Source organism: Pteronotus mesoamericanus, unplaced genomic scaffold (genome assembly GCF_021234165.1).
Source record: "Pteronotus mesoamericanus isolate MK-2021 breed Mesoamerican mustached bat unplaced genomic scaffold, CSHL_Meso_final contig_182, whole genome shotgun sequence".
NCBI classification, from domain to species: Eukaryota; Metazoa; Chordata; class Mammalia; order Chiroptera; family Mormoopidae; genus Pteronotus; species Pteronotus mesoamericanus.
The window spans coordinates 22,819,222-22,941,117 of record NW_026555078.1 but is presented as its reverse complement, the minus strand read 5'-3'; the positions used below and the strand labels follow the sequence as shown (position 1 = coordinate 22,941,117).

General features: G+C 41.5%; 2 protein-coding genes and 2 pseudogenes across 2 annotated transcripts; 2 read left to right on the top strand and 2 right to left on the bottom strand.

Moving 5' to 3' along the window:
* Positions 1-1,862: 1,862 nt before the first annotated feature.
* ZFYVE26 (zinc finger FYVE-type containing 26) lies at positions 1,863-60,791 on the bottom strand. The gene is made up of 42 exons (XM_054567385.1): positions 60,735-60,791; positions 59,966-60,242; positions 58,393-58,471; positions 54,742-54,831; positions 52,858-53,386; positions 52,348-52,478; positions 51,593-51,757; positions 51,360-51,448; positions 50,277-50,440; positions 47,840-48,040; positions 46,234-46,845; positions 45,904-45,990; positions 43,834-43,902; positions 42,783-42,934; positions 40,527-40,728; positions 39,164-39,427; positions 37,260-37,379; positions 37,003-37,167; positions 36,225-36,443; positions 35,505-35,607; positions 33,930-34,675; positions 32,388-32,584; positions 30,881-30,985; positions 29,249-29,371; positions 28,680-28,856; positions 27,103-27,349; positions 26,331-26,429; positions 23,463-23,626; positions 22,290-22,426; positions 20,291-20,322; positions 19,532-19,668; positions 18,389-18,609; positions 15,317-15,464; positions 14,864-15,073; positions 14,163-14,381; positions 10,751-10,948; positions 9,705-9,904; positions 8,727-8,868; positions 8,377-8,436; positions 7,055-7,237; positions 6,446-6,490; positions 1,863-3,901 (listed from the first exon to the last, which is right to left on the bottom strand). Exons 2-42 carry the CDS (start codon positions 60,157-60,159, stop codon positions 3,698-3,700), a joined length of 7,629 nt encoding a protein of 2,542 aa, XP_054423360.1. The 5' UTR covers positions 60,160-60,242; positions 60,735-60,791; the 3' UTR covers positions 1,863-3,697.
* On the top strand, positions 39,922-40,026 carry LOC129066132 (uncharacterized; annotated as a pseudogene).
* On the bottom strand, positions 55,269-58,079 carry LOC129066059 (probable ribosome biogenesis protein RLP24; annotated as a pseudogene).
* Positions 60,792-61,968: 1,177 nt separating the features above from the next.
* On the top strand, positions 61,969-99,766 carry RAD51B (RAD51 paralog B). The gene is made up of 8 exons (XM_054567612.1): positions 61,969-62,016; positions 65,352-65,460; positions 66,811-66,924; positions 70,625-70,741; positions 86,101-86,237; positions 97,047-97,166; positions 98,205-98,388; positions 99,758-99,766. The coding sequence occupies exons 2-8, from the start codon at positions 65,377-65,379 to the stop codon at positions 99,764-99,766; spliced, it is 765 nt and encodes a 254-aa protein (XP_054423587.1). The 5' UTR covers positions 61,969-62,016; positions 65,352-65,376.
* Positions 99,767-121,896: the final 22,130 nt, after the last annotated feature.

Sequence of the window (121,896 nt, the reverse complement as noted above, 5' to 3'; positions counted from 1 at the left end):
AATACAGAGGACCCCTGAGGTTTGTAACTCTGGTAGTATGCTCAGTAGTAATAATGACATTAATGACTACTAATATCCACTGAAGGAGGAAGATCAGGTTTATGGGTGGATTAGGATGTGTTACATTTTGGATGTGCTGTTTTTAGGTACAAGTCAGCGATGTGGGCTAGAGTTCCAAAACGCCATCAGAAGGCAGGTCTGATATGGAGAAGAATTTAGACAGGCAAATTTGGTGTAGAAATGAAGATGACTGCGGAAACTGGGGGGTTGTATGGGAGAATATAATGCTGTCAAGAGAGAATAGAGTAAGCCTTGAATTTTAGCCGTTAAGTGGAATGAGGAGAAAGTAAAGCCAGAGAAGCAAATGATTTGTAGAGATGGCACTTGAAACGGGCTTGAAGGGCTTTGACAACAGAAGACTGGAGGGTGGGGTAGTGGAGGTGGTGAAGGAAGGGCTCCAAGCAGAATTAGCACAAACAGGGAGCAGGGGAGCGCTCCACCGAAGACGCCATTCAGCAACCAGATGTTGACTGAATTGGTGGGTGAAGATTCAGAAGTGTCAAGAATGGGTTAGTCAACATTACTACTGTGGAAGGGAGGAAGATGGCCAAGAAGAGGTCATTTCCCTCAGGGTTACTGCGAACTATTGCTGTTTGGTTGCTCGGGCACGAAAAGACTCTGATAGCATTTGATCTGCTTTACTTCAGCTCCAGCCAGACATCTGTTAACTTTGGAGCATCTCAGGTTTCTAAATGTAGTCAGTGGTCCTCTATCCTAGATTTAGATGGGGTGTTCCAGTTTTCTTTGTCGTGACATGTCTTTGTGCCATGTCTCCACCAGGTGGTTTTCAGGTATACTTCTGTCATTACGTTGTGTGTTTGTGTGCGTGCTTAATGAGAAATGTGAGCTGCTGTTTCTGGGGAAAGGAGATAATGGCAGCAATGCTGCTGTCCACGGCTCAAGTGTCACACTGCCAACGCTTGCTCTGGGAACATGGCAAGAAAACAATTTGAGTCCTGCTTTCCCCAAAGACCCTACATTTGCGTTCAAAGATTCACAGCGTGGTTGATGTTAGAGATATAGAATTTAAAAAGTGACAAACAGCATTACAATAAATTTCAGGGTACCACTTTTCATTTGTAACACCAGCAAAGACCTACAAAGTTTGATAACTGTGGAGGGAAGGGTATGGGAAAGCAGGCACTGTCCCACATAGTTGGGGGGGACATTTATTTGCTGTGACCTTTTTAGACGGCAACTGGCAATACTTATCAAATGCACGTCTCCTCTCGTCCAGGTTATTCTGGACAAGGTAATTCATTGTAGTATAATCTGTAGTGGCAAAATATGGCAGTGATGTAAAATGTCCATTAATAGAGTCTGGTTAAATAATTATGGCGTATCTTCACCACGAAATCATACTTCAGTTATTACTGCTGTTTATGTATAAAAAAACTCTGGAACTATACACAAGAAACTGTTGACACTGGTGGCCTCTGGGAGGGGACTGGGCTGAGGGGATAGAGACAGGAGGGACTTTTCACTTAATAATTGTGTAACTGATTTCCACCCGCTACTTTAACTGAACCAAAAAAAACCCCCAACCCCCCCCCCCCAAAAAAAAACCCAACAAAAGAAACAAAACAGTCTTCTGGTAGTAGGGAACACACTAATAGCTTTTAACACACAGGAAACTTGAGATAAAGTCATTAGTTACAATGGGAATCATTTACAGACGTTCAAGAATTGAAGGCCATCTGATGTTTCCCACCCACTTTTTCTCTCCCCACAGAGTGTGAAGCAAAAAGAAAGGGAAGGATACAGGGAACATCACAAAGAAATCAGAAAGCCAAGCACTGGTAGGACCGAGACTTTATTGTGGCTGCTTGTGATAAAACATCCAACCCTTCAACATGTGCATTAGGTTTTTGTTTCTTTCTTTTTTTTGCTGGAGACCACAGTGTGAAGCTCAAAGGCTTTTAGCCTCATCTTATGTCAGTCTAGTCAATGGTTATTATTTTGGTTACAGGGAAAAGTCAGGAAAATCTGGTTTAACATCCCAATGTAAGGGCTGCAACATCTGCAAACCATTCATATAAAGTGCTTATATTCAGTGCATAAGGGGCAGACTTAGAAGGGCAAGCAGATACCAGGGAATGGCATTTCCTGGGAGACAGATGCATTCCATGGCTCAAAGAAGGAAAAACCACTTGTCAAACTTCCCCCAAAAGGGATCTAGTATTTTGTTTACAGTCTTTCCACCCTCTAACAGGACAAAAATTCTGAACCTGACAGACGCCAAAAATAGATGTTTATTTTACTATCAAAAAACCTGGCTCAGAGGGTAATCCACGGGGTTCTAAGCACGAGAGATGTTGACTTTGCTGCTAGCTCCCGTTTGTCTCAGCGGCAAATCGGAGATCAGCAGTCTGAGTTCTGGCTGGTGGGAGGCTCAGAGCTTTTCTTAGGCTTCTCATTTGCAAACCCAAGTCACTGAGTATGACAGACCCTTTCTAAAACGTTGTCACATCTCAGGTGGGAAGACAAACCCATGCTAAAGGAGCACATCACCTAGTTCACCAACTGGATGGGACCTATTCATGGTCCTCTCATCTGACCCTTGCCTGCAAGCCCACCTCCAAAGCAAACCCTTGACTCCCTCTATTACAACAAAGAGCACTGCCTTCTCAGTGACCCTAGGTCTCTGTGTATCGGTCCTGCGGTGCTGAAGGACTGAAGAGAAGCGGGAGAGAAGAGAAGTGGTTTCTTAACCAATTAAAGGGGCACGAATAGGACTGTTGTTCAAATAGGCAAAATCTAGCCATTTACTCTAGGATCCTGGCTACCTTCTCTCTCCCCGACTCTCAGTGTGGGAGCCACAACCTCTCACTGTGCAGTAGGGATATTCACAAGAGCCAGCTCCGTGCGTGTAAGCAGCCCCCCTGCATTCCTGTTTGGAGAGGCCCCCCACCCCCTGCTGGATGAATTCAGTGGTGCCCCTCCTGCCCATGTCTGGGGTTCCAGACCTGCTCACTTGCACAGCTTTCAGATGCCTGCACCTGAGGGAGGACCCTTGTGTTCAGGCTACCATCCTAAGGCTCACGTAACTCCTTGTGCTTTTGAGGAGAGACGCTTGGAGCAGTTTCTCTCCACAGGAACCGCTTGCCCCAAAGCCATCTCTGAATGTCGGGAAGGAAAAGTAGGAAAAAAAGGCAACCCTTTTGGTGCTGCTCTATAATTCTCGATAAAACCCTTCTAGTCACAAGAAACTACTGGAATGTCTCCACACAGAGGGGACTGTGTACAAATAGGATGACCCGGGTTAAGAACCAAAACGCAGGGAAGGTTTTCAGACGGGCAGTCGTCTAAAATAAAAGTGCCTCTGTTCAGTAGGGGAAGTTTCATTTGTTCAGAAGTGCTTGGGCGTAAACACGTGTGCACAGGAGTGTGCACACACACTCACTCACTCTGAGGTAGAAAGAACTGGCCATCTCCAGACAAACACACAGGTTCCGCAATTTCAGAGACACATGGCACTTGCGTGAAAGGGCCTGTCCTTGCCCAAGATGGCAAGTAGCATCCGACCCAGCTCTTTCTGACCTGGGCAGAGCCAGGGAAGTCTCACTGCACAGGAGGAAAGAGGTAGGAGCATCTCCGTCACTCCTGCCCCACGGTTCCAGGGCCCGCTGCTCATGGGTCACTTCCTGGAGCCTGAGCCAAGGGCACCTCGGGCGTGGCTTGTCAGAAGCCACTGGGCGCAGATATCCTGCACTACAGCATCCCCGCTGCTCTTGGCAGCCTGCTGAACCTGCTGGACGAGGGCCATGGCCCGTGAGTGTTCTTGCTTCACGGCAATCAGATAGGCAGAACGCAATTTGCAACATGTCAGGTAGGCCTGAACCTGGCAAGAGGTGTAGGAGACAGAGGGAAGGACACATCAATGACCAGCCACCAAGAAACGCACAGCACTGTGTCAGCGCTCAGGCGCATAGGCCATTGCGTGTCAGCTGCCAAATCAGTTGCTGGGTTCCTACCTTTCATGGTATTACGGCAACTCTTTAAATACCCTGGACTCAGCCATTACACTGTGTCAGAAGGAGGCAGGCAGGAGGGCAGAGCCTGGCCTCTGTCCTTCCCCTCTCAGGCCTTCCTCCTCACCGTCCTGGGCTCCCTCTCTGCTTCCTCCCGGCTTCACTGTCCACAAGTTGTGATGTGATTTACTTGGGTGATTATTTGATCGATGTCTGTCTCCTTGACTAGACTTTAAGGTCCGCGAAGGCAGGTGTAGTGTTTGCTCTTTCTACCCTTGTATTCCCGGTGCGTAGTACCGAGCCTGGCATGTAGTCGGTATTCAGTGAGTATGTGCCAAATGAACAAACGACTGAATTAACAGTTACCCTGTCCCCCACAATGGGCATCCAGATCCCACTCCTTGATTTTTCTGTTTTCAACTTGCTCAGTTTAAAATCTTTTAACAGGAAATTTGGGGAATAAGATCTGTAAATGGAACTAGAAAAGGTCTAACTTTTCTTGTTTGGATCAGAGGAAGGTCAGTTTTGGGCATGGGGGTTGTCTTTCCTATACTATGGACACCCTCAATCTCAGGAACCCCAGCTTGGTGAAGACGGGAACCCCTTCACCCCCCGTCCCGATCTCACCGGCACCTCACTGACCAGCCAACAGCGAGGCCCTTACAAGCGGCCTCAGAGCTTCCACGGGAAACTACTGCATGCTGTGACAGTCCCTCCTGATGGTTCGAGGGGACGCTTCCCTCTCTGTGTTTCCGCGCTCCATATTCTTTTTTGTCTTGGTCACTAAAGTCCTTCTTTCCTAAGCTCAATCGCCGTGTCGTACACATCATCTCCTATAGCAAGAAGATGTCTGTATGTTCTGAGCTCACTAAAGTGATCACCAGGTCCTGCTGTTTGGGCATCTACCTGCTGCCTCATGACATTTGTTCTCACCCAGGCCTTCAGCTCCTCTTAGCACCTATGGTACGTTAAATATATAATACGAGTGGGCAGGCAAAATTCCTACCAAGAGAAGGAGGGCATTTTGCCAGAAAGGTTGGAACAGGGACTGAACGAAGCTATTTTTTGGCAAGACTTTGTGGCCTGAGATTACTCAAGTGCGTTAAAACAACACCTGAAAAAAAACCAAAACCCTTAAAAGTGATGACTGTGTAGACTGTACTGCACATCTTTCCCAGGGACAGAGCCCTGGTCCTGTTGAGTGGGAGACTAGTACTGGGGGCTTGGAAAAGGCCTGCAGCCTGGGACTCAGGGAACCTGTGTGTCTGGCCTGGCTGGTAGGCTCTCATTTTGATTCTAGAAGAGCAATCATCCACATTTCAGAAGGTCAGAATTCCATCCTTTCCACAGGGTCTCATCGGGATGTTGCAGAAATAAAGAAATGTTAAGAATATTTTTGCCTTAACCCCTTAAATGAAAAATGCCCTGAAAATTCACTCCAGGGATTAGCAATAGGGCCACTCTAGTGGTTCTGTGGTTATGTAGGAAGCTGTCTGCCTGACACCAGTATCCTACACACTCAGCTGCCAGGTCATTCCATGGCTAGTGGTCACAGCCATCTGGCTGGTTTTTCCCAGGCCTCGCCTGGCCCGTGGGCCTTACTTTGGATGGTAGGTGGCTAGGGCCTGCTGCCAGGAGCAGCTGGAGATACTTTTATTCTGGCTGGCACTCCTTGCAAAGGCAATGTGAAGCAAAGGTTTGCTGATTTCCTACCAAAAAGGGAAGAGTTGATAGGTGGCAGAGGAGCCAGTGACTGAGGAGACACGGATGGGTACGTGTTGGTCAAGGGCTGCATGGGAGCTTTTTCCTACTGTAGAGGGTAACCTTGCCCCTTCAGAATACAGAAATGTCTGCCCAACCCTGGCCAGGCAGCTCAGTTGGTTAGGGTGTTGTCCTGACATGCCAAGGTTGTGGGTTCAATCCCTGGTCAGGGCACATACAAGAAGGAACCAATGAATGCATAAGTGGAACAATAAAGCAATGTTTCTCTTTTTCCCTTCCTCTCACTCTAAAAAAACAAAAACAAAAACAAAACAATATATTAAAAAAAAAAAAGAAATGCTTGCCCGCTCTGAGAACCTCATTTAGTCACCTGACGATAGAAGTAAGAAATTTCCTAGGGCTGTCTGAGAGAAGACGTCTCCATAGAAGACGGAGATTCAAGAGCAGCCTAGGACATGTTTGCCTTGGGGATAAAGGAATGGGAGGCAGAGGCTCACGTGGTCAGGGTTCGGGCATGCCCCATCTATCCTTCTCATCATACCTCACCCGGGTCCCAGCTCCCGCTCCGGACAACAAACGGGCTAAGATACCAGACTGAATGAACTGTCATGGGGAGCAAGGAACAAGCTGACAAGGCAAGTCTAAGGAGATGTTTGTGATCAGCCCCAGGGTTTGGAGACACTTCTGCTCACCTTGTTGTCATCGTTGTGTATCGCCTGGATCAGGCCCTCCAGCTCCTGTGCAGAACAGAAACGCAGCAGTCGTGAGGCGGGGGAGAGGCTCCACTGGGAAAGCTGGGGCGCGACCCAGTGTCAGCCCAGCTGCTCGGGCTCCAGCGGGCGGACGAGCGACAAAGGGAATCTAATGATAACACTAAGCCTAGGAATTTGAGGAGAAGGAACAGCTCTCAAGAGGCTTCTCCTTGGCCTTCACAAATGATGTGGCTCTGTCACAGGGGGACAATTTCATAGGCAACATGCTTCGAAGGCCATCTGCAGACCCACCTTGACCTCCTCCACAATGACAGGGAGAAGCTTCACTCCAACAATTCACAGACACTTCCAGGTGCGAACAACATTAAAATGGATGCCGAGGGCTACCTTCTGGGTATAGAGGTTATTACCATGACTTTTCTTCTCAGAGAAAGGGTGATTAGAGTGAGGCCGTTATTACAGAAGTGTTAGAAAGATAAAGGGATCTTGCAGAGTTTCAGGTACATTGTGGGGAACAGAAAGATAAAGGGAGGGTATCAGGTCACTGAAACAGAGGGAGGAGCCAAGAGGTCTGGGGGGTGAGCTCACCTGTGGTGGAATTCTCTTGAACGCCTCCAAGCAGTTGAGGAGGATGGTGTCCCCGTCACTTTTGGCTGCCATGCCTGACTCACTGACACATTTGAGCAGCTGTCGGATCTCACTGTATTTCCCTCTCTCCACCAGCTGTCGGGCAGCCCTGCAGTAGGTTGTGGCAGCATCCAGCTGGAAGTCCTAGAACAGAACAGCGGACTCTGGCTTAGGCGGCAGGGGACATCGACAGCGGGAAAGAAGGCAACATTTAAAAAGTTCCCACTATGCTTGGTGTATAGGAAAGTCACACTGATTGTAGTCACAAAAGAGAACGTATGTGCAACAAACAAAAGAACAAGCAAAACGTTCCTCTTTTGGAGTTACGCATTTAGGAAGAAACCATAAAAATCGTAACCTTAACATCGAAACTGGTACATCTCATTTACTGTTGTATCACTTTATGAAGTTTCTAATCGAATTCACAATAGCAGTTCATTCTCTAAGGAGTCACCTTTTCTGGGGAAATGGATGTTAGCGCAGGTATCTGCTGCCCTTGTGCTGTTAACAGAAGCCTTAGTGTTCGGAAACAGACCTATTCACGAAAAGACTGATCGGCTGGAAGCTACCAAGTAAGCACTTTAAGCCTGGTCTAGGACAATCCTTGCCACAGGGTCTGAGAGGAGCTGTCACTCTGCCTGATCACCAGGGGTTTCTGTGTGTGGGGAGCTTTGTCTGATGCTGAAAAGAGGTAGGAAGAGAGACATCTGTCGAGCGTTCATGAAGCCATCGATCCATGAGACACACATAATGCTTAAGTTTAAGACCCTGCCACCCCAGAATGCCGGTCACCAGGGAGTCTGCATGCAGCTGCACGGCAGGGGCTGGTCTGGAGAAGCCGCTCTACTCCCTGTGGTTTCAGCGCCCTGCTCCAGTCTTCGCTCCAGTGGCGCAGGGCACCTGGGCCCTCTAATCACAAGCCGCAGACAGTGTACCCATCAAGCCCGCTCCTGGGTGGATGGAGGGTGGAAGGGCAGCCCGGGCTGCCAGTGCCCTCCTGCCCACCTGTCCCTCCCTGGCCACTGCCTCTAGTCACACTCCCCTGAGCGGGGCGAGCAGAGCCTCTGCAGGGAACAGTTGGGGGGTGTCCTTGACCTGTTTCAGGTATTTATTTGATGGCTTTGACCCAGCTCTGTAATAGCTACATTCTTCAATTCTTCCTTGATGTACTGGTACATGTAATCTCCTTTCCAGGAAATACACATTTCCTGAAGAATAATCTCTCACTGAATTGGTCAGGTGCTGATTGCCCCCAGCATGATCTCAAGCAATCCAAGTCATACCTGCAGAACACGGAATGCAATTCCAAAGCCGTCTTCTACGTTTTTCCCTCCTAGCATGACCTGAAAAGGAGAGGGAAACATGCTTAAAGGAGCAATTACGGGAGCAGCCCCTCAGTAAAGAGTGAGGGCCCCCAGTTATTCATTTATGCAACAAATATTTATTGAGACTCTACTAAGAGCCAGGCACTAGGAATACAGGAGTAATCAAAATGGACTTGCTCTCCAGCCTGTGACTCATGTTCTAGTCAGGTGGCAGCCATCAAACAACAGAAATAATATTAGGTGATTACAACTGTGATAAATGCTCTGAAAGAGAACAGTCTGCTGGAGGTGCGAAACATCGTACATACCTTGCAGGCAACATCGATTTTCATGTGGTTATTTCCAAACAGGGTTGGCAGAGGCAAGGTGGTGATCTGAGAGGTCCCAGCACTTTCACATCGATGTAAAAACCTGGTCACTTCCATCTGCAGCTGAAGTGTGTTCATGTGCCTATGGTGGCAGGAGACACACAGTCTACCCTCACGAGGGGCTTCCGGAGTGAAATTACTAGGGCTGGGTGACTGAGAAATCATAATGAGATGGCAATGGAAAAGGCAAAAGAAATGACGGAAAAGGAGAAGAGGGCAAAATACCCCCTGAGCAGTTATGAGAAGGCAAAAATGGGTGGTCTGGTTGCACAGACTCAGAATAGTTAAGATGCTTTGTGGAACTGGTCCAGCACTTGCATCGGTTACGCATCTATGGAGCACTGATGTGCGGCTAACAACGGAGGTCAAGAGAGCCATGAACCCTGCCCTCAGAGTCCAGCGGCTGAGGAGATGGATAAGGAACAGACACATAAAATAACTAGCACCTGGGTCTATGAGGCACTACATGGTAGCAGTGGAACGTTTAGTTTAGATGCTGTGTAGGATCACAGTAGGATCAGCAGGCATAGAGGCTGAGAGGAGAGGACTGGGTGTGCTGAGGAGCCCAGGAGGCCAGTGTGACTGATGCGCAGCAGGAAGGAGAGTAGCTGGGAGATGAGGTGGAGACACAGCAGGGGCCTGATCATGCAGGGCCTCTACTGCCCATCGTGAGAGGTTTGGAGGGCTGGGTGTTTGTGATGTGTGATCCCAATCCTCCCCTCACTCTCCTTTTCTCCTATAAGCTCCTCCATTGACTTTCTAGGCTTTTACTAGACACGCCTTCAAGAAATAATTCGTTTTATATGAATGTGTTTTCCCCCAAGGGTTTGGGCATGGCCAAGAGCAGCTTGTTCGCCAGCAGAGGCTCAGTTGGAACCTCTCTGCCCCATCTGACTGGTTCCCTGAACCTGGAGCTACCTTGACACATCAGCTGCAGTCATCTTTTTTCGGAAGAAGGTGGTTTTCTTCTTTTTAGAGCTGCGGGAGGTTTCTTGGAGGTAGATCTTCAGGTGGTCCTTGGCCTTCAGCAGCCATGACAGCTTCTCTCCCAGTTCTGTGTATGTCTTTGCTTTGTGACTGAAGAACCGAATACAGGTCATGGCAGCCCGGACTTGGTCCTAGAAAAGAAAAACAAAGTTTGGGTCAAAGGAGGTCAGGGATATTGGAGGATGGGGTGTGAGGAGGGTTCTGATCCAATTCCCACCCATAATGCTTGCTTGCCAGCACCCCTTCCCATCGGCAGCAGCACTGCTATTTTGTATCAGTCACTCCTAGACCCACGAGATCCCACGGTGAAGTGACCAGCTGGGTTCTGGGGCAGGACATTATTCCACCATAGAAGGGATCTTTAAAGGGTACTGTTGATTCTCCATTCAACTTGGCTTCACTCTTACCGTAGCATTGAACAACTCAATTTCTCTGTGATCTAGTACTGGCAACCCTCAGGCAGATAGGGAGAAGACTGTTTCCTCTCCCCTCATGCATCTTCTTTAAAAACACTCCTTCATTCTTTATGAATTCTACATTCATGCCTCTAAAATGTAGTATCTTGAAACTACCAGCTACTGTATTTAGCCATGTATAACGCGCACCCAGTCTCAGTGCGCATTATACATGGGATTACCACACCCATGTATAATGCGCACCCTTATTTTTCCCTTAACAATTTTTGGCAAAAAGCGCACATTATACAGGACAAAGTACACCCCCTCCCTTTTATCTTTACATTGCTTCGATTCTGAAGAATGCCACTACTGACCAGACTGAAGTTTACCTCTTTAGGATGGGGAGAGAAATCCTATTACTTAACAATGGTAGAGAGCAACACGGATTTACTCTAGCATCATTCAAATAGCAAGGCCGGGGACAGAATGACAGTCTTGTTCCCTTGATTGTGCGCAGTCTCCCCTTGCGCTTGGCAGGGCATCAGCAACAGAGAGAAGGCAGGCTGGGGCCACTCTTACCTTCATGAACTGCTGCAGCTCGTACAGAATGTGGTAGTAGTTCTTCTTCTGTAAATGTTGGCAGGCAGCGAGTAGGTACTCTCCCCAGCTCTCCAAGGTTGGATCAATGGATTCTAGCAAGTTTTCCAAAACGTGTAGCTTTCCACTTTTATAGCTTGGCTGGAAAATGCCTTCTATGAAGACTTCTGGAGGACTCCCCTGCAGCAGGGCAAAGCAGAAAGTCCCAAGTCTTGAGCCTGGGCCTGGCACTGTCTGGGATCCGTTCTCAATCTCCTTCTGCACCCTCCTAGAGCGGTGCCTCTTGGGTGTCACAGGTGCTTTTGCGAATCCTAGTATGACTGCTCTGCTCCCTCCTTCCCTTTACTGAAAGATCCTTGATGGAGTTACCTGTGCTCACTGTCTCCTCTTATCTCCTGGGATTTTTCTCTTGAATCCACTCTTACTTAGTTTTGTATCCACAACTCCATTGAAACTGTCCCTGAGGTCACCAGTGACCTCTATAGTATTAACTCTAAAAGTTAATTCTTGGTCCTTGTCTTCCATCGGACCTACTGATAGCTTTTGATATGGCTGATGACTTCCTCCTCCTTGAAAAATTTTCTTTATTTTTGCTCCCAGGACACCACCCTCTCCAGGTTTTATTTCTTCTTTTCTGGCTACTTATTCTCAATCTCCTTTGCTGATTCTCCTAATCTCCCCAGGGCTTAGGAAAAATCTGTTCATTTTTCTACGTATAGTCATTCTTTTGGTGATTTCATATAGCTTTATTGCTTTAAATACTATCTACTTGCCGACTATGCCTAAACCCCTATCCAGCCTGTGCATCCCTTCTGAACTCCAGCACTATATACCCAGCTGACATCCAACTGCCTGTTGGACATGTCCTCTCAGATACCTAGTGAACCTACTCCATCTAAAAATGTGCTGGTGATTGCTTCTTCCAAATCTGTTCTTTCTGCAGTTTTCTCTTTTTCAAGTGGAGGTTTCATTCTTTTAGTTGTTCCAGTCAAAAATTCTCAGTCATCTCTCCCCTCCATGTCAAATATATCAGCAAATTCTATTAGCTCTGCTGTCAAAACACATACAGGGTACGTAGGAATCTCACCACTTCTCATTGCCTCTACTGTAACACCCTGGCCCCAGCCACCATCAGCATTTGCTTGGTGTCCCACCTTCCGCTTCTGCCTCTCTTTTGTCTAATGCCAACAATTCAACCTGAATGGTTCTGTAAAACCTAAGTCAGATCACGTTGTTCCTCTGGTCAAAATATTCGCAAGGTTTTCTCTGTCACTCAGTGCAAAGCCCTAGTCCTCACAATATCTACAGGCCCTGTATGAGCTGGCTACTGCTACCTTCCTGACCTTCTGTTCCTACCTGTCCTTTACTCAACCTGCTCTGGTCACCCTGACCTTTGCTAGTCCCTCCACCTGAACTGTGCTTTCTCCGTAATCTACATGGCTCACTCCCACGTCTGTTAGGCATTACTCAAGTATCACTTTCTGTTGGCACCCTACCTGAAATTGTACAACCTACCCTTTTCCTTGCTTTCTTTTTCTTGTTATTACTCATGACCTGTATCATATATTTTATTTATCTGGCTTATTGTCTCTCTCTCTACTATCATGTAAGTTTTATTAAAGCAGACATTTGTGTGTTTGTTTGTTTTTTTTCACTGCTGTATCTTTAGTGTCCACAACAGTTCTTGGCTATTTAATAAATATTTCTTGGATGAATGAATGAATAAACCTTATGGAACTCCTCAGGAAAGTATACACATATACTAATCCTCTTACTTCTAGATAGCATGCATTTGTTTTCGAAAGCTCATTCTCGGGCAGTGTGGTAGATGAAGGGGTGAAAGGGCACAACACCCTCCATGATCCAGGCATTTAGTCATAGTTGTCACCATGTTGCTTTTTTCTGTCATTTTGAACCTGCTTGAGAATGAAGGTAAGCTATTTCAGTTCAAGGGTAATTGTGATTATAGGAGATAAAAAGGAAGCTTCTATTCTGACCCTGACAAATGGAAAGCAAGGGCAATGCTGTGGTCAGCTCATACCAAGATAAGTAAGTAAGCAGCTTAACCCCCTGGACTAGTCGTTAGTTAGAAGAAATGGAACTGGGTGATTTTCATTCTCTATTTGTGCTTGGGAGAAGCAGATTGATTTCTAAACTCACTTGGAAACAGAGGGAAAGGAAAAACTTAGCAATTAAATTCTAAATAATATAACTTTCACATTATTCTTGAGACCTGGTTCATAGTTAAGGCCCAGTTACAGTAGCTAAGGCAGTGCAATGAAGCATTTCCCTTTCACTGTCCTACTGGAGTATAGCGATACTACTCTGTGAACTATTGTCTTTGCTTGGAGCGGTCCTCCGAGATAGGTCTACCTGTGTTTGCAGACTTTCACTGGCTGCCATTTTGAATTAGGGTGGCCGACTGTAACTGAAGTACACCTGGAGGTCCTTTAATTTTATATGAAACTTGGTACGAATCAGCCAATTCCTCCTGAAGTTTTCATGGAACATGCCAACAAAAGAGGGAATGCCACAGGGTCATGGTGAGAGAGTCCCGACTGGGCTTAACTCTGCTTAACGATGGCTCCGAGGACAAAACGCCCTTCAGCGGAGCCTCTGCCTCCTGTGGGAGGAGGGCAGTGACGACAGAGGGGAAAAGGAGAGCACAGCCCCCTTCCATTAGTTATTGTGGCCCAAATATATGATTTGTGCAATGGGTGCTTCCTGGCCCTTGTGGTAACAACTCTGCGTGGGTGGAGGGGCAGTGGGTCAACGGTAGGACACAGTCCCGGAACTGTGCTTCCTTCGTAATCTCCATGGCTCACTCCCACGTCCTTTATGCCTTTACTCAGGCATCATCGTCTCTTGGCACCCTACCTAAAAATGCACAACCGCCCCTTTCCCTTACTTTCCTTGTTACTACTCACGACCTGTGTCATATATTTTACTTATCTGGCTTATTGTCTTTCTCTCTACTATCATGTAAGTTTCATTAAAGCAGACATTTGTCCCAGGGCAGGTGCGGGGTGTGTGGAAACAGAGAGGTTAAGCAGTTTGCCCAAGGCCACACGCTTACACCACACATCTGTTCCAGAGATCAGGCTCTGAACTGCCATTTGATTCTGCTGAATGCTTTGGGAGAAGAATTGAAATTCATCACTCCCAGTCAGAAGGGCAATTTGGGATCCCCGTTATGACTTGGGGCACACCCATCACATCATGGTTCATGTAGACAGAATTTTCTATTTTGATCTGACTCTGCCAGGGGTGATCGCATGGCTCTACACTGGGCTTAGCTTAAGGGGGTTATCGCCCCCCACCCCTCCTAAAGCTGAGTGGCCAACCAGGAAGGCACAGCAGGCCCTGCCCTGTGGAAGCTGTGCCTGCGTCCCACCTTGCTAAGCAGGTGCAGCAGGGCTTCCCGCAGGCAGCCGTGCCTCATGTAGAAGCTGGCGACGGCCAGGCTGGTGCTGTAGTTATGCAGGTAGAAGAGGCACTCCTGGTAGTAGGTGTTGCTCGTGATCTTCCCTTCAGGAATCACCTCCAGAGAGAGGCTCTGGGTCCGAAGAGTGGCTTCCAGTTCTTTCAAGGTGGACAAGTAATCATCGTCTTGCTGACAGGAAAGAGTGGGAAGGAAAAGTTTCAGCAGCCCTGAAATTATTGCTTTCAAACAATATTTAACGACATGGAAAAATGCTCATGATACAGCTTTAAGGGTAGAAAAACAGGCAGGGTACAAAACTCTATATATTAAAATACTGTGTAACACCAATTGCCATTCAAAAACATAACAGAGAAAATTCACCAAAATCTAAATACTACTTAAGTCTAGGCATGAGATTATATGTGATTTTTATCACTTAAAAGTGTTTTCCATAGTTTGCTTTAAAAAATAATTGACTCTGTATTAACTTATATAACCATACAGAGTTACTTTCAGACTATATATTGTGGAAAGGACAAGTCCAAGCCCAGCAGCTCTGAGCCAGGGCTGCCCCTGTCTGCTGAGTGGAAGCTGATCTTTTCCCCAGGTCATCACTGCTCCTGGGCCTTCCCCTCTCCCCGCAGTGGCCCCTCTGCCTGCTGAGCTCTTACCAAGGATATGAGTGGCCTCACTGTGGACTCCAGGTACTCAACCACGTCCAGGACTAGTCTTGAGCCATGACTCAGGTGATTGATGTCAAAGGGGGGCTTCAGACAGCGACTGAACTTCTCCCGTGCGGCGGTGAGGTTCCCAGCCTTGAGGCAGGCCATTCCCCAGGCGTGCCATGCCCCAGAGGTATCAAGCCCAGTCTTTGTGGAGACCTGGAGGAAAACTTGCTCCTTTCAGTTAGAGGTATGTACTTCAAGGCCTGAAAGTCCCCAAGACCTATTAAATAAATCCCCTCGTTGCCATCACCTCTCCGCTTCCCCACCTCGGCTAACTGGTCATGCCCTAGATTCTGCTCCATGGCCAAGAACAACTGAGAGATGGCAGTACCTGTTTGCAAGGCTAGGCAAAGGCAATTCATTACAGTGAGGTAGGGGTAAGCTTTGTCTTTGTCTCACCTCAACGCCTAGTTGGTAGTATTCGGCTTCCAAAAGCTGGTTCCTTAGCCTGGTTACTGCAGCCGGCTGCAAGATCTGATCCAGAGATGGCACGTGGCGATAGGCGGCAGCCACTAAAATATTCAGTACATCTACCTTGCTGATGTAGCTACAGGGAGGAAAAGGACAAGGCAATGAGGCTCCACATAGTCTTACTAAGAACAGTTGCTCCTGAAAGGTTTGCTACTTCTTTCCAATGTGAAATGGGACGATGAGAACTGTGACGTACACAGACGCTAGGAGAGAAGGCTCTGGAGTCAGACTCGGAATCTCAGCTCCATCACCTGGCAGCTCTATGATCTCGGGCAAGTTAGTTAACCTGTCTCTGTCTCGATTTACTTATCTGTAAAATGAGTACAAGAATGAAATAACCCAAGTAAAAGGCTTAGGGCAGTGTCTGGAACTTTGCAGGCACTCATTCAATGTTAGTAACATGTGGGGTGGGGACGCTCAGGTCTCTGTCTGCAGCTCGGCCTTTACACTGCATGTTGTAGGCTCACAAGTTACTCGTTTGCTTTGTGGTCCTTCCGAACCCCACCTGCTTGGGAGAGAGCACAGACACTGCATGGACCGCCTACACCCCTGGTCAGTACAGGGGTCACACCACTGCCGTTCCCAGGAGGCGCTGCAGGGCTGGGGCTTCCTGGTCCTTCCCTTGGTTCTACTCTCCTGGGCTTGACATCCTTTCCCTGGGCTAAGGATGGACTCGCATGACAGCCTACTAGGACGGACGCCTGTGATGTGCTCCTGACACCTGCTGACGGCAAAAGCCTTATAATGACAGAAAGCCCAGAGAGGTGGGTTATTCTGCCTAGTGCTGCCTGAACTCAAGGTTCTCAAGTCCTGTATCATAATTCTAGAAAGAAATCCAATGGATCCTGACTTGTCCCCTGATTTCCCTGAAAAGAGATTCAATGCATTAGTGATCCTTAACCTAGTGTGAACGGAGTAGGAAAGTACAGTGTATAAAAGCAAATTTGATATCACTATGTATTATTCATTTGAAATAGGTGGTGTGAGTTCTATCAGTTAAAAACGGTAGAAAAATACTCTGCAAACCAGGAGTTCTGAACACACATGGGAGATGTATCCACTCCCCTCAGCAAATCACCACAAAGACGGCAGAGGTGGTGTATCTGATGCCAGGGCAGGGGAGAAGGAATGTGTAATTTGAAACCACAGCTGAAGCCCAAGGCGCCTGGGGGTGGGCGAGAACCCCATTGAAGTAAGGGCCCCCTTAATTTCTGCCGCCCTCAGCCTGAAGTGGGTATTTCCTCCATCTATATTTTAGATTTTGAAGGAAGCATAGGAATTCATGTTAATTTTGTCCCCCTCCCCAATCTATCTTTTTCTTTTAATAAAACTTTACCCCATTTACATTACTGATATTCGAGATATATTTAGATATATTTTTATTTTTGCCTTAAATTTTATCTTTTTGTATTATGTACAATCCATGGACATGAACTAAGGGAGGGAAATGAAGGGTGGAGGGAGACAAAGGGGAGAAAAAAAATGGAGTAACTGTAATAGCATAATCAATAAAATATACTTAAAATTTTATCTTTTTGTTATAGGGAGGTGTTCTGTTCTTTCTGCCTCTTCTTCATTTCTGATTTTTTTTTTTTTTTTTTTACATTCTATTTATTTTTAGAGAGGGGAAGGGAGGGAGAAAGAGAGGGAGAGAAACATCATAGTGTTGCTACACCTTGCACACCTCCTGCCAGGGACCTGGCCTGCAACAGAGGCATGTGCCCTACACTGGGAATCAAACCAGCAACCCTTTGGTTTGCAGGCCGGCACTCAATCCACTGAGTCACGCCAGCCAGGGCAATTTCTGATTCTTTTCATGGTTATTTTAAAAACTTTACATAACATGTTATGTATATTGATTCATTTATCAACTTGAAAAATGATGCAGCATCTAACGACTCTTGATATAAAAGAGTGAAATTAACTCCTTAATACTTCCTTCCACTTTCTGTCCTACCTCCTTCTGTCTTTCTCAACCTTCTGTTTTTTGTTAATAAAAAAAGTTAACAATTTTGGAACAGTAGGCTCAGTTCTTAGCCGTTTACATGGACATTACCACTTTATCCTTATAGTAGGCCTATGAGACAAGTACTGTTATCATCCCCATTTTATAGAGGAGGTAACGGAGGCCCAAGGTGGTTGATAGACTTGTCACAGAGCTCGAAAGTGGTGAAGCTGAGATTCACTGCATTCTGCTAGCCGGTGAGTCTGCAGGCAAATGCTCTGAGCAAGTGCCCAAGGTACTTATGATTCAAAGAATATTAGGCTCTCTGCTCCCAAATCTGGCTAGGACTGAGTGCTGGGAACACACAACATGAATCACACATCTGGGTGGATATGCTGGGAACTGGGAGTTTTCATGGTCCAGTTAATACATGGAGGCAGAGCAGGTTGTGCAGGGACCTGAGGCTTAATCATACCTTTCCCAACGCAATTTCTACTTTATGACTCAGATTCCTACCTGGGACACAGGGACACATCCGCCCTCAGCGGGCTTTCTAGATCAGATATGCAGAGCCCTCTGAGGCCACAGCCTGAATCTGGGCAAGGTTAGGGTAGGGTTTTGGTCAAGGGCAAGCACTGGACATTCAGGGGAGCGACATCTTTAAAAGCCAGAAAAGTTCCACAGAGACTAAAGGTGCGCCCCCCGAACTGATTTTAATTACACATCAACCAGAGTCTTTAATGGTCCTCTAAACTGCTATTTATTACAAATCAGTCGGAGGCTTTAAATGCTTCCTGACTGGGTATAGCTACAGAATCCTCTGCTCTGAGGGTCCACTCTGGGGAAGAGGAGGAAGGACACAGACGGCTAAGGCAGGGTGAAGACGACCACTTGTGATCTGGTGATGGCCTGACATTAACACCAAACTGAGACACAAACAGTTCAGTATGTCTTGTCAGAAAGGATGGTGAGACGAAAACTCACAGTGGGGTCAGGAGAAGGAACTGGGGAGAAATGACTGCCGTGCACAACAACAGAGACATAGTCCCATTCACCTGTCACAAAGAGCCAGGTCCTGGCTGCGGCCGGCCTTGACAAACATCATCTTGGCGTTGAAGAGCAGCTGCTTCATGATGTCTATGAGCAGCCCCGCGTCCACCTCCGGGTTGGCGAGGCCCTGGGATAGCCCGCAGCAGTGCTCAATCAGCTGGCGGCCACAGGCAGCGCTGTCCCGGTGCAGACTCAGGATGGCGATGCACAAGGAGGCGCTGGGGGCCTGGCCGGTGCAGAGGAGGCAGAAACACACCGTGAATTCAGGCGCTGGACCATTCTTCAACTGCAGATAGTGGGAATTATTCTTCCTACTTCACAAAGCTCAAAAAACACTGACAAAGGAGCCAAAATGCCACAGCAAAGCAGAAGTGGCACAAAAACAAGCTTCAGATGTTCTAAGTAGCAGCACCAAGGCTCTGGCTGCTAGGCTTTGTCGCCTTATTAGGAAGAAAGCAGGTGTGTTTATGTGTTCCCTGTTGCCTGGGAATGTCCACAGGTCCCTCCTTTTTCCAGTCTACTCTCCTACTAACACAGGCCTTCTTTCGCACCAGCTTGGACGACAACCTTGCTTCCTGGACTGCCTGGAGAAGCCTATGCTTCAATTCACTGGACACGATGTTGCTAAATTCATGCTCCCAGAGCACATTTCAAAACATTTTGAGGTCCCTGATGCGAACTAAGTACATATTCCTTACTGTGGAATTCAAGTCCCTAAACCTCAATAGCCCACTTCAATCCCACCTTTTGCCACCTCTCTAATAACACCCAACTCTCAAAATAAAACCATTTCCAATTCCCCATCAGGTCTTGCAACTTCTGACACTGTGTTCAGATGTTTTAGTTTTATACTTTTTGTCCTTCCTCTATACTCACTCTCCTCACAACCCCCAAATTTCTGCTTGTCAAACTCCTACTGCTCTTCCAAGGTTCATCTTAAATGCTGCCTCTTCCACTAAGTCTTTCCTGATTTCTTCTGCATTTCCCAAGAGGCTCCTCATTTTCTGCCTTACCTGGGTTACTTAACTTCCGTATTATTACACTGAGTAAGTGAAGGTCAGGCTGTGTTCACCTATCTATGCATTTCCTACCACACTAATATACAGCATAAGGAAACTCAAATGGCCATTACATTTTATTGCTATTACCTGCTCATAGTAAAATTCGTTCCGCACCAGCTCATTTTCCTCCTCACTGAGGTCCAAAATCCATTCTACCTCAGGCGCCTTGGGGACCCTCACCACGGCGGAGTATGGAAGACTTTCACTCTTGGAGCTGTCTGGTGCTGAGATGAGAAAGGCCATCATGTGTCAGTCACTGGCCAGAGGGCTGGCCCACCCCAGCCCAGCAAGCTGGCTGGAGTTGCAAGCAGATCCTTGCCTGCTCTCAGAGTGCCCTTTCTCTTTCCTTTAGGAGACCTCATTAAGGCACCTCAAACTTACTACCGCAGGGAGGACCTGGGATGAGTGTTACAGTTTGTTGTAGGACCCTGAAAGGTACATGCTTCTCAAACAGAGGGCTGAGCCACTGGCTGCTCGAACACTACCCTGCGGTGGATGGACATATGCCGACCTGTTAACAGTGACTGACCAGGGGGAAGGAGGGAGCTTTGGGAGGCAGGATGGCGGTGAGGGGGAATCTAGAGGTTAAAAATAAAAAAGAACCTACTAAAAGTTAAGGACTAAATTCTTTGGTTATTGACCTCAGCGCTGGAAGCTAACACGCCAGAATGACAGGTTAGTATGATGATAACCTTTAAGGGAAACAGCTTGATTCAAACGCTAAGAATTTTCTTTGGCCAACCCGGTTGGACTGTGTTGTCATTAAGGATATCAGTGGTAGCTGAGGCTGAAGGAAAAGCCAATCTGAGCGCACAAACAGTCACAGGGGATGTGATTCGGCCTTACCTTCTGGTTGTCCAGGAGTCTCCTCTGGTACACTGGAAACAGAGGAAAAAAATTAAATGCCTGTATCTCTCCTCCTCTTTGTTTTGAGCACGTTGGACGGCACTGACATTTTCTCTGTTACCTGAGTGAGTTATCAGGGAATATCCAAAACTCTTTTCTCTTCCTCACTTGTCACAGCCAATCACTCTCCATTTCCTGCCCACTCCGGCTCCTATCTATCTCTTTAAATGCCCCATCTTTCTCTTCATCCTCGCTTCAGAGAGGGTCCTCATCATTATTGGTAGGGCCTTTTCAAGAGAGTCCTGGTCTCCTCGATTCTGTCAGCCCATTATTTACTCTGCAGCTACAGCAAGCTTTCAAAAATGCACATCTGGTCAAATTAGGCTTCAGCTTAAAATCCCTCAGTGGCTCTTCAGGGTAAAACTATTCCACGTTTGCAGTCTGGCACACAAAGCCCCCTTGTGACCTGACCTGGCTACTTCTTGAGACCATCTCTTGCCACCTATGGCCTGTGCTCCACCCATAAAAGTCCTCCCCACTCTGCCACTGACTCCGGCCAACTTCGGGCGGCGTCACTGAGCACTTGCTCCCGATGCCACAGCCAGAGCCCAAGCCCTGAATCATAAATCATGACGTGCATTAGAAGCCTGCTGGCCAACCCCAGCCCACGCTGCCGAAGGGCGAGCCCCGGGCCTCTATGCCGTGCTTAAGGCCTCCTGGCTCGGCTGCCAGCCTCCAATCCCAAGGGACGCCGGTCAGGACCTTAGTCCATCACCTTCCTATTTATGCTTCCTCAGCGACCACCCACTTACCCTTACCTTTGTGGTTGTTCCTCCCACTTCCGGGCGTGCTCTATTTTGGCTTCTTTTCCTAGTAACTTCTCATCCTCTACGGCTCAGATCAGGTGCCGTATCTCTTGGTAACCCTCCTGACTACTATATTTATTCAGTGATTTTGTGGTCTATTTGTGGGCTGCCTCCCCACTAAAATGGGGGCTCCTTGAGAGCAAAGTCATTATTGCTAAGTGATTATTCAATGAAAGAATCCCCATCCATACTGCTGCTCATTTCAAATCTCAGTCGTATGGTGGAGAGGTAACTCCCTCATGCCCGCCCTGAGGGAGGCAGTGGTATGCCAGGGTCCCCGAAACCGCGGTATAAGCATGGGTACCTCTTCCTTCCTATAAGAGCATAACTTTCATGACAAATAATGACAAAAAATGCTCATTTAAAAACAAACACAAAAACGCTGTTACAAAATGCGGTTTGTAGTGAGCAGAATACAAAATCTATTTAACTTACAGACTAAGTAAAACACGAAGAATTCAAAGTAATTTTGCTTTTGAGGTAGTTGCTTTGGCTCATATGCTCTAGGAGCCTTAGTTTTATCTCCTTTGCAGCTGGGAAGTAGTGGCAAAACCTGAGCAACACCGAGCCAGCCAACACAGCCCTGGTCTGTCTTGTCAGAATATGGGCAGTTTCTGGGATCTGTCATCAAGTGAACTGTGTGGCCAAAGTACAGCATTAGTAGAAAGGCTCTTCTAATTATGGGTAACAAGCCAGGGTAACTAGCTAGGTAGGAGCTGACAGAAGTGGTGTCCAAACATTCAGTAGGTATGAACATGTCCCTTTGAGTCCACCTGACACCAAGTGGAGCAAATGTGGCTCTAAAACAGGTGAAGAGCTTGGTGAACTGAGATCAGCGACCTCAGCCAAGGGACAGGCTGTAGAACCAAGTGACCTGATCTCCGAGAGAACATCATTTAAGAGCCTTGAACTTGGTGTCCTCTTACCCCTATTTCCTTTCTCAGAAGTTTCTCTGACCAAGGTCGAACATTTCACTATAGAGTTAATGCCATGTCAGTGTGAGTGTCAAGTTAAAACTTTCTGTAATTGGTCTAGATTTGAGATGCTCTCCACAATGAGCCTCCTGGGAGCATAAGGACTTGGGGGAGGGTGCAGTGGCCAGTAACAGTAGCAGCCCCGCTGGGGACACTCACTCTTTGTTGTAGTAACTATAGCACTGGTCACACACGCGAGTCGGGTTCTCTCTGCAGCCTTCCACAACCATTTTCTTAGTGGAGCAGGAATTGCACACTAGCCGGCCACAGCGGCGACAATGATGACGTCTATTAAACTGAGGGGTGTCAGTGGGAAGAGGAGAAAGGGGGAGGAAGAGATGGTGAGATTTTTGGGAACTAAGTATAACTGTTAACCCATTTATCCTTGGTATCAGTTCTTGTGACTTATTAAGAACCAGGTTCTTGAGGTTCTGTTGATAAAGAATACATTAGGCCAGTCTTTAGGAAACAGATTTAAAGATATCCCTCAGCTAATGAGTAAAGGTGCCCAAGTCATGGACAGTTTTGCAGTGGTTCCTGGTAAGTTCTACTTGTCTATGGAAGCAATGTGTAAAGATACAGGGAAAAATAGTGGGGGAGGGTGACTTTCTCAGTCAAGGCAGATCAGATTTCCACATGGTATTAATGGTGATGAAAAAATGTTCTTTCTTCAAAATATTTCACAGGTACTGCCTCATTTCATCATATGAGATTACCTCTTTTATAAACAAGGAGAAAACAGACACATAGGAATGACATCATCATCGTTTTCATCAGCACTGAGTAATATACTAGTCAGGCACTTGTTAAGTGTGTTTACATTTGCTGTTGTTATTAGTCCGTTCAATGACATGAGCCAAATAACATATCATCCTGAGTTTACAAGTGAGCATCTGAGACTGAACTTAGTTAAGAGTCACTTTATTAATAAGAGGCAGAGCTGGGACTAGAAACCAGGTCTTCTGTCTCCAGAGGCAGCACATATAACCACTATCAGGTCACTTGTCTCATTGGGAAGACAGAGGAGCTAGGGACAAGATTTGATGTTTGGTGATTCTTCTTATTATACTAGTCTGCCTCTTCTTTTTTTTTTTTTGTGAGAATGGCAAAGATTATAGAATTTAAGGCTATTCAAGGGTGTCTACCACCTGTTTGAATCCAGAAAATACATGCTTATCAGGTCAAAGACAAATCCAAAGTCTTGATTTGGTGGTTCTTCTGAAAATACCGGTATCTCCTTGGGGCCATGAGGTGACTATAAACTCAGGCTCAGGAACTAGAGTTTTCCTTTAATTTCTCCTTCACAAAAACCTGTAGACTGACGCTGCTTACCATGGTGAAGTGCTCCTGGCAGCAGACCATGCAGACGCTCTTGCTCTCGTCCGGTACCCACTGGTGTCTGGCTGGGGGTGTCGCTGGCGGCACAAACTCCAGCGGGGGCTGACTCTGTGCGACAGTCCTCTCCCTCGGACTGGGGGAATGTATAGTGGCAACACCTGGGAGTCAGAGCCAGAAGTCAGAGTAAAAGGTGATCAACAGTCCCGCTCATAGATGGAGAAGAAATGAAAGAATTAGAATTTCACCATTTTACAAATCCGCACTGGAAGAACAGATCCAGTTGGAGATCAGTAATGGCTCATTGCATCGCAAGAGGAGAGACAACTGTACGTTGCATATCTCTTGATGGCAGGCACACAACAATCCATCTAATATACATACCCAAAAATATTAAGCCTGAATTGAATAAAATTTCTGGATATTGCTACCATTATACTAGAAATAACAGTGGATAAAGTCCCAGACTGCCACAAGGCAGCAATCAGCAGAATCCAGTATGTGGGACACTCTTCAGGACAAATGACCTAGTTTCCTCTACAAAAAACACAAAGAGGTAGGGGGATTCAAAGAGGCAGGGCACCTACTGATTAAAAGAGATTTAAGAGATATTTTAGCCAAATGCTGTATGTGAACCTTATTTAGATCTTGATTCTCAATCAATCAATTCTAAAAAATCTTTATGAGACAGCTGAGGAAGTCTGAATATTGACTGGATGGTTGATGATAATAAGGAATTGTTAATTTGTTTTTAGGTATGATAATAATGTTACGACTTTGTTTTATAAATGTCCATACTTAAGGAGATATACAAGGTCTGTCTGGAAAAGTCCAACCACTGTTAATATAGTGAGAACATTTTGCACAACATCGATGTAACCTGGCAGCCAAGGAGAGTGGACTGGAATGTGCATGTGTGAACAATGATGCCTTACTGAACTGGTCAACAGAAAAGGTAGATGCTGTTGAGTGAGGATGTGTACTCTGTGGCTGTCACATTCAAAATGCTTAGTGAGTACAGCAACGAATTTCAAGCTTAATTTTCATTAAGCTTGAACGTTCCTCCATGGAAACTATTCGCATGATTCAGAAGGCTGCAGCTACGGGCAACTAGTGATTGGCAGCTTCATCACGACAATGTGCCTGCTCATGCATCATGTCTTGTGCAGAGTTTTTTGGTGAAATATCAAATCACCCAGGTGACTTAGCACCCCCACAACCCAGATTTGGCACCCTGTGACTTCTGGCTTTTCCCAAAACTAAAATCACCTTTGAAAGGGAAGAGATTTCAGGCTGTCGATGAGATTCAAGAGAATATGACAGGGCAGCTGATGGCGACTGGGAGAACTGTGTGAGGTCCCAAGGTGCCTACTTTCAACAGGACTGAGGCATCATTGTCCTATGTACAATGTGTCTTCTTCAATAAATGTCTCTTTTTTTTATATTGCATACTTTCTGGACAGACTTCAAATATTGATATATTTATAAATGAAATTATATCCAGGATTTGCTTCAAAATAACCCAGTAGAAGGACAGGGGCATAGATGAAACAAGAATAGCCGTATCATGAGACGATACTTATTATATTTGGGCAACAGGTGTGTAAGACTTCATTCTACTATTCTCTCTACTTTTGTGTGTTGGAAATTTTCCACAATAAAAAGCTAAAAATGCCCCAAAACATACACCAAGGCTGCTCAGGCTGCCTTGTGCATATGTGTAACGCTGCTCATATGCCTGTAAGTCTGGGCCCTCCCCTCACGCCTGATGGTTATCATGAGCCATGACTAATTCTCAAAGAATGGCCATGAAGTGCCACAGTCTTGGCTCTATGGTATCTAAGGAGATTTCCTGTCACCTTGCAGAGCAATGTTGACTGGTCACAGAAAAAGAAAACTGAAAAACAGTGACTTTTAGCAGCACCCAAAAGAAGAGGGGCTTTAGATCTCTTTCCTGCATCCTGCTCTGACTGCCGTCAAAACAAACACTTGCTGAGCTTCTTTTGAACGGAGGCCCCTGTGTAAGGGGCCAGAGGCTGTGGGAAAGGAGGGGTGGCAAAAAGGGGCAACCGACACATAGCTGCGGCCGTCAAGGAGCTTGCGCCCTATGTGACCGACATAAGTAATTACGTGCAGCCTAGGAGCAGAATAAACATGAAGACTAAACAGTCGGTCCTCCTTATTCACAGATTCCCTGTCTGCAAATTTGCCCACTCACTAAAATTTATTTGTAACCTCAAAATCAATATTTATACAGCTTTCACAGGCATGCAGAGTGGCGAGTAATTTAAGTCTCCCAAGTGTAGGTTCTCAGCAGATGTTGGACACGGTGACAGTCTGCTCTCTTATTTTAGCGCTCAAACAGAGACAACCGGAGGATGGAGACGGTGGGGTCAGTGGGGTGCAGCACAAGACGCTCCGGCTCTGGGGCTGGTGAAACAGGGTCTGAATTCCTGCTCTGGCACCAAGAGTGGGCAGCCTCAGGCAAGTCACTTAACACTGCTGCACTTTTTTTCTCTTTTGTAAAATAGAATCTACTGGTACGGACTGTTTTAATTTAAGATTATTATCTATGAAATATATCTATCTAATCCTTCATATGATATATATCTAACTCATATATTTTCCCTGACAGCAATGGTTCAGTATTCACTAATTCAGTGTTTGTACAAACTAAAGATATACTATGGAGAATAAGGAGAATCAATTGTTATGTTGAATTTTCTGGGGTATACAAAGTTGAACAAACGAAGAAAAACAGTAAGAATGTTGTAAAGGGAAATAAAAAAAGGGGTAGAAGAATCAGAAAGTCAGGGCGAGACAAGATTGAGCTAAAATTTGGGTAACTCTCAAACCCGTTCTTACCAGGCGCAGCGGCGGAAGAGAACTCTGCTGATGGGGACCTAGTTAAGGTCTCAAGGTCTGAAGCCTGACTGACGACTTCCTGGAGGTGAAGCACAGAATCTGTAGAGGGAAAATGCTGTCAGAATATCGTTCTCCCATAAGCATCCTTATTCACTGTGCCTGGCGTTTAGTTCAAAGCCCTGCTGGTTTCCCTGGCTGTCATCCCATGATTCTACCAGCTATAAAAGGAATGGTCGAGGGACTTCTAAGCCAGTAGCATGCATGCTTCTTAAAGTCCCCAACATGTTTATAAAGGCGTATAAGAAAAATAAAACAGATACAAGGATTTTACAAAATAAATTGGAAAATGTCCAGTGGGAAGTGGAAGCTGATGCTGTTGGAAGGTACGGGGTAGGAAAAAAAAGAGCCAGCTGGGAACATCAGCACATATTTACTCTTGCTCTTCATCCTGAGCCCACTCGCACACCGGGATAGCTCACGAGACGCTGGGAACAGAGCATTCCCTCAACACAAACAACGGCACTAGGAACCCACTGCTCCAAGGCTACAGAGAGACCACTTCCTGTACGTTTCCCAAACCTTTGTTATCAAGCACACGGTGGCTATCTACCATTTTAAAATTCTGGTTAGCTTGCTACTTCCTCCAAGACCACGATCTCTCCTATTCTCTTTCAATCTCCATCAATTCAAAATAATAAGAGAAATTAAAACTAAGGGTAGCATAGCACTTTTTCCTCCATGTAGAACCCCCATCTGTGGTATTGGCAGTTACCTGATCGTTTCTGCCTCAGAGGGTATGGGAAGTCCAGGGCTTTGCCCGCGTATCGGGAAAGCAGTGAGTCGACCTCGTCCATGGTGAAGCCGATCTCCTGCCCAGCCAGCAGCTGCTGCAGCGTCTGCACAGCCACGGTGGCCCAGTCCACTTTCATGTTCATGAGCAGTTGCTCCAGCATGAGCAGGGGGTTGGTGGACAAGTGGGAATAGCTGGCCTGGTGCTGCTCAGGCAAGGCCAGCAGGACCTGTTTGTGGGGTACATCCACAGAGGAAAGAAATCAGCACAGGAACCTGAGATTCTTACTGTTAAGGGGAAGGGTGCTAGGGACCAAGGGTACAAGGCTAAGCACTGAAACTGGCTAGTAGTCTTTTAGGAAGCAAGGATGGACTCCTATCTAAATCCTCCCAGTGGAAATCAACAAGTGGACTCCAAGTACCTTCGCCTAGAGGAAGGGTCAGCAAACTGACTGTAAAGGGTCAGATAGGAAATATTTTAGGTTTTTTGGGCCATAAAATCTCTGTTGCAATTACTCAAGTATGCCAGTGTAGTGGAAAAACAGCCACAGATAATATGTAAATAAATGCATGTACTTATGTCCAATAAATCTTGATTTCAAAAGCAAGCTGATGTGGATTTGGCCCACAGGTAGTAGGCTGCTGACCTCTGGCCTAGACCTTCCAGGAATGGCTGAGCAAAATAAGGTGGTATCAGTGGACTGCATACCCTGGCACCTCCAACATCCTACAGGTAAATAATGACTCTAAACTTCTAGAGATTGTAATCCCTAGGCATGAAACATTTTCATTGGCTCTGCTCATTGCCAGTTTCCAAGGAGTCCCCCTTTAGGTACAACGCATCAAAAAGATTTAAAAAAGAAAAAAGATCTTCTTTAGGAACAATTTTATGTAGTTGAACTCTCAGCAAGTGGGCCAGTGGTCATATTCCTGGCTTTCCCAACACTCATTCTGTTGCCCACAAACATGGGCAGTATATCTGACTGCCAATCAAAATTATCAGAAGGGTGTCAGAGGGCCCCATCTCTCTCCAAACACTCCTTCACTGGATTACTTCTTTCTGGTTTAAATTATTTTATTATTAATGTCTCCAAGGTTATATATTAAAGATAAGGGCCTATTAATCTCATCTTATTACCTAGACAATTAATCCTTTATCAAGCTGTTTTAAATCCTCACATCACAATCTCTTTGGAAGATAGCTAGGCCCTGTTGCAAGAAGTTCAGTTTTAATTGATCTGGGGCAGAGATCAATTACTGGTGTTTTTGAAAAGTCCAGGTGATTCCAATACATGGTCAGAACTGATACGGCAGATGTCAGGGAAAACAAAGAGAGGGCCCGGTCGAATTCACTTTGGAGGCGGGGCAGTGAGAGAATGACAAGTCCTTAGGGAACCAGCTAGGGTATGGTGGGCTGTTAGGGTAAAGATTTTATACAGCATGGGCCCGAGATGGCAGGTGCTGGAAGAAGAGCCACTGACAGGGAAAATTCTGAAGTGGGAGCTGGGCTAGCAGACTCCCCGTCAAGTGTGCTTTCCCAGCCCTGCTCTTCCTCCTTACCTTGGATCCCATGTACAGTGCCTGGATTTCACGGTGTCGAACAGCAGTCAGTTTTCCATAGAAGTGGGTGGTGAGGTAGTTGGCCAAGAAGTGAGAAGTGGCCAAGCTAGGGTGCTGGTCAAGGGATTGTTCTGTGACCTCAAGGCACATGGAGGGGTCACGAATTCTTCGCAGAAGCTGTTGCAGGGGAAGGGAAGAGGAGAAAGGGAAACCCGCAAAAGAACACTTAGTCCAGCCTTGTTTTGTTTGAGAACAAAACATTTATTCGTTTTGGACGAACCCCTTCTCTGCACTCATTATGTTTCACCACCCCTACAGCTTCATTAAGGATGGCTTTGACAGGACCAGAGTTCAGCGGAATCCTGGACCCCGCTGCCCCTCTGGCACCTAATGTGGGGCTAGGCACCTTCTACTGAAGATTCAGACCATAACCAGGTCCGGAAGGACAAAAGCGGGCAGAGGTGAGATTGCAAATATTTGCATGGGATGAGGCAGGAACAAAGCCATGTGATTTGGCTGTCCTTCCTGTTCCTCCCCACCACCCAGAGCAGGAAAAGTTGGAGGCTTACTTTCAGAGCCTTTTCATGATCTCCTCTTTCTAGAAGGTAAAGAAGATGCTTTTGATGTAGGCTGATTAAATCTTCCCTTGGGATGGGGTATAGGCAGCCCCACTCCTCACACAGCTGATACTCCTGGAACGAAACACGCACATCCCTTTAAGTGACTGGCCTCGGCACTCATCCAGCTTTTGCCTGATTTTTCTCAGCAATCTTGAGTCTGCTAATGCCCCAGAAAGTTTGGTAAGTGCTGAGGGGAACTTCACACAGGATTAAAGTGCCATCATAAACTCAAAGGAATGGCGTGGCAAGGTAAGTTACGAAAATGATCAAAGCAGGCTGATTGTTAATGATATGATGTTCATTTCAGCTGTATTACGAAAGAGAAAAGCAGATGACATACAGTGATTAACACCTGGTGTCAGCCCCACGAGATACAATGGAGGTGGGGAAGACAGAGAAGACTGTCCAAAGGAGACTGTGCCTACTCAGCTTTCATTGTGGCCATACGAATGTGCTGGTCCAGTGTTGTTAGACTTTAAAAAATTAAAAAAAAATAAAATGAAGTAAGTCCCTATTTTAAAACGTTGGCAGTGAAATCAATATAAAAAATAAAATTCTGCAGACCAGTACTGCATTCGCTGAACAAACATGTTTGGGGTGGATTCCACCCACGTCCTGCCTTGCTGCTGCCCCACCTCCAATTTGTGAACTCTGGATTAAAATTTCAGAAAACAGAATTTCCAGGGTCTTGTCCACGTATTCTAACATGGCGGTGTCTGGAATGCCCTCCCGGCAGTTCTGCCTGGGGTTGCTTTCTTGGGGGTGCTTCCTTATCTCACACCATGCTGGGTGCCCCGCTGGGGCTCCTACTACAACCTGGGCTTGCTTCTGACACTTGATACATAATGAATACCTAGGAAGTCCCCTCTCGTCGCCCCACTTCCCAAAATGTGAGCTGCTCAAGGGCAAGGACTAAGCTTAATCATCTTTGTTTCACTGCCATCTAGTGCAGTGTCTAGCAAATAATAGGTATGCAATAAATGTTTCCTAGGTGACTGAACATCTGAATGAGCATATCTACATTTTGAACTATGGTACATGAGCTCCTTAAAAGGCAGATAAAATTCTCTATAGCACTCAAATGTTTGATAAACACATGAAAAGACATTCAAGGTCATTATTAATCTTGAACATTAAAACAATGAGATAATGTCCTATTGGTGAAAAGTGAAAAGTTGGACAATACTAAAAATGAGTAGGGATATGGAGCAAAGGAACTGTGAGTGGAAGTATAACCAGGGCAACTGACTTGAAGAGCAGCTGGTAACATCTGAGTGAAGGTGCGACGCTCATGCCTGATGACACAGCAATTCCACTGCTACATATATATCCTGTACCCCAAATATACAGTATAGGGGATCTCATGTGTGAATGCAAGATGATAGTACAAAAGCATCAACTGTCATTATTTCTAGACTTCTCTTTACATTGGTAGATTCATACACACAAAAGAAAAAAAGAATGCAATGTAGTTATAAAAAAATGTGGACATTGATAGGGGGGAAGGAGTCTACACAACTAGTTAAAGAGCTACAACTCTGAAAAGAGGAGGAAGGGGAATACCATCCGGGAAAATGGTACCTTTGCTTCTAAAATCATGTTCATGACAGTTGATGGGTCCTCAACACAACAGCTCCTCAGCGTCTGCCAGTCACACCATACTGGGGTAGCCTGCAAACCTAAAATCTAAGGAAAGACAGGAAAAGCTATCAAACCACAATGCAGCTTCCTCCTCCATGGACGAATCACTGGAGTTTGAGGGGATGAGCCATTCCTAGGTCTCTGTCCCAAAGTCAGGCTGTCGTATCTCACCAGAAGAGAGAGGGAAATGGAGCACATGGGGCAAAGATTATTGAGAGGGGAGTGAACCTATTGGGGAAGCATAACCAGGGAGCAAAGACTGAGTCGGGGAGCGGGGCAGGATTGGAGTCTTTCACTTGTGAGGTCAATTCTCAGAGGTTTCTGTAACTTTACAGCGTGTTCCCCCTTCTAGGGCCTCTCGTCCCATCCTCCTCCATCTCAAAACTCTATTCAAGATAGTCTGCTGGATTGAGTCCTCTGTGGGATCACCTTTCATGCAGCATTTAGTTCTGCGTGAAAACTTCTGAGCAAGACTGGAAAGAAAATCTTCACCTGCCAGTTTCACCTGCCTTTCCCTGGTGGGGCTCTGGACTCTGTTCAGTTCCAAGAACACGTGGAAAAATTGGCATAAGTTCTATACTTGTTATCACCTAAATCTGTCTCCCTGAGCCTCTTGATCTTGAATGTAACACATATCCTGCAAGAATCTTTCATTTTTGAAATTGTCACTTTCATATGTCTTTTCAAATAGCTCTTGAAATTTAGCTGAGATTTAAAACAACCTTTAAAGTAGATATTTATGAGATAAGCTCTATAAAAACTCTTGAAGAACAAAAAATGCAATGGACATAAAACATACACAAAGCTCAAATACACAGGGTAGGACAAAAGTGGGTTTACAGTTGTTTGTATGGAAAATGATACAGTAATTGATAATACAGGAATAAACTCTGAGTTTTGCATACTCGCAACTGTACACATACTTCTGTACCACTCTGTATATGTGAAAAGGCTTTGTGGACTATAAAGCATCATCCAATGTTAATTTTTTAATCCTTGTTTGATGCATATATATTTAAAAAAATAGAAGTAGAGCCCTGGCTGGTGTGGCTCAGTGACTGAGCATCAGCCTGCGAACTGAAAGGTTGCCAGTGGATTCCCAGTCAGGGCTCATGCCTGAGTTGCTGGCCAGGTCCCCAGTTGGGGGCCATGTGAGAGGCAACCGACTGATCTGTATCTCTTGCACACGGATGTTTCTCTTCCTTTCTTTCTCCCTCCTTCCCCCTCTCTTTAAAAATAAATAAATCTTAAAATAATAGGAGGAAATAAAATGGGAACCAGCTGGAGGCCTCCTCCCTGCTCACCTAAGCACAGCAGCCAGGCGCAAAGCAAAAGCCAGGCCTAGATATCTGTTCCTTAAAATCCACGAGTACATGAGAATAGACCGGACAGGTTTGGTAACAGGGCGAGACGTTCATTTCCCGTCTCTTGATCCCAGGGCCCGTACCTTCCGGTACACCTGCAGCTCCGCCAGCTTTCTCCGTAGTTCACGCTTCAGTTCACCCTGGACAGCTGTGTCTGAAACGCAGTAGTCCAGGAGCTCCAGGCACGGCTCCAGGGGCCACCTGTCCACAAACTGCAGGGTTAGCTGGCTTCTCAGCGAGGCGTCCTTCACAGGAAACAGGTGCTGCCAACCTTCTTTGTCTACAAGATAAAAAGATGCTCAGAGGCAGCAAGCCTGCCACCAAGCCTGGCACCAAAAGAGCTACAGAGTCCAGGTGACTTCTTACGAGAAGAGCTTTCTTCAATTTCATGAAACAGGAGTTTCATCTGACCTTAACTAGTTTTTATATTTGGAACCATTACTATATGGCACAGAGGAATGTTATACTCCGGTGCTTCTCTTTATGCAAACTTTATTCAGAGTCATGAGACTTTTTGAAGAGAGAGGAAGAGAAGGAGAAAGGAGAGGGAGAAGTAGGAAGGAAGAAAGGGAGAAGGAAAGAAGGAAGGAAAGACAGAACAGACGAAGCTCTCCATGTTCTGGCATGCGCCATGCACAGCAACGTCTCAGATGCAATGCGTCAACGGAGCTTTTAGTTTTCCTTGTGATTTTCACTCTGTGACATACATAATTACTTGTAAGTTTTCAGGCAAACTAGTTTCACTCTCTCAATACCCTCTGTCATTATTACTTATTAGATCTTTCTCTCTCCCTGCCACACCATCTCAGAACTGAAAAACAGACTCCAAGCAGATAAGACTGCATAACCACTCAGCCAATGAACCTCTCCCCCTTCTCCAGCTCAATTTTTCTCCTTTCCATGGGGAAGCCAGGCCCTCAACCTAGAAGCCACTCACCCCAGCCCACCTGACTCTTGCTCCCCCTAGTGGAGTGTAGTAGGTCATGGGCTCTCAACTCTGGGCACACAGGAAAATCTCCTGGGAGCTTTTGAGTAGGGTTGTCAAACAGTGTGGTGACTGCTGGAGGGGGGTATAAGGCGACTAAATGGCAATGGAAAAAATACAATAAAGATTAAATATAAATAAATATGTAAAAAAATAAAGTAGGGCTGTCAAACAGGCGCGCAGTGTTTTTATAGTTTTATGAAAATACAGCTATGCTCATTTGTTTATATATCATCTATGGCTGCTTTTATGCTAAAATGGAAGAGTTTTGTAGTTTCAATGGAGACTCTATGGCCTTCAAAGCCCTTAAAACATTTGTTAACCTCTGTTTTAAAGTAAACATTTGCCTAACATCCAACCTGGGCTTTTGGGGATTGGAGCTTAGTTATTTTTAGTTTATAGAATTTTCCAATGATTCTAATATGCAGGGTTGAGAATACTGGTTATGGCTATGTGTCTGAAAGTTAAACAGACTTAGGTTTTAAGGGCTGTTCCCCCACTTACTACCCTGGGCAAGCCTCCTACCCTTACGGCGGCACCTTTCTCCGGAATTATGGTGAGGATCAAATGTGCTGCAATGCTCAGTGAACGCTAAGTATTATTAGCACTAGTGAAGGGGAAGGCATAGCTTTCTGCTCACCACAGGCCGCAGCACAGCTCAGGACTGCATCCTGTATGCCGCTCAGGTCGTCCACGTCTCGCCCGTACACCTCAGTGAGCTGGAGGGCCCGGGGCCAATCTCTGGCCACCAGGGCTTCCTCGAAGGCCTCGGTGAGCACATCCAGGGCAACTGGAGAATGCAGGCCAAGGAGGACAGTAGAGAGACTAGCCTGGCCACAGAGACTCGCTGCCAGACTCTGCTCTTGCTTGGAGGACCCTCGCAGGGGCTCCCAGGCAGCCAGGAGGGAGGCCTCAAGCATAGGAAACTGTTCCAGAAGGTGCTCGCACTCCCGTGCTACCTGTTCTGCAGTCAGAGGTACCTCCCTGCGGCCACGAAGCTCCTTCCATGACAAGCTGGGCTTGGTGACCTTTGATCCCCGGGAAGCCCCCAGACAGGCCACCGCAGCCAGCAGCTTTGAGCGGGATTTAAGGAAGGCCAAGGCAGAGGAGGTGAGGGCGGAGGGTGCTGAATCCCTTGGGGAGGAGTGGGGCTTTGTCTCTGATGTGGGGCTTTCAGTTGGCTTTGGGGAGCTCTGTGTAGACAGCGGGAGGTCTTCCAGGCAGTGGGAGGCGTGCAGCTGAGCCAGGGTGCCCAGATGAGTCAGGAGAGATGATGTCTGCTGGCTTTGCAGGGAAGAGCAAAGGGCGAGGGGCTCGCAGCAGCAGCTGACGATGACCTGTGGCACGCTCAGGCTGAGTCTCTTTTGGGCCAGAAGGGCTGCAAGCCTGGAGGGAGAGGAGCAGAGGGAAGGCAAAGCCCAAGTGCACGGGCACCATCACCTAATCCCAGAGTTTCTTCATGTTTGCACGAGCAAATGTAAATGCAGGCTCTTTAATCACAACCCCCCTGCCCTTTTTAAACACAAAAGGTAGGTTATTAGACATACTGCTCTGACCTTTGCTTTCTTACTTCAAAACATAACTGGGAGATCTATTCATATTCCTCTACAGAGAGGTCCTTCATTTCTTTTTACAGCTACACAGTATTTGATTATGGAGAAGAACCATAATTTAACTGGTCTTCTGTTAGTAAACAATGGATTTTCCTGATCTGTTGCTATTATATATAAGGCTATAGTAAAATGACGTTGTGCATACATCATTTTCCATATGCATAAGAAAGCCACAGGATAAATTCCCCGGCACGGATTTCTAGGTTAGAGAGTGCGTGAGTCTGTAATTTTAGTAGATGTGGACAAGCTGCCTTCCCAGAGCATCTTGCACCAGTTTACATCCCCCCAGCGACCTATGAGAATGCTTGTTTCTCTATTGCCCAGGCAGCTATCGTGTTACCAAGTTTTCGGACTTTTGCCTATTCCTAAGGGTCTTCCCTTAATTTTATATTTACAATGTAATTTTAGTGCTAGCAACAGAAAAAAAAAGAGGCACACTTCATTTGAATGTAGCTGTATAAGAGTACATGCAAATCAAGGGCAAAGTCTAGAAGAATCCCTACTCCCTACACTGAACCCAAGCCCAGCCCCTCGGAGCCCTTGGTTCCCTTGATGAAACAATTTGGAAGGCCCATGCTTGACTCTCAAGGGGCAGCTCCTACCTGTCTGGTGGAACTTGTCGTTCAAGCAAGAGGTGTGACACCAGTTGGGAAGAGCTCTGTTGCAGGAGGACAAAGGGATTTCCTATTTTGACCTCCACATGATCTGTAAATGTAAAGAAAATGACCTTTGTTTGTACCACTGACTGCAACAGTTCAGAGCCCTGATTTCCAGAATCAATAAAAAAGTAGTGTCAAAATGGAGACTACATTGCAAGCCCTCTCTTGATTTTTTTTTTAGGTAAAGAGTGTTCTCAATATGACCCTGACCACCAGTTTGTCCATGCCTTCCTGTTTCCTCCAAAAACTTCCCACCACAGACAAACCTCAGTGGGCAGGGTGAGCCACAAACGGCCCCTCCTGCTCATCCAGCATGACTGGCGTGCATGCAACACTCGCTTTGTAGACTCAAGGTAAGACTCTCGCACTCATAGCAGAGACTTGTTTCCTCTGCTAGGTCCTCAAGTCTACAGGGAACTAAAGGTCTGAGAGAGGTATTTTGGAGTCACTAATGCCATCAAAATTTTTCGAGCACTCCCATGTACTGTACAACTGTACTAGTACGGGGGAGACAAAGATCAATAAAACACAGAAGAGTAAGAGAAAACCTTATAAATCTAGGGTTCTTGGCTACTGCTGTGCCCAGAACCTCTTAACTGAGTATCTTTCTTCTAAACACCTGCAGACCAGTAGTGGCTCTGTTTCTTCTTTCTTGCTACTTACCAGGCTCAGAGCGTAAACTCTGAAGAAGAACTGCAGCCAGGATGCTGCAGTAGCTGAAGAAGGTGCCCATGTAGTCCGTCTGCCTGCTGCCTGCTGGGGCCTGTCTGCCCAGGTTCTTCTGGAGGAGCTGAGTCTGGATGTACACAGGGTGGGCCTCTGCCTCCGGAGCTTTCTGGGTCGCCTGCTCCACCAGGGAGGAGAGCGGAGTACTCCTGGGCTCTGTGAGGAGTAAGGGCAGAAATGATGTGGGCTTTAGTCTGTGCATCCAGCTTTGGGTCAATTTCCAACACTATTATGTACGCGGGGCCTCTGTACACTGGATGGGGCCTCCTATATAGCTTGGGTGCTCCACTTACAGAGCAGCTATAAAATCTTCAGTTGGTCGCATGTACAAGCCCTTCCACACAGGAAGGGCTATGAGTCTGGAGAAACTGGAGTGGATGGTTCTGTTTTCACACCAGTGTCTGTGGGGTTGGAATGGCTTTATAAAGAGCACATCAATCTTCTGGCAAAGGGTTGGTCAATATTCACTGGGCAACTTTGGGATATGTTGCTCATTAGAGATAAGAAGGATGTATCAGCTAATGGAGTGTTAACCATCCCTTCATTAGAGAGGGAGGGGAACAGGTGGAAGAATTTATGAGATGAGCTGGCTAACTAGAGGGCTAGTAGAGCTTACTGCTGAAGCCCTAAGCCTCTGCTCCAAACTGTTCCTTCATTTTCAGCCATTTCCTCTCCTTAGTTCAGTCCTCATCTGCTCCCACTCTTGGGCCAGTACCTGGCAGCTCTAGCGCCTCTCTCAGTGACTGAAGGACCTGGTTCAGCTGCTGGGAGAGGGTGGCGTGGCCAGCGGCACAGTCCTCAGTTAGGCTGGGCCAGCACGTCTGAAGCAGCTCAGCAATGCTGCACCGTGGAGGACCTCCTCCTTTTTCTTCTCCACTCTCTGTGGGAAGCAAATCAAAAAGAAAAAGTGAAGTCTGATGCTGACCTAATGTTCTGAGTCCAGGAGGAAAAAAAGGAAGAAAAGCAACTCACCGGACTTAGTTTGTCCAGCTGACGTAAGTGAATAATTGAGAATCTTACTGATTTGCTGAAGAACAGCCGGAAAACCTCGAATGCCATCAGCATTGTGGAGGACGTGGTCTAGCCGCCGACCTGGGCGCAGATGAAGAGGGAATGCAGAAAAATAAGGTACTTTCAGAGATTGTTACTCAGTCGTGTATTCGCTTGTACAATTTTATCTTCTCTAATATTAAGGAGGAAATGTAGGCTGTGCCATTTTGGGTGACAACCAGCATGCTGGGATTTTCTATGCCTGAGGTTCCAGGGCTACGTCCTGCAAAATGCCAGGGCCGTCAGCAGCAGCAGGCCGAGAGTCTCTGGCACGCTTATGGAATCGCTGTCCCAAGCCCCTCAGGCACTTCTTGTGGATCTGCCTTGGGACCTGCCCTTAGCCGGGGACTTGACCTGAGATCACATTTGCCTTCTCTAACTGCTTTAAGTAGAATCTTGAAACCTGACTAGACTATAAACAATTTTATGAACAGAGATCACTCACTATACCTCTCCTGTGCCCTCATATTCTTGGTATAATCTAAGAAACCCAGTAGATTCTAAATTAATTCCTAACTGACCAGAAACCGTTTCAGCTCCTATTAGTTTGAATAATACTCTATGTCCTTTCATTTTAGAATATAAGTGCTAGACAAAGGGGAGGGGAATTGTTCCACCTCCAAAAAGAACTGCGGGTGTCACAGTATACTTACTTAGCAGGACTATATGAACATTAAAGGACATTATAACCAACAGCTCAGAAGCAATTTGGAGGTGTGCAGAAAAGAGTTGCACAGCGACCTGAGACTTCTAACCTTAGAAAGGCATGCTCGCAAGGCTGGCCCTGGCTGGTATCTGTGAGCTTAACTGGTAAGCGGTTTCCTATATGGATCTAAAACTTGCCCTCAATGATGAGAGTGGCTCACTGTGCTGATACCCTTTGTACAAAGTGGTTTATGCTGAACACCTGCTTTCCTTCTGAGAGTCTGGAACTTTGGCACACAATGGGCAGACGGTGCCTCTGCCACCAGCCTCCAGCGAAAACCCTGGGCTCTGTGTTTCTAATGAGCTTCCCTATAGACAACACTTCACCCTTGTCACAACTCATTGCTGGAGGAATTGAGCCCATCCTGTGGGACTTCACAGGGAGAGAGCTCGTACAAGCCTTTTGCCTAGTTTTCCCCAGACTACCCCATGAACTTTTCCCTCTGCTCATTTTGCTTTGTATCCTTTTGCAGAAATGAATCTTATGAGTATGACTATATGCTGAGTCTTGTGAGCTCTCTACTGAATCACTGAACCTGTTCATATTGTAACCTATTCACCATTCCTCCCTCCATATTACTGAGCGAGAACAGACTCCTTCCTCCCTCACTGGTCTTCCAATGTTTGGTGTGTGAACTTTGCCTAATTCTGTCTTCATATTCGTCGTTCTTCCAAGAATTCCATGTACATATTTTGCTATCATTTACCTCAAGGTACAATCTTCCCTCCAACTGAGATGCACTAAGTTTTCCCTTATCCCTGGTTTACAAACTCAAAACCATCCCCAGGTTATAGGTTAACTGGTGTTCTCTCAGGAGGGGGAATGCAGTCTAAAGACACAAATTCCATTTACACCATTTTTGAATGTATATTTATTCCTTGAATTTATCTGTAAATCAGAAAAGAATTTCCTCAGCTGACGACACATTGTTATGTCTAGTAAGAAGGCGAAGCTCTCAACGGACTCTATTTATGTCATCAGATCGGATGTGAGGAAATTAACTAATAATCCATTCTCCCTGTCCCTCCTTCCCAGTAAGCACTTTCTTCTTGCACATTTTATCAAGTATCTCAGAAAACCACTTGAGAAGTAAGGAATAAAACCAAAGAGGCACACTCACCCCGGCTCTCGAGGCTGCTGTTCAGACGTCGTTCAGCTGTTTCCAGGAGCTGCTTGCAGGTTTTCCAGAGCTGACACTGAGAGCAAGCGAGGTCAAACGCAGCCATGGCAGGGGGACTGAGGTCTTCCAGAACCTCTCTCAGGGGATCGGTGGGCTCCACCAGGGCACTGCTTATCCAAAAGTCCTCCTGGAGCGTGGGGATGGGGTCTCCAGAGGAGCTGAGCAGCTTGTCAGTCACGTCAGAGATGGAGTAAAACACCATCCCTGGATACCCAGCAGTGGAGTAAAAAGAGGTTAAAATGACTCTCTATACCACTTTCACTTAGCAAAGTAGTTATTTAAAAAGCGTTTGAGGTCCTTCTGCCTTGGATCTCTTCTGTGCATATTAGTCCCATCACTGCAGCCCAGTCCTATGGTGTCAAAACAGTGGCACGGAAAGGAAGACCGAGAGAAGCTCAAAATGGCGGAGATGACTGAGGGTTTCTTCCAAATGGGATTGAAAAGTAGATTGAGAAAGAATAAGGTGGATCTGTGTGCTAATCAGAAAAAAAATATACTGCGAAAAAAGGTAGAAAACAGTACTTGTTGTAAGGGCCCATTTGTTTTAAAAACAAAAAGGAAGTGCATATGTATTTTTGAATAGCTATCGAAAATTTCTGGGAGAACAGAGGAGCAATGTGTGATGCTACTGGCTACACAGAGCCTAGGCCAGTTAGATAATGTGAAGATGTGGGACAAAATCCCACTTTCAAGAGAATGCATGGGTTTGGATTTATGGCAGGCCTGCCCCCAGGTCTCTCACAGTGCCCCACACCAGAGCAAACTGTGGCCCTGAACCATTGCCTGAGGCAAGTTGCACAGTGGATTAAAAAAAAAAAAAAAAAAGAATGAATGAATGAAAGGATGAGTTTCTGCAGTGCAGCCAAGGCTGAGAATTGAGACCTGTGAATTGCAGGCCGCTGGTATTACACACAACTTCTTCACTTTATGGAAAAGTAAAAGAATATACTTTATCCCTGAATAATTACATGGGAAGGAAATAAACCCCTAGCCACTTCCCAAAGCCCAAGATAGTGGCCAAAAAACACATGGTAAAAATAGCATTCGCATTCTTCAGTTTAGGTCACACAGGACAAGCTTAATGGAGCAGCTTGAGTGGCAGGTATGTGACCACCCATGATGAGGGAAGCTGCGCACAGGCAGAAAAACTTTCCATATGTCAGGACTGATACTTTTCAAAGCAAGTGTCCTGCTCCAGATTTCTGCTCATCTTCACAATGAGCCTACCGTTTGGGTGGCTTTTCTCCCGAGGCCCACCTTCTCCAGCTACCTCAGCACCTACGGTGGCAATGGGAAGACTGACCTGCCGCCGCAGCGCTTCCAATGGCCTGCAGAGTTGAGCGGCCACTGCCGGTCCTTCGAATGGTGCTGCTACCCCCGTCTGAGTTCTGGTTCTCAATCTTGTGCTCTACTCGGGCCAGCTCCTGGATCACCTCCTGGTAGCGCTCCATGAACATCAGCTCCCCTGAGCTGGGCGAGGACCTCAGATTGAACATGAAGACCACCTGGTACAGGAGAGGGAGGAGTGTGGGTTGTAGGGAGCCCACTGAGTTGGGGAGTATCTCGGGATATGGAATCTTGCCTATCATTACACTGTGACCCTAAAACTTCTGCTTTATAGGATGGGAAGAGAACTGCATATTAGGAGGGTGGGTCAAATATAGAAATAACTTATGCCAGACAGCAAGAAAACCACCATAACCCCATCAGAAAATTAGCAGAAGATGGTATGGATAGTTTCAAAGAGAAAATACCTATGACTAATACACAGATGAAAAATGTTATCCCTTTCAGTAATCCAGGAAATTTAAGTCATATTAATATCGTTTTGCATCTCTCATCATGACAAAGCATAAAAGTAAATCCTCAGGCGGTGGTGGTAAAAGGAACTGTAATAACCTTTTTTGAAAAGCAATTTGGCAACCCATAAAGCTTTAACAACATTTATATTCTTTGACTCAGAAATGTTCATGAGAAAATTTCTTAAGGAAATAATTCAAAAGGCTGAAAATTGTCTAAATGTTGAGGAACAAGAGAATAGTCAAATGCAGCTACTGGGTAAGACTACTGTAAGGTCATTAAATCAGTTATAAAGTGAATGTTAAAAAGGCATTATATAAAATTTTAAATTAAAATTGATCTTGGCTATATAAAAGTCACATGTATCTTGGAAAAATAAAGGCAAAAAATATATTTCACCTTTCATATTGGTCCTGGACAACAGGGTTGCAAGTAATATTATTTTCTTGTTAATACCTTTGGTATTTACTTATAATATGCATGGCTTCTTCTGTAACCAGGTTAAAAAACATAAAGCTTTTATTTAAAAAAAAAAAAATCCAAGGGCCCAGGCAAAGAGGAGACAGTGAGGACATCTAAGGGTAAAGCATCAGGGGGCTCACAGTTGACTTCCTCCGGATCTGGGTGTAGGAAAGACTGGTGAGGGTCCTATCCTCCCTAGAAGGTCAGAATTATCATTATTATTAAAGTATGGGACCGAAAATGACCAGAGGAAGCAAAGCAAAGATTCTCCTTTTGTCTAGATTTCGCCTTGATTTATTCCTAAACAACTGAACTCACATGAAAGGAAAATTCTGACCTACATGTTAAGGGACGAGCATAGTATGATAAACACATGTGTATCAGTGAAGTTTCAAAAATTAGAATGGTAGGTTTTTATGCTATTAAATTTAAACAATCGCAGAGGATTCTTCTGTTTCTCAGAGCTTGTACAGAATCCTCTTAACATTCCTATGAGGTAGGACAAGCAGGCATTATATATAACTCTAATTTTCTACTTTTCTTTTCAAATAGATTTATTTTTAGAGAGGGGAAAGGAGGGAGAAAACATACATGTGAGAAGCAAACATCAATCGATTGCCTCTCATAGGCCCACAACCAGGGACCAGGTCCTAACCCAGGTACTGCCCTGACCAGGAATTGAGCCGGTGACCTTTTTGCATGACAACGCTCAACAACAGAGCTACACTGGTCAGAGCCTAACTCCAGTTTTCAAATGGAGATACAGAAGCTCAGGGAGGGGAAGTCTTTCTAACTTCTTGACCTTTCCCCTATACAACATGAATATTTTAGTTTGGTATGCCCTATACTTGTATATTGAACTGGCATTCTATTTATTATTAAACATTGTCCACATCATGATTTTTAACTATATGAAATCACGTATTTGTTCAGAGAACGCTTATTAGGAAAGACATAAAAATATTTCCATGTTTTGAAATGGTGAGATTGTAGCTGAATATTGTATCTTTTGTAACAGTTTTTGTTAAGAAAACAAACCAATGATTCACCAGCTTAAACCTCCTCCAGTTTGGGTCTTCAAACCTGCAATGCTGAGGATGGGGCCTTGTCCATGGAAACTCTCTCCTGTTTCTCCTGCTGGATGTGGCCCCTCAAACCCTCCCAAGTGGCTTGGTTGCACAAGTGTCCAGCTTCACCTGAGACGCGGCAGGTTCCAGACAGCGAAGGGCGGTCTTCACATTCTTTACTATGACAGGGTGAGGCCCAGGCCACTAACACCTGCTGCACAGACCCTTACCTGATGGGCTTCTGCAAAGTTCCCCCGGAGGATGCAAGAGACCAGCAATGACTCGGGTGGGGAGAACATCATGGGGATGAATGAACTTTGAGTTTGGGGCTGCAACCGGCCATCCAACTCATTCCTTCCAGACACAGTGTTCAGACTTCCCTCTGTTGGGACACAAGCATGTGGGGGCCACGGAAGCAATAGAAATTGAGGAAAAACCCCTGCTGTAACTTTCCACCACACTTGTATCTTCAAGTTTCTTTTTTTAAAAGTTTGTTTATTTATTTTTAGAGGGAGCGGAAAGCGGGGAGAGAAACATGATATGTTAAGAGAAACAGTGATCAGTTGCTTCTCACATGTCCCCAGCTGGGATCCTGGCCTGCAACCCAGGCGTGTGCCCTGACTGGGAATCGAACTGGCAGCTTTTTGGTCCACAGGCCAGAGCTCAATCCACTGAGCCACACCAGCCAGGGCTCATTTCTTTTTAAAAAGGTGTGTAAATAGGTCTTGATTTTTCCTCCTTTGAAGGGCAAACCTACATATGCTATCATCTTTGAATAAAAGACTTAAGTACCATTCTTAGATATTCACCTCTGTTTCTCTCTGCCAACGGGTAACCCAACTGATAGTGAAACAGCCTTCTCTACTGAAATGTTTGGCCATCTACAGAACCAAACTTGTTTTTTAAAAACATTGATATATAATTGACATGTAACACTGTATTAGTTTCAGTCATACAACATGATGATGTGATGTACTGTGAAATAGTCATCCAAGTTTAGTTAACATTCATTATCACACATGGTTGCAATCTGTTTTTTCTTGTGATGAGAACTTTTAAGATCTACTCTTAGGAACTTTCTAATACACAATACAGTATTGTTAACTATAGTCACCATGCTGTATATTACATCCTCAGGACTTATTTATCTAGTAACTGGAAGTTTCTATCTTCCAGAACACAACCTATCTAAACTGCTCAGTCCAGGTTTTTATACCATGGTGTGAGGTGGCTTCAAGGACAAAGCTGCTTGAAGTTGGCAGCTGGTTGGGACCCCCATACCTGAGGTACTTGTGCTCAGCTCACTGCTTGTACTTTCCAGGGATGGATTGGAACCTCTGTCCCGGCCATCTGGAAGTGTCAGGAAAAAGAGAGAAAATCAACCATCATCTCTTAACAATGCAGAAAGTGAGAAGCAGGCTTGAAAACCAAGAGACGGGTAGTTAGAGAGAGGGGATAATGTGTAACTATTACACCTATGGCTTCTTTTATAGCACAAGTTCCTACAGACCAAAGGTGAAGGGCAGGCTTAATGTGGCCTCAATGCTCATCTGGGTAGCAGCTTGCACTGGTGGTTTCCAACCTGTGGGTCTTAAAGCCCCAGGGTTTTTAAGTTACTTCTAGGGGTCTGCGATCCCCATCTGCTCACTAAGCACTGTTGATATTCTGAAGGAAAAAATAAGCACAACTATTATGTCCAGAAAGTAGCAGGGTGCAAAGGAGGGCACAAAATTTTCTGACATAAAAAAAGTTGTTCTCATACTTGAGTAAGACTTGGTCTGCTAAAGACCACATTATTTAAAGCCCTAGAGGGAAAGTTTCTCCTCTACACCTGCTTTTCCTCGTGAATGGGGCTCACGAGGGGTTCACTATTCCTTAGTGCAGTCATTCGAGGGTAGTATCAGCCTCGTGCGAGGGAGTCTCTGTGGCTCAGTGTTTGGAGAGGACCATGCAGCTGTAGGAACGGTGGCTTGTGTGTTCTTGGGGTAGGTGGGTCAAATGGATGCAAACTGTGCCTTTCAACTCACACCAATTCCCTGAGCATCTTAAGGGCTTTAGCAACTCAGCCTTGAAGTCTGCTAGGTTCCTCTCATGATATCCTCCACTCTACACAGTATGTTTACTTCTCCCATTGCCACTTAGCTGGAGCCTTCACACTCTTCTAAGCTTGGTTTAAGAGTCAACTTTTCCATAAAACCTGTTTTTCTGACTTAAGAGATATCTTGTTTTCAGGCAGTGCCTCAGTGAAGTTTAAGGTTTTCATGTAAATTATCTATGATGGTAAATTATAAATTATTTAAAAGCAAAGTCCTGATGCATGCTTCATTCACTTCCCTCAAGATCCAACTATTGTTTAGGACATAGGAAACTCCTATGAATTCCCTATTATCTAAAAAGCAGCACCAAAAACTGTAATGGAAATTTGATTATCTGAAAATGTAACACTCCTATATAAAATTCCTTAAGAAAAATTTGAAGTCAAAAGACAAAATGGAGAAAAAAATGTTAATTCATAACGACAGATTATTTGTAACATATAAAGTGCTTCTTACAATCCAGTGAGAAAGATGAACTCAATGGAAAATATGGACCTTAGTTAGACATGATAGGCAGCCCACAGAAAAAATATAAATGGCCAATAAATATACAAAAACATTCAACCTCAAACTAAAAATGAATTTTAAAATAATGATATACATTGCTGTATTAATCATATTGGCAAAGAGTCAAAAAAATCTGAAACTACTCATTTTTAATGAATATATCTGCAAATAGGCATCCATATACCTTTGGTGGGAATGTAAATTAGACCACCTTTTTTTTAGGCAATTTGATAATATCTTTATTTTATATCCACATTTCATCTTAGACTTTGATATTCTACTGCTAGAGTCTTATCCTATAGATACACTCACACAAGTATGTACAGACATACATACAGGGTTGTTTACTGTAGCACCGCTTATAATGGTAAAAAAACAGGAAGCAATTTAAATGTCCACGAAAGGGTACGTATGATAATGGAATATTAAGCAGCATTTAAAATGAGTGAAAAAAGTTCTCAATACATAGTATGATACATATGTATACATAAAAGGACATAAGTGAAAAAAAGTTACAGTTCTCAATGATATATCTGTATATATAAAATGATACATACTTGTATTATATGCAAAATGTCTAGAAGGAAACTAATAGCAAGGGTGACCTTGATAGAATGGGTCTAGGATAGTCTTAGATCCCTCTATTTGTTTGGACCAAGTGCTTGATCTTAAAGGACACTGGACAAGCGGCACTATACCGCTTGCCTGGTACACGGGAACGAGGCGTGGGGAGGGCTCATCAGATTACCTGCCCGGCTCCTTCGTGTCCGACGGCCCCGGCGGAGACTAGGGTGCCGTGTGGCAATGGGCCTGTATCTTCGGGAAGGTTGCTCCTCTGAAACAACAAACCCAAAGTGTCACGTGGCAGAGCGTTCAATTTGGACTTGACCTACCTCCTGCGGTAACAGGCAGAGGAGGATCTGCAATGGGCTTTGAGACATGGTTCTGACACTAGTGGCTACGGCAATGTGCCTTGAGCTGTGGTGTAACTCCCATGCTCTCCTCGCTCTCTCCCACATTCCTGGGATTTTCTCCCTCCTCACTTTTGGGACCCACTGGTTCTGCTACCTCCTCTCACCTGAGCCCTGGTTGCTTGTCACCACCTTGTACCTCCACTGGGCCTCAGAGAGGACCTTGGAAAAGCGGTGCAGGCGGCCCTGCAGGCCATCTCTGCCTCCCGAGCAGCTCTGGCCTTCTGGCGGCTTTGGCTCCCCAGGCGGGCTGTGGCTGCTGAGCTCATCCAGCTGCTCCTGGAGAAGCCTGAGGAAGGCCCCCATTGCAAATTCATCAGCCAGGAACCCGCTGAGACCACCAGTAAAGTGCTTTAGGTCCAAAAAGCTGTGCCCATAGGGCCCTGGGGAGCTGTCTTTTGGCTCTCTCTTCAGACAGCTAGGAACTGTATAAGCAGGGTTCCTGGGGACACCCAGGGGGCCCCGCTCTGACTTCTTTTCAGGTTGTGCTATGTGCTGAGGGCTCTCCGGTGGGGACTTCAAACCCAACAGGCCCTTCCCCTCGGCATCATCCTCCTCTGCATAGTCCTCCGGCAAGTGAGGCTCTGGGTGCAGATCGGCAGAGGTGATGAGGAGCAATGAGAAGATGTTTTCTAGAAGTTCCAGGCACAAAGAGTCAGGAATACTGCGCAGATACTGCTGGCACCTGGCCAGGTATTTTGAGAAAAGATTTGAAGCACCTAAAGAAGCGCATATAAGAGAAGCGGGCAGAGAAAAAGAGAGAAAACGCAGGCATTAGAAACATTACTTGCCAGACTCAGTCTCACAATTTTAACTTATTTATTTATGTTTTAATGACTAAGGGAATTGTAGTCCCAGTCAGAAGAATGAGATGCTTCAGCAATGTCTTTGCATGATTTGCAGAAAGATTTTGTTACCTTAATTAAAAGTACAGCTCACTGAAAACTTGTTATTTTGTTTTTACTGTTTAAATATTACATAATTCCTCATCTCTGACAAGCACTCATGCATACAGGCTCCTTGCTCCTGAATTCTATTTTCACTCATTGTTACACTAAAGGGGGATCAAGGGCTACCTAGATCTTTTAAGAAATACACACTGGTCAAAAATGGTCAAGCTCAGGGGTGAAGGTCTATTCCAAAGCTACAAGGGAGAGAGAACTGACCAGGAGTCACACATGGCAAGTTAAAAACTTGAAAGTTATGAAGAAAAATGACAGAGGATAGGAGATAGGTTTTTTCACACCATAGCTATGACCCATGACATTGACTTAGAGGGTTCATTTTTAAAAAATGAAATACAGCAAGTAGTTAAGAGCATACTCTGTTTGGAAGGGTAAATATATTGTTTCTTAAAACTAACTTCAGTTTATGTATCACTTATGTACATATATACATAAATACACAAATTATATAACTATGTGTAAACTGCAGTGTGATGTGAAATGCTATTTTTCTTGTGGATTATAGTAAAAGACATTTGGAAAATTTGGAAACACTGCAATAGGTGATCAGACTCCATTAGAACTTAGGCAAGTCACTTGCTTTCTCCACGTTCCTTTGATTAACAAAGGGTGATAAAACAGAAATTATTCCTGGGCATAATAAAACGAAGGGTCACTTCCCCAATCCTGGTGGAAAAGGGTTCCCACATAAAGAACCCTCCAGAAAAGGTTATCCGCTCACATCAGGGATGGGGGGGAGGTGCCGTACCTGAGGAGACAGACTCGTTCACTGGCTCCGTAGCCACGGCCAGGTCCTCAGAAGGACTGTCTTTGCATTCCCGGCACTGGGTGTGCTGGTGCGAGTTCACGCAGAGGGCATAGATGGCATACTTCATGGCACAGAAGCTCTGGTAGAGTGTCAGGTTCTGGCACTGGCCCAGGTGCTCAGGGACCGGGGCATCAGCTGCACCTGAATTGTGGAGCGGATCAGGCAGAACTTCAGAGCTGGTTCTTTTGGGTATGAGCTGCAAGGGTGGCTGAAGCAAGGAGAGGCTGCGTTTCTCCCTCCCTCCTGTCACTCTGATCTGCGCCCCTTCCGCGCCTTTCCTCCCGGGCATCATCAACTCCCAGTCCCCTCCATTTCCTTCGCCAGCTAACCTCCCTTCTACTGTCTGTTCAACATAGCCCTCGTGGCTATTCAAGACTTTTCCTTATATTTTTTAGAATCTTGACTTTCTTTTTTAAAAATATTAAAACTTAGCAAATGTTTCGTCTACTTAGTGCCTTATTATCTAAGAAGCAGGCTTAAAATGTGTTTAGATTGAGTAATGAGAACTAAAGGAGCAAAATATTTTTTTGAAAAAATATTTCATATTTTTATGAAAGCAATGAAGTCCTGACTGGGTAGCGCAGTTGTTTAAGAGTGTCATCCTGAGACTCCAAGGTTGCGGGTTTGATTCCTGGTCAGAGCACATACAAGAATCAATCCATGAATGCGTAAGAGTGGAACAATAAACTGATGCTTTGCCCTCTCTCTTTAAAAAAAGAAGAAAAAGTAAAAGAAAATAAAGCAGACATCATGGGGAGAGACACAAACTCTGAAATTCCTTGTACTTGTTTAATAATTTATAATTTCTCATTTAAAAAATTGAGCCTGAGGAGAAAGGGAAGGCACCATAGTCTTTAAAGGGTCTCAACACCTTAAATTAGCTTTAATTGTTTTCATAGTAAAAGTACAACTACCTCAAAGAAAAAGCACTAAATCTAGCAAAGGAGAAAAAAGAAAAATATCACCAGTGGTCCTACCAGCTAAACACCACCATTGTTAACAGTCTACTTTAACCCCTTTGATAGTTTTGCATATACACATGCGTGTGAGCGTGCGCGTGTGTGTGTGTATACACTGAGTATCATGACATTTTCTATATTATTTTTCTTGCTTCTTAAAAATCCATTATAGTATAAGCATTTGATTCTGCTTCTTCATAAACTAAACTTCTGATGGCTGCATAGTTCTACTAAGGCAAATCCCTCTAGGGCAGGGTGTTGCAGTAGCAGAGGAGGAAAGGAGGAGAGCTTTACTACTGTGATGCTGCAATAAACCTTTCTGTAGAGGCGTCCTAGCAATTACTTCTTCTAGGAAGCTTGGCTTTGCCCAAGTCAGGGTAAGAAATAGAATGAGATCAATACTGTTCTACGCCCCTGGCCTCTACATTGCATTACTGCCCAGGCCCAGGACTTGCAAGCCCTTGCACAACCCTGAGGGTGAGCAGCTCCCTAGAATTTGTACCCCAGATGCCTCTCTTGCACACTCCCAGTCCTATTGTTGCTCCTCTTGTACCCTTTCCAAGTTTTATGTGTATCCTGGTGGGTCACCAGGGATCACATTTAAAGTGCTTCTTGGGAAATCTTTTGTACTTGTATGTGAAAACAAAGAGTCTCAGGTCCTTTAGGAAATCTGTTGAATAAATTGCCTACCTTCCCAGAAAAAATACAGAATGCAGTGACACTGGTTTTCCAGTTAGTGGTAGATCCTTTTTCAAAGTCAATCTAAGCAATGCCTATGCTGAGTTACATCTACTGCCATATGGGAAGGCTTGTTTCTCTCAAAGCTAAGTGTCCCAAAGCCTGTGGGGCAGGTTGTGACTGCACTATGATATCATTTTTGAGAACAAAAGAGCTTGTGAATTGGGATTTCAGTTTTAAGCAAAGAACTTAAGTTAAAACAAGGCCTTGCTATTGTTTCAGGCAAGTCTTTCTTCTAAACTGTTTCAGCTGTTCAACAGAGTATGAAGGAGATATGGGAGAGAAGGAAGGGAGATGAAACGTGTGCTTTGAGAAAGCTTACGAAGGATTGAGAGACCAAGAATTGGCAGAAATATTGCCAATGACAACGCTGTAAATTCAGAGGGCAGTTCCGAACTCTGGTTCTTTGGAAGGAGGATGCACTAGTGGCCCTTGAGATGGTCCCATGAGGACAACGGTTCCAATGGGACTGTTCTCATAGAGTTCCCCATACCTCATCAAGAAGGGGAGGCGTGTTCCTACATCCCGTCTTCTCACTGGGGCAAACGGCACTGATTTAGAGAGCCTGCTAGGCCACCCATTTGGACAGATTACACCTAAATAAGTCTTGTGCTGAAGGAAACGTGGGCAAGACTGTCCTAAGAAGAAACCTTGCCCAAGTGACTCCATCGCCAACTTACCGTGCTCTTGCTGGGGGTCCTTGGCTGGCACCTTCTGTAAGAGCTTGAAAACGTCTTCCTCCCTGAGGCCTGGAAGGTTGGTGAGGTGATGGAGAGAGTATAGCACTGAGTGGCTGTCTCCACCATGTAAATGACACAAGAGATCTCTCTTTGGTATGGGGTTGCTGAAAGGGAAAGATGGGAAGATGGAAGGAGAGGCAGTTTATATAACTACTTTGAGAAAGACCAGTCTCGATTCCCTCTTGCTCTTTCCCTCTGGCCCGTAACACTGCAGGTTTCACTTCCCCAAACATTAAATTTCAGTTGGTTTGGGATGGAACAAAGCACTTACTTACACTCAGGGAAGTACATCCATCAAGTCGGCTCTACTTGCTTAGTAAGGACCTTTTTGGTCAGTTGGGTTTAAAACGCCTGCGGATTAAGCTTCCCAATTTCTGTACTCTTCTTAGCCAAGAAGCGACACAAGCTTCTCTGCTTTACGTTGAGTAAGGGCCTCTCGCTACTTCCCACTCTGGCCACCCTACTTCAGGAAGTGCTGGTGAAGTGGATGAAGAACAAAACAGGAACCCAGACTTATGGAAGACTGAAGGCTAGGTCATCAAGGAAGCATGGCTCAATCACAGTTTGTTACTTATCCAGGGTAACACATGGCTAAGAATGTAGTCCACATTTACTGTGTCACTTTAGGCATGTCACTTAACACCTGTGGGCTTCAGCTGCCCCACCTTTAAAATTAGGATAATATTGGTATCTGCCTCACAGGATTATTGTGGAGCTTAAGTGAAATCGTCCATGTAAGGAGCCTGGAGCTCTGCCTTGCATATAGTAAGTGCTCAGGAAATGTGAGCTATTGTTCTTTTTATGTCATCCTTGAGTTATCCTCTAGTTATAACCTTATGGCTATGGTGAAGATAATTATTACTTATGTTCCTTTCCTGGTTTATAGTTGGAATAATTATTTGTTGCTGGTCAACATCAACTCAAAACACTTAGGTGGAAGAGGTCCTGAAATGGTCACGTGCATAGTCCACGGGGTCAAGTGTGCACAATGGCAGGAAGGGCGCTGGCTGCACAGGGCTGTACCTGCTCTGCTGTACACACCACTCCAGGACCTCCAGGTGCGCCCACAGCCCATCACAGGCATCCCTGAGGAGCTTGTCACAACTCTGGTCCTGTGTTGACATGGAAGAAAGAGATGGTGACTTAGGCATATGGGGTCAGAGATTATAATGAACTTTAGGACCTTGCATTCTGCCCCAGCCTCAAGTCCCATAGCACTGACTTTTGAGAAGCTCAGGCTACAGAGCAAGAGTTACCTGGGTCCTGTGGAGTGTCTGGAGCAACTTCTTGGCTGATGCTAGGCTCTGGCAGTGTGTCCAGCCCAGGAGCACAAGCAGTCGACTGAGGGGCCTGAATTCTCTATCTAGCAGGCAGCCAAGACTTGGGAAGTCTTCCTCCTTCAACAGTGTTAGCGCTGTCACCTGTAAGTCACAGGAGGCTGCTGTAGGCACTTGTGTGGACTCTTTGGGATAAGGAGCTTTTTAGCATAGCAGGGAGATTTCTGACAGTGACAGAAGTGGCCAGCTGAGTAAAAAAGGTCCACAAAGGACCCTAGGCTATAAGCTCTTAGAAGGCAGGGACTGACTTCTGCTGTAATTCCAGCTCCTAGCACAGTACAGGGCACATGGGATGAGGTTAATAATATCTGTTGAGTTACTCTGGAGCTCAGTTGCAATCTGGAAGGAGGTTAGAGTAATTAAATTCCCATCAGCTAGGCAACATATTGCTGCCGGTCTTATTTTTCTCACACCCTTCAGAAATCTTACGAGTATCCAACATTTTAGTTCTTGCCAAAGGACTACTATAAAATGACTACAGTTTTAATTATAAATGATATTGCTTCTAGGAGACGTCTGTCCCCTGGGACTATGGGATGGACAGAACCAAATGCCTCGCCACTAATTAGACTTCTCTGTGTTGGATAAATGAGTGGGAGAGAAATGGGAAACAAAAAAGCCTGTAGAGAGTCCCTGGGCACTTCTGTGGTGGAAAATAATTAGGTCTGACCTACCAGGATCTGCTCAAGGAAGTGCTTGCTGTTGCTCAGGCAGTAGAAATAGGCCAGTTTCCAAGCCTCCGCTGGGTCAGGATTGGAGAACAAGACTAGCATTGCCCGCTCGGGATCTAGATGATCCGGTAAAACTGAAAATCAAACCAGACAGGGCTACTGGGGAACTGGAGTTCTAAAGCCCATTTGAAAAACCAATTGTTAAGAGTTCACTCTTTTGAAAACTTAAACCAGGTTTCTTATAGTTCTATATAAAAAGACTCTTTCTCTCAGTAGCTTCTGAAAAGCTCTTTGCTGCTATTGCCATACTTCATATATATATATTTTTTCCATCGCTTCATCTTAAGACTATAAAATCTGTGCTTTTACAAAAGAAGATCTCACCGTGTTTTGCGCAGCCTTTCCCATTAGCCTTCCTGAGCAACATGAAAGGCCCCAGCCTAGAGGAACTCCAAAGAGGTTGGGCATAGTGGGATTACCAGCATACCGGGAGGAGCGGGAAAGGGGACACACCTTTTCTGGACAGGGTGGCCTTCCGTGGCTTTTCCGCAGCCTTCTCTGCATAGGTCTGGCTGTACAGGGACAGCAGGCCCCGCCCAGCCTTGTGCAGCAGGCAGCTGAGCAGCCGATGCTCCTGCAGGGGGCTCCCTTCAGTCCTGCAGGCCTCCAGTAGTTCCTCGCACAGGACTCGCAGCTCAAGACTGAGTGGCTCCGCAGGGCAACGCAGAGTCCGCAGGGCTCCATAGATGGCATCCACTCCCCCAGGAGGCCCAGTGCCAGGGTCTTGCAAAGCTCGCAGGGCCTTTCTGATGAGGTCCGCCAGTGCCTTCTGCAGAGGCCAGCCACAGAGGCCAGTGCTGTCATCTTCCCTAAGCAGAAACTCCAGCAGGGCCTGTGCTGGCTGGGAGGCCTGGCTCAGAAGGTCCAAGAGCACAGAGATGGCTTCTGAGCTGAGCCGAAGGGTCCCACTCTCCCGCCTCCGATTTCTGTCAAGCACAGGGTCTATGGAGTCGGTGTCTTGAGATAAAGCCTCATAGAGCTCCTAAATGGAGGATGAAGAGAGGGATGTATGGTGAACCTGTCTAGAATGTTATCACCTGTATGCCTTCATGTTTTCTTATTTTCAGTATGTGTGTGTGTGTGTGTGTGTGTGTATTTATTAGTAACAGGAGCAAACACTTCTGTAGTAGTTACTATGTGCCAGGCCCTTTACAGAGAAATCAAATCAATCCTTACAACAACCTTAAGAGGAGGAGATTCCTATCATCCCCATTTTACAAACAAGGGGATTGAAGCAGAGAGATTAACTCAATTGCCTAAGGCTTCCATGCTCAAGCTTGTCCCTCCTTACTCCCTCCAAAGTGTACACTGTCACTCTAAATCGAGGACTGCAAACTCACAGACCAAGCAGGTAACAATGCGCATATGACATGATGCCCAACTCAAGGCATTTCAATTCAATTTTTAAAAGAACATTACACACCAGTTTTTAATCCTTGATCTAAATCCTAGCTATGTTTTAAGGTGCAACCCATTCCTTATCCCTCCATAAACCTACCCCAATACCTCCAACCCCTGTAACTCCCCGTTTTCATTGGGCTTTCAATGTACTCAAAATTAGTACCATATGGTTTATAATTGTCACATGTGTCTATTCGTCCTTCCTCTCTGACTAGACTAAGCCTTTAAAGGCAAGAACCTCTATAGCCCATAATTTGTTTGCAGGGTTGGGGCAGAGGGAGAGAGGGGGGTTCTTTAACACCATGCCTACAGAAGGTACACAGGGATGCCTCTTCACTAACTGTCTCCAAGGTGGTCACAGAACTGTGACTCCTTCACTTACTCTAAGTCAAAGTACATACCTTAAATCCTACTGTTATGTATGTCTTTATTAGCAGATGGTAGGGTGATGAAGAAAGTAAGTGCTGAGCCTCAGAGCATACCTCAGCACTTAAGTACAGATCTAGTTAAGACGGTTTGAATCCAACCCCGGAAGGTTGTTGTGAGGATTAGCTCTAACACATTCAGTGTACCTGTTACAGGAGAAATAGTCAACAAATACTAGCCCTTTCTCCCTTCACAGTCCTTACTATATACTGGTGAGAAATTCAAATGCCTAATTTAAGTCCAAGTTATGTATTCCTCTTCCATGGAACAAAAAACACTTTAATCCATAGCTATACTTAGTACTTCTGGACTATCCACCTCTAAGAATTCTAAAATCAGGTAAGTTTATTCTAATTCTAACCTCCCCTTGGAGGGGCCTCTATTGAGCCTGGTCTTGCCTGAGAACAGAGTACAACCAGCCTCTTAGGACCTATCTGTGCTGGATCCCTGGAACCTGAACTGGCTGAGTAACTGTGACCTGGGGCAGATGGCTCCAGAGTCCTCTCTCACCTTGAGGATGTCCTCTGGAATGTTACCTTGGAGGTCTTCTGATAACAAAAGAAATTCCAGCTTTCTCCGGAAAACAGCTGGGAGTAACTTCTAGAAAAATTATAAGAAGGAAACACAGCGATTAGGATGCTTCAGTTAACAAATTGTAGGTAAATATTCTCTCCAGTTACTCTTTTTTTTCCTGCAAATATTTTTATTTTATGTATCATTAGCCATAAATTTTGTATTTGTTATTACATAAATGCTGCCTGGTGCCTTAGCCAAGTAGCATCATCATTTTATGTCCACAATTCACTTTGTAGTTACAGAATTTTCATGATTTACATAAGGACATCTATCAATTTAACATTGGTTTAACACTGAGAGGCAATCTGGCCTCCATACTGTCTGATGTTTTGCACATAGCAATGTAGACGAAATGTGTTTTTAATCACCTTTTCATTTGAGCCAGCTTATGTAAAAAAATAAACCCATAACTTAAGAAGTTCTAGGTCTCTAAAGATTTTCCAATAGGCTCATAGACATGGTTAAACAGTAAGATTGTCAGAAATAACTTCCACGTTCACATCCTCTTGTAGTTTCTGTATCAATTTGTCATATAGCTGCTTTTCTTTGCATGCAAAAGGGGCCCAGATAAACGTTTTGACTGACTTCTTTGGTGTCCTGAGCTTTCTGTAATTATTTTTCTCTAAACTGTTCATTATAAATTTAGCTTGACATTTCTGTTTGATCTCTTCTGCTCTTTTCAGTGTACCAATTGGTTTATTTCACAGCTCTTGCTAGTTAGTATTTGATAGGTTCACTTCTACATTTTTCAAATTTAAATGAATTATCCATTGTAAACTCTTTACCAGCTACTTTACAGAATTCTTTAATCCATCTGACCTTGAGAGGATTGTGCTTCTCTTTAACATGTTTATGACACTTGGATTTACAGAGCTTGAACACCTGGCAGTCGTTGCAGATGAACATGATGCTATGGCTGGGGTATAAGGGCCCAAAACAGAAATAACACTTCTCAATGTCTCCAGTTACTCTTATTTCTGCTGTTTCTCTAAGATAACCATTAAATTCCTAGGAAAGTTTTGAGATACTTTTCTTTAAAAACAAAACAGCTATGCTTGGATGCATACCCTTCTTAAATACAACACTTAAATCCCACACTGATCAGCCTCAAATCCCAAGGTTTGCTCATTTCATGTGACTTTTTCTGTCACTGGAAGTCTTTCTCCAAGAATCTCTTCTGCAGTGACCACACTATACAGTTATGAATAAGCCTGGAAGGGTATGGACCACATCACCCTCTTTTGGTCCAAATCCTTGATTTTGGTATTTATTTTAAGTTGGAAAACAAAAGTAAACATGGAGGATCTAATGTTTATTAAATACTTATTATGTGCCATGCACTATGTACTACATTTTTACGTATTTTTTTAAAATTTCATTTAATCTCTAAATCAAATAAACCTGTGGCTCAAGTACATTTTTAAAAAAATAATCTTTACTAAAAATGACATGGTTAGAAAGTACTTTCCAATTATTTCATCCATGAAAAGGAAAAAGTGATCCCAATGTTTGTTATGAGACACAGCATGGGAGAAGACTAATGTATAAAGGAAGAGAAAGCCTCTCTTTTGGTACCTGCTTGTTTCATAATTACTTCGCATTACCTTGTTCTTAAAAGTAAAATTATAATCTCCCTTTCTCCAGACACAAATACAAATAGCTAAAATCTGGGAATAATCCCAACAAATACAGCTTTAAATTAGAGACACCTGCAAATCATGCAGCTGGTCAAAGCTTCCAGATGCTGAGTTTTACTGAAAGGTCCCCTAACTCAAGGCAGGAAGGACCTACGGGATTTTGTGTGTGTGGGTGTGTGATGGGAGTTTACAACACAGGATCTAATTTTCCTCTATTCGAAGCGGCATGGCAGTGACCACTTCTGCAATTTAGTCTTTGCTCACGTACTTACACATGTAGAGGTAGATCACTGCAAGTTAAAAAGGTAGAAGGCAAAAGTGGATGAAGGAAAGGGAAAACGGAGTCACTGTTTTAATAATTAAAAAGGAGGCTTTTGGCAGAAGGTGGGAGAGTGGAAAAGGACAGGATGCCAGCAAGTCCCAAGAAGATGAAAGCCACTCCAGGAAAACGACTGGCCAAGAATTCACTTGAAATCTTAGTCCTTCAATAGGGTTTTAAAATTCTCTGAGGTCCATGTTTAAAGCTTAAAACAGTCCCCCAACTGTTTAGATAACTGAGGCACTGGACCAAACAATCTTCAGTGCTGGCAAAAACAAGAACAACTCTTAGTCTGTGCCAGGGAGTCAGGGAAGTAAAATCCACCTCCTGATGGGGTTGAGCAACTGTCCCCAAAATAAGCAACCAGTCAGCCATTAAGTAATCAAATGCTCTTTAGCGAGGGGAAAATTCATCTGGTTTGATAAATTCCATGTTTGTCCTGGAAATAGCCTCAGTCAATAACAATAAAAGTTATCCTTTTTCTCTTTGAAGATACTATTAAATATTTTAGCTCAAGTTTTTCTCTTCTTAAATCTGAAACTATAGCCAACTCTTAGTTATCCTGGGGTTATTTTTCAACTTTGCTTGTTTCTTTCCTTCTAGTCTTTTTGTCATTTCTCTTTGTACACAATTGGCAAAAGCGTGGATAAGAAATACATTTAGATTAGTAATTTCTGTTACTTTTTGACAGCCCTTTGGGGAAGGGCAGGTGTTGAGCACAGCTGGAAGACAAATTTAATTCTGATGACTGAGGGAAGTAAAGAAGAAAATTAGACTATGACAGAAATTTACAAAATATAATTTATGTTTGCTTTCTTTTAACCTCATGAAGGCTAAAACTAATTTGGGGTGGAAAAGGCAGAGGAATAGGAACTCAGTGTCAGAAGATCTTGGTTTTGGCTCTAGTTTTGCCAACTTTATGGTGTGACCTTAGGCCACTCATTTCTCTTCTGAGTCAGAGGTTCCTCACTTAAATTTTAAAGTTTGAGATTTAACACTAAACTACCTCAGAGAAGTACCTTTAATGGATATCAATTTCTGATAACTATCACATACTTCTAAAAAGGCCTTCCATGGCAATTTTTCTTTTGGAAAAAAGTACTTCCTTACAAGTTTGCTTTCAGTATTAAGCTGTTCACTTTCTTTTTATATTTGGTACAATATCATTCAATTCACGGGAGTTACTAAATTATTAATTAATGAGGTTTAAATATACAAGTTTTCACTGTACTGGGCTAGTTAAAACATAATTTTTTGAAGAACAACCAAGTTTCAGCTCAGTCTACTCTCCATTACTTGAGTATTATGAGGGTCATACTTCGTTCCCTGTCTTGTCACTTCTACCAAGTTCTGCAAAGTTCTGTGCAGGCACAACTCTCACAATGGTATTTAAAAAATGGCGTCACCTCAAACAGTACCACGTGCTAGTGTACTTAGTAAAATTAATGAACGAATTTAGGTAAGAAGACAGCAGTAACAATTGAAGCCATTCTCACTGTCAACACAGAGAGAAGATACGACAAACCTCAAAATAAAGGAAGTGACAGACAGAAGGGAAATCTCATAACTGCTTCCAAGTTGTTCTCAGTCTCAGCCTCAGAAGAAAATTTGAAATAGAAACCTACTTACCTTTTCCCGGGCAAACCATTTTTCCAGTACAAGAAGCCAGACCCAGGCTAATCTTTGAGGATTGATGTCCTGTCCACATCTGAAAAATGTGAAAAGGAAGAATTTCTAAACAAAGAACTTCTTACTTTTTTTCTTTTGTCATTCAAGATTTAGATTTCACTGCTTAGTCTATTTTAAACCTCAACAGGCAAGGCAATCAATAAAACTAGAACAAGAGAGCGAGCAGCTTTCATAAAATAGAAAAGAAAAAGGTTGTAATCCTACCTCTACTTCCCTAACTACTCTTTATTTTTAAACAAAGTAATATTACATGGAAAACCATAAAAGCAAAAAAAAAAAAAAAAAAAAAACAACCAACAAAAAAAACAAACCCCAGAAAAGCAAAGCTATCTTAAGTGTATTCTTGAAAAGAGAAACTGAATCAATCTGTCTTAACGAAAAAAAGGAACTTGATAAAAATTTATTTTTAACTCTATACTAAAAAAAGGGTTATAGGAATTCATAAGCCTTTCTATGAAGTTGGTAATTTAAATTAGATAGTAACAGGCTAGAACCCAAATTTCAGGGGAAAAAAATTAAGGAAGAAAAGAGTCACCTAAGTCTCCACTCTATTCAGGGGGCAAAAGTAGGTTTACAATTGTGAGTACACAGAAGAGTTTATTCTTATAGTATTACTTATTAATTCTTCCATTACTTTCCACATGAACAACTGTAAACCTACTTTTGCCCCACCCTGTATATGCTAACACAGTACTTACACAATATAACATAAAGTAAGAAAGAGTGAGGGATAGACTGGACAGTACATTTACTTCCTATACCTCTAGTTATTAGCACTGCTAGGAAGAATTCCATTAAAAATTTAGGTAGAGAACCGTGGTTGTCAAGAGGAAAGGTGGGGTCAAAGTACCAAGAGGTATTCCCAGGGAGTGAGGGAATTCTTTTGTGGCGATGAAACAGCGTGCATCTTGATTATAGTGGTAGTTACAGGAATTTATATATGGATGAAATTGCATAGAACTACACACATAAAAATGAATGCAGATTAAAACATGCATTCTAGTTAACAGTAATTACCAATGGTAATTGCCTGGTTTTGCTACTGTACTATAGCTATTATGAAGTGTCACAACTGGGGGAAGCTAAAGAGTGGGTACTTTTTGTATTATTTTTGCACTTCTTGTCTCACAATTATTTCAAAATGAAAAGCTTTAGGTGAATTCACTTCAATTTCATAAGCAAGAAGATAGAAGGGTTTGCTTTTTTTGGAGGCAAAGAAAATGCTTTTCAATGCAGCCCCACCATCTACTTTAATGACAATAAATAAGAAATGGTAGTTTCAGCCACAATTTGCTGGCCAGGCTTAAACACAGTTCCAAATGATAATTCAAAGCTAATACTGATTAAGTAATAGGCATCTATTATAGAGGTAAATTTTTAGAGCATGTGAAATACACTCTTCCTCTGCTAATTCTTCAGAGGGTAGTTGAGTGAGACACAGTGACCAGAGGCCAAATATTGAACCTTGTGTCTCCCCCAGGGAGACTGCCTGGCAGGAAGAGAGATCCCTTACCTCAGCTGATTTGGACACACTACCAGCGCTTGCAGTATATCCTCCACCTTCTTTGGGATATCCCCCTGTGCCTCCTGTAGCTGAGGAACACATGCCTGTGCCAGCTCCCACTCTCCTCTTCGAAGGCACTCACAGAAAAATCCAAAAAGCTCCTTCTGGGAAGCAGTTTCCTCCTTTCCAAATGGATGATGCATTTTCCCAGCACAGAGTGCAGGGAGATAGAAGGAGCTGAATTATGCAGAAGGCATTGTCAATCGTCTCATTCGTGGAGCACCTCCTGTAAACAACGTACACCAGATTAAGAAGAAATGGAAGGAGCTGTGTTTAGATAAATAGTAACTACTAGTCTGACTGGGAAAGACGGGGCTTACTCTCCTAGTTATCACTGTAGGACTGATTTGACATGCTACTATCTTTTTGAGAGTTCCACATTTCATCAAAGGATGGATCTCATTTCTCTACGAGCATCCAATTTTCATTTACTATTAACGGTCACATTAGCCCCGGGCACAGATCTAAAACTCCACTTTCGTATTCCCTCCTAAACTTTCTATCCAGTCCGGCTCCAAATCCCCAGGTGGTCGACTCCCCACGGACGAGAAACTCAGCAGGAACCTCCCTAGTTTGAGCCCTCCCTTAAAGCAGAGAATTGAAGATCCGTAGAGGAATCTGTTTCAGAACTGGAGGGCAGCGAGGGTTGGGACACAGGGGCGCTCCCTACAGGGTTCGTGAAGAGCCTTGTCTGGGCTCTCCCTTGTCTTACACTCACCTGCTCTCCGCGCCCAAAGCAATAGTGCTTCCACCGCAGCCATGTTTGAGTCGAGTCAGGTGACAGGTCCCACGCGGGAGGTTGCTGGCGGCGGGAGGAGTTGACGATAAAAACGGCCATTCCTATTGGTCAATAGAGGGAAGAAGCAAATAAAGCGCCATATTTGTTTGGGTCACGTGAGGCTCACCTAGCGAAAGCTAGGAAGCTCCAGAAGTGTAAGTCTGCTTTTCAAGGAACGTCGCTCTCAGTTTTGACAGCTCCTGTACTCGACACCTTCCGTTCAGCGTTCCGCGGGGCAGGTGGCAGAAATAGCTATGTTCCTCGATTTTGTTTTTCTGCTCTCTTTTTTCCATAGCGTTTGAAGTCAACGTCTACTGAGCTCCACCCAGTGTCAGTGCTTTGCCAGGGCTTGGGCGGGGTACCCAGAGCAAGACCTGAATCAGCCTCCATAGTTATTCTATACACTTGGGCTCCCTTATTATCTCAGGACGCTGCATCCTAAATTCACATTTTCTTCTGTTGAACTCCATTCATTTGCTCACTTCCTCGACAACCTTTAATTGAACGGTGTGCTAGTCTTTAGAAGCTGAGTAAATTGTGTTCCCTGTTCTCAAAGAGCTCAGAATCTAGTGAGGGGTGCAAATCAATAATTAAGATAAAGTGCGTTAAATTATAACATACAGGTAAGCACAGGAGAGATAGGAGCAAAGAATGGGCAAAACTTTTTGCATATATAATACTCTGAAACTGAGAAAGTAACGGTTTGAGCAATTTTATTCAGCATTTCCCAAACTAGTTCACCACCAAAGGGTGATGAAGAAAACAGGCCAAAACAAACCAAAGTTTCTTCCAAAATTTCTGCTATGATAGGTGGATTCTCATCTATTTCCAGAACACTAAAACGGTCTCTTTGATCCATTAAACGATTTTTAAATGTAGTGACGAAAGAAAGGAAACTTCAAGAAAGGTTTCTCCTGGTTTCATAGACTCCCTACTGACGTTCCTCTAACCTATTTTGAGAATCACTAGACTAAGAAACAAGGATTTACAACTTTATTAAAGAAGGCGAACTATAATTCCCAGCAAGCCTCTGAGCCAACCTGGCTTTGCCTACTTCTGATTGGATAGTTCTCCGGAATGACCACCCAACCAGCGCTTTGGTTGTTGCTTTGCTGCGCTTTCCGCGGGGAACTGTGTGATGGGTGGGGGAAATTTTGAAAGTTGGATGCTGCAGACCCGGTACTGGAAGGTTTCATCTTGAGGGCAGTTGTGGGGACGTGGGGTGAGCGCATGATTTTCTGCTCCCTCTCTGGGCCCATGGTATCGATATTGTGGCCGCGGAGAGTCTCTCTTGGTTGCAGGGCACGCCCCCTTAAGTCGGCAGGGATCAGAACACGAACCATGCCGGGGATCTCTGGGCTGCCTGTCTTTGTGGGGTTGTAAGGAAACTGTTCCTTGTTAAAAAGCTCTTTTTAGGGGATTTTGGGGTAGTATTTTCGCCTGTTGATGCCCACCTCCCCCTCTTTCACTTCCGGGCAGTTTGGGGGTCTAGGCAGGGGAGCCCGTGACTGGGGGAAGTTCGGGTCTGCCTGCTTTCAGGTTGTGTTGCAGAAGAGGTGGATAATAGCGTGGAATCTGGAGTCAGATCTCTGGATCCGAATGCGTACTCCATCATATGCTAGCTGTTAGCGAGAGTTTTCAACTCTGACTCCGTATCTTTAACCTGTAAAATGGAGTCAAATATCTCAAGGGCTTATAACAGTGTATGGGACATAATAAGGGCTCAATAAGTATTAGCTATTATTGTTACTTCATAGTTTTCATTGAACATCTAAAGGAGGATTTTTCTTTTCTTGGCGAGGTGGAGAGGATTCAATCTCCAGGGTTAAATATCTTCCCTCATTCCCTATTCACATGAGCATGTGCACACAAATACAGAGCAGGAACTTACAGTCTTTGGTGGAAGAATCAAACATTCAAGCTGTAAAAATAGTTTATACATCAGACAAATGTACAAAGTGATGAGAACATTGGAGAAGAAGAGTCTGAGTTTGGGTAAAGCTTCGTGAAGGAAAGTCGGGGAGGCAGGATGGCGCCTGCCTAACCTACCAATATACGTTGTGGCTGGAGAGCAGGTTGTTTGAGGCAGCAAATGATGTTTTTGCTCAATGAATTGATAATGATAATGATTGTTAACCTTCATTACATTCCTATGGAGTAGATATTTGACGTGCCCTTGTTCTACAGATGAACAAACTATAAGACAGTGGAAGGTGCAGTAACTTTGCCAGAAAAGTCAGGATCTGGGCCTTGAAATCTGAAGTAGGAATGAGAAGGAAATGAACCAGTTTGCAATGGGTGTTTATCCTAAGTGTGGACTATATCCTGTAGTCTGATGGCTCCATGGGCAGTTTTAAAGGATGAAGGTGACAGGATTGGAGCAACTTTTTTAGGAAGCCCAGTCTGGCAGGATTGTGGCAGTGGCTTGATGTTTGCAAACCAGTTTTGTGCTTCTTCCTGTCCAGAGCACATGTAAATACCAATGACAGTACTTATTGCATGACTCGTTATTTTTGTATACATCACTTTTCTTCTTTTGAGGATATGTTTATTTTTTTCAGAGAAAGAGGAAAGGGGGGAAGAGAGAACGAGAGAATGAGAAAAACATTGTTGTGAGAGAGAAACATTGATGGATTGCCTCTGGTACATACTTAGACCAGGGATTGAACCTGCAACCTAGGTATGTGCCCTGCTCAGGAATTGAACCTGCAACCTTTTTGGTGTACAGGACGATGCTCCAACCATCTGAGCCACTGGCCAGGGTTGTATACATCACTTTTCATCTTTTACTGTGAGTTGCCAAAGGGGAGGGACCATACTTAAATGAATTCTTTAAATTTTTTAAAAAATTTATTGAATTGAAAGAGAGAAACAGAAAGAGAAATGTTGATTATTGCTCCATGTATTTATGTGTTAATTGGTTGACTCTTGTATGTGCCTTGATCAGGGATTGAATCCGCAACCTTGGCTTATCAGGACAATGTTTTAACCAACTGTACTAGCTGGCCAGGGCTTTAAATGATTTATGTACCCCAGAACTTAGCAGAGTGTGTGCTTAAAAAGCCCCTGCAGAAGGAGCAAATGAATGGGTCATGTGTGGGTGTGGGTGGCAGGGAGTTACTGAACATGTGCAATAGTGCAGGCAAGTGATAGGAGTGGCCCTAATAAAGGCAGAGGCAGCAGAGTTGGTCATTGTTAAAGGCCAGGCAGTTTGGGGTTTACAGGCCTCCTTTTTGATTGAATGTATCAGTCTAAATGGTGTCATTCCCTGGAACTACCTAATCTGTAAAGACACTAGGCAATGACATACCACATGCCACTTAGTAAACTTCCTACTGGGGAAATAAATCAATACTGACAAATTCCCATTAAGAGAAATGAGAGGGATGTATTCTGTGTGTTGTCGGAGGTGTGTGTATGTTTGTAAGAAGAAGAGAGGTTTAATCTGATATGCAGAGATATTCAATCTCAGAGAATTTTAATGTTAAATAGAAATTTGGGTCATGGTATTGGAAATAAGTGTCTACATTTTCACTATATTTTTTAAAAGATTTTACTTTTCTGATAATTATATTGCTTTATCCTCTGGAGCAATGATGAGTTCCTGTTTCTACTCTATCTAGAGGATATTTTGCCATCTCAATAAGAAAACACAGCCTATGCTTTGCATACATTATTATGAGAATTACAGTGATTCTATTCCAGCTCCCTGAAGGCAATTATTTCAGGAACCTTATTTAGCCCTACTGAGGTTCAACAAGAGTGAAATTTAATAATATTTGGGAGTATGATCAGCTAGTATAGTATGTAGGAATGTGGGCAGCTAGGATAATAAAATTCAGCTTGTAAATAACACCTGGAATAATAAAATAATATTTGATTCAGAAGATTTGCTCTGACTCATAGAAAAAGGAGTTAAATAGGATTATGGACTTGTAGTAGAGTGTAATGGTTAGGAGGATAGACCTCAGAGTCAGAACTCCTGGGTTTGAAATCTGGAACCACCATTTACTTTTTCTGGTGATAATAGAATAGCTAAGTTTGTCAGGCTTTTGTTTTCTCATATGCAAAAAATGGGGTTCATAACCTTCCTTATAGGGCTGTCAGATTAAATGTGATAATTGATATATATCAACAGTGCATGGTATAGTGGATATTCAATAATTTATTGTTTCAGTGCAATGAAAGTAAAGACTTTCTAGAGTCCTGTTTCAAATTATGTCTTGAAGGTTATTTATACATCCGAATTTATAAATGCATTGAAAAGCTCAAGATGCTTTACAAATATCAAGTGGTATTATTATATTCATGTAATAAGTATCAAAGGATGGTGTGAAATGGATATTCTCATTTTACCTTGTTTCTCTGTGTGAGTTTGACAAACAGTTGTGTCCCCTATTTAAAAACATTTAGAAAGATTCTGTAGACTTCCTTTCTTTTATCAGTAATATTTTAAATACTATACATTTCATTATGCATATGAAAAATTTGAAGAATTTTTTATTTTCAAGAGTGTTTTTTATTATTGCTTATGCTATTTTCAATGTTTTTTTCAAGGTGGTTCTTACCCCAATCTGGAGTCATGAGTAGTAAGAAACTAAGACGAGTGGGTTTATCACAAGAGCTATGTGATCGTCTGAACAGACATCAGATTGTTACCTGTCGGGTAAATTTTATTTATTTATTTTTCAGTGAGAAACTTTAAGTACAAATTAATTTTAAGTGCATGTATACCTTGACAACTCTTAAATAAACCTGAAATATGAAAACTTAGGTTTATAGAAAAAAAAGGATAAATGATGGTGCTTCTCCATAGACTAATTTTAAAATATTTTATTTATTTATTTTTAGAGAGAGGGAAAAAGAGGGAGAAAGGGAGAGAAACATCTGTGTATAAGAGAAACATTGATTGCTTGCATTTTGCACGCCCCCAACTGGGGACCGGGCCCACGACCCAGGCACGTGCCTTGACTGGAAATTGAACGTGCAACCTTTTGGTCCATAGGCCGGTGCTCAGTCTGCTGAGCCACACCAGCCAGGACTCCATAGACTAATTTTAAATGATAAGCCACTTGGGTTAAGCTTCCAAATACGATTTCATTTATCCAAGTTCAATATGTTTGCATTTTGGGGGATGGATGCTCGTGGCATAAGGTGAAGTATACCTGTGCCATTTACTTGGGGTTCTTGAGAAGTTTTACCTACTTAAAAGAAATTTTGTAGTTATATGAGAACTATGACTTGAATGAGGAGATGGTATTCAATGAATAATTCCTCTTGAAAGCAAGAGACATTGATAGTTAGGATTATTTTCCTCTTGATGGAGTGAGAGAAGTGTATAGATGAGATGTTGCGTTTTTAAGCACAATAGTGAAGAAAATCTCTTTCAGAATAAATGAGATTGAAGGTTTTAAATTAGGGTTTAATCCTTAGACAAACTTTCAGAACATGTTGCTCCCTTAAAAATTTAAAAAAATTTTTAAAGAATTTAAAAAAATATTGCTTTGTGTGTTAAAGGTATCTTTGGTTCCTCTGTTGTATATTTAATAATCTCATGTTCATATTTTGAGACACTCTTAAAAGTATGAAATTTAACATTTCATTCCATAGTCAGTTTTATTCTCTGTCAATTATCAAATACTTCCTCTGAATATCATGTAGCGAAGAGAAAAACACATTTCAGCTTGACACTTTCTGGGCCTCATTTGTGTACAAACTCTTCCAGGTACAAGTGTAGTGCTCATATACACGTGGGCTGGATGCTGCTGTTACATGATGTTACTTTGTGGGTCCTCCGGTATATGCCAACTAAGTAAATCGGATAATTATAAGATAAGGCGATCATCATCTTTTAGTTAAGGCATATTTTGAGGGGAAAATACTATAAGAAACACATAAACCTTTGTGATAAACTTCACTTTTAACTGCACATGGACAATATCAGTTGAAATTTTCCTTTTAATTTCAATGTTTTTGTTACATATATATTTAAAATATTCTCCTTATGACTCTTTAGGACTTCTTATGTCTTTCCCCACTGGAGCTCATGAAGATCACCGGCCGTAGTTATCGAGGCGTCCATGAACTTCTGCGTGTGGTCAGTAGGGCCTGTGCCCCACAGATGCAAACGGTATGTACGTAATTGACACCTGCCATTCTTTTCAGTCAATGTGTATGGCATATTCCTAGTTAGGTAATAAGAGGGCATGGGCAGGACATTCACTTTAGTCTCCACTTTCATCACTGCTTGAACTGCAATCTCAGTGCCTTTCCAAATGCCAATTCAAAAATCCACCTTTCTCTTTTGTTGAACGTTCACTCTTGTAGTGTTCTTTAGATTTGAGTCCTGCTTAACATTGGCTAAGCCTTAGTTCATTCCTTCAAGAAAGATTTTTTTCTGTCTATTTATTTATTCAGTTATTTGTTCTTTCAACCAATATTTATTGAGTGCCAGCCATGTGTCGGGTACTTTGGCAGGTACTGGGGATATTGTAGTGAACAAGATCGGTAAAGTTCCTGCCCTCCTGTAGCTTAAAGTCTAGTGGGAGAAGTCAGATGTTAAATAAATATTTACATAAATATTGAGTTAATTGTAGTAGTGGTAAGTTCTCTTAAGGAGAAGTTGAAGGGGTTTTGAAACTTAATAATGGGCATTACTTGAGTTAGGGAAAGGCTCTCCTAAGGGAGCGACACTTAGGCTGAAACCTGAGGGATGAATACGGGGTGGGGGGGGTGATAAGCAATGGAGTTGGGAAGGGCGGTGAACGTGACAGAGGGTTCGCAGGCAGTGGGACTAGCAAATGCGAAGCCTCTGCGAAGAGAAGCAGACTAGTGCTTGCATGGTCAAAAGGTCAGGCTGGTGTGAATGGAACATAGCATTGAGGAAGACAATGTCAGGAGATGAAGCCAGAAAAGTAAGCGGGAGTCAGATCTTTAGGGTCTGCAGACAATGCTAAGGATTTTGGACTGTATTCTTGGGGCAGTGAGAAGCCATAAAAGGGTGTAATCACACATGAGTTTTTAGAAACTCAACCTTGACCATACACAAGTGATTGAAAAGGAGCAAGGAAATATTTGTGAAGAATAGTTAGGTACCTATTGACGTATTCCAGAAAGAAAGTGATTGCAACATGGATTATTAGTGTGGAATCCATGCAGATGGTATAATGGCAATATAAGAGACATTTCGGAGGTAGAATGAATAGGATTTGATGATTGTGGGTGGCGGTGAATACAGGGAAGTGTCAGAGATGATTCCTTGATTTTCGCTTTGAGAAACTGGGTGGTACCATTTCCTGAGATGAGGAATACTGGAAGAGGATCGGGTTTGAGGAAGGTAGATCATGATTTCAATTTAGTACTTGTTGAAATTAAGGTGCTTGTGAAACATTGAGTGGAAATGTGAAGTAGGCAGTTAAATACAGGGTAGGACAAAGGTACGTTTATAGTTGGTACGTAAAATAACACAATAATTAATAAATAATATGAGAATAAACTCTGTGTTTTATGTACTCACAACTATAAACCTATTTTTGCCCCATCCTGCGTATGGCCATGGTGCTTGGAGGACAGGTCTGTACTAGAAGTGTGCATCTGCGAATCACCTGTGTAAATGTGGTAGTCAAAGCCGTGGAGTGGATGAGCAAATGCCTGGAAAGTAAGAAGATAAGTATACCCGAGACCAAGTCCTGAGTGAAGCCCACATCAGAGATGAGCTTAGACAATAATGAATCTGAGAGGAAGCATCCACCAAAGCAGAAGAACTGGTGGGATATCATATCACAATATTACTCTTTGTCTCATTTATGCACATACTTGGGGGACCCAAAAAAACCCCAGGATTATCTTCTGGAGGGTGGGCTCTTTGTAGTACAGGCTTTCCCTGCTAGGTCGATGTTTTAGAAACCCATCTATATCAGTGTACAAGCTGATGTTGTTGTGAGAGGCTATGTTTGGCTTCAGTGAATTTTTTATTGAAGACCTTTTTAGTACCTTTGCCCATTTCGTGATGGGTGATTTACCGACATATCTGCCCACACTGTGCTGAGTGTTCAGTAGTTTTTGACCAAAAACAGCATGACCCCTTTGCCCCACTCTCCCTATTCACCTGATCTTGCTCCACTCCACTTTTTTTTGTTTACCTGAATGAAAAAAGTCCTCAAAGGGAAATATTTTGCTGTTGTGGAAGAGTGGAAACAAAAAACAGCAGAAGCACTAAAAGAAATAGAAACCCATGAGTTAGAAACTGTCCTGAGCAGTAGAAAATGTCTTGATGGGTGTATTGTATCAAATGTATTGAAGGTGACTGAAATTTAAACATGTAAGAATAAATACACAATTTTTTATAAATTCATTTGGTTTTTATAAATTCATTTGGTTTTTATAAATTCACTTGTACTATTATGTCTGGAGTCTTGTTTATTTAGTCATTTTATTCTTTTTTTGAGAGTCACCAAATTTATTATTCTAGTAATTACATTTATAGGTGCAAATAAAGCACTTTAATGCTGACAGATTGGGCTGCCTTTACAGGTTTGATAAAGCGTCCCTACGTCCACCCATGTTGCCTGATGATGGGTTGCGGACAATATTCACGTATTTTTAAATCAGATGCAAACCACACCTCTTTGACTGTAGCTTTTAAAATTATTTTATGTGCCTGAATATAGCCTTAAAAAAATCTGTGGTAATCCATGGTTTGACTGAAATAAGAATTCAGTAAGTAGGGTTAGAGAAGAGTCGGCACATTTATGGCTCATAAATATTAATATCTGGTCTTCCTACCTCCTCACAGAGGCAGAATAACCTTGGATTTGAGACATAGATTTATTAAATTGTAAACTTTAAGTGGGAAGAAACTGTGTTCGTTCACCATTGTATTCCCAGAGTCTATCATAGTATATGGCAGGCAATAGGTCATATACTCTAATTTATTGAAGGAATGAATTTTTATGGTTTCATTTCATTCATAAAATTTAATTTATAAAAGTGAAATTTTTAATGGGAGAGATTGTAAGAGGCAAATGTTCTTATACATTACCTGGTGAGCATGTGACTGCATTAGTCACACCCGCAAAGATCCTTTTTCCAAATAAGACAGCATTCACTTTCCAAGGATTTGATGTGGATGTTTCTCAGCCTGTCACACCTACTTCTGGCTATTCACAAACTAGCCTCAGTTTGAAATGATAACTTGATCCTGTCGCTCTTTGTGGCTCTTGGTATAAACTCCAGCTTCAACCAGGCCCTTTATGCTTGGCCCTGCTTATTTCTCCAGCCGCATTGCTTGCCACATCATGACCATACTCCACCTTCAACTGTTCCAAATGAACTCTTTATTTTGTTGTAGTTTTTGTTAGTTTCCATGTCCTCCCTTTATGCCTTCTTGACCTCTCTTTGTGCATTCTGTCTCTTTGGTAGGGACAAGCACACTTCCTTTGCTTGTCTAACAGATATTTCAGACTTCAGCTTAGTGCATCTTTTCCATGAAGTCTTCCTGGATCACAAAATCCAGGTCAGCTCTCCTGTCTTTATGTTTCCACTTTCCCTGTCACAGTATCCCTTATTAATTGTTTAATAATTGCCCAGTTTCTAGTCCGAAGGGTTGATTGATTACGCGCACTGTGAGGGCAGGGGCTCTGGCTGTCAAATCATATCCCCATAGTCTAGCTCAGTCCCTGGCAAAGAGTAAATATTTATTGAATAAATAAATAATAGAGAATAAAATGATGGAATTGGCATTCTGGCCGCTCAAATTTGAGGTTCAGAGTTGGTTTATGTTCTTGAATAGATATTGACATTGAAAAGAACGAAATCTGTTTCTTCTCCAGGCTTATGAGTTGAAGGCACGAAGGCCTGCTGCCGTCTCACCAGCGTTCTTACCGACAACCCTTTCTGCTTTGGATGAAGCCCTGCACGGCGGTGTAGCTTGCGGCTCGCTCACGGAGGTAAAGGAGACACTTTCCAAACCTTTCTTCTATTCACATTGCCTTCAGAGCCAGGAGAAAAGTTTAGTTAAAAAAACATTTTATTTCATGAATATTAATCTGAATTAAATTATAAGCATCTCAGGGCATGCTTCTCTACTCAGTGTCTAACATAGTTGCTCTGCACAAAGATGTTAAAAAAAGTCCTTGTTGACTGGTCCGAAAGAGGGCAAGACGGGAATGGCGATACCTTTGGTGACTTAACTGTGGAAGTTACACATCACAACTTCCGTCCATTGTCTTTGCCAGAAGGGAGTCATTCAGTCCAGCCCATGTTCAAGGAAAGGGAAATTAGGCTCTACCCTTTGGGAGAAGTGTCAAGAAAAAATTTGAGGACACTGAAAAACCACCACGGTTCTTTTCCTTGAAAATTGCATTGGTATTCTTACTGGTTCTGATGTGGTGAATTGATAGACTATATTTACCAATACACTCCTGAGGGACTTCTTGCCTGAGAGTAGCAGGGGTATAGATACTTTAAGCAAACCTCTAAACAACAGCAGACTCTTGGCAGTGGTAGTCATACATTTAACTGCAAATTTTTCCTTGAAGATCTAAAACTCTGATTTAGACACTAAACCTTATTTTATTTCCTTTCTTCCAAGAAAGGTTCAAAAATATGTGTGTACTATGTCTAGTACTTGCCTATTAGATAGTTGGTAAATGAATGAAGTAATCTAAAACAAACAAAAACCTGTGCTGTTGCAGTGTACTACCATCAGATGGTGCCAGAATGCTATTTCACAAAATCTTTTTGTCATTTAGTTGGACCTTTGCTCAAACAAGTTTTTAACAATAGTGATACACAGTTACAAACGTATTTAAAAAACAAAAATATTGTATGTAAGGAAGATTAGCCAACACTACTTCTTATTTTTTAAGTTTTACAATCATTTTTAATACCTTTTCACTTAGTTTTTAGGAATTCTTTCTGAGTCCTTTCTGAAGCAGTAGTTACAAGTCATTTAAGTGTTTTTGTCATGATATCCTTGGCTGAATTGGAATGTAAATCTCTGTTTATTAGGGGCAAATTCTCTACTTTCTGTTTAGCTACAGGTAGCCTCTTTAATCTTCTTGAGGTTTTTCAGCTGAATACAGGGAGTATTTCTGTTTACTTTTTATTAAAAAACAAAATTTTATTTTTTAAAAAAGATTTTATTTATTTATCTTTAGACAAAGGGGAAGGGAGGGAGAAGAACAGGGAGAGAAACATCAGTGTATGGTTGCTTCTCACATGCCCCCTACCAGGGATCTGGCCTAAAACCCAGGCATGTGCTCTGACTGGGAATTGAACTGGTGACCCTTTGGTTTGCAGGCTGGCACTCAGTCCGCTGAGCCACACTAGCCAGGGCTAGAAAACAAAATTTTAATATTTATTTTATGTATATAGAATTAAGTATATCCTGCATGTGTAAGTTGTGAACTCCCATGAGCCCATGACCCAATGTAAGGACTAGAACAATACCAAAACCATTGAAACTAACTGTGGACTCCTCCCTGATGCTATCTTTGGCCTTCTTTTGGGAGGTAATGTCCATCCTGAATTTCTGCCTTTTCTCTACTTCTTTTCCCTGTAGTTTCTTATGCCTGTAGTTTTCCTTTACCACCTACCTATGTAAGAGATATAAAATTTATTTAGTTTTGCTTATTTTTAGCTCTGTTAAATCATATATCTGTGGTTTAATCATATATAACTATTCTATCTGCTTCTTTCACTTAGTATTGTTTTCTAAGATTTATCCATGTTGTTGCAGTTAGTAAGAGTATAATTCATTGCTGTATCATATTCCATTTTGAAAATAAGCTATAATTCATTTGTCCCTTCTCTTGTGAATGAACATTTGGGTTGCTTCCAGTTTGCTACTAATGTAAACAAGTTCTGTGAAACTGTTGCAGATGTCTTCTGGATCTTATGTACAGGTATTTCTTTAAGACCGGGATTGGCAATGTAATTACTGCCCACTTACAGTGATCAAATCTAGCTCACTGCCTGTTTTTGTAAATAAAGTTTTACTGTAACACAGTTATACTCATTTGTTTACATGTTATCTGTGGCTACAAGGCAGAGTCCAGTTAGCTGTGACAGAGACCTCATGGTCTGCAAAGCCTAAAATATTACTCTCTGGCCCCTATCTAAGGTATCTACTTTGGAGTGATTTGCTGGTTACAGGTATACATATGTAACTTTGCAGAATCAGGGCAAATTTTTTTTTCCAAAGTGGTTGTTCATCCTTTCATTCCTATGAGCCATATGCATGAATTCCTCTTGCTCTACATTTTCTTGTCTTGGTACTTTCAGACTTCTTAATTTCTGCTCATCTTTGTGATCTTAGTTTTCATTTTCCTGATTTCTAATGAACTTAAATGTCTTTTCATAAATCATTTGGCTAAAAAAATAATTTTATTAAGATTCAATTTAAATGCTATAAAATTCAACCATTGTAACTATATAATTCAGTTAGTAAATTTATACTAAATCACCACCACAATCCAGTTTTAGAACATTCCCATCATCCTAAAATGCCCCTTGTTCCCATTTGTAGTTAATCTCTGCTCCCATCCTTATCCCTAGGCACCCATACTGATCAGCTTTCTGTCTTAATAAATTTGCCTTTTCTAGACATTTCATATAAATTGTATCATTTAATATATAGTCTTGTATCTGGTTTCTTTCACATAGCATGATATTTTTGAGGTTTATCACTGTTGTTGCATGTATTAGTAGGTTTTTTTTTTGTTCAAGTGTTGAATATTCTATTGTATGGCTATGGCACATTTTGTATGCCACTCATTAGTTGATGGACACCTGGATTGTTTCCAGTTTTTGTCTGTCAGGGATAATGCTACTGTGAACATTCACAGACATATCATTGGGTGAACATAGGTTATTGTTTCTCTTGAGTAGATTCCTAGGAATAGAATGGCTAGATCATTTGATAGGCGTGTGTTTAATATTTAAGAAAGTGTCAGAGTGCTTTCCACAGTGACTGTCATATTTTATACTCTTACCAGCAATGCATGTTGGTTTGTTTCTCCACATCTTCACCAAGACTTAGTATAATCTTTCTTTTATTATCCTTATCCAAGGATATATTTGTTGATTTTTTTTTTTAGAGAGAGAGGGTAAGAAACGTCGATGTGAGAGAGAAACATTAATGAGTTGCCTCTAGTACATGCCTTTACTGGGGATCGTATGCACAACCTAAGTATGTGCCCTGACTAGGAATCAAACCCACAACATTTTGGTGTATGGGACTATGCTCCAACCAACTGAGCCACTAGGCCAGGGCTTAGTATAATCTTTTTGATTTTAGCTCTTCTAGTGATTGTATAGTTGCATTTCATTGCAGTTTTAATTTGTATTTTCCTGATGACTAATGATATTGAAATCTGTTCATGTACTTATTGGCCATTTGTATATTTTCTTCAGTGAAATGTGTATTCAAATCTTTTCCCTATTTTTTAATTGGTTCTTTGTTTTGTTGTTTTTGAGTTATGAAACTTCTTAATATATTCTGGATATACAAAGTTCTTAGCAATATGATTTACTTTCATATTATATATATATAATACTTTCATATTATATATATTCATATTATAATATAATATTATATTACTTAGCAATATAATTACTTTCTTTCAGTCTGTGGCTTGTTTCTTCATTTTCTTAACAGTAGCTTTTGAACTTTAAAATTTTGGTGTTGTCCTATCTATCAAGTCATGCAGTTAAAATACTCCATGATAACCCTGGCTGGTGTGGCTCAGTGGATTGAGTGCTGGCCTGCAAACCAAAGGGTTGCTGGTTCAAATCCCAGTCAGGACACATGCCTGGGTTGTAGGCCAGGTTCCTAGAAGGGGCTTGCAAAAGGTAACCATACATTGATGTTTTTCTCCCTCTCTTCCTCCCTTCCTTCCCCTCTCTCTAGAAATAAATAAATAAAATCTTTTTACAAAAAGAAAATAGTATGCTTTAAAAAATAGTTCATTATATTGTAGTGTTTACTTGTAGTTCTACCATTTAAAAAATTTAATTTATGTATTTTTAGAGAGAGGAAAATGGAGGGAGAAAGAAAGAGAGGGAAACAGAAAGAGAGAGTGAATCGACTGCCTCTCACTCACCCCCACCTGGGTACCTGGCCCGCAACCCAGACCTGCGCCCTACAGGGAATGGAACTGGCAACCTTTTGGTTTGCAGGCTGGTGCCAAATCACTGAGTCACACCAGCCAGGGCTATTTTTTACTTTATATATTTTGAGCTTATTTTATTATGGTTAATTAACACATTTAGAATTGCCATATATTCCTGGAGAACCGAACCACGTGCTATGGTTCTTCTATGTAGCACTTGTCACCATTACAGTTTTGCTGTTTGTGTAATTAGTTAATGTATGTCTTCCTCATTGGAGAATAAATTCCAAGTGGGCAGGCATTATGTCTTTTTCTTCTTCTTATTAAATTCACAGTACTAGAACATGTAGAAGGTACTCAACAAATATTAATTGAATGAATGCATTTGTTGTTTATTTTTTTAGCACTTCTGTAGTGCTTGTTTACTATAATGCTTTGGTTCCTGCTGCCTCTCTTACACTTTATCTTTTGATCTTGGAATAACCTAAACTTTGGGAACTTCTAATGTTATTTCTATTCCTGAGTATTTATTTTACAGTGTTATTTTCATTTGTATCCCATTTGTTTTTTCAAGTCATAAAAATATTCAATTGTACATTTAAGGAATATGATTTTTCTACTTGATTGATTTTTTAAATTAATGAACATCAGTGATTCTTTTACTTTAGAAGTTTTTTTCTTACATTTTTTTTAAAGTTGTATATCTGATGTCTGATAACATACATATTATATGTTATTTTTGTTATATTTTGCTGTTTAACAAATCATTTCAAAGCTTAGTGCCTAAAAGCAATAAATATTTATCTTACAGAGTTCTGTGAGTCCGGAGTTCAGGAGCAACTTAGCTAGGTGTTTCTGGTTATGATCTCTCATGAAATTACAGTCAAGATATTGGCTGACGCTGCAGTCAGCTGCAAACTTGACTGGAGCTGGGGGAGGTGCTTTCGAGAAGGCTTACTGACATGGCTGGTCCTGGCAGCCAGCAGTTACTGGCCACACGAACCTCTCCACGGGTCTGCTGGAGTGTCTTCATGACATGGCAGCTGACTTTCCCTAGAGTAAGTGACTTAAGAGAACATGGCGGTGTCTTTTATGACTTAGCCTTGAAGTTAGATGCTGTCACTTCTGCTGTGTTCCGTTCCTCACACAGATGTGCCCGATGCGGGGTGGGACGGCACGGATACCAAAGTGAGGATCGCAGGGTCCTTCTTAGAGGTTGGCTGTCACTATACGTGTTTGTGTTTTATACATGTATGTAAGCACACACATATGTGTGTGTGTGTGTGTGTATGATTTGTAAAAAACTTTATTGCCTCTCTATTCCTTGAGAATTTGTGGTAGGCAGAATTTCTAAAATGTCCTTCCAAAGATGTTCCGCTGTAATCCCTGGAACCTGTGAATATTATGAGCTGTCGCTCCCATGATTATTGTATGTTCTATGGCACAATTAACTTTAAGATAGGGAGATTCTCCTGGGCTAAACCCATGAGCCCCTAAAAGCAGTGAGCTTTCTCGGGCTAAAGAAGAAGAGAAAGCTAGAAAGATACAAAACATGAGAATTCAAAACATGAGGGTGGAAGGGGCCATGTGAGAAGAAATGTAGGAGGCCTCTAGGAGCTGTGAGCCGCCTTCAAATGACAGCCAAAAAGGAAACAGGCAGCTCAGACCCCCAGCTTTCGAAAAGTGGGTTTTGCCAACAGCATGAGTGAGCTTGGATATTGATACTTCCTCTACCCTCAGCCTCCAGATAGGAATGTAGCTCAGCTGACGTTCTTGAGTCCATCAGGACTGCTAACCCACAGAATTGTGAGGTAATAAATGGGTGTTAAGAAGTTCAGGTTGTGATAATTTGTTACATAGCAATAGAGAACTAACACAGATATCAATGGAGTTGTCTGATTAATTGCATTGCATAATCTTTGTTTCCGGTTGAGAGGTCAAACCTAGAGTTCAGGCCTCAGGTAGAATTTAGCCCCATTGGAGGTGAGGGATAAGGCAACTGGCTGAGTGAACTTGGACAAGGCCTGCAGAGGGAGTAAGAATAAATCTGGAAACACTCTGCTGTCATTTGTATAGCTGCTCTTTCCTGATTCCACTTCAAAGTTCCCTAATTTATTTATCATCAGTTTTGATTTATGTGAACTTCTCTGAATCTGTGTAAATTCAGTTCCAGCACCAAGATTAAAAGTGGAGCTAGAGAAGTGCTGCTCGGGCCCTAGGCAGAAGCAGCCGAGGCAAAAGCAAAGACAAACCCGCTTTGCTGAGTCATGGATGGAAGTGAGCGACAGGGCTTTGTCCCGTCCCGGTGACCATCGCATTCCTCTCTTGTGGAGTGTATATGCAGAGAATTCTGCATCTGTCCTAACTGAATATTGGTAGCAAAGATATGTTTGAAGCTTAAACTTTGAAAGTTTACATTATGTGGAGTTCAAACCACGTGCTCGTAGCCTTGCCATATGAGAATAATATAGATCAGTGTTTCTCAATCCTTTTTGCATTATTGCCTCCTAAAGAGCTTTATAGACATTTTTTCCTTAATCATTCCCACCATGAGATTTGACTACCATACATAGACTGTATATCAGTTTATGTGCAGTATCTGTGCTTTTTACATAAAAAGAGTAAAATTATTCCCCTCCCCAATCAACCAAGTTTCATCCTTGTGGTTAGTATCACCCCTGCTGGGGATGCATGACAAAGATGCTAATATGATTAGGTAAAAATAAGATCGTATTTGAAGGGATCATCAAAAAAGCTATTTTCATACTGTAATCCAGAGATTACAGGACTACAGGACTACACTCAAACTCAAGTTAACAAAAAGATTTAACGTCGGCATGTCTTAGTTCAAGAGAACCCCTGGAAGAGAAAACCCAGGAAGCATGGTGAAATCTTTGTAACATTTAAGAGTGATGATTATACCCAGATCCTTGCTCCAAGTATTGAGTTGGCCAAAAAGTTTGTTCGGTTTTCTGTCATAGATGGCTCTGGTAGTGACTAGTTATCTTTAACTTTATTTGAAACAGTTTTGTTAGACTGTATTGTGACAGCTGTCATATCAGCACGCATTAAAAAACCCCATCAAAATTGGTGAATTTTTGTGTAGCCATTTTAATACTGAAGATGGAAGAAAATAAGCAACATTTATAGAATATTACACTTGATTATTTCAAGAAAGGTAAAAACACAACTGAAACACACACACATACACACACACACACACACACAGATTTGTGCAGTGTGTAGAGAAGGTACTGTGACTGATCCAATGTGTCAAAAGGGGTTTGGCAAATTGTTTTTCTCCCCAAATGATGCTGCATGGTCGGGTGGACCAGTTGAAGTTGATAGTGATCAAATTGAGACATTAATTGAGAATAATCAGTGTTCTACCATGCGGGAGATAGCCGACATCCTCAAAATATCCAAATCAGTAAAGTTATTGGTAGAAATGAAAAATGTATCTTTTATTTTATGGAAAAAACTAAATGGACTTATGGCCAACCCAATAACAAATAATATAGCACATTTCTACATAATTTGTATTTATTTGTATGCTTTGTTCATGATTGCAGGAGACCTGATGTTCTTGCGTGAGGCAGTTTTGCTTTGGAAAAAGTGACTGTCCTATCCCAAACAGGTAGAGGCAAGATGACAGAGTCCTCTTTTGGCATCCTAACATTTCCTCCAAACAGATGAACCTTACAGTTCTTTTTCTTTCCACTGACAGAGTTTGCTGTGGCCTGCAGGATCCCAGGGGTTGTCAACTGAAGTGCCTGCAAGGGCCAGGCACATGATAGAAATGCATAAAAGTGAAGTGTAAGACTTAACTGTTTTATTATTTTTGGTTGCTCATACTGCTTACAATAACAGCAAAATTTACTTTTCTTGCTCATAGGTCTGCAGGTCAGTCAAGATGAGTCTTGCCTCCTTCAAACTACAGCCAGGTTCAGGTCAACTTCATGTACAGCAGCAGCAGTAGGAAAACTAGGGAGAGATTTCTGGTTGGTGTTTCTGACTACAGTCCACTACCCAGCCTTTTGAAAGGCAGGACAATCAGGCCTGTGTCCTAATGTGTGAGTTTAGCATATGTGGTTGATTGGATTATAGTTCCCAATTTTTTATTCGCCAACTGATTTAGCATCTTTCTCCATGAATGTTTTGTAGTCTTTCATATGCCACATGTTACTTGATTGTTAAAACGATTATATCCCCTGATAGTGTTTCATTTTTTTTTTTTAAACTGTGAAACTTGGAGCACTTGTCATTGCCATGTCCTCCTGCTTTTTTTCTTTTTTTTAAATTTGTTCCCCTTCTTTTTTCCTCCCTTTCCATTTACTACAAAAACAGCAGTTGTCAATATGAGAGGTACTGGTGCAGTGAATCCAAGATATAAAATCTTCCACATGTTGATGTAATTTAAGATCAAGGTTCCTTTTACAAGGCAAAGTGCTTTCTGGCCTGAGACTGTTGGCTTTTTTGTTTGTTTGTTTATTTTAGGATTTAGAGAGTTAGTTATTTTTAAAAAGAATTCTGTAGGTCTGAAGACCTAATCATATTTCTACATAATTGTAGAGCAAATGGAGACAAATAGATGCTCTGTGGGGCCTGGAGGTTTGGGGGTGGTCATTAAAAAAAAAAGATAGGAAGTTTCCACAAGCTTTTTTTTCAGATAAGAACCGGGTAGTCCTTAAATTGTCTTCTGCAAAGTACTGGGTTGGAAGCTTGCCCCATCCAGTTATCCCAGCTTGAGTGTGGGGAGCATTAACTTGGTAGATTTTAGGTCCTAACAGGTCGGGGATTTACATTCATCTTAACCATTTAATCCCATTTAAGATTAAAATGACGAGGCTTCATTTTTACTTTTTACAAGTAGACTTTCTTTTCTTAGGAATAATTCTCTTTCCTCTTTAAGCCAATTATTAAGCCAGTTATTAATACCTGGTATTTGCTTCCTTGTCAAAATTTAACTGATGTTCAATACTTGTTATTTTCTTTCTGTTCTTTTACATTTTTTCAGGCAGGGCTGAAAGTCAGGCTCTAACTATCTGAAGCTAATTGTATTTTACTGGTGTCTTCTGTGTGTAAACATTGTATTCATTCTGAGTTTCCAAGAAGCAAATAATTTAGCTACTCTGGTTTGGCATATTCTCTCTTTCTAACCATGTTGGAGCTGAACCTGGGAACTGAACACAACTTGAAATTTTGTGGTTTGGCTGCTAGAATTCAGAGCTAAACTATCTTAAGCTAAAAATTATTAATGTTGAAATGTTTTAACCTACTAAGTAAACCTGAAAAAATAATAAAATCTAACTTTTATCTAGATGTCAGATGGGTGATGAATGTTTAAAAGTGCTATCAATGTTGTTAATTTTATAAAAACCTGACTGGTAAAGTGTGGGGTGTTTCTAAAAAATATAGTTTTTTAAAGTATATTTTATTGATTATGCTGTTACAATCATCTGATTTTTCTTCTTCCCTTTATCCCCCTCTGCCCATACCCCCATTTCCTCCAGCATTACCTGCACCTCCCCCCTGCCTTTACCCGCCTCCCCCGCACGCCTGCCAGTTCATGCCCGTGGATTGTACACATAAGGTCTTTGGCTTCTCCATTTCCTATACTATTTTTAACCTCCCCCTGTCTATTTTGTACCTACCAGTTATCCTTCTTATTCCCTGTATCTTTCCCCCGATTCTCCCCCTCCCCACTGATAACCATAATCCTCCATGTGATCTCCATTTTTATGATTCTCTTCCTTTTCTAGTTTTTTGCTTAGTTTTTGTTTTTCTTAGGTTTAGTTGTTGATTGTTGTGTGTTTGTTGTTATTTTACTGTTCATAGTTTTGATCTTCTTCTTTTTCTTAGATAAGTCCCTTTAACATTTCATATAATAAAGGCTTGGTGATGATGAACTTCTTTAACTTGACCTTATCTGGGAAGCACTTTATTTGCCCTTCCATTCTAAATGATAGCTATGCTGGATAGAGTAATCTTGGACATAGGTCCTTGCCTTTCATGACTTTGAATATTTCTTTCTAGCCCCTTCTTGCCTGTAAGGTTTCTTTTGAGAAATCAGCTGACAGTCTTACGGGAACTCCACTGTAGGTAACTCTAACCTTCTCTCTTGCTGCTTTTAAGATTCTCTCCTTATCTTTAATCTTGGGTAATTTAATTATGATGTGACTTGGTGTGTTCTTTCTTGGATCCAACTCCTTTGGGATTCTCTGAGCTTCCTGGACTTGCATGTTTATTTCCTTCCCCAGACTGGGGTAGTTTTCCTTCATTATTTTTTCAAATAAGTTTTCAATTTCTTGCTCTTCCTCTTCTCTTTCTGGCACCCCTATGATTTGTATTATTTGTATGTTCGGATGTTTAAAGTTGTCCCAGAGGTTCCCTAAGCATCTTCATTTTTTGGATTTCTTGTTTTTCATTCTGCTCTGGTCGAATGTTTATTTCTTTCTTCTGTTCCAAATCTTTGATTTGCGTCCCAGTTTCCTTCCCCTCACTGTTGGTTCCCTGTATGTTTTCCTTTATTTCACTTTGGAAAGCCTTCACTTCTTCCTTTATTTTGCATCTGTAATCAATCATTTCTCTGAACATCCTGATTACTAGTATTTTGAACTCTGTGACTGATAGGTGGGCTAACTCTTCCTCGCTTCTTTCCTTTTCTGGAGTTTTGATCTGTTCTTTCATTTGGGCCATATTTCTTTGTCTTGGCACCTGTTACATTGTAAGGGGTGGGACAACCCACTTCACTGTGTTGTGGTGCTGTATGTGGAGGAAGAGTCAGAGAGGGAACAATGCTGTTTGCTCAGCTCTCACCCGCTTTAAGTCACTTCCCTGCTACCTACAAGTGACTTGAACCTTTGAGGTGCTGCCCTAGTGCTGATTCCTGGGTAGGTGGGCTTTTGTGCATTCTCTGCCCCTATGGGCCCCTCCAATGGACTCTCCTGTGAGACTGGCAGTTTCTCCCACCTCCACAACTCCCACAGATTTTTACAGCCAGGCGTTTTGAAGTTTTCTTTTCCTGTGCTGGAACCCGGGGTTGCTGGTGTGCCTCGCTCCCCAAGTGTTCCTCCGGGTTTACCTGCATACGAATATGGGACCTCCCAGTCCAGCAACTGCCACCTTGCCACGTGTTCTTTCCACCCCAGCTTCCCGTCTCCACCCCTCCTACCGGTCTGGATGAATGTTTTTCCTTTAACTCGTTGGTTGTCAGAGTTCCACACAGTTTGCTTTTCTGGCAGATCTGGTTGTTTTTTTGTTTTTAAATTGGTTGTTGTCCTTTTGGTTGTGTGAGGAAGAGAAACATATCTACCTGTGCCTCCATCCTGAGAAGCCAACCTGTTTATATCAGGTATAGAGATTTTATAGTACTCTAATGAGGTGGGGAGTGACCATGAAATTTATTTGAATTACAAGAGCTTCTTTGCTTACCTCACAGCAAAGATTGTAAAACAGTTGTTGAATTTAAAGATGGGTGAAACTTTTTTTTAAAATGCAAAGACAGTATTTGTCAAATTTGCTGATTGTTTCTTTATGACAAGTGGCTATGCTACATGCTTCATAGCAGATTAAAAACCAAACAGCCAACCAACCAACCGATGGAACACTCTTACTCCATCTTTCAAAGTAAAGGTGTTATTTTAACAATGAGAGAGAGAGAAATTGCCTTTTTAAAGACAGAGATTAAAATACAGAAAGAGTGTTTTTATGTCACTGCTTGGAAATGTTTCTTTTATAATGTGATTTTTGTTGTAAGAGATACGTGTCTAATAAAAACTGCTATCTGCACCCAGTAAAGATACTTGCAAGGATATTTTCAATACTGTTGAAAATCTTCCAAGTAATTTCAGTTTATTTTTAAATCAATTGTTAAGAATGTAAACATGCAACAGCTTTTGATTAGTTTGCAAGAACAGTTGTCAGGAGGGAAGATAGAAATTTATTAGATAAAATTCAACAAAAATGAACTGATGGAAGTTATTAAAAAATGAAATAGTGATTTAGTAAGTAGAAAAATTATACATTACTTTAATCTCAGTCCTTGCATTTTTACAGTTATCCTTTTCTCTACTATACAGCCATTACAATTAGGTACTGAAATAATCAGAACTTAGGACCTGATGTTTCAGTCACCTAATTACAAAATATTTAAATCAATATTTAAAAAATAATATAATTTCATTTATTTTCATTATTATCATTGTTCCACTAACAATATTAATAAAGTTTTATGAGAGTGAAAAGACCTGTATAACTGTTGGTGGCAAAATGGCACCAGGTGTTAGACCTGTGGCGTCAGATCAGACCTTGGTTTAGCAACCTCAGTGCTTGAGTTCTGGCTAAGAAAGAATTTGGAGCCAAGACTCAAACTATAAGGGAAAGTTTATTTAGAAAGTCACGGAGGTAGAAGAAGTGAGCCGTAGCAGGAATGGGCTCAGCGAGTTACAGAGGCCAAAGAAGGGCCGTTAGAACTTAAGAAAAAGAGAGAAGGGGAAAGTGGTGGTGGGAAAATGGAAACAAATGTATTTGAACAATTAAAAAAGAAAAAGAAAAAAAAAAGAAAGAGAGACAAGGAAAACATGCTGGAAGAAGGGGGTGGGAAAAAAAGCATGGGATTGGCCTTTGAGCCCCATTGTATTCTTCGAGGTTCTTGAAGGCTTTTATCTGCTCCCCAAAGGCAGGGTTTCAGGGGAGGTCCTGAGGCGGATCTCAATGGAATATTCATCAGCTTTCCAGGTATGTTCCCTCAGGGTTGTGGTTTTCACTGATTGGTAATTGCTAGGTGAGGGGGTCATTAGACACTGCATCTGGTCCTGATGTCAGCCATGGAGTCCCTTGTCTGGTTTTGCTGCTTTTCTGCACCTGCAGCTGAAACATAACTGAGACCTAGATATTTTCCCTAGAAACTGTTTAACGCTTAAGGGAGTGGTTGTGCAAGAGCCCACATCGGAGTCGCATGAGGCCACCCTTCGGCCCCCTGTTTTTCCTCCAAGTGTGTCTACTGCATGGCTAGTGACATGCCAGGGGAGGAAAGGCCAGGGGAGGGTCCAGGCTGCATGACCAGTGATATGGAAGGTCAGGAGAGGGTTTAAACCCCACCACCAGTGATATGAAATGTCAGGGGGTTTAAATCACATGACCAGTGATATGCTATGGGGGGAAAGCTCACCGTGGGAGCAGGATCCTTGTTTTCCCAGTTGCTCAGCACCGAGGGCTTTCCCTGCTGGTGACCTTCTGTGCCCGGCCCATCATCCTTGCTCTGCTCACGTCTGTCTAACTGCCTGTCATACAACTAAGATGGGAAATTATTTTTAAATGTTTGTAACCTTTTATTCTTTTTAATCCCTGTTCTATATTTCAATACTGTATAGAATGTGTTAGTAAAATGGTATGTATATAATAAATATGCATATATTGGAGGACCATACTACATTTTTGTTTGTTTGGTTTAGTTTGTCAGAGTACATCAAAGTTTGGAGACCCCTTTTCACTGATCACTCATGATCTGGCAAACTGTTATTGGTAGTAGCAACTATTTATCCTAAAAGTCTAAATCACTGGTTTAGAGAGTATAAATCAGCACGTAGTTCTTAACTCATGAGCTTTTGTTTTTTAATGTGGAGCCTTGATAAATGAAGTTTACCTTTAGTCTAAATTCTAAAACAGTGGTCCTCGGAAGTGTAGAGCATGCCCTGACCGGTGTGGCTCAGTTGGTTGGGTGTTGTCCCACAAAGTGAAAGGCTGCTGGTTTGATTTCCTGTCAAACTGTACCTAGGTTACCTGTTCGCCCTGTAACCAGTAGCGGTGCATATGAGAGACAACCAATCAATGTTTCTCTCTCACATCGATGTTTCTCTCCCTCTCTTTCTCCTTCCATTCCCTTTTCTCTCGAAAGAAAGAAAGAAAGAAAGAAAGAGAGAGAGAGAGAGAGAGAGAGAGAGAGAGAGAGAGAGAAAGAAAGAAAGAAAAGAAAGAAAGAAAGAAAGAAAGAAAGAAAGAAAATCTTAAAAAAAAAAAGTGTAGAGCAGCACCAGCATCATCTAGGAACTTATTAGAAATATAAATTTTCAGGCCACATCTCAGACCTATTGAACCAGAGACACTGCTTAACAAGGTGTCTGGGTAATTTTAATGTTCATTCAAGTTTGAGAACCACTGGCCTGATTTAGACTCATGGGTCATCCTTTCTTTCTTTTTCACGATTTATCTGAGACAGTTTCTTCATGTCTATGGTATGTCTCAGTCTTAGCTCAGACTTTTTTCATCTCTACCTGAGATTTTCTTCTTCCTTCCTCTTTTACCTCTTACTATTGTGAGACATTGTTCATTAGTGTTATTTTCACAAGAAGGGTAGTGTTTTGGTTCTTGCCTTTGGATGCCACAGCCAATGTGACATATGTTTAAAGGGAACATTTATAACATTTAAAAAATAATATTTGTTAACTACTTCCAGTTGGACTAGAATATCCATGTGATTAATATTCTGTTTTTCCACCTATGGCCTCTTGATTTCAAATTTTATAATCTTGAAATACCTCTCTACCAACTAAAATTTCAAAACATACATTTCAAAGTATGAATCACTTAGAGTCAGCAATTGTTGAATTTTGTTATATTTGCTTTATCTCTCTATACATACACATACACCTCCACATACACATACACCCACACGCACACACCTTTTTTGCTGAACTATTTGATGGGTAAATTGTATATATTAGTACCCTCACTCCTAAATACTTTATTCCTAATAATAAAGATCAAAGTAGCTTTTAAGGGAACTAGTACTAAATTGTTCTGAAAGGCCAGTTCTTAGCAAATGTTAAGCCTATTATTAGAGCCTCTTAAATATTTTCAAAATCCTTCTATAAAGGTGTTACTGAGGAAAAGGAATAGAAAAATTGTGAATGTATAAATGAATCCTCCAGCCATTCTTAATCAAAATTTTTCATCTAAACTACAGAATACACAGGATAATTTGAATAACTATTTTCTTATTTCTTCCAAGGATTCCCCATAACCAGTACCTATCCACATGCATGGGGGAAAAGTTAATTCATTGTATATAGTGGGTATTTCTAGGAATCCAGATTAGTTGGACTGTGTATGTGGCAAGTTTTTAAAGATTTTGCTTGGACTAACATGTGATGTTTATACAAATAACTTTTCATTTTTATTTTTTATTTTAGATTACAGGTCCACCAGGTTGCGGAAAAACTCAGTTTTGTATAATGATGAGTGTTTTGGCCACCTTACCCACCAGCATGGGAGGGTTAGAAGGAGCTGTTGCCTACATTGACACAGAGTCGGCATTTAGTGCTGAAAGGTAGGAGATGTTATTATTTTCCATTATAATACTTTAGATTTGTAACTTATATATAGTATGTAACATTTTCAAATAGGTTAAGATTTACTTTTTTTTTTTGAGCACACAGAATGCTACTGTTTTAAAGGGACTTTTCTTTTAAAGTTTATAGGGAAAGCAGTTTCTTTTTATCTTATTTGTTTATTGGTTTAAGTGAGGTTCCTGGGTAATATGTGTTTTGGAGAAAGTCAGGAAAAAAGAAGTTCAAGTAAGAAGGAGAAATGTAAGTGGAAAATGGGAAAGAGGGAAAATTAATAAGAAAGAAAGGAAGTAAGCTGCTTTGTAACTAATTTCTAGTTGCAAGTAAAATGTTAAGGAATAGAAAAATTGTAAATTTCAAAACATTTTTTTGATAAGTATTTCACTTTAATCTTTGAAATAGTATGGTATTCATTGTAAGAAACACACTGATAGTAAGTGTATCTTGGCTTGGAAAGAAAAGATTTCCTTAGTTTGAAAAGGACCTTTAACATTGTGTAAGAGAGGCATTTTGTCATTTGTGTATTCTGTACACCTGAAAATAAGTTGGGTCCTCATCCTTCCCTGCTCTGATTGATAGTCATCAGCAGGAGTGCTTATGTATTTGGAGACTTATGCTGTTCTGTTCTCCTAGCGAAGGTGTAGTATAGGGAGAGTCCTTCCTCTCACTGTCATTATGAATCGGATCTCTCCCATATATCAGTGAATACTACTTAAATCAAAACATATTCCCTGACTAGGTAAGTTTCACATTGATTATTTTGTCTAGAGTTTATTTGCTTTGTTCTCTATCTCTTGGTTATCTGTTCTTTCTAAGTACATGCTACTGGTTTGTCAGCAATTTGAGTGTGTGTTATATATGTGCACCTTCAAAGCCAAATCTAGTCACTGACACATAAAAACCTTGGAAAATGAATGAATAAATGATAAATGAATGGACAGGTGTTACTCTCAGTGAAGTTCTGATACCATTTTCCTTTCTTTTTCAATTACAGTTGATACTCAGTATTATTTTATATTAATTTCAGGTGTATAGCATTGTGATTAGACAGTCATATACTCTACAAAGTGGTCCCCTTGATACTTCAAGTACTCATCTGGCACCATACACAGTTATTACATTATTGTTGACTGTATTTCATATTGCTATACTCTACATCCTTGTAACTATTTAACTACCAATTTGTAATTCTTACCCTTCACTTTTTAACCCAGTCCCCTAACCCTTTTCTCCTCTGGTGCCATCAGTTTGTTCTCTGTATAGTCTGTTTCTGTTCTGTTTGTTTATTTTGTTCTTTAGATTCCACATATAAGTGAAATCATGTTGTTTTTGTTGCTCTCTGGCTTATTTTACTTGCATAATACCATCTAGGTCCATCCATGCTGTTGGAAATGGTTAAGATTTCATTTTTTATGCTTGAGTAATATTCCATTATATATACATACCCCAACTTTTTTATCCACTTGTCTATTGATGGGCACTTGGGTCGATTCCATATCTTGGCTCTTGTAAATAATGCTGCAGTGAACATAGGAGCGCTTATGTCTTCTGAATTAGTGTTTTGGGTTTCTTTAGATGTATACCCAGAAGTAGAATTGGTGGGCCATAATGCAGTTCCATTTTAAAAGTTTTGAGAAACCTCTATACTGTTTTCGGTAGTGGCTGTACCAGTCTGCATTCCTACCAACAGTGCACTAGGGTTCCCCTTTCTCCACATCCTCACCAGCACTTGTTTGTTGATTTATAGACCATTCTGACAGGTGTGAGGGGATATCTCATTGTGGTTTTAATTTGCATTTCTCTGATGATTAGTGACATTGAACATCTTCTCATGTGTCTATTGGGCAGCTGCACGTTCTCTTTGGAGACAATACTGTTGTCTGTGGAAGTGGGGTTCTCGTGGTGTTGCAAGGAAAATGTCCCAGGAGACCCACACATGGGAGGTTGTGGTGTGGCTTGATTTATTCAGGCGGAAATAGAAGGTTACCCCTGTGTCTCATCTCTGTCTGGTCTGCCATGGGAAAAGTCCAACTGTGTCTTTTCAGCAAGGCCAAAATAAAGGCCAGTGTCTACAACTTCTGTTTCATTTTTCTGGCATTAATAGTTTCAGTCCCTGTCCAGGTAGCTTAGTGCTATTCCTGGCTGTGCTGCTGTACCCAAGCTCCAACCTGGAGCTTGCGTTTGGAGTCTGTGTGGCTGCCAGACCCACATGGCTACTATGTGGGAGAGAATGCATGGATGGATGTGGCCAGTGCACGTCTCTGGGGGAGAGAGGGAGCTGCTTTGCTAAGCTAGGTTATATTATCTCAGGCTTGGGACAGGCCAGGTGCCTTTTCAAAGTAACCAACTTCCCAAGCTTTTGCAGGCTTCTAATGGGTCCACTCCCTGGCCAATTGATCCCTTTCCCAGGTTAGACTGACAGTCTGCTATGGTCAAGCACCTCCCCCTGCACCATTTTAACTTCTACTGCCCATGAGCTTCCCTCTCCCCTCTCCCCGCAATCTGGCGTCAGAGGGGGAATCGGAGGGGTGTTAATCCTTGGCGGAGCAATGCCGAGATACCCTGGAGTGTGTGAAGTTGTAACGTCCTGGCTAAGGAAGCAGACTTATGCTCCTTGGTTGATTATGCTCAACAATGTCTGATTCTCTTTGCTTCCTTCTTTTATTACTATCTAGCTAACTACATATGGTAACATTTCCCCCCTGAATACCTTAGGCCTTGTAATCTTACAAGGGTAAATGGATGAAGGGCTCATCTTCTGTAATTGCTTCTTGCTGTCATGGGGTGTAGTCCTTCCTATCCCCAGACCCAGAGGTTCTTCCTATCTGCCACAGGAAGAAAGGAGCAAAAGGGAAGGGGAGCCTTCACTCAGGGAAGAGAGATTTTTGCAAAGTCCAGATCAGTCTGCTGTCCCTGGGAGGCAGCATATGCAGTGCCTAGAGGATGGTGATACTGGACAAGCTAGCATCCTTGTTGTCTTGACCAAGAGAATAACTCAGGTGATAAGAAGTAACTGAACTCAAGATGTAGTTCAATACCTTTTTCCATTTCGCTGATCCTGAGTTGTATCCTTTATAATAAACTGGTGATACTAAGTCAAGTGTTTTCCTGAGCTCTGTGGGACATTCTAACCAATTATTTAACTTGAGCAGAGGAGTGTGGGAACCCCTGATTCAAAGCTTGTCAGTCAGCAGTACAAGAGGGCCAAGACTTGTAGTTGCTGTCAGATGTTGGGGCAGTCTTGTGGGACTGAGCCCTTACTCTGTGGGATCTGAGCTGACTACCAATGGTTAGTATCAGAATTGAATTGGCTTGTAGGACACCCAGTTGGTGTCCACAGGGAACTGGAGAATTTCTTCAGGTGGAAAAAATTTCTGACCCACACATTTGGTGTCAGAAATACTGTGAGTAAAAACAGTTTATAAACATAGAAGCCTGCTAGCATCCCCAAAAGACAGCCAGTCATTGTGGTACCTCCTGATGGAAAAACAACTGAACCTGAATGTGATCAAGCTTTCAGATCCGACAACCAGTTTAACAACATATACAGAGAGGAGAGGTACGTGGTAAACTACACCAGAGGGATGCAATCAGCAAAAACCAAACTGTGGTAAATGACAGAATAAATAATCTGGTTTATCTAACAAATAAATTGTTAAGATTAAAAAAAAGAAGAGCAACCTTTGGATTAAAAGGGACTTAAAAGATATATTGCTTTCATTACATTCTATACTTTTTATTCATTTATTTTTAATATTTTTAAATTTTTTAATTAAAGTTTCAACATGGCTCCTTTTTTATATTCTTAGTTATAGGGATTCTGTTCAGCTAGTCTGCAGGCAATTCTCAATGATGGTTGTTCTGTAATTTAATTGTAATTTTGTTTACAACCAGTTTTGTTTGTGGGAAGAACTGTGGCTTCAACAAAAAGAGGTTATTTTTTTCACATAACAAGAGGACCTGAGTAGGTGGTTGCTGGCTCTGGTTCTGTTGCTTAGTGGTTACAGAGAGACCTAGGACTGGTACATGTTTAGGCATCGTACCATTCTGTGCTCAAGTCAATGAGAAGGGAAGGGGCCAGCTCTATCTTTTATCAGGGAAGTATACTACTTTTTTCAGAGTAGCCGCCTGCTCCCCTCTGCCAGTTTCCTTTCCATCCTCTAGAATCCTGCAGATTTCTCACTGGGCCACTCCTATATGCAAGAAGGGTGGGGAAGTCAGGGGGAAGATTGTTATAACAAGCATGATGAGTGTCCTGGGGCTGGTCACCATTACTTTCTGAAAAAAATTAGGGCTTTCATAGCAAGGAAGGAGTGGAATGGATATTTACAGGTAATTAATAGTGTCTGCCACAACTGGGTTGATTTCTGAACTTAAGGAAGAGATAAAGCAGGAAAACATGAGACTCAAAAAGCATGTTTTGCTCTCAGGATGACTCTGTATGTAGCATTGTCTCCATTTTGCACTTAAAAACAAGCTGTCTGATCAGCACAAATGAGAAAGTGAATTGAAGGATTAATATGGGGGAAGTTTAAAGGATTCACATATAGAGAATTTAGGATAAGTGATAAAAATGGAAAATAATTTCTGCCAATAAATTGCTAGATGTATTTTCACCAAGGAGGGAGAAAACAGAGGGAGAGTAAATAAAAATTACTTTTGTTTAAGATGTACTTAAAAAAAGGAACCCTTGTTGGTGATGTACTTAAAAGCACTTTGGAAAGATTAGTGATATTTCTTTATTTAATTCTCACCTGAGGGCATTTTTTCATTGCTTTTAGAGAGACAGGAAGGGAGAGAGGAAAGACAAGAGAGAAGCATTGATTGTTTGCCTTCTCTGTACACCCGGACTGGGGTTCATACACACCTAGACTGGGGATCGAACCCACCACCTTGGTATGTGCCCTGACTGGGAATTGAACCTGTAACCTTTTGGTTATGGGATGATTGTCCAACCACCTGAGTCACATCAGTCAGGGCAAGATTAGTTACATATATTTTTTTCCTAAAATTTTTTTATTGTAGTTAAAATTTTAAAAGCAATATACTAACTAGCTCATTTTTACGTGTCTTTGAGAAGATAATCTGAAATAGTATATCAATCATTCTTGTTTATCATAAGCTGTAATTGTATCTCCTGACTGCTTAGTAATTAGATAATAGTATAGCCTTGTGCTAAACCCCCAGGTATTCAGGCTCTGCCTTGGGGAGAGGAGAATGCTAAGCAGACAGAATTCTGATTCAGTACAAAGTCTGTTTTTAATTTGTTTTACCTATTGGACTTAAAGTCTGACATAGTTTTAATTGCTATGCACTTGTATATACTTGAGAATATGGGTATAGATTAATCTAGTGATCTGTTTATGGAAAAGTTGGCAACCATGAGAATTCCAGGACACATGAATTGAATGAATACTATATTATTCTTGTTGGAGATAATTAGAAAAAGATGGAACTGGAGGTTAAGAATAAAAAACCAATAAATATTTCAAATTGGAAAAAAAAGATAATATGGATGGTAAATAATAATAGAGATATCAAAGTAAAACTTTGGGAGAAATAAAATGGTTAAAGGAAAATAAAACTGAGTCTTTGTACTACAAATGGACATGTGATGAAAACTGAAGGATCTGGGGAAGGAAGAGAGGGGACCCAAGGCCCTTGGCAGGGGACCTGGGGAGGTAGGCTACAGAATTGGAATATTATGAGGTAGTAGACATTCCTGCGTTGTCATGAAATCAGAAAAGCTTTGAAAACTAGGAAGAAGATGTCAGAAGGGGAGAAAGACAGTAATCAAATAATCAAAAACTGTAAAATGATAACAAGTCGTAACTGAGTATGAACAGCAGAGGTAAGTGTTGCGTTGGTACATATGCGGAAGCAATGGCCATGCTTGGATCTGAAGGAGCTGCTGTACCTGGTATGCTTGTCACTTCTGAGGCTGTCAAGTACCCCAAAGCCAGGGCCTCTTAATTCCTACCAAACTACTTAAAGCATCACTCTTTATGAATCAGTGTATCAGGATGGAGGCATAGACGGTTTGATTTCCAGTCAGGGCACATGCCTGGGTTGCGGACCACATCCTCAGTAGGGGGCGCTTGAGAGGCGACCACACATTGATGTTTCTCTCCCTCTTTCTCCCTCCCTTCTCCTCTCTGAAAATAAAGGAATGAATGAATAAAATCTATAAAAAAAAAAAAAAAGGAGGGAGGCATAGAGGGGTTAGTGGCCAGCCACAACTTTGGCTGATTCTGAAGGCCATACCAGTGTGGTCTTGTTACAGGAAATACCAACCCCCCATCCCTGGGGGTCTTATTACTCTATGGTTCTTTTTACCCATTGCCAGTAAGAGGTGTGGCTCTCAATGCCAGGGTTTGATAAAAAGGAAAGGAATTATTTAATTAAAAGTTTCACAGATTTAGAGTAATAGTGGAATGTCACTGTTAAATCCCAAAGTCCCTTTGAAACACTCACAAACACACGCACAGTCCTGCCTCCCGTTGCCAAACCAAGCCAGTCAGGGGTACTGTATCTCAGGAAAAGAAAACAGTCTGTAGCTCAGCTAGGCTCCCGTTGTCAATCCAAAACTGTGTCCTTGTGGTGGGCTGGGGAATCCTTCTGCATCCTTTCAAACCGTGTAGCCGCACAGCTGCTACACCTTGCTTTCCTGCTTTCTAATCCGCTTGGTCAAGAGAGCCCCTTCTCTTCTAACTCTGCTCCCAAACCACGTGGTTAAGCCCCAGCATGGCTGCCGTGCCTGGGTTTAAATCCCTGTGCGGATCTTCCTCCATAACCCCATTTCCACCTCCTCCCACATTGGGTTACACCTGCCAGTAGTCTAGTTTCTTCTGCCTTTCTCAGCTGCCATTGTTAGTCTGGGCAAGTGTGGCCTAGGGATGCAGAAGCCCCTCCAAGCTGCTGTCCCTCTCGCAGGCCGTTGCAGGAAGCCCCTCCAGCTACATCACATCCTGTTTTGGAGTCTTGCCCATTTCCCTGGCTCTGAGCACAGGAACAGCTTTGCATATTATTAAACCACTGGCCAAGTTCTTTAGATATGCAAAGTAGCTCTCAATGGCCCTGTTCCGCTTCCATCATCCCCCAAGTGATAGCTTTGGGGGTTTTCTCCATTGGGGGGACCTTCAGCTCAATTCCCTGTTACAGTCTTAGTTACCTATTTGCTGGCTTGTACAAATTCAGGGTCTTTGACCCAGGGGTAGGTAGGGGAGATAAATTCCCTCTTACCATGTTTTTTTTTTTTTAGATGGCTTCATGACTCTGGGTAGGTTTTACTTAGTCCAGCTTCAGTTGTTTTATCATTTGTGAATCTAGATGAATTAGTAGGGAGGGTGATCCTGAAGAGTTTGTAGGATAGAAAATGGAAATTAGTTATAAGTATGTATTTATTATAACTAAAACAAAACTTTGGAATTTTCTGGAATCTGTAAGGAACTAATAGATTCACATGACTGTTTTGTAATCCCACAGTGCTGAGAAGCACATATTGAATTAATGAACAGGAAAATATTACATATGTACAAGAAGCTTTGAAAAACCATAAACTTTCATTTCAGCACATTTATGATGCAATATTTCAACTAGAATTTTGGAAGACTTTTTTTTTGTTTGTTTTTACATTACACATATGTTCTGCTTCAGGTTGGCATGTGGTCACTAATGTAGAGCTTTTAACTTTCCTTTTATACAAGACCTCTGAAGTAACTAGTAACAAAAAAACCTTGATCCAAATCCATTTTTCTTCACTTCAGTGAATGGTTAATTCCATTCTTCCAGATGCTGACCCATTTAGTCGAGAAATCCCCTTGAGCTCCTCTTTTGAGTTGCATCTTGGGTTCAGTTACTTCTAACCGCATGAGCTATTCTTTAGGTCAAGACGCCATCTTCTCTTCTCTGGGCTACTGCACTAGTTGATCTTGTTTTCGCCCTGGCCCATCTACAGTTTCTTCTTCATTTGGTAGCCAGAGTGATTCTCTATAAAGAAGTCGGGTCATGTCCCATCCTGCTCCTAGGCTTTTGCTAAATGAAATCCACCAAAACCTACAGACTTAAGGATCTTGTGTGTTTGGTGCCTGGCTGGCACTCTGACCTTATTTCTTTTTTTATTCTTCTTCTTGCTTCCAGTGTTTCAGGTGCATTAGCCTCCTTGTTATTTGTCAACCACCCCTGGCATCTTCTTACACCTGGGCTTTTTTGCATGTGCTATAATTCTTTCTTCCTATTCACTCTTCCACTGGATATCCACGTGGTTCACTTTTCATCTCCTTTAAACCATTACTCAAACTTACCTTATTAGAAAGAGGCTTGCCCAGACTACATTACATAAAGTGGCACTTGCTTCCCTCTGTCACAGTCTGTCCCCTCATCCTGGTTCACTTTTCTTTAGAGCATTTGTTATCTGATGTATGATATACTATATTCATTTGTCTTTCTCAGTAGAATGTACGCTCCATGAGGGAAGGCTTTTGTTTTGTTTTGTTTTGTTGTTCTTCGCTGCCATATCCTTAGCACCTAGAACAGTGCCTGGCATATAGTAGGTCCTCAATAAATATTTGTTGAATGAATGAATCTTAAGTATGTCCTTTGAAAGGAATACTTTTTATTAAAAAGATGTCCACTAGATGGCATTGCTTTCAAACTTTATGTAATTAATGTCATAATTCTTGTAAAGAATTATGTAAAAATTCTTTTCTGTTGCTCCAAACAAAACAGATCTTTGTGATGGAGATTGTCATGAGAATTTGCTATGATTAATGTAAGGTGTATAGAATACTACATTTTATTTGGTTTTTCATTTGTATATTTTTAGATATCTTTTACAAAATTAAAAAGACATTAGAGAAACTTATATAAAATTACAGCGTATTGGTATGTTAATAACCATTTGATACAGTTATTTAGCCTGATAACATGGTTATTGTTTTTATCTCTGTGCACAGTTCCTAAGATTGTAAGGTTATTGACCCTGTTTGTCTAAGCTCATTAAGCTTGACCTTAAAGGCACCACCATGCCACTTAACTTTTTGTCAAAAACCATATATGATTTTATGTCCCCCCTACCTTTTCTAATGGTTATTAAAGTGAGTAAGGCTCTTTTAGTTTATTTCATACCAAACCAGATAAATTGTGTGTTTTTAGGATGGAAAGAAAGAAAATACTCCCATGGCCTAGTAATGGAGTATCTAATGTATTTAATGTCTAGAAGTAAATTTTGTCATCAGCAAGAGCTCTACATTTCACAGTATTAGGGATATTGCCATTAACCTCTCTCTCTACCAAAGCATTAGGGAAAGAAGAAAGCATGATAACTATGAATAAAGTCAGTTCATGTCCACGTGGTGGCCACCTTCCTTCTGAGGGACGTTACTGAATGAGAGAGCAGTAATAAGTTCCAGAGCTTTAAACCCCTAGTTGAAATCCAGCAGAGTGTTGGAGGCAGAAAGTTATTGTCTGTCAGCTGTTCAGTTGTTGCCAGTGAATTAGGTACTCTCAGTCTGGTTCCTAATCAACTGAGTGTCCACATTTTGAAAAACTATGTTTCTGATAGATGTTGTTATACCTATCCTTAAAAATCAGTGGGTTTCAGGTGCCAGAGCTTTTTAGCTGGTTTCTCTGACTAGCACTAAACTAAACTCAGCAAATAATTGCCCTAATCAGAAAAGTTACACATTTTCCTAGACCCTCAAAATATGCCTGTTCTGCTTTTTCCAATGCCATCTCATTTCCTCTTGCTCTCATCCCTTAGTGCATTTCCTTTTTCCCCCTCTGCTTGTATGCCTTTCTCAAGAACTTCTCTTGAATGGTCATTTGTTCCATTTTGTCCTCTTTACATGTGTTAACTACTGTAGTAATTTTTCTTCTCCCCGTTCAATCTAATGATGTTTCTTCTTTTCAAATTGCTTAAAATATGCCTCACAAATATTATTGACTAGATTTCTTTAATGTTTCTCTCTTCCTGTTTTAGATTTTTCTCTTCCATTTCTGATTATTGCATATGTGGAGAACTTATTTTGTTTATCTATTTAAAGTTCTCAGCCTCTTCCTGGAACTTACTATTTAGAAATGAAAGCACTTGTTCTTTTGTGCTTTGTGTCTTTAAATTGAGCACAAAATACAGGCTGGTTTTTGTGTTTCCAGTCCTTTTTCCCAGTTGCCCTTGGATGGTTAAGTACAGGACTAATAAAGTATCATTTTAAATAGGAGACAGTTATATTCATAGATTTACATTTTTAAATTTTAACCAGAAATATTTGAAATTTCTAGTATTGTTCTCCATATCTTGTGCTAGTAACAATAATAGTTGCATCTGTATCAGCTTGTCACTGTCCTGTGCTTACCCCAAGCATTAGGTCTCATTTTGAGGTCAGAATTCAGTGTTTAGAAAATCACTTTTTTATTTACTAAGGAAATATTGGACAACAGTTATTATAGAAGCTAATTTTCTGTTTACGTAACATTTATTTTGTATGATATTTTTGGGTCTGAGACATATTTGTTCTCACAGGCATTGTTGCTTGCTCAGCGTTAGAGGAGACCCGAGGGCCCCTGCTGGTCTCGTGCTCTGTCTGATCACCTCTCCTGGTATTTACGAGGAAGGGCTTACTTTCCCATCTTGTACATTAAGCCATTTTGCTTGCACCTGCTCTATTGATAAAGCTTTTGTTCTAGTGTTCCTTGTGGCTTATGAGTTTCCTAAGTAAAATTCATTAGAGGTTCAGCAACGTGGCCTTAAATATCATCGACTATTTTCATTTATGCTCTTTCTTCTTCCACAGACTGATTGAGATAGCCGAATCTCGTTTTCCCAGGTATTTTAACACTGAGGAAAAATTGCTCTTGATAAGCAGTAAAGTTTATCTTTATCGGGAACTCAGCTGTGATGAAGTTCTACAAAGGTATGCTGTTTTAGATTTTGGTATTTTAGCAATACTTTGAAGATTTATTTTTTGTTTTTCTTGTTTCCAGTTTCTGAGTGAAGAAAAAGTCCCTACATATTAAGATTATCGGAAATAATTATTTCCATGTTCTTTATTCACTCTGGCCTGTTGAAGTATTTCTTTAAAAATGAAAAAAAGAAAATGAAATGAATAAAATATTTTCTATTAAGTGGTATGGTGATTATCTGTTGTTTTATTAACAAATTATCCCAAGGTTTAGCAGCTTAAGACAGAACACCTATGTTGTTTCACAAAGTTTTTGAGGGTTAGGTATCCGGGAGCTAGGTGTTTTAGCTCAGGGTTGCTCAAAAGCTTGAAGTCTAGCTGTTGGCTGGGACTGTGTTATCTCAAGGCCTGCTTGAGGCTGGAGGCTCTTGGAGAATTCCAGGGTCACTCACGTAGTTGCTGGAAGGTCTCCCTTCTTCCCAGATGTTAGCCAGAGGCTTCGGTTCCTCACCATGTGGACCTCTCCTCACCATGTGGACCTCTCCGTAGGTCTGTTTACAACACAGCCACTTGCCTCCCGTCGAGTGCATGACCTGAGAGAGTGGATCAGTGAGAGGATCCCAGATGGAAGCTGTAGTCTCTTATAAGGCACTCTCAGAAATGAGGGACCCTCATTTTGTCATATGCTATTGGTCACAAGACCAACTCTAGTGTGGTGTGGGAGAGACTCCTCAGTGTGTGAATACCAGGAGATAGGGTAAATGGGGGGCCAGTTTGGAGAATGGCTACCACAAGTAATTTTACCCTAAAAGTGGAGCTTTAGCAATATTATAGGCGATCTAAGGAATGGAAAAATTTTGGGTTATTTCCAAAAGAGTGCCACATGTATAGAAGAGATATATGAAAATAAGTTATGTTTATTGGATATTTGCAATCATCACTATAACTTAGGAAAGAACAATGTTGTTGTTTTTAAGTTGGTTAACTTTCGCAAAGTCCTATTTTTTATTATTAAACTTCTCTACTATTTTACAAATTCCACTTTTATAGGATTGAATCCTTAGAAGAAGACATTATTTCAAAAGGAGTCAAACTTGTGATTATTGACTCCGTTGCTTCTGTGGTAAGAAAGGAGTTTGATACACAACTTCAGGGCAACATGAGAGAAAGAAACAAGTTCTTGGCAAGAGAAGCAGCCTCCTTGAAATATTTGGCTGAGGAATTTTCAATCCCAGTAAGTTTTGCTTTTTCTTTCTTCTTTACCTTCATTTTCTTTTGTTTTTAAAAATAGAAAGTTCACTGACATAATATCAAGTAATACAATGAGAAGGAAATATCAAACCTTTCCAGAGATAGCATAGTCTAATTGCTATAGCAGATATCATTAAATTTGTTCGTTGATTGAGATTATTTTATCCTTTTTACAGTTTGAGCCTGGAGCAGATTTATTCATTTACTGACATATGATATTATGTGAGTTTCAAGTGTACAACATAGCGATTAGACAGTTATGTAGCATACAAAGTAATCAGTCCATTACTGTTGGCTTGACTCTCAGTAGTGGGAGTTATCAGGAATGAAGATGAGGATATATTGCAAGAGTTTGTGGCAAGTAAGGTGCAAGATACAAGTGTTTGCTGAGTTACATTCCCATTAGCAGTGTGTGGAAGAGTTCTTCTTGTTCTTCAGCCTTACCAACATTTAGTATTGTCAGGCTTTTCAGTAGGCTTTGACAGCCATGTGTCATCTCAACAGAAGACAAGAATTCCTTAAACTGAGATAAAATTTAGTTATGATTTCATGATTTTTAGATTTGTGTTAGAAAAATTAAAATCTGAGACCTTGTAACATAAAGAATATGTACCAATAGTGTAAACTACCACACAACCTTTGAAATTTATAAAATCAAGCAGTAAGTCAATGGAGACAATGTGGCATATAAAAGGTTTTACATATTTTTGTGGCTTTTAAATTCATATTTTGGATTACATGATATAATTCCTGGTGAAGTCAAGTACTGTAAAGTTTATCATGGATGATGATCTTTTAAATTTTATTGGAGCTGCTTAAAATGAGAACTCAAATTCATGTTTCCCCTGGTCAAGGGGAATAAGGGAATTTAAAAATAATTTATATCACCCAGACTGGTGTTGCTCAGTTGGTTGGGCATCTTCCCACAAAGCGAAAGATTGCCAGGTCAAGGCACACGCCTGGATTGCATGTTTGGTCCCCAGTAGGGGCGCGTACGAGAGGCAACAATCAATGTTTCTCTCACATGCCAATGCTTCTCTCCCTCTCTTCCCCTCTAATAGATAAATAAATATTTAAAAAATATTTTATATCGAGGAGAATAAGGGAATTTAAAAATATTTTATGTAGTTACTTGATTGAGTGAAAAAGTATGTATGCTTTTTTATCAATTCATATGCATGCATTGGCTCTGGAAGCTCATAAAGAAACTTTGTTGGTTGCATCTGGAGAAGGAAAGTAGGGGCCTGACGGGGACTTAACCATTGATGCATCAATCTCATCCAGTTAGTAATCCTTTCTTACAGCTGTTACTTAGTACCCCTTTAATTTAAACACTGCTTTTCCTCTTTTAGCTCCTGTGATTGGCTCCATTTCAATATATATTTAGTGCCTGATTACTTCCTACCACCCTCAGTTCTATTCCTCTGGTTCCTGGTGGCTAAGAGTCCTGGCTTTGGAATTAGATGTTGGTTTGAACCATAGCCTCTCTGCTAATTTTTTGACCTTGAAAAAGTTACTTATCCTAGCTCCAACTCTCAGTTTTCCATTTGAAATAGGGAATAATAACATCTGACTTATGGGGGTGTGAGGATTAAATGAGATAATGTCTGTAATGTTCTTTGCACAGTGTTTGACACATTCAGTAAAAGGTAGCCATTAATAATTAAATTCAGTAGTTACCTCATTCCAGATGCATGGTATATTTTATCTCTCTTTTCCTAATATTTATTTTCACAAGACTTCAAGCTCCTCAGAAGGGAAAATCATGTCTTACTCACTGTCATATCCCCTTTTATCTGTTTTGTTGGTGGATATTGTCACTGCCTGGACCCTTCAATACCTGGTTAACTCATTCTTTGGATCTCTGTCTCTTCTTTTTAATTCCATCCTCAGCAGTTGTGTACAAAACTCAGTGCTAGGCACTGTGAGATCACTGTGAAATTAAAACTATAAAGATGAGTAAAACAGTCTTTGCCCTTAAAGCTTCTATAAATAAGTTAATTGCAAGAGACAAATATTTAGCTTTCTGTGGTATAATGGAGAATGAAATAAGTATCTTGTCTACCATTCTTCTGTTTCTAACAGATATGTAAGTAATTTTGTACCCATTTCTTGTCCTTTCCTGGGACTATAGATTACACAGAGAAAAAAAGGCAGGTGAAATAGATCTTCATGGGCTCTAGTTAAACTTTTATTATGTCTAACCTTGATCCTTGCTGTCCATTCTTATTCAGGAAGATAGTGCTTGTTTGGAGACAAATAGATGGTGGTTAAACTATTAAAGCACAAGCAAAATTCCAATGTAGTTGCTGAGAAAAAATTAGAAGTGAAAGGAAGTTGTGACTCTTAGTCGCCAGTGTTTCTGATACCAGAAAAGTTGGCGTTTGTGCTGCATGCCACTACCAGAACCAATAAATTGAGACAAGGATTGAATCTTTATGGGTGCTTTATCTGATCTAAGAAGAAGGTGGGTTATGTACATTTTAGGTAAGCGTTTGGAAAAAAAAGGTTAATCAGATAAGAGTTGCAGTGCAGCAAGGATTTTCCTTGTATTTCCTTATCTGCTGATCCATAATTCTTTATCTGCACCACAGAAGTTCCCTCCCTTTAGAACACCATGGCTCAGATATCATTGCAGAACCCCTGGGGCAGGAAGCTGGAATTGCTTCTAGACCTCCTGGGGTCAGGCGTTCCAGTTGCTAGAATAATAGCTTTCTGCAGGCCTTCCTCACCTAAGCCTATCAACTCTGACTACAGCTAAAATCTTTAAATCTTGAGCTTCCCTGTTCATTAATCACTTAAGCCCTATTATTGGATCATTAATGATTGATTTCAAGTAATGATTGGGATTTGAAGTCTCTTTTAAGATCAAGGACCTTACTTTGCATCTCAGAGTTTTAGCATCAGAGAGTTTGTGTTGTTTTACTGGCAAAAGTAAATAGTTGTTGAAATTGTTCTAGGTTATTTAAATAATCTACAGTTATTTATTTATTTATTAGAGAGAGGGGAAGGGAGGGAGAAAGAGAAGGAGAAAAACATCTATCGGTTGCCTTTCGTCTGCACCCTGGCTCTGGGAACTGAACCCACAACCTAGGCATGTGCCCTGACTGGGAATTGAACCAGCAACCTTTTTACTTTGGGAATGATGCCCAATCAGCTGAGCCACACCAGCCAGGGCTAATAACCTACAGTTTTAAAAGGTTGTTAATAAATAGCTGCATCTTACTGAAAACTTAACTTTTGTTCCAGGTGTTGCAGTGAACACATTTCAAACATTTTTTTATTTAATACTTTAAAAAGCTTTGTGAGGTAGGTTATATTACTCCTGTTTTATAGATAAAGAAATTGAGGTTTATTGGGGTTAAATAACTTACCAAGAATCACATGGCTAGTAAGTGGAAGGGGTAAGGGCTTAAACTCAGATCTATTAGATTCCAGTGCACGTGTTCTTATTCACAATAAAACATTGCTTCTTAATTCAGAAGGCAGAATTATTCTGCTCCCTTGCCTTTTACTGACTAAAAGCTATTCAATACTCAGAATGCTTTCTTCCAGTCCTTTTTCAGTGAAAAGTCTCACACTTTGCTTTATGCCTTGTTGCTTTTGCTTCTGTGAGTGGTGTCTCTATTTCAAATAAGAGAAACACTTGAACACTTGCAGCTTTGTTTGCATTTTCACTTATATAGAAATCATATGTGTGTGTTAAGCTTATAATTAATGCCTTTTATCTGCCAGTCAATATGCTAAAAATTTGTTGGGTATCTGTTTTCTAAAGCTGAAATTGTCAAACTTGTAGCTTAAGTCCTGTGATAAGTCTGCTGTCTTAGGAGAATAATTACTAAATATTTGTACTTTGGACCTCTTTTGAGGAACATCTGAAGTACAGACAATGTCCTAAGATTCTGCTTTGAGGTTTAATGAAGACTTAATATGTGTTGCGACTGGACAGGAGACATTCTAGTTTCATGCATTGCCAGATGTGTCCAGTAAAAATTGCCGCGCATGAATTTAATGAAAAGTCTCTAGGAACTTACAGCTTAAGGTAGTTTTTATAAGCATCATGATTCACAGGATCTTTGGAGTATATATTTTTGGGAAGGACAGTTCGGACATGAACTTGAAAAAGATGCTTGCAGTTATGTGGACCAAAGTGCACTGTTTTAAAGAAATTATGAAAATGTTATAATGTGAGAATTTTTTTTTTTTTGCTCCTAGCTTTAAATTACTAAAATTGGTTTGATTTCTGAGACTGTATTGTAATGAATGTCTTTTTTTGTTTTCTTTGTGATCTTTAGTTCAGTTTACTGCGTTGTCCAATTAACGTGCGCTTGGCCTTCCTTATGACCTCAGAAATGACAGTTTTGTGCTCAGCAGTAGACTCTTCTTTCACTTTTCTTTTCCAACCATTGGGAATCATGCTTTTAAAAGTAAACATTATACTGAGACAGCCAAAGTACCCAGAATTTCAAGTCAGAAGATATGAATTTTAAGTATGGACTGTATTTCAGCCAGCTGTGTGATTGTGGACAAGTCAGTTCTCCTTTGGGAGCCTCAGTATTCTCTGTAGAAAGGAGATAAAGGTTCCTGTTTCAGAAGGTTTATTGTTATTATTGCTAATAATATTAGTAGATGCAAAATAGTAAATACACAGGTCCTGGCACAAATAACGCTTCTTTTTTATTACAAAATCTTTTATTACAAAATCAAAAGCATTTAATACTGTAACATAATAATATCACACTCAAGCACACCATATGACATTTTAGGTGAAATGTTCAAATTAAAACTATAAATTATTATACCTATGTTATTACCCTACCAGCCAACCACTCAAGCAGGCGCTGTTTGTGCTGGACCCTGTATATTGCTATGTTACTAACCTTTATAGAGGTTTTACAGTTCGCAAAGCACTTTTATATAATAATTTATAGGAAGATAAGTATATGTAGATATACAAACACACACATATACAGCTGACCCTTCACATCCATGGGTTCTGTATCTGGGGATTCAATCAACCTGGGATCAAAAATATTTGGGAAAAAAAAATACAGTGTTATGTTGGTGGTGGTGTGTGTTACGTACTTCGGCCTGCCATGGTGCGTCTGTGCTGAACATGTGCAGGCTTCTTTTTCTTGTCATTATTCCCCAAACAATACAGTGTAAACAACTACTTACGTAGTATTTACATTGTAATTGGTATTATAAGTAATCCAGAGATGATTTAAAGTATATGGGAGGATGTGTATAGGTTAACTGCAAATGTTATGCCATTTTCTATAAAGGACTTGAGCACCCTTAGATTAGTATCTGCAGGGGGTCCTGGACCAATTCCCCACAGACACTGAGGGATGATTCTATATCCATATCTATATCTCTATCTAATCTAAATGTCTATCTATATGATATATATGTATGAGAGCACTTTGTAAATTCTGAAGTATTATGTGAATATTAGTTGATATGTCATAACCAACTGAACCCAAATTAGTGGCTGTTTTCAGCTTTAGTTATTTGAATGATAAATCATGATTTTCTAAATTCAGATAATGAACTTCTATTTAGCTAAAATAGTTTTGGAATGCTTTCTTTTAAGATGTATTTTAAAATTAAAATTACCATCTGATTTCTATATGATACTTATTATTTAAAGAAATACAAAGAGTGGCTCATTAAAAATTATGAGATGAGTGGTCAGGAGTACTGGGGGCTGGTATCATTAACACTTGGGGGCGCTCCAGTGAGGTTCCTATTCTGCTAAGGATAAGTTTATCACTTGGTGATAAATCAATGTGATTACTTAAGAATAAATATTTAGGAACTTTATGTTTACAAAATATCTTGCCGTTGTTAATTAGCCTATGCCAATGTTTATCTCTATATTTTGTGCAGGATTTCCAGACACCCCTGTGATGACTTATTTTAACTCTGAAGTTAGTTGATACTTGTCTGTATAGTAAAGGGGCCTTCAAAGCTTACTCAGTTGTTCAATTGCACTTGCATTTTCCCAGGAAAATTATTCTGAACAGCTCCAGAAAAAGCATTATAAAACTTTTCCTGTTTGTTTCAGAACCTCGAAGTTTCTAGGATGTAAAAGTTCTAAAGTGTAACTTAAATATTTCTGTTCAGAAGTTAAATAGACATTTTTAGAGTAACCATTATTTAAGGCATTTTGTAATGATGAAGTCTTTGCCTTCAAGACTCTATTATATTCTCTTAGTGGAGAACGATACATTTAAGAGAAGACCAACATGATATAAACTAATAGTAAGTATTAAGTAAGTGGTTGTGGCACGTACTGTTATTTGCCTGCTTAGTATTCATTTCCATCTTTCCCCTGTTAGTAGGTCCCTGATTGTTTTTAGTGACAATGTGCCCACCTTAACCAAAAGTTTGTGGTAATCATATTCTTGTTCAGTGGCAGGTAGGCTACAAGACCCAGTTCTGGCCAATGATAACCTGTTTTAGTTCTGTATTACTGCTTAATAAATTATTCCAAAAGGTAGTGACTCAGAGCAGTCATCATTTATTATTTCTCCTCTGGGCAAGGAATTCAGCTAAAGCCAATGGGGACAGATTGTTTCTGCTCCATCAGGTCTGAGGCCTCAGCTAGAGACTCAAAGACTGCAGTAGTATGAAGGCTTGTTCATGCTATTTGGCAGTTAATACTTGTGTCTACTGGGAGCCCAGCTGGAACATTCACTCATAGTTTCAATATGGTCATTGGGTTTGAAGAGCCTCCTGAGAGAGAGCCCCAGATGGAAGCTATGTTCTTTTTGCGACCCTTCTGCAGAAGTCTGCTGTCCTCTGTTGGCAGAGACTCTCACAGGTGCCCTCCCAGCTTCAAAGGGGGAAAACGTGACTTCTCAGTTGGAGTGGCTGTCACACTGTAAAGAGAACACATGGGGTGGGATAAATGTATTGGTGTGCCCATCTTTGAAAAATCCAGTTTGCCACCACATTTAAGGGAAGGCTCATTAGTAGGGAGGGGGAAGCTACTATGAAAGCTTTTATTTCCCAGGTAACAGGCAGTGATATTTCTGGCATGGTCCTCTGTTGTTTATTCCTTCCTTCTGCCTTGAAGGAGCAGCAGCCATCTTGTACCCATGAGCCTATAAAACAATATGTGAAGGATGTTGGCATCATTGGATGTCAGCCCTGGACTAGCTGCTTCCTGATTTTTTCTTCTGTGAGGCAATAAATACCTATTTATTTAAATTACTATTGTAAGGATTTTAGCTTTTTTAAAAATTTATTTTATTTTTTTAAAACTTTTTAATTGTGTTTTTTTCCATTCCACTTGTCCCCCTTATACCATCTTCCACCTCCACTCATCCCCACCTCCACCCCCCCAAATTTATTTTTTATTTTTTAATCACAGTTGACATACATTATTGTATTAGTTTCAGGTGTACACCCCAGTGATGAGACATTTATGTAACTTACTAAGTGATCTTCTCAATAAATCTCACATTCACCTGACACCATTCTAATAATTAATGTACAGTGTCAGGTTTTTAGTTTTTATAGCCGATTATAATTACCGAATCTCATGGTTGTTAACCTTGAGCATTCATAGGAATTACCTGGAGGGCTTCCTAGGGGTAACTTAAAGGGAGAGGTGGAACTTGGGATAGACGGATAAGATTTGGACAATTAGGTTGAGGGAAGCAATTGAAGTATTTACAAATGGGATGAACAAATACATGCAGGCATAAAAAGTGTCAAGTTTTTTTTTAGGACTTCTGCAGCCTTACTCTTTGATAAACATTTCCCCATTTTGCCCGCCCCACCGCTACTAATCGCAATTCTACCCTTTTTTCCTATGATTTTGACCCTTTCTTTTTCTTTAAAGATCCCACATGTAGCCCTGGCCATTGTGACTCAGTTGGTTGGAGTGTCGTCCATGTAAAGCGAAATGTGGGTTTGATTCCCAGTCAGGGCACATTCCTATAGTGCAGCTTCGGTCCTGATTGGGGCACGTTTGAGAGGTAACTGATCAGAGTTTTTCTCTCATGTCGATGTTTTTTCTTCCTCTCTCTCTCTTCTTTCCCCTCTCTCTAGAATCAATAAGCATGCCCTGGGGGAGGATAAAAAAAAATAAAATAAAGATTCCACATATAAATGGATCATTGTCTTTCTCTGTTTGACTTTTTTCACATAGCATAATGTCTTCCGGTTTTGTCCATGTTGTCACAAATGACAGAATTTCCCCTTTCCTTAAGGCTAAATAATGTTCTCATGTGTGTATCACATCTTCTTTACCCATTCATCAGTTGACAGGCACTTTGGTTGTTTCTGTATCTCAGCTATTGTGAATAAGACCTTTTTACATTTTGACATTTCCCTAGATTTGTGTAGTGCCAGATTAGTGCAGTGACTTGAATTAGGTACCAATTAGAATTCAAGTTGAAAAGCATAGATCTATGTCTGAAGATAGCCTTGTATAATAGTTTATATTGTGCATTGTAGACCTGGAAATAGTGAGCCCAATCTGTAAAATAATCACATTCCTTTAGGATTACTGGTTCAAACAAAAATTTCTCATCTGTTAGTGAATTATGACTGAGATGTTTGCCAAGTTTTTTCCTAGGAGCAACTGTTGCACAAGCTTTGAGCCCCTATAGTTGACCCCTGCCTTTGCTTTCTGTTTACTAGTAAGGAGTGCTTCTTACCGAGAACATTACATTTCCTGGGTGGGTCTCAGAGTTCTGTGAGGTAGAACAACATCAAGGGTCAGATCACACAGCCCACATTTTTGGTATTGATTTCAGGGATCTCTGATGCAGTTTATGCGACCCTGATTTTTGATTAAACTAAGTGGTAAATGTTTGGCATTTGTGAGACGTGTGGCTAAATCTTTTTTAGACATTTTTCTCTACAACTTGTTGCTCTGTCTTATTAGAGGGAAATGTTTTTTTTGTGTGTGTGTGTTTTTTTAAAGATTTCATTTTATTTATTTTTAAAGAGGGGGGAAAGAGGGAGAAAGAGAGAGAGAGAAACATTGATTGGTTGCCTCTTGCATGCCCCCAACTGGGCACCTGGCCTGCAACCCAAGCATGTGCCCTGACGGGAAATTGAACCAGCGACCTTCTGGTTTGTGGGATGATGCTCAATCCACTGAGCCACCCCAGTCAGTGCTTTTTTTTGTTAAAGCAACTCTATTGAGGTATAATTTACATATCACAAAGTTTACCTTAGGAGGAAGTTTTGCTTCCATGCAAAGATTGATAGATTCATGAGCAAAGCCCAGATTTCTTCATTTATTAATTTCTTCATTTATTTATCTTACAATATGAATTTATTTCTTTACTGCTAGGCTACTATATACTCTGTTGCCATTATTATTATTCTTATGCTATGATTTATAGATTCTGAAATAACGACTTCTGTCATTTTAAGTTGATAAACGTATTTTTAAATTATAGTTTAACTCTCATATGAAAAAAATGCTAATAGATGAAGGAGCTTAGAAAGCCATCTGACAGAATGATTTTAAATACTATAAGCCCTCTTATAATAATGATTTTAAATGGGATTTCTAAAATCAGGAAAAGTTGATGCAGTGGGTTAGAACAAAATGGTATTTGATGGGATAAAGGAAGAAAATATTTACTTATATTCGATGTTTACTGCCTGCTAAGCATCTGTTTTTCTTCCATCCGTCCTGATGGACCCATGATTTTTCCTGTGTGACCAGTAGCATCAGGAAACTTGATCCTACCCTCCATTTAGGGGTCAGCCTTGTTGGCCCAGAGGTTATCTCTTCTCCCTTCCTGGTCAGTGGTTCAGGCGTGAGCACCTGACCTAATTCTGGTAAATAGGGTAAAAGGAAAGTCTTTTAAACTTCTGAGGATGTTCTTCTTGCCCTTACAAGAGATCCATGGGAAGATATTTTGTATTTTCTGCAGGACATGATCAAGGAAGCGTGTAGCCCTGGTTATTATTGTCAGACATACTGTATCCAAGAAGGTAGAGCCAGCCTCAGGATGGAGTAGACCTTTTGGATGGTGGAGCAGAGAGATAGAAGCGCTGTGGGTCCTCCATGACAGTTTTAAACAGTCTTTTCTCTGAGTTTCCAGATATGTTAATCTGTGATTTCCTTGTGGTTTAAGTCCTTGGTACTGAAATTCTGGTCCATTTACTGGCAGCATCAGCAACACCTGTGAGCCCACTGGAAATGAATTTCTGACCCAACCACAGACCTACAGAATCAGAATCTTCCATTTTAATAGGATCCCCAGATGATTTAGATGCACAGAAAAGCTGGAGAAGTGTTATTTTAAGTCACTTTGAATTGGGTTTTTATTGCCTAATGATAACATTCTGATATGACATCCTAGAGTTTTTTCTCTGAGTTAGGACTTCCTTCAAGCGTGCCGTATAGAAATAATGGGGGGGGGTGCGGGGCGTGTGGGGGAGACATTATTTCTGATTTTAATGGAAACAGCACTTATTGGATCATGATGAGAGTTTTAAAAAGTCTCATCACACTTTGATTGATGTATGGGTTTTTTGGTGTTTGCTTTTTATAGTTATTTTTAGATGAAACCTAAAACTGTAGTTCTTATTGCTTGTGGTCAAAAAGACCCTAATGTTATTTTTGGCAAGTCAGGAGATAGGAGTTTAGCAGTGCTGGCTCAAAGCCGGCTTTGGGAGTTGGATTTTACCTCCCGTAGGATTACTCCTTCTCGTTCTCTCCTCAGCTCCATTTCTGTTTCAACTAGATAGAGTTTGTGCTGTATGTCTATTTTAGAGCTGTTAACCTCTGGGGAGTGACTTTTGCGTACTGCTGCCTTTTAGGCCAGATGTGTGTTTCAGTCACATGAATAGAGAAAAGAATTTTGCACCCTTGCTATAAATTGTAAGTTATTTCTGCATAGGAGCGTTAAATATAGCATGTGTAAATTAAATCCAGTAGCAATTTAGGAATTTTATTTGAGAAGATTTTCCCAGGTTTTATACAGAGTTAGATGCAACATTCCAAAAAGCAAAACGTATTATAAAATTCTTGTTGGCCCATTTTCTAAAGGCTTTAATAAGTTTGTGGCAGGACAAACTGGATGATTTCAATTCACAACTTAGATTATCGTTTCCATAATTAACTGAGAATGAACTGTGTCTGTCCTATGCTTTAAAGGGAGAATTACCAAAGGTCGGTATTTATTCAGAAAGGTCTTAGTTCTAAAAGGAGTACTTTTAAGGGAAATGCAGCTATGCTGATTGATTTTATTTTATTACTTGTTGGGTTTATACTAAGTGCTAGGCATTATGCTAATTACTGTGAAAATTTATCTTTGACCCTAAAAAGTCAATCATTTTATCTCCATTTTAGACATGATGATTTTGAGACTTGAAAGATTAACTAATACTCGTAAGGTCGTGTAGTTAGAGCCCAGGCCTGGTGCTTTGAAGCCCATAGAGGCCTTCAAGGGACTTACTCTCTACTGAGTGGGAGATGGACATGTGAACAGCTCAGTGTAATAAAATGTGAGATGAAATACGATTTAAAGAGAGAGATACAAACAGCATTTAGTGAGAGCAAAGAGGAGGGCATGAATACTGACCAGGAAGATCAGAAAAAAAATAATTCATCTTCCTATTTCTATAATTCCTTAATAGGCTCCTCCTGACTTCTCTCATTCTGTTAATGGTATCACCATTTTCTTGGTACTCAAAACCTTTCATATTTTAATTTTCTTCAAATTCTCACATTTCATCAATCTTTAAAGCCTTTTAGTACTTAATGGAGTTTCTTACTGTCTCCTACTATCCATTCTCACAGCTATAATCCTAGCTTTATCTATCACTCACTATACCATCTAGACCAGTAGTTATCAGCCTTTGGTGCACCTAAGATTCATCTAATGGTGCTTTGTCAAGGTAGAGATTTGGTTCATTAGTATAAGGTCACAGGTGATTCTGATGCATATCCAAGTTGAGGACCACTTATCTAGGGCAGTGGCCTTCAGAATTTCGTCTGGGGACTCCTGGGTAGTGAGGAGAGACCCTGAGGGTGTATAAAGTGGTAACTATTTTCATAGCTATTCTAAGGTGTTATTTGCCCTTTTCACTGTGTTATACTTGTACTTGTAGTGCCTTACACAAATAAGGACAGTGATACCAAACTATATTAGTAATCAGTGTGTTCTTCACTGCCACATACCTGTGAAAAAAATGTAGTTTTGCTTAAGAATGTTCTTAATGAAACAGTAAAAATCATTAATATCATTAAATCTTGCCCTTGAGTACTTGTATTATTTCTCTGTTTGATGATGTAAATACTCATAAGGTGCTTATGTGTTCTGAAGTATGATGGTTGTCTCAAGGAGCAGCACTTTTGCAGTTTTTTTTTTCATGAAACACCATGACTGTTAAACAAACTATGATTTTTCAGACTTTGGTATTTGACATAAATTTTCCCCAAAATGAACAAAATGAATTTTATCATTGCTAGTGATAAAATTAAAGCTTTCAAGCAAAAATGAAAATATGCAAAACTTCCCAATACTTAAAGAATTTTCTGATGAGACTGATGGTGTTTGAAATGTGTTAATATTGGGAAGATCTTCATAACATACATTCCACGTGGCCAGTGCATAGTATTATAAAAGCATTCAAAGTGCAAGCTAGAACAATGGATTTTAATGTAACAGAAGGTTCATTGATAAAGCTTCAGAGTTCAAGTTGAAACTTACCTTTAAAAAATGACCACATGAGTTTTGGTGTACTCCAAGGAAAAATATCCATAGTCATCTGAAAAAGTCATTGAAACACCTCTTTTTCTAGCCACATATCTTTGTGAGGCCAGATTATCTTTAGGTACTTCAACCACAACTGTCCATTGCAACAGGTTGCAGAAGTAGACAATGTGTTTTTTAAGTTAAAATACAAAGATGTATTGTTGTTACCTTAAAATAAATGAATAGGTAAATAAGCACTTAGTTTTTTTAAACTTTTTTCAAAAATTTTATTTATTTGTTTTTAGAGAGAGAGGAAGGGAGAGAGAAAGACAGGGAGAGAAACACCAATGTGTGAGAGATACAGTGATAGGTTGCCTCTCTCGCATGCCCCCAACTGGGGACCTTGCCCCCAACCCAGGCATGTGCCCTGATCAGGAATCGAACCTGCAACCTTTCGGTTAGCAAGCCAGCACTTAATCTCCTGAGCCACACCAGTGAGGGCTTAGTTTTAATTTCTAATGTGGCACAAGTGGATGAAAAGAGGCTCTGTAATCAATAGTCAGTTTCACCAAAAGTAACCTTCCAGGGTGATCTGTCTTGAATTCCTAACTGGGCAGCTCACGGTGGGTAGTCACTTCCCAGGCCTATAAAAGGTATATTTTTGCCTTAAGCAAGCCCTGTCCACTGTTTTGTGCATCTAGGTTAATGCACCTTTGAAATGCTGCTTTTTCAGACTTCTTAGAAGCATAACCATCTTCATGAGAGCGCATAATCTTGTAAACTATCCTGTCCATGGGTGTCCAACCTGTGGCGCATGGGCCACATGTGGCTTAGGATGGCTGTGAATGTGACCCAACACAAAATCGTAAATTTACTTAAAACATTATGAGATGTTTTTTGTGATTTCGTGTCACACTGCATTTAATGTGTGGCCCAAGACGACTCATCTTCTTCCAGTGTGGTCCAGAGATGCCAAAGGGCTGGACACCCCAGCATCCAATCATAGGGATTTCTCTGTCTTGCTTTCTCCCAGGTTCATGTAATCTTCCTTACTCCTTCCTGAATTCCAAATGTGTAAAATAAACTGTAAAACTGCCATTCTCTGGAGCATTTAAGATCTTGCTTTCTGGCATATCATCAGTTTGGCTCAAGTAAACCCTTATAAAAATTCTCTATAGGTTTGGATTTTTCTTATGTCAACACAAATATTAGGGAATGTAACCCACATATAAAAAAGCTCCTTGGGAACCTCAATAATTTTAAGAATGTAAAGGGGTCTGTAGTGGGGTGAGTGTTCCCCTCAAAAATGTGTTCAAATCTTAATCCTGGTCCATGTGAATGTGATTTTATTTGGAGATAGCATCTTGGCAGATGTATTAAAGTTAAAATGAGGTCATAGTGGGTTTAGGTGGGACTTAAATCCAATTACCCATTTCTTTAAAAGAGAAAGGAGATTTGGATATAGACACAGAGGAGATACATAGGGAAGAAGGACATAGGAAGACAGAGGCAGAGATTGGAGTGATACAGCTACAAGCCAAGGGAAACCAAGAACTGTCCGGCAGCCACCAGAAACTGGGAAGAGGCAAGGAAGGAGTCTTCCTTAAGAACTTTCAGAAGGAGTGTCAGTACCTTAATTTCAGACTTACAGTCTTTAGAATTGTGAGAGAATACACTTCTGCTGTGTTAACCCACTGCATTTGTGGTACTTTGTTATGGTAGCTTTAAAAAACTAATACAAGACTGATCTTGAGACCAGAAAGTTTGAGAATCTTTAAATTATGCTGTTATGATTAGCTACCTACCCATCTCTCTATTCTTTCAGGTTTTGTCCTGTCAGTACATGCTGCCCACTTCTGCAGATTACTTATCCTAAAACAATTATTATGCTTCTCTTATTAAGAAAATATCAGTGGTTCCTTATTACCGGAAGTTCAAAATGAAGTTCAAACTCTTAAGTTTGTGTTGAAAGCCATTTCTAATCTGGCCTTAACATACTTTTCCACTGTGTGTTCCATATTTCCTAAGATGTACCCTTTGGAATGTTTGCTTGAGCATGCATTCAGTACGCATGCACTCATTGATTCATTCACCAAACACAAATGTTTGACCTCACTGAGTTTTTATTCTAATACTGTGCTTTCTAAGCATGTCAGATAGACAGGTAAAGAGATGCCTGGATGGCAGCTCGATGAGATACCAGCTTATCGAGGGTGGGAACCTTGTCTAATAGGCTGGGAGACTTACCATGATGTTGTAAATAGAAGAAAAGGAGGAAAAAGACAGATGAAAGAAACATTCCATGAATATATTAATCTTAAAATCTTAAAATTATATTAAAAAATCCTCCCAGGCACGGCTCTGTAGGTGGATAGGATGTCTTAGGAGTAAGAACATATTTTTATAGTTAGGTGTTTTTTGTTTTGTTTTGTTTTTGCCGGGGGGGTGGTAGGCTTCTGTTTCAGAGCCCCTCTAATTGTCTACTAGGTCTGTCTTCCTGGATGACCCATAAGCTCTTCAAATTCATGTTCAGAACTGAACTTTTAAGGCATGCATAGCTGCTTTTGGCCAAAGATGAGGAAATTCGAGTTAAAAAAAAAAAAACAACCACCAAGAAGCAAACAAACAAAAATATACCCCCCCACACACAATCAATTGAAACCCATTTAATGCATAAAAATCATGTATATCATAATAAAAGGAAAATGTTCAACATCTCATTGGAAACCATCGAAGAAACTAGGCTACTAACTCCTTAGTCTGAAAAGTGATAATTTACATGTATCCTATCTTCTGTATTGACTATACTTCAGTGAGTTTAAGTAACCCTTTATGGAAGAATCCTAGCTAACAGATAGGGAAGGAATGATGGAAAAATAGATCATCATTTTGGGATCTCTAGGGAAAAAAAATCACTGATTTAGTCAGTAATTATCAATGGGTGAATTTTGAATGGAAGGTTAAATATGATTGTTTTACTTCTTTACCTAAATATACATGATGCCCATTTACCTAAATATGCACCTAAATAGTAAAGTCCTTTAGTTTGAATTTTCTCGTGATTATACATAGAATATACTTTTCTTTTTGACAAGAATAACACAGAAGTAATGTGTGTTCTTTTCAGTATATTACATCAGAAGCTACATGATATTCTAACTTAGTGCTGGAAAAGCCTTGGTGTCTAACAGAGGGAGGAAATGGAGTTGGAATGGAAAGAAGAAGGAAGCAAATAAGAAAGGACGAAGCATGGGAATGATCAGAAAGACTGCTCAATGAGAGAGGATGCTCTTTTGACTGATTCCACAGTTTATTATTCACTTGGTTAATCTGAGACTGAACGTCTGCTGAATAAACTAGTAGAAAGAATTCTAAAAATGTTGCATCCTCTCTCCCTTTACCATCTTTCTGGACTTTGCTAGCAGCTTGAGTGAATAAAATGATTACCTATGCAGTTTTACCCCTGAACATTGATCTTAGTTTCATTTCTGAACTTCTAGCTTTTCCAGAAATTAAATGAGATTTCCGCTGCTTCCAACAGCAACAGGAAATGTTTGTTGAATGCCTCATATTAGAATATGTATATATGCATGTGTATATATGTGCACATATATGTATATGTACACATATGTACACACACATTTTTTCACTTACTGTTCTTGGAATAGCCTAGCTTTAAGTGAGATTTAATCTAGAGGGTTCAATGATTCCATAAGGACTCGGTTTTCTTTCTCTTGATTTTTCTGTTCTACCTTCACTGTTACCCTCGTTCTCAGGGTCTACTTTTGGCAAAATTGCTTTAGACCCACATTGTCTCTTCCTTTTAGCTCCTGTACATGTTCTCAAGGTTCATTCTGATTGGACTAGCCTGGTCATATGCCCACTGTGGCCGGGGTGGGGTCGGGTGGGGTGGGATTTGTTGCTCCTGCTGGACCTGGATGGCATGCTCCGCCCCTATTGTTAGGGATGCAGCATCTCCTAAAACACAGGGACTATGGGTCTGGAGGGAGGGTTTCCAAAAGAAATGGGGTGTATTTACCAGAAGAGGGTGGAATTAGATATCAATCATGCATAACTCACAACTCTTTGCTGCAATACCTGAGTAAAATTTATTGTATAGACTTGAATTTAATAGTGAATAAAAAAATGGTGGTACTTTGGAGAAAGAAAAGAAAGGGCCTGAATGAATTCTTTGGGAAGAGACTCCTGACTGCCTGCTTTCTCCCTTGCTTTATGGCAATAGCCAACTGTTTTTTTCTGGAATGGATTCCTCTAGCTTTATAGGCTTCTATCATCCTTGCTGGAGGGAAATGACGTCAGGTAAGTAGGGAGTGTGAAGGAAAATAAGCATAAAGGTCCTGTTTTCCTGTAGCTTTAGTTCTGCCTACCAGGCCTGCTGCCAAAGGCACATGAAAGGCCTCGTCCCAGATTTCGTCTTGACTTCAGGGGGTGAAATTTATCATTCTTACACAACACATAGACTATTTATCAAATTACATACTTGTACCACAGGAGTTTGATTTTCTTTGTTAGTGTTGTCTAAAATTACACGTGATAATTCTGTATCCTTGCTTTCTAAGCTTGCCAATGCATAAAAGTAGTATTTCCTTTTGGAGTCTGAAGCTTTTTTTCCCCCCTAGCTCTTATTAAGAAGAACATGTAATTTCGATGTTTGAATAGGAATAGGGGAAATAGCCAAAAACTTTTCAATAGTCCAGTTAAAATACATAATAGCATGTGTTTAAAGTAAATCTTTGGAGGAAAGATTGGAAAATCCTGGATAAAGTCATACATCATATACCTCAAAGGCATGCCTTACTAAGTAAAAGTAAGAGGAAGCAGTATGTATCCTAACAGGGGGTCAGGGGTCCTCACTTAGAAGTTTCTGTGGCAACATTGTTCCCATCTTGGTGGTTGAAGTGCTCAAAGAAATTTCCAAATTTGCTTAATCTTCTGGATTTTGTGTTGAGCTAAATGCCATCACATTCTATATAGCCTCACAAGAGTTACATAAACACTTTCCCTCTGAATTTATACAAAGGAATATATATTTTTTGTGTTAGAAATATGATACTCCCCTACCCCCAACTTGGAAGTCTGTGGATAACTCACCTCATTTTAATCACGGACATGGATGAGGGGCAGTCTAACTTAAACATGTGGACCTTGGCCCCACGCCAGTATAGGTTCTAACCAGGTTTTGAATATTTTGGGCGTCTGTAGACTTCACTTCTCTCATATATAAAATAGTTATTCATTCATTCATTCCACAAATATTTAATATTAGTCACCTTCTAGGTGTTGGGGATATATCAGTGAAGAACGCAATGAAGATCTTTTTCTTGGTGTAGCTTATGTTCTAGTGGTGGGAGAAGCAATGCACAGTAATTGCATGTTAAAGATAGTAATTACTGTAAGAAAAGTAAAGGTAGAGCAGGGTCAGAGGGAGATGAAGTAGGGAGGAGAGCAGATGCAGAATTAGGGTAGTCAGGGCTGGCATCATTGAGAAGGTGGCATTTGAGCAACGGCTTGAATGAAGTTTTCCAAGCTTGTTCTGGTTGCAGTCTTGAGGATAGACTGTAGAGGGTGACAGATACAAGCAGACAGAATTGTTGGGAGGCTTTCCTTGGAGCCTGGGTGTGAGATGGTGGTGACTTAAAGTAGTGGCCCTGAGGATGATGAGCAATGGTTGAATTCTGTGTGTATGTGGGCGGTTCAGCCAACAGGATTTTCGGATGGTTTGGAGATGTTGGTGCAACAAAAAAAGGAGCCTGGACTTCTGGCCTGAGGAACTGGATGGATGAAGTTACTGTTAACTGACAAGAGGGAGACTGTGGGTGGAGCAGGTTTTAGAGGGAAGGTCCGAGTTCATTCCTGTGGGTACGTTGAGTTTGCGATATGTGTTAGGCATCTACATGTGGATGATGGCATTTACCTCTCAGTTGGTTGTGATGATTAAATATGGTGAATGGAAACTGCTTAGCATAGTGCCTGACGTAATTATCTCTGTGACACCAGAGAATATATTATGATATGAAACAAGAATAATGGGCTGTAAAAGGAATATTTAGGGAAAAAGAGCTCATAAAATATAATAAGAGAACTTTAAAAATAATAAATTGAGAGGTGGAGGAAATCTTCTAGAAAATGAAAGTCAAAGAGATACAAAAATATTAGAGAAATATTAAAAATAAGAGAAACAGTGAAGGGAGTCTCTTTTCCAATAGAACTTTGGGAGAGACACACACCAAAGAAGATAGAAGGGAAGACACTATCAATGAAGCCGTACATGAAAAATTTCCAGAACTGAAAGACATGGGTTTTTGAATTGAAAGTGCTAACCACTATGAATGGGGAAAAAGAGATATATTACCAGGACATTTCAGAGCACCAGATAGTAAAAACCAGTCACAAAGAAACAGGGAGTACCAGCATGTCAGACTTTTCAAAAGCAACACTGGAAGCTAGCAGACAATGGAGCAATGCCTTGAAAATTCTGAGGGAAAATTATTACAAACATAGACTTCTGTGACCAGCTAAACAGCCAATCAGCTATGAGGACTGAAGAGAGATAGTTTCAACATGTAGGTTCTCAAAAACTTATCTCCTATCCTTCCTTCCTCAGGAAGGTATTGAGGGATCAGAAAGAGAGGTAAGACATGAAAGAGACATGGAAGAAAAAAGAAGACATGAAAAACGGGGCATAATGCTGGAGAGAGATCAAGGAAACTCCTAGAATGACGATGAAAGCATGCCCAGGATGACAGCTGACCGCAGGGCTGGAGATGACCGGCGCCGACTGGAGCGGGAGGCTGCAAGGCGAGCGAGAGGTCTCTAAGGAGCGAGTTGAATTGAGAGACATGGTGTGTGTGTCCACTCTGAAAGAGTTCCATAGTTTTTCAGAGAGTCAGGGCATAAGCTGTTTCTAACTTAAAGGAGCTTACACTGCAGTAGGGGGCACCCACAAGTAAACAGGCAATTATGGTATTCTGTCAAGGTTTGTAAAGTTTAGTACTCTGTCCTAGACCACCCACAGTTGGAATGGAGGCTTAGAAATCTAGTATTTAACTCCTTGGGCATCTGTAATTGAACTGGCAAAACAACAGCTTGGGGGTGACTGTTGGATTAGCTGCGGAATAATAGTCCCTGCCATACACTAGAAAAGAAAACTTAAAATATTTTTTTTTTCTTTTTCAGGGAAAGGGCAGGGGGAAACCATGGTTTATTATGAGTTGAAAGAATTTAAAGTTCATATATATGTATGTATTTATGTTTTTATTTTTGTATGTATAACACTATCATGTTCATAAGAACATCTTGTTTTTAAAATGACTGCACAGTAGTGCAAGGGAAAAAACTTTCAGTTGCTAATTTTAGGTATAGAAAGAAACTGCATCTCTATGTAATAATATCCTTTACCCTCCCAGATGACTTATATCCCAGTGACTTATGCCAATAAAGAAATGTCCTCCCAGTAAAACACTAGAGTTTTTTCTTACAGAATTCCTCACAGTAAAGTTATTTTGTAGTTGGAGATTGATTAAAAACAAATGAAAATTTTACTGTATAAATTATGCTGCCTAATTAATTATAAAACTATTTGGTCTATATGTTTCTTTTTTTCTTTTGTATAACTTTATAATGCAAAATAAAATGTAGTGGTTCATGTTACATCAGTATTTCTCATATAAAAGTGGAACTATGTTTACTGTCTTATCTTGTTTGTCATTTGGTCAGTTAATATATACACAGATAAATTAAGCAATTATATAAAGAAAAATTGCAAGAGGAGAAAGAGATAATCCAAATGCAGATTATTACTTATTAACATTGTGCAAGGTTAAGTTTCTGTAATACATTGTCATCCAGGGGACTGGGAACATTAGCTAATCGGGTCAACAAACATTGGTATGTCAAACTTTGTGCTAGATCTTGGGAATACAAGACAAGTTATGACATCATTTCTGCCCTCTAATAATTCTTAGTCCAAATGAAAGAAATGTGAAATATAAGCAATAGAGAGTTATAAGTGCTATAGATAATATTTACCAAATGAATACAGAGAGAAGGTCATCCTAAGAAAAGTATGTATTAAGAAGACAGACATGGAGATGTAACACTGTTTGCAGAAATAGCAAACATTTCTACTTGTTTGTTGCATGGAGTCAGGCCCAGGGAAACATGTGAGAGCCATCTCATAGAGCACGCATGCTACACTCAAGAGTTTAATCCGTTCCTCCTACACAGTGTTTCTCATATTTGTGTAATTATAAGAATCACTTAGAAAGTTAAAACAAAACAAAAGGCAAATTCCTCAGACTGGGAAAATCAGAATCTTTAGAGGAGGGCTGGGAATCTGTGTTTTTAATAAGTGCCCTGGTAGTTCTTGTAACCAATTTATTGAGAAAATTCAGTTTATTAGGATATAAGCAAGTATTGTTTCCAAAATTTTCTAGTGTGTGTAAGATTTCAAGCACGAGCACATTCCACTTCTCCCTCTCTCCCCCTCCCCGCCGCCTCCCTCTGTGTGTATGCGTGTATATTTTGTTATTGTTAAAGCAGTCTAGGCCTGCATAAAACCTTGGGAACTAGATCCTCCTGGTGCAGGTTAGACCCGTGACTCAGGCTGCTTGTGGTCCAGCTCAGAGATGGTGCCCTCCTCTTTCAAGGTCCAGATTCTCTGTATTGGCAGTGGAGTACAGAAAGAGGGGAATTACAGGTCTTCAGAGTGGTGGGTTGGTGGAGGGCAGTGCTCTAAATATCCTATTGTCCAGCCCTCGCTGGGTGGCTTGGTTGGTTGGAGAGTTGTCTCATGCACCAAAGGGTTGCAGGTTTAACCCTTTGGTCGGGGTGCCTATGAGGAGTGGGGGGCAACCGTCTATGTTTCCTTCTTAAAAGAAATCAATAAACATATCCTTGGTGAGGATGAGAAATCAATCAATCAATCAGTCAACCTTCTGGTGTTCAACGTTCATTCGGACCCGTACTCTTGGTGAGGACCCTCAGAGAGAAGGGGCAAATGGCTGCACCCACTGGTCCCTTCTAGCGGTCCATCTGTCACATGGTGGGGGTGGATTCCTAGGCACCCACTTTCTCCATCTTTCTTTTACTTCGTGTTTCTGCCCTTGAGATTGTTGGCGCCCGTAAAGCCCCTTATGTGCTCTCCAAGGTCTGCAGTCCTTTCCTTGTCAGGCAAGCTGCATTCTCCACAGTCCTTTGTTGGGGTTCAGGCTTTGGGCATGGTCTACTCTAGTCCTCTTCCTCGGAGATCTCCAGACCATGAGCTACATATATTTCTTGGTACATGTTCTGCAGCCCATTAAGCAGTCAGCTTGGGACCAAACTGCCAGTCTCTCCTCTTACAGACATTTTCACCTCCCAGACTGTATGAAGAGCTCTCTTGAGTCTGTACGACCAGCTCTCAGTCCGCACGACCAACTCTCTTGAAGTGCTTGCTTAATGGTACCACCCCTATGAGTCCAGACTTCCAGGCTCTCCCTTTCCTTTGCCTTAGTTCTGTCCTTGGGAGGGTTGGTTGAATGCACCAGCCACTAAGCAAACCTTGAGGGAGATATCTGGACATAATTTTTGATGCTTTCCCTCAGATTTGGGCATTTACTGCTTCTTGCTCTCAGTTGTAGGCCCTCGTCACTGATTCTGGGACAGTGGGACAAATGCCACTTAACATAGTGTTAGATTATGATCAGGGAAGTTTAGGAAACGTTATTGCAGGTAGTGGAAGACAATCAGATTTGCATTTCATAGTGTTGAAAGCATAATTTGAATAAAATCTCTTTATGGAATTGTACCTTGGCTAATTCTATCAGAACTGAAGTCAGATAACTTGTCTGCTTTAGGGTAAAAAACAAAGTACATGTATGGCTATAAATCTCTGTACAGTATTAACATTAGTAACTTCTGAAAGTTTGTTGTAGATATGAAGATACATGAGTTCAGTGTGTCCGATGTTGCCAGAAGACCATGTAGCACGACAAAAGACCTGGAATTCATTGATGTTTCTTAGTTAATTTTCAGGTTTTCCAGTTTTATTAATAAATACCTTTTGGGTAAAGGAAGATTAGACCACTAGGTGGCGCTTTATAATTAGAAAATGAAAGTGCTTTTTTGCTATCACTAGGATCAATAGAGGAAAGCAATGACAAGTGAGAACAGCTAGCTGGTGGCAGTCCTAAAACATAGCTTTAAAATAAGAGAGAAAGATAAACAGAGAGAAAGAAGTAGGAGGGGAAGAAAATAGAAAAGAAGAAAGGAAACAGGTATATAGTGAAGCAAGTTGTCAAATGCTATCAGTTGCCTCAGGAAACTGGTTCCTATTGTTGCTGGTTCATTTCTTTGGTTATTCAGTTACTTGATATGTATTTCATGAGAGCCAGGGAATCTGGCAGAGGATACCATGGTGAAAAGATGTTCTCACTACCTTCTGAGTTTATAGGTAACTTAAAATATGTGAACTTAAAATCTTGATCCCTTCTTTGTAGAGTACCTTAAATAATATTGAAAAGAATACTTTTTAATTTTAGTTTTACTTGTTTTATACCCACTCTTTCATTTTCCTATGAGATAAAACCTCTCCCCAGCCCCTAGCAACTACTGTTTTCTGTCTCTAGGGATTTGCCTATGTTGGAGTTTTCATAGAAATGGACTCATACAATATGTGGTCATTTTTACTGGCTTCTTTCACTTAGCATATTGTTTTCAAAGTTTATCTATGTTGTAGCATGTAATCAGTAATTCTTTCCTTTTCATTGCTAAATAATATGCCGTTGTGTGGCTATCCTTACTTTGTT

Excerpts from the sequence above, each read along its gene's own strand:
- ZFYVE26 (XM_054567385.1), bottom strand. The coding sequence starts at position 60,159 with ATGCATCATCCATTTGGAAAGGAGGAAACTGCTTCCCAGAAGGAGCTT. Across the intron at positions 23,627-26,330 it reads CTCTTCCGCCGCTGCGCCTG|GTGTTGCCACTATACATTCC; the intron begins GTAAGAACGGGT and ends TCTGACTCCCAG. Across the intron at positions 9,905-10,750 it reads AGCTGCAGCAGTTCATGAAG|GACCAAGTCCGGGCTGCCAT; the intron begins GTAAGAGTGGCC and ends TTTCTTTTCTAG.
- RAD51B (XM_054567612.1), top strand. The coding sequence starts at position 65,377 with ATGAGTAGTAAGAAACTAAGACGAGTGGGTTTATCACAAGAGCTATGT. Across the intron at positions 70,742-86,100 it reads CTTGCGGCTCGCTCACGGAG|ATTACAGGTCCACCAGGTTG; the intron begins GTAAAGGAGACA and ends TTTTTATTTTAG. Across the intron at positions 86,238-97,046 it reads TCGGCATTTAGTGCTGAAAG|ACTGATTGAGATAGCCGAAT; the intron begins GTAGGAGATGTT and ends CTTCTTCCACAG.